The 121,896-nt window shown below is 37.8% G+C and overlaps 2 protein-coding genes, 1 non-coding gene and 1 pseudogene across 4 annotated transcripts; 1 reads left to right on the top strand and 3 right to left on the bottom strand.

The window, feature by feature from the left end:
• Nucleotides 1–515: 515 nt before the first annotated feature.
• On the bottom strand, nucleotides 516–23,072 carry LOC113605538 (zinc finger protein 570). 2 transcript variants are annotated; one of them, XM_027078983.1, is made up of 5 exons: nucleotides 21,898–23,072; nucleotides 20,956–21,030; nucleotides 16,924–17,050; nucleotides 16,499–16,594; nucleotides 516–4,221 (listed from the first exon to the last, which is right to left on the bottom strand). In XM_027078983.1, exons 2-5 carry the CDS (start codon nucleotides 20,986–20,988, stop codon nucleotides 2,867–2,869), a joined length of 1,611 nt encoding a protein of 536 aa, XP_026934784.1. In that variant the 5' UTR covers nucleotides 20,989–21,030; nucleotides 21,898–23,072; the 3' UTR covers nucleotides 516–2,866. The 2 variants fall into 2 exon arrangements, with proteins under 2 accessions (XP_026934784.1, XP_026934785.1); XM_027078984.1 differs by lacking the exons at nucleotides 20,956–21,030; nucleotides 21,898–23,072 and having other exon boundaries at nucleotides 16,437–16,594; nucleotides 16,924–17,052.
• Nucleotides 23,073–28,730: 5,658 nt separating this feature from the next.
• Nucleotides 28,731–29,381, bottom strand: LOC113605599 (small ubiquitin-related modifier 2 pseudogene; annotated as a pseudogene).
• Nucleotides 29,382–31,598: 2,217 nt separating this feature from the next.
• On the top strand, nucleotides 31,599–93,476 carry LOC113605502 (zinc finger protein 569-like). The gene is given in 7 exon segments (XM_027078875.1): nucleotides 31,599–32,866; nucleotides 34,108–34,270; nucleotides 61,499–61,556; nucleotides 82,312–82,438; nucleotides 82,750–82,842; nucleotides 90,117–91,939; nucleotides 91,941–93,476. Coding segments are annotated over 6 exon segments (2,160 nt in total). The 5' UTR covers nucleotides 31,599–32,866; nucleotides 34,108–34,265; the 3' UTR covers nucleotides 91,995–93,476.
• Nucleotides 39,926–40,032, bottom strand: LOC113606285 (U6 spliceosomal RNA). The gene has a single exon (XR_003427475.1). It is a non-coding gene; the product is annotated as a U6 spliceosomal RNA (small nuclear RNA).
• Nucleotides 93,477–121,896: the final 28,420 nt, after the last annotated feature.

Below are 121,896 nucleotides of genomic sequence, written 5' to 3'. Positions count from 1 at the left end.
CCATTTATGTCCAGGATAGTCAAATTCATAGAAGCAAAAAGTAGATTAGCAGTTGCCAGGGCCTGGAGTGGTTGGGGGGAAATAGCGAGTGATTGTTAATCATACTGATGGTAAGATGTAGTACACACAAATGGTAACTATGTGAGGTGATGGATGTGTTAATTAGCTTGATTGTGGTTATCATTTCAGTGTATAAATATACGAAAACATGTTGTACACCTTAAATATATATAATTTTAATTTGTCAATCCTACCTCAATAAAGCTGGGGGAAAAAAGGAATGATGGGGGAAGAAAATGCAGTAAGTAGGATATAAAACTCTCAGCGTAAAAATATAGTCATTCTCAAAACTCTTGATGCCTGGAAGGATAGTCACCAAATTGTTAACAGTGATTGCATCTGGAAGACAATTGTATACGAGCTTCTTTCTGAAGAAAATGGTGACTATGGATTGGATGAATGGTGAATATGGCATGCCTGAGGTATAGTGAAGGAATAACTGACAAAAGCAAACATTACTTAAATTTTTTTAATTATGAAATAGTTTAAACATATAGAAAGATACAGAGAATAAAACCCCACAACCATCAATTTAGAACTGGCCAGTTATTTTTTAAAGAAATTAATGATTAAAAGATACCTCCCTTTGCATCCTTTCCTCAATCTCATTTTTCTCCCTCCCCAGAGGTCATCACAATTTGATGATTATTTCCATAAATGTTATTACACTATTTCCATATGGTATTTAGCCATGAAAAATACACAGTGTTGATTTGCATGTTTTCAAACTTTATATAAATAAGTGGAACCATATCACACAAAATACCCTCTAGTTCGATTTCAATAGTTTCTGAGATGTATCCATATTGATAAAAGTATCTCTAGTTCATTAATTTCAATTCTTATTTAAACCCTAATGATTGTTTTGCTTACCCTAACTTTTCATTTTCACAAACAACACTGAAGTGGGTCTTCATGTACATCTCCCTGAACACATAAGGAGAGGCTCTGTAGAGGTTTAAGTGTGGAATTGCTGGGTCAAAGAGTATCCACATCTTCAACTTTACTAGATATTGATACATTATTGTTTTTAAAAAACTATTTTCAACTGCACTGTATGAATATTCCTATTGCTCCACATCTTCCCAGTAATAGGTACTGTGATGCTTTTTTTAATGTGATGATTTTGAAATAGTTCATTTTATTTTTTTCCCTTACTGCCATGATATACATTGTCAATTATTTTACTACTCCCAAATCCATCCTTTCTCTACTGGTATAAACCAACTTTATCATATGCAAAATTTCTACAAATAGATTAGATTCGATAATTTTCTTGTTCTTTAGAATTCACACTTCATAGATGAATTTCAAAACAAAGCTGTGAAATTAAAGGGCAAAAAGGCCCATTGAGGAATTTTGCTTGGAACTGCAGTGAAGTTGTAAATTAGGAGTAACTGATAACTTTGTTATTTTGAGTCTCTTCAGCCTAGGCTATATAATACCCTTCAATTTATTTTATTGTTCTTCAGTTTTCTGGGCCTAGAAAATCTATTGTTTTAACTCCATGAGGACATGGTCTTTGTATTGATCATGTTATCTCCTCATGTCTAAATCAGTGTGTGGCAAACAGTACTCAAAATTCACTGAATGAAAGTATATATATGCATGTGTGTATATATATAAATGTAGTCAAACTACATTTGACTGTAGTTTTCTTTCCTCAGTCCCCTTTTGGTTTCAATTTTATAATCACTTGATAAAAATTTATATACTTTTTCTATGGGATGAAACAGTTTAAATGCTTTTGAAATCACCTAGATTCACCCATTCAATTACCTGGGATTGATGTCTTTTTATGCTACAGTATAAATTTCTGTTTATTGGGTTTTTGGAGTTAATTGCAATACTCTGTTCTTTTCTTCATCTAAATATAAGTTCTCCATTTTTCTCAGTGAATCTTCATTTTATTTAATTAGTATATCCAATTGTTTCTTTAGAAATCTCCTAAAACTGGTTGTGTTATAGTTCTACTACTTTTGTCTATATCAATTACTCACCTAGCGTACAAACACTCCCACATATATTCTAAAGTTTTTAGGTTTCCCCAGTTCTGACCTGCTGCTTCCCCTGATGTTCTGCTTTATCCACTAAGGAATCTTGTTTTAGCTGTAAGGATTAAATGAGTTAATATATGTTGAGTATGTAGAACAGTGCCTGGTGCAAAGCAGGCACTCAATGCATGTTAGCTATTATTATTAAATTGAATATCTGCTATATTTGATGCACTATGTTAAGTACTCTGCATGCAAATTTTTTACTTAATATGCACCAATCTACAATAGACACTATTTCATTTAATACTCACATTTCTACAATACAGTATCCTTTATTATCCCTATTTTAAGAATTAAAGAAAACCCTGAGGTTTAGATAAGTCAAGCAAGTTACTCAAAATCACACAATGCTACAGTAGTGGTAGAGCTATGATTTTCCAGAATCTAAGCTCTTAGACCTGGGAAGTGCCTAGTGCCCAGAGAGACTGGAATAAAATAAGGCTGAAAGGTATCTAAGAACCAGATAATGAAGCTCCTCATAGACAGTTTTAAAGACTGTGGATGCTAGCTTAAGAACAACAGCAAGCCAAAAAAACTTTTAACTGGAGGCAGTGATGTGTGTATTCTTACACTTGAAAAAGATCAGTTTGGGTGCATGGTGGAAAATGAATTTAAGGGGACCAAATGTTGATACAGGAAGACCTGTTAGAAAGCTATAGAGTGATCCAGGTGAGATGAATCTTAGACAAGGATGACAACATTAGAGATGGAGAAAAGAGTATAAATTCCAGAAGTATTTTTGAGATAGTCTACAGGACTTGGTGATTGACTGGATTGGGTGGTGACAGTGACTCCCCAAAATGGATTCTCTGATGATGAGCAAGGTGTGCATGCTGTCTGAAGGTTTTCTTGCATTCCTTACATTCATAGGGTCTCTCTCCAGTATGGATTCTCTGATGTTGGGCAAGGGACCCACAGTAACTAAAAGCCTTTCCACAAACATTACATTCGTAAGGCTTCTCTCCAGTATGAACTCTCTGATGTTGAGTAAGGGATGAATCATTGCTAAAAGCCTTCCCACATTTAATACATTCATAGGGTTTCTCTCCAGTATGAACTCTCTGATGTTGAGCAAGGTAGGCAATCTGGCTGAATGCTTTCCTACATTGCTGACACTTATAAGGTTTTTCTCCAGTATGAATTCTCTGATGTTGAGCAAGGTGTGAATTCTGGCTGAAAGCCTTCCCACATTCCTTACATTCATAGGGTCTCTCTCCAGTATGTATTCTCTGATGTACAGTAAGGTATGCACGAAGGCTAAACGCTTTCCCACAGACATTACATTCATAAGGTTTCTCACCAGTATGAACTCTCTGGTGTTGGGCAATAGATGATCTATTGCTAAATGCTTTCCCACATTCAATACATTCATAGGGTTTCTCTCCAGTATGAACTCTCTGATGTTGAGCAAGGTAAGCAAACTGGCTGAAGGCTTTCCTACACACTTTGCATTCATAAGGTTTTTCTCCAGTATGAACTCTCAGATGTTGAACTAGGTGTGCATTCTGACTGAAGGCTTTCCTACATTCCTTACATTCATAGGGTTTCTCTCCAGTATGAATCCTCTGATGTTGAACAAGATTTGATCTCTGGCTGAAGGCTTTCCCACATTCTATACATTGATAGGGTTTCTCTCCAGTGTGAATTCTTTGATGAAGAGTAAGGGATGAGCTCTGACTGAAGACTTTTCCACAGTCATTACATTTCAAAAGTTTCTTCTCTGTATAGATACTCTTGGGCTTAATAGCCATTAATCTTTTTTTAAAGCTTTTATGTGTGTTATGTTTATGTACTTTCTCCTCTTTGGGGATTATCTGTTGTGTATGAAGTAGTGTGCTGGGATGGAAACTTCCCCAAGTTTTGTTATATTCTTGTCCTCTTTCATCAACAGGGGCTTCTTCGTGAGTGATTGTCTTTTCCTTGAAACATGCCTTCTGATTCACTGGTTGCCTCTCAAAGTGGCCCTCACATTTCCATTCTTCTTTCAATCTGGAGTACTCAAGGCCACAGCTTGTAAGTGTTTCTATTACTTTCTGAGATGATCGCACTTGATAAATGTCCTGCTTTGGGGTTAACTCTTCAGTCTCACACACAGATTCCCAGTCTGAAAAATAATAAGAAAAAAAATGTCTACTCTATTATGTACCAGAAAGTACATTTATGAAAGTAGTTCTGAAGTGTGTAAGAACAGAAACTGAAAATAGATCATAGAGAAACTTGAGGAGGAATGATTAGAATTATAAGAAAATCAATAAGGTAAATCTCAGGTCAAGAAGGATTTATGTAGGTGACTGGACTCAGTTATAATTTTATGCATGTATGAATAATACAGGAACTGAAATAATCTCCATTTTTATAGTTACTTCTTTCAAGAACATTTATTGAAACTTGTACCAGGTACAAGGTTCTATATGCTTTCATATTGGAGTAAATGAAGATCCTTACCTTCATGGATCTTATGTTCTTGGGGGAGACAGAAAATAAATGCTAAATAAGTAAATTTTATTGTATGTTAGAAGGTACTAAGTGCTATAGAAAAAGAAAAGCAGGATAAGAGAGATCAGGAGTGTTGGTGAAGTCAAAGTTGGAATCATGAATAAGTTAACCTTAAAGCAGGACTTCCCTGGTGGCACAGTGGTTAAGAATCTGCCTGCCAATGCAGGGGACATGGGTTCGACCCCTGGTCCAGGAAAATCCCACATGCCGCAGAGCAACTAAGCCCATGCGTCACAACTACTGAACCCACATGCCACAACTACTGAAGCCTGCACGCCTAGAGCCCGTGCTCCACAACAAGAGAAGCCACTGCAATGAGTAGCCCATGCACTGCAACAAAGAGTAGCCCCAACTTGCCACAACTAGAGAAAGCCCATATGCAGCAACAAAGACCCAACTCAGCCAAAAACAAACAAACAAACAAAAAATTAAAGCAAAGATTTGAAGGAAGTGAAAAAGTTAGTTACTTAGATATTTAAAGAAAGAACATCCTGGGAGAAGAAACAGCCTAAAAGTAGAAGCATGTTTGGATTGTTTGAGGAATAGCAAGAAGGCCACTGTGGCTGGAGAGGACTGAGTAGTAGGAGATGAAGTCAGGGGGTAAAGGATAATCAGATTATTAAAGCTTTATAGGGCACCTAAGAAATTTGGTTTTACTCTGAGTGAGATAGAGAGCCACTGAAGTGGTATGAGTACAGAAGTGATATCTAGTTATGATTTAATGAAAATACTGGAAGGTGGAAAGCAAGGGGAGAAGGAAGGGGACCTACTATTGTAGCAATCAGTGTGAGAAATGATAATGATTCAGACCAGAGAGATATCAGTGGAGGTATACAGAGGTGGTCAGATTCTACGTATATTTTATAGGAAAAGCCAGGAGGATATACCGACAGATTGGATATAGAATGTAATAGAAAGAGATGAGACAAGCATGTCTTCAAAATTTATGGTCTGAACAATGGAAGGATGGAATAGCCATCAACATTGATGGGAAAAGCTATGGGTACAGCAAGCTTAGGTAGTGAGGTATAGAAGATCCAGAGTTCAGATTTAAACATCATAAACTTAATATGTCTTTTAGACTTTGAAATGGAAATGCTGAGAAGGCAGATGGACACATGATACTAAGTTTAAGGTAGAGGTCTAGGATAAGGGGTTGTTATCCAAAATATATAAATAGCTCATACAACTCAATATCAAAATAACAAACAACTCAATTAAAAAACGTGCAGAAGAACTTCTTTTCCAAAGAAGACATACAGATGGCCAACAGGCACATGAAAAGAAGTTCAACATCACTAACCATTAGAGAAATGCAAATCAAAACCACAGTGAGATATCACCTCACACCTGTCAGAATGGCTATCATCAAAAAGACCACAAATAACAAATGTTGGTGAGGATGTGGAAAAAAGTGAACCCTCCTACACTGTTGGTGGGAATGTAAATTGGTGCAGCCACTGTGGAAAACAGTACAGAGGTTCCTCAGAAAACTAAAAACAGAGCTACCATACGATCCAGGAATACCACTCCTGGTTATGTATCCGAAGAAAATGAAAACACTAATAAAAAAGATATATGCACTCCAATGTTCAGAGCAGCATTATTTACAATAGCCAAGATATGGAAGCAACCCAAGTATCCATCAACAGATGAATAGATAAAGATGTGGTATATATAGATTGATACAATAGAATACTACTCAGTCATAAAAAATGAAATTTTGCCATTTGCAACAACATGGATGGACCTGGAGGGTATTAGGCTTAGTGATAAGTCAGACAGAGAAAGACAAATACTGTATGTTATCACTTATACGAGGAATCTAAAAAATAAGACAAACAAATGAATATAACAAAACAGACTCACAGATACAGAGAACAAACTAGTAGTTACCAGTGAGGAGAGGGAAGCAGGGAGAGGAAAGATAGGGGTAGAGGATTTAGAGGTACAAACTACTATGTATAAAATAAATAAGCTACAAGGATATATTGTACAGCACAGGGAATAGAGCCAATATTTTATAATTATATAAATGGAGTATAATCTATAAAATTTTTTAAAAAGTTTATGTATTTATTTGTTTATTTTTGGCTGTGTTGGGTCTTTGTTGCTGCATGCGGTCTTTCTCTAGTTGTGGTGAGTGGGGGCTACTCTTCATTGCAGCATGTGGGCTTCTCATTGCAGTGGCTTCTCTTGTTGCGGAACACAGGCTCTAGGCGCGTGGGCTTCAGTAGTTGTGGCACACGGCTCAGGAGTTGTGGCTCGCGGGCTCTAGAGTGCAGGCTCAGTAGTAGTGGTGCACAGGTTTAGTTGCTCTGTAGCATGTGGCATCTTCCCGGACCAGGGCTCAAACCCATGTTCCCTGCATTGGCAGGCGGATTCATAACCACTGCGCCATCAGGGAAGCTCCTCTATATAATTTTTTAATCACTATGCTGTACACCTGAAACTAATATAATATCGTAAATCAACTATAATTCAGAAAAAAAAAAGAGAAGTCTGGACTAGAGGTTTTTAAATTGGGAGTTGCCAGCACATAGATGGTATTTAAAGAGACTAAATTACTAAGAGAATGAGTGTAGATAGCACAGAAAGGAGCAAGGAGTGAACCCTGGAGCACTCCAACATTAAGATATTAAGGAAAAGAGAAGAAACCCAAAGAGATTAAGAAGGACAAATGTAAGCAAGAAAAAATCAGGGCTGAGAACATTAATACCACATGATATTAAAGGTTATAATAAAAATCAACTTGTTCAATGATTTATACTGAAGAAGTATAAAATACACTTTCACAGTAACATACACAGTTTGGAATATATTATTAAGAAATGTCACAAAGGGGATTCCCTGGCAGTCCAGTGGTTAAAGGCTCTACGCTGGTCAGGTTCAATCCCTGGTCAGGGAACTAAGATCCCCCAAGCCGCGTGGTGTGCCCCGCCCCCGCAAAAAAAGACAGCTAGTAATAGTAACCATTAATAAGAATTATCTTTCTTTATATACAAAGTATACATTGGGACTTGCAAAATACCACATATGAATAATTAGATAAATAAAAGAATAGAATATAGAATAGAATATAAAAGCTATGGGGGAAATTACTGTACTATTTATACTTCTTTTTTTCAAATAAGAATATTATTTTGCAATTTTAGAATCAATTTTAAAAAACAATAGAAGAAAGCATAAAGAAAATAATTAGTCTCAGAGGATATCTTTAACATTGACAACAACAACAACAATGAAGAGGGAAAAAACCCTAGAAATAAACTTTGTAAGAAAAGAACAAAAGCTTTACAATTCTGATGGACCACCCCAAAAAATCTGAATAAAGGGAGAAGATACACACTTTGCTTTTGTATATGAGGAACCAACAATGTAAAGCCACAAAGTCTGACTAAATTTACCTATTATGTCCGTTCAATTACAGTCAGAGCCTATTGTGATTTCTTAAAAGAACTGTGCAATAAAGAATTTGGCAGACCTTTGTCCCTATTTCCCAGGAGGTAACCTCTAAGCCATCTAAACTCCTGGAAGGAGTGTCTTTGTTATTCATGGTGAGCCCTTTGGACTACACCTGATGGTTAATACTAGTAAGGTGACTCATGATGAGCCCCTAGATAGTTTTTGCTAATGAGATAGATGACTCAGGCTGGAGGCTAACCATGCTGGAAAGACGAACCATATGATTAAAGGGTTGGAGCTTTGAGCCACCATGATATCAGTCTGACTTTTGGGAAAGGAAGGAAGGCTGGAGATTGAGTCATGTTGGGTAATGATTCACTCAATCATGCCTACATAATGAAACAAAACAAACAAACTCTGGACACTGAAGCTTGCGAGAGCTTCCCTGGTTGGTAATATTCTTTTGAATATTGAGATGCCTGGTGGGCCCTCAGGACAACAGAAACTTCACATTTGCAACTCTCCCAGCCCTCACCCTTGGTGTTTCTCCTTTCGGCTAGTTCTGATTTGTAGTCTTTGTTACAGTAAAGCTGTACAGTAATGATAACATATAGCTCTTGCTCTGAGTACTGTGAGTCATTCTAGTAAATTATTAAACCTGAGGGTGACTGTAGGCACTCCCAAACATGTAGCCAGAGGGTCACAAATGAGGGTGGCCCTGAGGATCCCCTAACTTGCAGCTGGTGTTTGAAATAAGCACAATCTTGTGGAATGCTGTCCTCTCAGATTTTGCAGTTTGGCAAACTCACTGCAAAAAAAAAAAATTTTTTTTTTTAAGGAATTCCCTGGCAGTCCAGTGGTTAGGACTCGGCACTTTCACTGCGTTGGGCCCGGGTTCAATCCCTGGTTGGGGAACTAAGGTCCCACAAGCTGTGTGACATGGCCAAAAAAAACAAAAGCACCATGAATAAAAAAATAATTGTTTTTTAAATCCTAACATTCATCAAGAAAATAAACATGAATCCAGGATAAACTATATGTTAGCCATAAAACAAGTCAATAAATTTCAAAAGATTGAAATCAAATTAACTATCTTTTTTAATCGTAATGGAATGAAACTAGAAATCAATAGCAAAAGAAAAACTGGAAAATCCACACGTGTGGAAATTAAACAACACACACTTAAACAACCAATGGGTCAAAGAAGAAATCACAGAAGAGTTTAAAAATATCTTAAGACAAATGAAAATAAAAATATGACATACCAAAATTTATGGGATGCATCAGAAGCAGTGCTAAGAGGGAAATTTATAGCTGTGAAGGTTTACATCACAAAAGAAGAAAGATCTCAAATCAACAATATTAACAAACTAGAAAAAGAGCAAACTAAGCCAAATCTAGAAGAAAGAAGAAGATAATAAAGATTTAAGCAGAGATAAACCAGATAGAGAATTTAAAAAGCAATAGAATCAACTAAACCAAGAGTTGTTTTTTCAATAAGATCGACAAAACTGATGAACCTTTAATAAGACTAAGAAAAAAGAGCAGTTCAACTAAAGTCAGAAATGACTCTAGCCAGAGCAATCAGGCAAGAAAAACAAATAAAAAACATCCAAATTAGAAAGGAAGAAATAAAATTGTTTCTGTTTGTAGACAACATGATCTTACATGTAGAAATCCTAAACACTCCACAAAAGAAAAACAAACACCTTTTATAACTAACAAATTCAGCACAGTAGAAGAATACAAAGTCAACACACACAAATCAGTTGCATTTCTATACACTAACAATGAACAATCTAAAAAGAAAATTAAGAAAACAACTCCATTTACAATAGCATCAATAAAGAATAAAATATTTAGGAATTAATCAAGAATGTGAAAGACTTCTACAATGAAAATTACAAAACATTACTGAAAGAAATTAAAGATATAAATAAATGAAGAGGGGCTTCCCTGGTGGCGCAGTGGTTGAGATTCCGCCTGCCGATGCAGGGGATGTGGGTTCGTGGCCCAGTCTGGGAGGATCCCACGTGCCGCGGAGCGGCTGGGCCCATGGGCCATGGCTGCTGGGCCTGCACATCCAGAGCCTGTGCTCCGCAACGGAAGAGGCCAGAGCAGTGAGAGGCCCATGTACCGAAAATAAAAAATAATTTAAAAAATAAAATAAATGAAGACATTCTGTGTTCATGGATTAGAAGTTAATTAGAATTTAATTAGAAGGGGTTAATATCCAGAAGTTAATTAGAAGTTAAGATGTCCAAACTACGCAAAACTATCTAGAGATTCAATGTAATACCTATCAAAATCCCAATGCTTTTTCCAGAAACAGAAAAATTGATCCAAAAATTCATATGTAATCTCAATGGACCCTGAATAGTCAAAAGAATCTTGAAAAGAAGAAAGTTGGAGGTCTCACACTTCCTGGTTTCAAAACTTATTACAAAGCTACAGTACTCAAAACAGTGTGGTGTGACATAAAGATAGATATATATACTGATGGAACAGAAAACAGAGAGCTCAGAAATAAACCCTCATATATATGGCCAAATGACTTTTCACAAGCATGCCAAGACCATTCCATGGAGAAAGGACAGGTTTTTCAATAAATGGTGCTGGAAAAATTAAATATCCACATGCAAAACAAAGAAGTTGTTACACCATATACAAAAATTAACCCCAAATGGATCAAAGACTTAAACCTAAAACTTAACACTAAAATAATCTTAGAAGGAAACATAGGGAAAAATCTTCATGACATTATAATCGGCAATGATTTCTTGGTTATGATACCAAAAGCACAGGCAAGAAAAAAGTAGACAAATTGGAGTTCATGAAAATTAAAGACTTCTGTGCATCAAAGGACATAATCAACAGAGTGAAAAGGCAACCCACGGATAGAATGAGAGAAAATATTTACAAATCATGTATCTGAAAAGGGGTTAATATCCAGAGTACATAAAGAACTCCTAAAACTCAACAAGAACACAATTAGATTATCAGACTGGACAAAAAAATGTTTAGCTATATACTGTTCACAAAAAGAACACATAGAAAGTAAGAGAGTAAAGGGGTGGGAAAAACTAAACTAAGGAAATATTAACAAAAGAAGGCTAATATAGTTATATTAATATTAAGCTAAATAGTTAAGGGAAGAATCATCACTAGATTTAAAGAGTAACAATAATATAAGAATTCACCAGAAAGATAATCCCCCAAACGTATCACCTTATAAAACACTTTCAAAATACTGCTCAAAGAGATTTTTTTTTTAAATCCATAAAGACACAGAAGAGTTGACCAGCACAATTAATGAGCTTAATCCAATGAACATATATAAAATGCTGTACTCCACAAGCAGCACACAGACATTCTCCAGAACACACAGTATATTTACCAAAATTAACCCCTAAGATGTAAAAGAGGTTTCAAAGTATTTCAAAGAATGCATGTTAACTAGACTGTATCCTCCAATCACAATGTAGTTAAACCAAACAAAAACCTTCAATTTGCAACTTAAAGCTTCCAAATAATTCATAGTCAAGAAAAAAAATCAATGGAAATTAGAAAATGTTAAGATATACAATGATAACAAAAATGTTACATACCAAAATATGTGAACTATATTCCTAATATAGTCTTAAATGCTTATAATAGAAAAGAGAAAGCCTCAAAAACACTGAATTATCTAAGTTTAAAAGCCAGCAAAAAAGAGAGAGAGAGAAAATAGCATAAAAAATATAGGAGGAATAAAATAGTAGAGAAATACATGAAAAAATTTTAAAGATAAATTAGAGAGGATCAGTGAAGTAAAAAATGTCTGAAAACAATAAGTTGAAAGATTTGTTTCTCCCTTTTTAGAAGGAAAAAGAGGTCATATTTACATATACTACCAACTTCAGATAAGAGAAAATAATGAATAATTTTATCTAATAAATTTTAAAACTTATATGAGAATTATAAATTTTTAGAAAAAACCATAACTCCATGACTATAAGAAGAATAAAAAACACAAAATCTAAAAAAAAAAAAAAAAAAAAAAACCACAAAATCTTATAACAGGAATTGAATTAATAGTTTAAATTCTTTTCACACACAAAAAATCCCAGGCCAAGATGAACAAAGTTCTACCAAACATTCAAAAGACAAATTTGTAAAATTTTACCCAAATTCTTCTAAGGAAGAAAAAGAGGAATACTCACCAACAGATTTTATGAAACTAGGACAATCCTGATTCCAAAATCTGACAAGAAGAGTACATGAAGGGAAAAACTGAAGGCCAACCTCACTGACAAACATAGATGCAAAATAATTAAACAAAATATTGGCAAATAGCAGCTAGCTATGAATGGAAAAGATGAAGATGGGTTTGTCTCAGGAATACAAGATTGGTTCAACATTAAATATGTAATTCACTACATAAACAGATGAAAAAGTAAAAATCATCTAATCATCTACAGTTACAAAAAAACATTAAAACTCAAAAGCTTTACACAAACAAAACTCTAGCAAACAGTAATGAAAGGGTATCTACCAGAAACATTTAAACATCAGAATTATTAATTACAAAATATTAAAGCACTTTCATTGAGACCAGAAGTTGATAAAAATGCCTGCTATCACTACTTTGGTTCATACCACATTGGTGATCTAAGACAGGGTAACAGAAAAAAGAAATTAAGGGTATAAGAAATTAAAATAAAGGAACTGCCATTATTCACAGACATGCCTGCCCACAGAAAAATCCAAGGAAATCTAAAAATTACTAGTATTAATGGGAGAGCTTGGCAACGTTGCTGGATATAAGGTCAAAGTACAAAAGTTAACTTTATTTCTATGTATGAGCAACAAATTGAAAACACAGACAACATTTAACACAGGAACAAAACTAAAATGCCTAGGAATTAATCTAATAGAAGATGTGCATGTCCTTTATGGAGAAAATTATGGAGAGATAAACTACGTTCACAAATAAAAACAAATTCCAAAATTGATATATAGAATAAAATTTGGACCAAAAGCCAATAGCTTTTTGTTGTTTTCTAGTGGAAATTGACCTAAATTTAGTTAGATGGCCAAAGGGCAAACAAGAAATTCTGAAGAACATAAACAAGGTATAGGGACTTACCCTAACAGATATTGAAGTATTACATTAAAATATTTAAGATAGTGTGGTACTGGCGTAAGAAAACAGAGATCAATGGAATGGAACAGAGCTCAAAATCAGACCCATAAATATACTATAACCTGATATATTAAGAGGTAACATTCAGAACAATAAGCAAAGAGAGCTCATTTCTTCAGTAAATGTCTGAGACATTTGATTTTAGAAATTAAATACTTCAATCTCAAAAATCAATTTCAATTGGATTATGGCCCTAAATGTAAAAGGAAAATCTTTAGAAGACAATTTGAGAACACCTATATGACTTCAGAATATAGAAAGGTTTCTTAAAACAAAATATCAAAATCAAAAACATAAGCTACACAAATCAAAACCACGAGATATCATCTCATACATTTCACAATGGCTATCATTAAAAAGACCACAAATAACAATGTGAAGAAAGGGGAACCCTCTTGCACTGTTGGTGGGAATGTAAATTGGTACAGCCACTATGGAAAACAGTACAAAGGTTCCTCAGAAAACTAAAAATAGAACTACCATATGATCCAGCAATTCCACTCCTGGGTACATATCTGAAGAAAACAAAAACACTAATTCAAAAAGATACATGCACCCCAATGTTCATAGCAGCATTATTTACAACAGCCAAGATATGGAAGCAATCTAAGTGTCCATTAACAGACGAATGGATAAAGATGTGACATATATACCTATATATATATGTATGTGAATATATATAATGGAATACTACTCAGTCATAAAAAAAGAATGAAATTTTGCCATTTGCGGGTATTAGGTTTAGTGATAAGTCATACAGAGAAAGACAAATACTGTATATTATCACTTATATGTGGAATCTAAAAAATAAAACAAACAAATGAACATAACAAAACAGAAACAGACTCACAGATACAGAGAATGAGCTAGTGGTTACCAGTACAAAGAAGGTATGGGGGAGGGGCAGGATAGTGGTAGGGGGTTAAGAGGTACAAACTACTATGTATAAAATAAATAAGTGGGAATTCCCTGGTGGCCCAGTGGCTAAGACTTGGCGCTTTCACTGCAGTGGGCCTGGGTTCGATCCCTGGTCAGGGAACTAAGATCCCACAAGCCACATGGCACAGCAAAAAATAAATAAATAAATAAGCAACAAGGATATATTGTATAGCACAGGGAATATAGCCAATATTTTATAACTTTAAATAGAGTATAGTCTATAAAAATATCAAATCACTATGTTGTACACCTGAAACTAATATGATATTGTGAATCAACTATACTTCATAAAAAATATATATATTCCCCAAACTGAACAAAAGACTTGAGCAGGCACTTCACAGAAGAGGAAATCAAAATGGCCATTTATATATATAAAAAGATGCCAAATTTTTTTAGTAGTCAAGGAAATTCAGATGACAAGTATAAGGAGATAATATTTCATACCCGTCAAAATTGCAAAAAATTTGTCAATTCTGAATGTGGAGCAATGAGTACTCTTACACACAGCTGTTAGCTGTTAGAAATGTAAATTAGTACAAGTAATCTGGAAAGTAAAATAGCATTATGCAGTAAATTCCTGGCTATATTCTCCACATGAACTCCAGCATATGTACACCATCAGTCATGTATAATAAGGTTCATAGCAGTAACATTTATAGTAACATAAAACTGAAACAACTCAAATGCCCTTCAATGCATAAATTGTGATTTTTCACAGTGGAATACATTATATTTCAACAGGAAAAAAAAATTCAATAAAAAATAGTCACTAAAATCAATATGGATGAATCTCAGGAATATAATTTTGAGTTGAAAAAAGTCAGAATTATCTGTATACTATATTTCTAATATATTTCCATATATAAAAAATTGAAAACATGCAAATATAAGTATTTTGTTTAGGGCTATATGGCACCAACAATAAAGAAAAGTCAAGAAATGATAAGCAAAATTGTAGGATAATGGTTACCCTAGTGAGTGGTAGAGATGGTCCAAGAGTAGGGAGTGATATATCGCTAGGCAGGGGCCCTTGAGGGCCTAAAATGGCACTGACAACCTTCCATATCCTAAGTTAAGAAGCAGGTACATTTTTTGTTATATTATTACCTAAAGTACATATTTAGTCTAATATATTTATATGTGTATGATTTATTTAATAATAATAATTAATAAATAAAATTTAGCCATGTATTCTTTGATACTACAGTTCCATATCAAAATTTTTCCTTAGAAAACTGAACATGAACATAAAAGACTGGGGAGAGGTAGTGGAAGGGGTGGGGATGGGTTGGGGAGTAGTGTTGACAGAGATGTTTACAATGACCCTAATTTTCTTCTGAACTTTAAGTCCTTCATTTCACCTTAATGCTTCCTATGCCTATCTGAAAATCCTTCCTACACCACAAAGCTAACCTCTTAATCTCTTCTCCCTCAAATGTTTTCTAGCTTTTGACCTTTTTTTTTTGGCCACACCACACCACATGCAGGATCTTAGTTCCCTGACCAGGGATCAAACCCATGCCCCCTGCAGTGGAAGTGAGGAGTCTTAACTACTGGACCATCAGGGAAGTCCCTGACCTGTGTTTTTGTTAAAGACCATCTTCCCAACTAAGCAGACTCCTCTCTCACCTCTCTCTGAGCTTCCTTCATGTCAGCTTTCTTTTCATGTGTGCCATTTTCAGCCATATTTTATCACTGCTACAAGCCTATCAACTATTTGATTATTTACATAAATGTATAATACCCTAGCATCTTGCAAGTACTCTGTTTAAAGTACAAATTCAATAAATGTTGATTAAAGGAATGAATGAACTGACCATTAAGAGAAAAATGAGGCATTTAGAGATAAACTACTACTATTATAATACTAGCAGCTAACAGCTTTTGAGCTCATAATATGAGATAGGAACTGTTGAAAGCACCTTAAAAATATTATCCCATTTTATAGATGACAAAGCAAAGGCACAGAGAGGCTAAGTAACTTGCCCAAAGTTCCACTGCATGTAAGTGTCAGGATTTGAACTTGTTACTTCAGTTACAGCTGTTTGTGGTTCATCAAAAGTTCAAAAGTTCATCAGATTAGGAAAAGATTTTTTAAAGACTGGAAGAGGTTTATGAGACTGGGAAGGAAGGGGACTCAGAATAGATAAGAGGGGGCAAAATGTGAAAGGAGAGACAGTTTAGAATATCAACTTTGGGAGAACACACTAAAAGGACTCAAGCTTCTACTAAGACCTAGGACATTTGAGAGGAACATGCCAACAACAAAGAAGAGTGAAGAGGTGTGATACCTTTGAGTCAAGCTGGGCTGTCACCTGCAAAGGTTTTTGCCTGCCTATTCCTCTTCACTCACCTGAGCACAAGTCTTTTGTCAGCTCTCTCTTTACCATCCAGGGCTCCTTCCCTTGTTCCAACAATAATATCACACTTGGTTTAGAAAAGCAAAGTCCTGCATATAAGAAACAGAATTTGGTCATGCTGTAGATATCCCAGAACTCACATCCAATTCTTTGATCATCAGGGAAGAGGGAGCTTGCAGTAAGCCAGAGAAAACTGTGATAAGGACATGTATTCAAAGGACAGGGAAGTTGAAGCTTCCAACACAGATTAATAATAGACCTGTTCACTGCCAACTCCACAAATATTAACCCGTTACTTTGGCACAGGCAGCAGACTTTCAGCCAAGCACTACAGATGCTATCCAAAAATTCACAACAATGGTGGTAGCAAAGTGCCCCTTATGAGTACAAGCTCAATTTTACAAGAAGATACTATTACCCAGTGATACCAAGATCCTGTAGTTCTCCAACATCACATTACTGTACAGATGCCTCTGAGAAGAATTCAGACAATCCCACTCCTCTTGGGAGAAGTCTACAGCCACATCTCTGAAGGTCACCAACTCCTGAAATGAAATAAATAAATGAAGTGAAACAACCTCATCTCTTCCCATACTCACCTCATTCATTCTGCCCCAGGCACACAGGGCTCTCCCATATATTACATTCTCAAATATGTCAAGAATGTTCCCCCTCAGGGCTTTTGTGCTTCTCAGATCATTCTGTATATAACAAAAGCAATGCTCTTACCCAAGTTGCCTATTCCCCTAACCCTCCTTATTTTTCTATATGGTACTTATTTTGTTATTTATTGTCTGCTCCCCACCTCCATTAAGATGTAAAGTCCATGAGGGCAGAGTATGTTTTTGTTTTGGTCACTGCTATATACCAGTTATAGAACAGTATCTGGCACACATGAGGCATTCAAATACTTGCTGAGTAAACTAAATTAATGAATGAATGCTTTGCAAAGTTCAAGCAGCTATAAGAGGATCAAAAATGAGACCATAAAGTGCTTGCTGTATCTCTGAAAACTGTTCTAGATCAAGCAAAACAAATGATCAATTCCATTAAAATTCAAATACTTTTATAGACAGTACTTAAAATTTTGTGTAAAGAAATGAGTGTTCCACTCATAATACTGTTTTTTTTTTTTTTGCGGCACGCGGGCCTCTCACTATTGTGGCCTCTCCCGTGGCGGAGCACAGGCTCCGGATGCGCAGGCTCAGCGGCCATGGCTCATGGGCCTAGCCGCTCCGCGGCATGTGGGATCTTCCCTGACCGGGGCACGAACCCGCGTCCCCTGCATCAGCAGGCGGACTCGCAACCACTGCGCCACCAGGGAAGCCCCATAATACTGTTTTTGCTTATAGGGGCTGAGTAAAGTTCTTAAAAACTTGGAGCTATGTTATGATTCAGCTGGATTCCAGGTTTCTATAATGTGACCACCTGATGAAAACTAACATACATTATGTGTTTGTGTGTGGGGATGGATACACACACACACACACATACACACTCGTAAATTGTTTTCTTTTCTTACAAAATTAGAAGAGGTGAATCTGTCAAAGCAAGATTTTTAATTGGGCATTTGATACAATTTTGTCATAGTTTAAAAAACTGTCTCTACAAAATAAAAATTCTTAAAGTGTTTTTTCAACACACAGTAACTTTTCTTCTTATTTAATTATATGAAGTCGTTTGTGAATTTCTCTCTCTGCCCTAGCAATAACATCCTTCATATACTGCAGAAACGCTCCTGTTAAGAGTTAGTTTATGTGGTATACATGCTTCCAAAAATGTTTTCCTTAGCTTACATAAATATGTATAATAAATGTATAAATTTTTTATATACAACATACACATTTTTTCACTGAGTCTTTAATTTATACAGTCAATGAAAATAATTACAATGTCAACATAAGGAGCTTAAACTCTAACCTTAAAATATTTGACCTCTAACAAAGAACCTCTTAAAATATTTGAACTCTAACCAAATACTTGGTTTCAAAATCCATTCATAATTATAATCAAACCAGTCTAAAGAAAGTCAACAGTTCCCTTAACGTTTTTGCCTTACAGAAACATGATTCCCAATGGAGAAGACAACTTTCCCTGAAGCCCTGTCATGTGGTGACTGTCTTATTTCTCACATCCCTTGTACACAGCACATGGAGGTGAGGTAGGTGACCTCTTTCTCCTTACACTTGTTTCCATACCATTGCCCCACCCTCTTTCCTAAAATATACCTAGTTTTCCACCTCATGAAATCAGGCTATGTCACTATCACTTCTTGTTTCCATTATCTACCAATTCCTCGTAGATGCAAATTCTCTGTCATTACTTGAACACTTCAGCATCTAACTCACTGTTACTCTCTCCAATGGTACTCCCATTAAACGTACGGGAGTACCCATATGTTTCAATATCCATATAAATAACCCTCCCAACAGCCTGGCCTCTCAGTTCTCTGACCCCATCTTCTCCAATAAGCCTGTCTTCCACACTTCTACAGTCGCTCATTTCATGATCATGCCCTAGACCTTGTCGTTACCAATAAGTACAAAACCCTCCATAATCTCAACTCTCCCACTCTCACTTCTACCTCCTATATTCCAGTTTTTTCCCTCTGGTACCCCAATTAGGATAATTCTTCCACCACACTAGAACCTACAAATCATTGATCTCACCACGTTTTCACTGTTCTTCACTCCCACATACCCTCACTTCCTAGAACAACCATTTGTTATAATCACCCCACGCATATACCCTCAACTGCCCGGCTCCCTCTCACTTAACTATACTCACCTGGTTAAACCACAGCCATCACTCAGCATACTCTGTTTCTGGAAGCTGCACAGCTGAACTTTGCTAGAGAAATCATGCTAATTGGTCTCACTTTAAATTCATGATCACTAACTTCCAGGGGGCCAAAATGATACATTTCTACCTACATACATGATATATTTCTCTAGTCCATTCATTTCCCCCACCCTCCTAAATGACCATTTGATACTTTCTTCTCTCTCCTCAATCTTCAATACCTCACCCCCCATCCTTTCTCTCAGCTAAGGATCTTGCTTTGTCTCACTGAAAAAACAAAAGTCATTTTAAGAGAATTTCCACAAATTCCCACAACATCTACACATCTACTTGCATCTGGCCCATAAACTCTAACTTGATCCTTTTACTATAAATGAACAGCCCACTTTCCTAGCAAAGGCCAAACCCCTCCACTTGTATCCTAGACCTCAGCTGCTCTCAGCTTCGCAAGCAGTGTTCCAGCAATTCCCTCCTCTCTCCTCTTCATCTTCAATTTCTCTTTCTATTGAATCTTTAACATCAGCCCACAGACATATACCCATCTTTAAAAAACCTTGTTGACTACAGTTTCTCCTTCAGTTACCACTCATTTCTCTTCTTCCCTTACAGCTAAACTGTTTTAAAGAGTTGTCTATACTTTCCATTGTTTCTCTCCCTGAAATGAAGAGGAATGACATAATATGACATACGTAACAGGATCACTTTGGCTGCTCTGTTGGGGATAGCAATAATCCAGGTGAGAGATATTGGTTTATACCAGAATAGAAACTGGTGGTAGTAATAAGTGGTCAGATTTTGGATATATTTTGAAGGCAGGACAAACAGAATTTCCTAATGGAAGACTTTTAGCTTGAACATCTTAGATGGGGAAGTATGTAAGAGTTTTCTAATTGATTTTCCTGTTTCTATCCTTGTCCCATTCAGTTTATTTTCAATAGCAGCCAGAGTGATCCTATTAAATGGGAATCAGATCATGCCACTCCTATGCTCCCAAACTTCCAATGGCTCATTTCACTCCGTTTGAGACATCTAAATTTGAGGTATCCATTCCACAACCAAATGAAGATGCTGAGTAGGCAGTTGGATATATGAGTCTGGATTTCTGGGCTGTATACAATTTGGTAGTTGTTGACATATAAATGGTATTTAAAGCCGTGAAACAGAGTGAGATCAACAAAGGAGTGTAGACAGAGCAGAAAAGAAGACTAGGATTAAGCCCTCTTAGTTAATGTGCTTAGCAAAAATCTGTTGAATGAATGAACATTTGGACAGAGACCAGAATGAAGAAGTTGGTCTGTATCTGGGGGAACAGCATTCTAGGCAAAGAGAACAGTAAGTGCAAGGCCATGAGTTAAGAATGCACTCAGATCACGACAAGGAAGCTAGTGTGGCTGGAGCCAAGTGAGTGATATACAGAGTGGGAAAAATTAGATGAGGTCAGAGGGTTAGCCAGGGACGAGTTTATGTAGGGCCTTGCAAGCCAAGGCAAGGACTTCAACATTTATCCAGAATCAGGTGGGAATCCATTGGAGGGTTTTAAGAAGTGACATGATTGGTCACCCAGAAAAGTTTCAGCAGAAGGAAAATTAATGTCTGCTTCTTTTGAAAAGCAGGAAAATATTTCAGGAAAGAGAAAACACCAGCTCACCTGGTACATGGCTTTAAGAAGTCCAACAGCCATTCTTTCCTCCCCTTGACTCTTCTCTTGGGAAATGGCAGTGTCCTTAGATGAGTGAGATGGGTAAGAGAACATGAGAAACTAGGCTTTCCTTGCAGCATCCAGAATCACTAGCTTAGAATTTTTCTGCTTCTCTTTCCTCTGTTGCACCCTTCCCTCCAATAGAGAGAAGGCAGAATGGAGACCTAGGAATCTTCTTGCATACAATTTAACCTGTGCCTAAATCACTTCTTAATTTATTATTTTAACAAGAGATTTTCTAGATTTTACAAATAAAAACTCCAAGTAATGTAATCATTTGCATAAAGACACACAGCTAATAAATAACAGCACCGAGATCAGATAAAGGTCTTCCTGATTCCACTTTCCTTCTCCTCTCCAGTAGGTCAGTGGTTCTGAAACTTGGTGGCACACTGGCATCACCTGGTTAGCTTTAATAGATACTGGTGGCACAGAGTCTCACTCAGCGCCCTCCCCCCCCCCGCAAAAAAAAACAACACAACATACACTCAGATTCTTAAAAACTACAGCGCCAACCACCATCTTACACAGATCACAGCGGCCACGGGTACGGGCAGTTTCACACCGTCACCCTCTCCCATGGCCCCCAGCCTCAAATACTAGGGTATCACAACCGGTGATCTCACACTCCAGTCACAAAGAAGCCGAGGATACAGGAACAACGGGAGACAGAGAGTACCCTCCCGCCCCCGCTCACAGTCTCGCCCTCTGTGGCACCAACCATCGACTCACTCGCACCCACAGTCACACAGATACGACGTGTACAGGCACATCGGGTGGCAGGCTCACGCACCGTAAGGTCTCAACCCCGTCTCACACGAAGAGTCACACAGAAGGCCCGGGGACCGACGTCAGGGTGACCCACAGGCCGCTCCTCAACCCACTTCCTACCTGCAGAACTGAAGTGCCGGAAGACCAGGTTCAAGTCCGGAAAACTCGGGTAACCTCCTCTCGGGCCCACCTCCTGCCCTGAATCTGAGGGAACCCAGCCTCCGCGGGCCCGGAAAGAAACGACCGGGCCTCCGGAGGACACAAAGGCGCAGCGGGCCCAGTGCTCGCGGGGGCCACTGGGAAATGTAGTCCTGACCAGAAAAAGGCTCGGCACCCGGGAGTTCAACTCCCACAGCTCAGCTCCTCTGGGGGTTCGTAACACCGCCCCCTGTGCCCCGGCTCTTGCCACGCTGACCTCTCACTGGCCTTGCAGAAGGAGCCTGGAAGTCCCGATGATTCCTCTCAGCTCCGAGCCTGGGTCTGCCACAGAGACTGGCCGAGCGTCACACTAGACGGTCTGGGATTGAAGTGCGCAGGCACAGGGTTTCGGTTCACCTCCCTAAGCAACGCAGCAGAGAATTACAAGCCTTGGGCTAGTCGCAGGGGCCCGGGTGGTGTGTGGGCGCGCGCTAGTGCGCTCGCGTCTACACAAAGTGCGTGAAGAGTGAGTCCCTCTCTTTGAGCTGGGGAACCTGAAAAAAGTGTGTGGTGTGTGGTGGGCAGTTGGGAGTGGAGTGCGCAGGTGCATTATGCTTCCACCCAGTCCCGCCTTCCCTAGGGCGTTCTTTCTCAGGGAATGGTTTACCTTGAAGGCAGGAGGGGAGGGGTCAGGGTAGAGTGTCATCCTGTGCATATGGTTCCTGTGTTTGTGATTTAGTGACGGTGGATGTGACTGTGTCCCCTCTTCCTAAAATGGCTCCTATGTCGGGTATCTTCAAAGTTCCCTACGTTCGGATACAAATGTCACATTTCCAAGAGGGCTTCCCTGATTACACTTCTCCCCCGACACTTCACGGCTCCTTAACCTGACTCTGTGCCCCCTTAGAACAACAGTGATTATATTTTAAGTTTTTATTTAAGTTTCTGTCACCTGACTGATTTTGTGAGTTAGTGCACCACCCTGTGATTCTGTCATTTTGTGTTTCTGTGAGAGTAACTATGCAAAACTCTGTGTGCTGGAGTGAGCATGGTGCATTTCTGTGACCATGTGTGTGATTGTGTGTGACATTTGTGATGTTAACTGTGAGAATGTGCTATGATAGAAAGTGACTGACTGGTGGAGAATGGAGTAGGACTGTGGTATGATAGTGTGTACGGCAGACCGTGAGGATTATACTAATGGATGTAGGTTTGTGTGAAGAATTCTGCCCTGTGGTATCTGATTAGAAAGCACCAGATGCTATGTGAGGTGCTGGGATAGACACAGAGAAAATAAGCTTTAAAAAATGATGAATAAAATATTAGTGAGTGGAAGGGGAGATTCAAGAGACCTATTATATGTGTATTTGGATAACAAATAGATATCTGGATCTACACAAAGGAGTGAAGAGCACCACAGATGGTAACTACAGGGTTAACACATAATACTATTTTCTTATTATTTAATTATTGCCAAAATACAAATTACTGTTTAAGCAAGAATAAAAACAATGTAGTTAAGGGTATCTATATTATTAATATATATGTTAACAAACATAGAAGCAAATTGTATGACAACAATAGCACAAATGCCAGGAGAAGAGAAATTCATGGAAATGAACTAATGTAAAGGTTCCAATATTCTATGGGAAGTAATATAGTATCACTTGAATGGACACTGTGTTAAGTGAAAGATGTACATGCTAAGCCCTAAAGCAACCACTTAACTAACAAAACGAAGAGTTATTGCTAATTATCCAACAAGGGAGATACAATGGAGTCATAAAAATTACTCAGTTAATCCAAAAGAAGTCAGAAAGAGGAGAAGGGAACAAATTACAGGTGGGAAACAAATAGAAAGATAGAAGGTTTATATCAATAATCAGATTAAATATAAATGATCTGAACATCCCAATTAAGAGGGACTGAGTATCAGATCGGATTAAAAAAAGCACAACTCAACCATATGGTGCCTATGAGAAATTCACTTTAAATATATACCAATAGGTTAAAAGTACAAGGATGGAAAAAGATATACCATGCTAATGCTGTGTAAAGAAAGCTGGAATGACCTTGGATTTGGCAGTGGGTTCTTAGATATGACACCTAGAGCACAAGAAGCTGAAGAAAAAATAGATAAATTGGACTTCATCAAAATTAAAAACTTTTGTGCATCAAATGACATCATCAAGAAGGTGAAAAGACATCCCACAGAACGGTGAAAATACTTGTAAATCATATATCTGATAAGAGTTTAATACCTAGAATATATAAAGAACTCCTAAAGCTCAACAACAAAAGGACAACCCAATTCAAAAAGTGAGCAAAAACGTGAATATATATTTCTGCAAAGAAGATATATAAATGGCCAATAAACACATAAAAAGACTAAACATCATTAGTAATTAGGGAAATGCAAATAAAGCTATGAGATACCACTTTATACCTACTAGGATGGGTATTTTCAAAATAACTGAAAATAATACATGTTAGTGAGGATGTGCATAATTTGTAACCCTTGTACAATGATGGTGAAAATATAAAATGGTATAGTTTGGCAATTCCTCAAAAAGTTTAGCATAGAATTACCATGTGACCCAGCAATTATGCTCCTAGGTATATATCCAAAGGAACTGAAAGCAGGGACTTGAACAGATACTTGTATTCCAATGTTTATTGAAGCGTTATTCAAAATAGACAAAAGGTGGAAAAAACATGAATGGATAAACAAAGTGTACTATACACATACAATGGAATATTTTTCAGCCACAAAAAGGAATAAAGTTCTGACACATACAACATGGATGAAGCTTGAAAAATTTATGCAAAGTGAAATAACTCATATGCAAAAGGACAAATATTGTATGATTCTGCTTATATGAAATATTTGGATTAGGCAAATTCATAGAGAAAGAAAATAGATTAGAGGTTACTGCAGGGAGGGAGGAATTAGGAATTATTGCTTAGTGGTTACAAAGTTTCTGTTTGGGTTGATGAAAAGTTTTGGAAATAGATAGTGGCAATGATTGCACAACATTTTGAATCTACTTAATGCCACTGAATTGTACGCTTAAAAATTGTTAAAATGGCAAATTTTATGTTATGTATTTTACAATAATATAAAAATGTAATAATGTAGTATACCAAAAATCATTGAATTACATACACTTTAAATGGGTGAATTATATGGTATGTAAATTACATCTCAATAAAGCTGTTAAAAAAAGAAAGCTGGATGGGGCTTCCCTGGTGGCGCAGTGGTTGAGAGTCCGCCTGCCGATGCAGGGGACACGGGTTTGTGCCCCGGTCCGGGAAGATCCCACATGCCGCGGAGCAGCTGGGCCCGTGAGCCATGGCCGCTGAGCCTGCACGTCTGGAGCCTGTGCTCCGCAACGGGAGAGGCCACAACAGTGAGAGGCCCGCGTACCGCAAAAAACAACAACAAAAAAAGAAAGCTGGAGTGGATATAAATATCTACAAAGCAGGTTTCAGAGCAAAAAATATTACAGAGATAAAGAAGATCATTTCATAATAATAAAGTTGTCAGTTCATCATAGAGAATAACAATTGTAAATGTTCATGCACCTAATAATAGCATCAAAATACATGAAACAAAAACTGATAAAACTGGAAGGAGAAAGAGATAAATCCACTATTACAAGTCAGAGTCCAGTAATACTCTCAGTAATTGCTAGAACAAGTAGACAGAAAATCAGTTAAAACATAGAAGATTTGAAAAACACTATCATTTGAACTAATTGATATTTGCAGAGCACTACAACCAACAACAGCAAAAAATACTAATATTTTTCAAGTGCACATGGAACATTTACAAAAATAAAACATATTCTGGGCCACAAAACAAGCCTCTTTCCACAATGGAATTAAATTAGAAATCAGTAACTAAAAGATATCTGGATAATTATTGAATATCGTATTTGGAAATGTACACATGTCTAAATAACACATGGATTAAAAAAGAAATCAAAAAGGAAGTTAGAAAGTATGTTGAACTGAAAGAAAATGAAAACCTATTACATAGCAATTATGAGATGCCACTGAAACTGTGTTCAAGGGGAAATTTCTAGAAACTAAATGTCTATATTAACAAAAAACAAAGGTCTCAAATCAATGACTTCATCTTCCACTTTAAGAAACCAGAAAAAGAAGAGCAAATTAAACACAATGTAAGCAAAACAAAGGAAATAATAAATATCAGAGCAGAAATCAATGAAATAGAAAACAGAAAAATAAAGAAAAATCAATGGAACCAAAAGTTAGTTATTTGAGATTAATAAAAATGATAAAACTGTAGCAAGACTGGTCAGGAAAGAAATGGAGATATATCAGGAATTAGAGAAGTGACATCACTACAGATTCTACAAATGTTAAAAGGACTACAAAGTACAGCATAGAAACTTTAATCCAATATATTAAACAACTTAGGTGAAATAGAAAGATTTCTTGACAGACACAAACTATCAAACCTTACTAAAGAATAAATAATTAACCTGAATAGCCCTATATCTATAATATAAATTGAATTTGGAATTAAAAACCTTCCTACAGGGACTTCCCTGGTGGTCCAGTGGTAAAGAAACTGCCTTACAATGCAGGGGATGCAGGTTCGATCCCTGGTCAGGGAACTAAGATCCCACATGCCGCAGGGCAACTAAGCCCGTGTGCCAAAACTACCGAACTCGCGCTTCTCAACTGGAGCCCACAGGCCGCAAACTACAGAGCCCATGTACCCTGGAACCTGCGCACCACAACTAAAGAGAAAACCCCTACGCCACAGCTAGAGAGAAGCCCGTGCACCACAACGAAGAGCCCGCATGCTGCAACTGAGACCCAGCCCAGCCATAAATAAATAAAATAAACAAATAAATAATAAATAAATCTTTAAAAAAAACCCTTCCTACAAAAAAAGCCAAGTCCAGATGGCTTCACTGGTAAATTCTATGAAACATTTCTATTTAATTTTAATTTTTATTAAACATTTAAAATTCTCTTAAGCATTTAAAGAATAAATAATAACAATTTTATACAAACACTTCCAGAATATTGAAAAGAAGGAAATTCTTCCCAATTCATTCTATGAGTTAACTAGACAAAATCACCCCACCTCCCCTGCCCCCATAAAACCTACAGATTAATATCCCTCATGAACCTATTTGCAAAAAGTTCTTAATAAAATTTTAGCAAATTGAATCCAACAATATAAAAAAATGATAATGCAACAATGGCCAAGTGGTGTTTATCCCAAGAATATAAGATTGGTTTAAGATTTGAAGTCCAGTGTAATTCAACATATTAACAAACTAAAAGAGAAAGAAAATACAGTATTGCCATCTCAGATGCAGAAAGAGCATTTGACAAAATTCAACATCCATTTTTGATAAATACACTTAGCAGAAAAAGAAAAAAAGCTTCAACTCAGTGAAGGCCATCTACGAAAAATCTCCAGCTACCATTTCACTTAATAGTACAAAACTGAATGCTTTCCTTTGAAGTAAGATCTTGGCAAAGATATTTACTGTCTCCACTTCTGTTCAATCTTTTATAGAAAGTTTTAGCCAGAGAAACCAGGAAAGAAAAAGAAATGAACAGCATACAGATTTGATAGTGTGATGAAGAGCCTAATTTCATTTTTTGATGTTTGCCTGCTTATAGCTTTAAAAAAGAAAACCAAACCAAGAAGTTTATTTAAACAACAAGTGCTTGTCTTGAAGGGACAACTATCTAGGATTTCTTTATTTTTTAAAAATTAATTTTTAATTGGAGTATAGTTGAATTATGATGTCGTATTAGTTTCTGCTGTACAGCAAAGTGAATCAGTTATACATATATCCACTCTTTTTTAGACTCTTTCCCCATATAGGTCATTACAGAGTATTGAGTAGAGTTCCTTGTGCTATACAGTAGCTCCTCATTAGTTATCTATTTTATATATAGTAGGTGTTCATGCCAATCCCAATCTCCCAATTTATCCTACCTCCCCCTTCCCCCTCGGTGGTCATAAGTTTGTTTTCTACATCTGTGACTCTATTTCTGTTTTGGAAATAAGTGTATTTATACTATTTTAGGATTTAGTTCTTTTAGAGTAATTTATCCCTACTTAAAGAGACTACCTTACTTGTGACATCTACATAGAAAAAAGTCATAAAATTGTCCTTGGTCTAACAATGATAAATGAAAAACATTAAAATTCTCCAGCTGAACAAGGTATGCAAGGAATTTTTTTTTTTTTTTTTTTTGCGGTACGCGGGCCTCTCACTGTTGTGGCCTCTCCCGTCGCGGAGCACAGGCTCCGGACGTGCAGGCTCAGTGGCCATGGCTCACGGGCCTAGCCGCTCCGTGGCATGTGGGATCTTCCTGGACCGGGGCATGAACCCGCGTCCCCTGCATCAGCAGGCGGACTCTCAACCACTGCGCCACCAGGCAAGCCCTGCAAGGATTTTTTATATTGCTTTTTTTTGTTAAATAGCGAGAGCAAAATAACTTACTGGCATATAAAGATAAGAGGTGACCAAGCATACCACTAATGGAAAGGCAACATTTTCACAGAACTAGTATTTTCCCCCAACCCATTTTCATTTGATGTCAATCAAAACATACCATTGGCCATAATTTATTTTTTAGGAAAGCAATATGCTTCTGTATACACCAGTTACTTTACGTACAATAAAGGAATGGGGAAGAGGAAAATGAAAGACTAGAGAAAACCGTACTGTAGTAGTTAGGATGTGGTGGAACCAAATTGCATTTTTCTAATCCAGAATGTCCTTTTGGTCTGTAGAACAGAGTTCTGGAGTAAAGTAGCAGGTTCCTTTTTTAGTAGACACCTCCTGTCTGTTGCTGGAACACATCATTTGTATCTTCATCTTCCATTTCCAGCTGTGTAGGTGAGTCTGTTTCATTGATTGGCTGCCAGTCAAATCGGAATCTGATCTGCCTCATTGACAAACCGTGTCATTCACAATAGACTTTCATTAGTTTACTAAGTGGTGTATGCCTCTTAATCTTAAAGTGCACCACAGAACCATCCTGCCCTGCCACCTTCAAATTAATATGATCATTGTACTCAGTCCTTCCTTGGTCTTTTTGTCAGCCATGGTGATCTCCGGATCAGCTGCTGTTTCACCAGATCCACACCAAACACGCACACAAGCAGCACCAGGAACAGCAGAAGAAGCTGCTTACAGCTTTGCGCTTCACTCCTTATTTCTCTTGTGCCCCCAATCTGGGCAAGCTCAGCTCCTCTCTTTTTTGACACTAGCGGGAGATTTAAACCACACAAGCCTCTGCCATAAATGCTCCACGCCAATTTCCTTTCCTTGCTTTTGCAAACAACTTGCAGACTTTCTTGGGACACCTGCCTTGCTTTTCCTAGAAAACTTCATTGTGTGAGTAATAAAACTTTTCATACCCTCTTGGTGTGTGTGTGGCGTCATCAGTCTCAACATCCCAACCATATTTTCGGTGGGTGGGCGGGTCCATACTATATCTGCCGATTGCAATAGGAATAGATATCACTGTCTTTTTTCACAGATGACATGATCATCTATGTAGAAAATCCAGTGGAACCTCCAAACTCTAGTAGAAATACTAAGTGACTTAAGCAAGGTATCAGGCTACAAGATACAGAAATCAATTGTATTTCTTATATACCAACAATGAACAATTGGAAATTGGATTTTTTAAAATACCATTTACAATGCATCAAAAACTCTGTAATACTTAGGGGTAAATCTGACAAAATGTTTCATTATCTGTACATTAAAAAATATAAAATATTGCTTAGAGGAATTAAAGAAGATATATATTGTGCTCATATTGTGTCTTATGGTTATGAGAGTCACCATTTTAAAGATGTCAGTTCTCCCCAATTGATCTATATACTCAATACAGTCTCAGTGAAAATTCCAGATAGATTAAAAAAATGGACAAATTCCTTCTAAATCTCTCCTTGGTGTTTGAAATGAAAATTTGTTTTCACACACACGAAAAAATTGTACATGAATGTATATAGCAGCTTTAGTTATAACAGACAAAAGTTGGAAACAACCCATATGTCCTTCAATGAATGAATGGCTAAACAAACTGTGGCATATCCACATGGACTTCTACTCAGCAATAAAAAGGAATGAATTACTTACACATGTAAAAACACTTATGAATCTCCAGGGAATTATGCTGAGCGAAAAAGTCAATAGTCCAATTACATACTTTATAATTCCATTTACATAACATTCTTGAAGGGATAAAATTATAGAAATGGAGAACAGATTAGGGTTGCCAGGTCTTAAGGAGGGGGTTAAGAGAAGGAGGGAAGTGGGTATGGCTGTAAAAGGACAACATGAAGTATTCTTGTGATGATGGAAATAACTTGAAAGTATCAATGTGAAGGTTGTGATACAGTGTATAGTATTGCAAGATGTTACCACTGGGGGAAAGTGGATACTGGGTATATGGGATTTCCCTGAATTATTTCTTACAACTGCATGAGAATCAAGAATTACTTCAAGATAAAAAGTTAAAATTTTTTAAAAAGCTAGGCTGAAAAGAAAACAAATTCTAAGGTAGTAGACCAAAACCCAACAACATTAAATGTAAATTCACTAAATATGTCAGAGTAAGATTGTCATTATTTTTAAAATAATATTGTTTAATGAGACATACTTTAAAACAGAACGGTTAAAAGCAAAAGGGTAGAAAAAGATAATGCACTAGCCAAAAGAAGGATGGTGAAGCTACAGTAAAAAATATCAAAACTAAGACAAAAAGTGATATTATAAAGGGTAGATTCCATAATTTCCTATTGGATCAATCCAACAGGAAGCTATTACAACTCTAAGTATGTATCATCCAACAAGAGAGCTTTAAAATATATAAAGCAAAGCTTAACGGAAATAAAAGGAGAAATAGACAAATCTACAAGGATAAAAAATGAAAATAGGAAGCTGAATGGACGTAGAACCGACTCTGTTCTCATCTTTTAACAAAATAATTAGCAAAAAATAATTCTTACAGTTGACAGAAAAATATACTGTTGGTAAAGACACATGAGACAAATAAGCAAAACTTATTTAGAGGACATGTTCTCTCTCTGCAGTGTTTGGGAGCCTCTTTTCCCTTCCCAGAAAGAAATTCACACTTTTCGGAAACAGTGCCCATTATCATCTGGTGAAAGGAAGGCTGTGAAAGGAAGACTACCTTATTCTGCTTCCTAGAGATAACATAGTTCCTTAGGCTTTGTGTAGCTTCATGACTACAAGTTCCTGATATTTAGCATGCTGTAGTCTACTGTATTCTGTTCTCTTTGCCAACATACTATTGCACAAAATCATACAATAGTGTTTTCTTGGATATTTTCTCCATTTTGGTCTCTACTGCAAAATTATTGCAGTGAGTCTTGTTTTTGCGGTACGCGGGCCTTTCACTGTTATGGCCTCTCCCGTTGCGGAGCACAGGCTCCGGAAGCGCAGGCTCAGCAGCCATGGCTCACGGGCCCAGCCACTCCAGGGCATGTGGGATCTTCCCGGACCGGGGCACGAACCCGTGTCCCCTGCATCGGCAGGCGGACTCTCAACCACCGCGCCACCAGGGAAGCCCTGTCAATTGTTTTTAAGTTCTTAAATCAGAGTGGAACTCATATGAAATGTTGAAAAAAGAAATCGGGTCTTTAGGGCAAGAGTGACATATAGTCCGGGTTGCTGGATTCTTAGGTTTTTGCACCTGGTTACTTGTCTACTTTTCAACTTACACTTTTCACTCCTGATGGCGAGGCTACTTTGAATTATTGACATGACCTTTCATTTGATGGCTCAGTGTCTTTGCCTTCTTCAACAACATCTTTCTAGATTACCTGTATCACTTCTGTCCATATAACACACATGGAATATGGAGTAACACAGTGTAAAAAAAAAAAAAAAAAAAAAAAGCGTGGGTGTTTCCAGTAATACACAATCACGAATCTCTATAATTTTTTTCCATTTAATATTTTGGTGATTCATGTATTGACTTAACCATGTAAATTTCAATATTGTAACAGGTGCCCGTCAGAAAAGCAGAAACACAAAGAACGGACAGAGCACATTGTCTCTGAAAAACTGCAGAGTCAGAATCAAGAGGTCACTAGAACAGACGACGCGACCATGGTCACACGAATGGTCGCAAACTAGAACGACCGTAAAGTCACTGGACCTCAGAGTCCCTCGACCCCGTAGACTCCCTACCACAAATTCCACCGCTGAAAGCTCCCACACCCGATCACGCAACGGTGCTCCTCCCTTTTCTTTTTTTTTACTCCTTCCTTTTCTGACTGCCTCCAGGAGCTTGAGGCTCAGGCTGGCCCATCTCGTCTCTTCAAGGTGCCCAGACCTTGCCCCACTTTCACCCCACTGAAGTCCAGTCCCAGGTGGAGCCGTGACCAGACGGAACGAAACCGACTCAGCGGTGCTTCCCTCACGGACCAGATACCATAACGCCTAGAACCCAAAGATCCAGACAACTGTAAGGAGGAGGCGACTTTTCGCAGAAAAGAGATTTGGGCCGAGACGGCCTCTGGGAAATGTAGTCCGGGGCAGGAAAACTGCGGATCTCTTCACATTCTTCTCAGCACCAAGTGGCACTCCCAGGCTCCGAGGGCCGGACTCACTGGAGGCAGCTGCCGCAAAACTCTCAGCTGAGGCCCCTCGGCAGATCTGAGAGCCCCTCAACGCAGCGGTTGCTTATTCCCGCTACTCGTCAACTGGAGGGCCAGTCCCGCCCCGGCGAGCCGCGAGGGGCTCTGGGAAGAGTTATCCTGCGTCTAACGGACCGAGGCTTGTGCTGCCTTCGGACACAGCCGGCACTGACCTTAATGGATTACCTAACTCGGGCTGCACCGGCTGTGCCACTTGGGCAGCGCTGAGGTGCGGAATTGGGGCCTGTGTCTGCGGGCTCGGTGGTGAGTCCTCGGGAAGTCGCGAGCTCAGAGTCCGGGACTCTTTGTGCTGGGTGGAATAGGGGCCTGCGGACCACCCGGTGCCTGTGTTGTTGGAGGAGGACGCCGGGCAGGGCTTTGCCTGTGCGGGTGGTTCCCTGAGGCCGTGGGAGCGACGTGTGAAGGACTGTGAGCGTGTGGCTTGATAGGACTTTATTTGCCAGCCATTTGTCTGTGACTGATATGGCCGTGGAGTCGTGTGTGCAGGCGGATTTTGTGGATGTGCTTTTCCTTTTCTGTTTCACTATGAACGTGGCTGCAAACCACAATAAAAGGCAGAGTTCGGTTGTGTGTGTAGATTTGTGAGACTGTTTGTACCAGTGCTTCATTTCTTTGGAGATGGTAATCGTAAATATGTTTTTCTATGAGATATCAATAGCCCCAACACGTTGTTTCAGTATTTATTTAAAATTTTATTTCTGTGTAATGGCCACGTTGTTTTGTGTGCTTAGTAACAATACTCCTTGCCCCTCACTCCCCGCCCCAAATCACAAAATAAAGAAGAGCTCCAAGAAAACAAAAATCATTTATACTTCTACCAACCACTATCAAAATTTATTTCCCATCTTTTCACCCCTCCCTCTGTGAATACATACATATGCATTCGTATATTATAAAATTGGAATCACGCTATACATACAGTTCTGTAATCTACCTATGCCATTTAACAATGTGCAGTTAATATTTTTCCATTTAAACAATTACACATCTATGTCATCATTTAAAAGTTTTTTGTATGGTATACATTTTAATGCATTTACACCTGTTGATGGGTAATTTGGTTTTTTAAACTTCTTGCCATTATATAGAATGTGTTTATCAGCAACTATTTGGCATGTTATCATGCACTTTCTTAATTTTTTTTGGTGGGAGGCAGGCTCTTAGAAGTGGAACTGATAGGTTGAGATATATATGCTTATTAAAGACTCCCTAATTCTATCCAGTTATTCTCTTGTAAGGTTCCAATAATCTACAGTATTATTGGCATGGTATAAGATTGCCTATATTCATACACCCTTGATAACAATGGTTATCGTTAGTATTAATAATCTTTGTTAACCTCATAGATGTAAAATAATTTCTTTAATTTGCAGTTATTTAATTACTACTGAAGTCAACCATTTAAAAATCTTTTTTTGTGTGAATTATGTGTTTTCTAAGGTGTTTTTCTAAAGCAGTGTTCTATTTTCAAATTTCTTTTCCAGGTTCTTCAGGTACTGAGGATTCATTCATTCATCCACTCACCATTTATTGAATGCTGCGTGTGACAGGAATAATTATAGATGCTTGGGATATAACATTGAACAAAGGAGACAAACTCTCTGCTATCATGGTACTTACATTGTTGTGGGCCAGATAATAAATGAGGTAAGTAAGTTAAATATAACATACATTAAATAGTGAAACATTCTAAGAGAAAAGTAAAGCAGGAGGATATATAGAATCAGGGATGAGACTTGGAGTTTTAGATGGGGTAGTTAAGAATGCATCCTGAAAATGTAATAATAAAGATATGAAGGAAATACAGGTGCTAGTTATGCACATAATTAAGGGAAGAGGGAACAACAGTTAGAAAAGCCCTGAGATGGGAATATGCCTGTTACGAAGAGGCTGGTGTGGCTGAAATAGAGCAAATGAGAGGGAGAGTAGTGAGAGATGAGAGAAGAAAGGTAATTGGAGGGAAGGAGGGCAGATCAGATTGGGCCTTATGGGCCCTGTTAAGGATCTTGGCTTTTTACTGTGAATGAGATGGGAAGCTATTGGAGAGTTTTGAACATACAAGTGATAGTATCTGCTTACGATTTAAGAGGATTGCCTTGGTTGCTCTGATGAGAGAATTATGAGAAGAAGAATAGGGGAAGAGGTCAGGGACAAGGGCAGAAGCAGAGAGACCAACTAGGAAGCTATTGCATTAATCTAGGGAAAAGATGTTGGTGACCTGGACCAGAGTAGTAAAAATGATGAGAAGTAGTCGTGTACTGGATATAATTTAAAGGTAAAGCTGACATAATTTGCTGATAGAACTGATGTGGAGTGTAAGTGTGACAAGATGACACAATATTTTTTAATCTGAGCAACTTGAAGAATGGAGTTGTCATTAACTGAGAAGGGAAAGAAGGTAGAAAGAACCTGGGGCATAGAGAGATAGTGATATTTCAGTTTGGAATATTGTATCTGAAGTATGAGATGCCCATTGGACATTCAGGTGGAAATATTAAGTTGGCAGTGGGATATACAAGTCTGAAGTTCAAAAGAAAGTTCTGAGACCTAGGTTGGAGACATACGTTTGGGGATTATCAGCATATAGGTGATATTTAAGGAGATCACTTAGAGGGTAGATGGAAAATGATAGACGTAAAGGACTTATCTCTGGGTCACTTCAACATGAGAAAGTCAAAGAAAATGAGGAGGAACCAGCAAAAAAGACTGAAAGGGGCTACCTAGAATGGTTGGGAGAAAACCCCAGTTATGGTGCTTAGTGCTACTGACATGGTCATTGTTTCTAGGCTTTTTGTTTTGGTGGGCAGAGCAAGGAAATATATTCTTTTAGTTTTTTTTAGTAGCTTGATTCACATACCATACATTTTACCCTTTAAAGTGTACAACGGAATGTTTTTCTAAAAAATCCACAGGGTTGTGCACCCATCACCATCGTGTAATTTTAGATCATTTTTGTCCCCCCTGAATTATCGTACCCATTAGCAGTCAATCTCATATTCTCCTCCTTCCTCCCAGTCTAATGAACCACTAATCTGATTGATGCCTTGATGAATTTGTCTATTCAGCCATTTCATATCAATGAAATCGTACAATATGTGGTCTTTTGTGACTGGCTTCTTTCACATGATATGTTTTCAATGTTTATTAACGTTGTAGCTGGAAATATACTCTTAACAGAGTAGACCCCATGAGTTCATACTGCTATTTGCAATAAAAAAAATTTAGAATTATAGAGTTTCTACTTTAGTTTCATTTTTGTGTCTTTTATTTATTAATCCATCCATCTGTAGATGTGTATATGTATATATAAATAAGATAGTTCAGAGCAATATTACTAGTACTTAAAATATTCCTACTGCAAATAATTTAATATTTCTTTATAGATCTATTTGCTTTGGGTTGTCTCTCTAGGGACATATAACCCAATTATTGTGCTTTAAAGTAACTAGAACTAATTTCTCTGTGTGTGGTTAAGCCACAAATGTAACATACGAGTAGGTTCATTTGTTTCATTCTGCTTTTGATTTTTAGGTATAGCTTATGGGTTTTTTTGGTTGTTGTTGTTTTAATTTAATTTATTTAATTAATTATTTTAGTTTTTGTTTTAACATTTGTTTTAATTTTGTTTTAGAATCATGTAAGACATTTACATGGTTGGAAAGTCAAATATGCAAAACAAACACACAAAACAAAGAGAAGTCTTGTACTGTTTGCAAACAGGGAGCATGATGCCTCCAGCTTTGTTATTCCTTCTCAAGATTGCTTTGGCAATTTGGGGTCTTTTGTGGGTCCATACAAATTTTAGGATTGTTTGTTCTATTTCTATGAAAAATTCCATTGGAATTTTGATAGAAATTGCATTGAATCTATACATTGCTTTGGGTAGTATGAACATTTTAGCAATATCAATTCTTCCAATCCATGAACACGGAATTTCTTTCCATTTATTTGTGTCTTTTTCAATTTCTTTCATCAGTGTCCTATAGTTTTCATTGTATAGTCTTTCACCTGCTTGGTTGAACTTATTCCTAGGTGTTTTATTCTTTTTGATGCAATTGTGAATGGAATTGTTTTCTTAACTTTTCTTTCTGATAGTTCATTATTAGTGCATAGAAATGCAGCAATTTCTGTATATTAATTTTGTATCCTGCAACATTACTGAATTCATTTATAAGTTCTAACAGTTATTTGGCAGTCTTTAGGGTTTTGTATGTATAATATCATGTCATCTGCAAATAATGAAAGTTTCACTTCTTCCTTTCCATTTGGATGCCTTTTATTTCTTTTTCTTGCCTAATTGCTCTGGCTAGGATTTCCAGTACTATGTTGAACAAAAATAGTGAGAATGGGCATCCTGTCTTGTTCCTGGTCTTAGAGGAAAAGCTCTTAGCTTCACACCATTAACTATGGTGTTAGTTCTGAGCTTGTCATATATATCATTAATTATGTGAGATACGTTTCCTCTATACCCACTTTGTTGAGAGTTTTTTTTTTTTTTTGGCTGTATGCGGGCCTCTCACTGTTGTGGCCTCTGCTGTTGTGGAGCACAGGCTCCGGACACACAGGCCCAGCGGCCATGGCTCACGGGCCCAGCTGCTCCGCAGCATGTGGGATCCTTCCGGACCGGGGCACGAACCCGTGTCCCCTGCATCAGCAGGCAGAATCCCGACCACTGCGCCACCTGGGAAGCCCTGTTGAGAGTTTTTATCAAAAATGGATGTTGAATCTTGTCAAATACTTTTCCTTCATCTATTGAGATGATCATATGGATTTTTATCATTCATTTTGGTAATGTGGTGTATCACATTTGTTGATTTGTGGTTATTGAACCATCCTTGCATCCCTAGAATATATCCCACTTTATTGAGGTGTTTGATTCTTTTTTTAAAATTTTTTAAAATAAATTTATTTGTTTGTTTTATTTTTGGCTGCATTGGGTCTTCATTGTTGCACATGGGCTTTCTCTAGTTGTGGCGAGTGGAGGCTACTCTTCATTGTGGTGCACAGGCTTCTCATTGCAGTGGCTTCTCCTGTTGCAGAGTGTGGGCTCTAGGCATGCGGGCTTCAGTAGTTGTGGCTTGTGGGCTCTAGAGTGCAGGTTCAGTAGTTCTGGTGCATGGGCTTAGTTGCTCCGCAGCATGTGGGATCTTCCCAGACCAGGGATTGAACCTGTGTCCCCTGCACTGGCAGGCAGATTCTTAACCACTGTGCCACCAGGGAAGCCCTGAGGTGTTTGATTCTTAATGTATGTTGAGTTCATGTTTGCTAATATTTTGTTGAGGATTTTTCATCTGTGTTCATCCAGAATATTGGCCTGTGATTGTCTTTTCTTGTAGTATACTTGTCTGGTTTTGGTATCAGGGTAATGCTGGCCTTGTGAAGTGAGTTTGGAAGCGTTTTCTCCTCTTCTATTTTTGGGAGATTTTTAGAAGAATTCGTATTAATTTTTCTTTGAATGTTTGGTAGAATTCACCAGTACAGCCATCTGGTTCTGGATTTTTGTTTGCTGGGAGGTTTTAAATTACTGATTCAACCTCCTTACTAGTAATCGGTCTGTTCAGATTCTTTGTTTCTTCATAATTCAGTCTTGGATGGTTGTATATTTCTAGGAATGTATCCATTCCTTCTAGGTTGTCCAATTTTTTGGCATATAATTGTTTGTAATAGTCTCTTATCTTTTGTATTGTATTTCTGTGGTATCAGTTGAAACATATCCTCTTTTGTTTCTGATTTTGTTCGAGTCCTCTCTCTTTTTACTTGGTGAGTCTAGCTAAAGGTTTGTCCATTTTGTTTATCTTGTCACAGCATCAGTTCTTGGTTTCATTGATCTTTTCTCTTGTCTTTTTAGTCTCTATTTCATTTTTTTCTGCCCTGATTCTTGTTACTTCCTTCCTTCTACTAAGTTTGGGCTTCTTTTATTCTTCTTTTCTAGTTCCTCAAGGTTTAAAGTTAGGTTGTTTATTTGACATTTTTCTTGGTTTTTGAAATAGGCATTTGTTGTTATGAACTTCCTTCTTAGAGCAGTTTTTGTTGCATCCCTTAAGTTCTGGTGTATTGTACTTCCATTTTCATTTGTCTCAAGATATTTTTGATTTTGTTTTTGATTTCTTTGTTCCCATTGGTTATTCAGTAGCATGTTGTTTAGTTGCTACATATTTCTGAATTTTCCAGTTTTCTTCTGGTAATTGATTTCGTTTCATACCATGTGGTTGGGAAAGATGCTGGATATTATTTAAGTCTTCTTAAATTTGTCAAGACTTGTTTTGCGGCCTATCATATCCTAGAGACTGTTCCATGTACACCTGAGAAGAAGGTGTATTCAGGTGCTTTTGGATGGAATTTCTGTATATATCTATTTAGTCTATCTGGTCTAATGTGTTGTTTAAGGCCAATGTTTCCTTATTGATTTTCTGTCAGAACGATTTATCCATTGTCTTATTGTATTGCTGCCTATTTCTCCCTTTAGACCTGTTAATATTTGCTTCATATATTTAGGTGCTCTTATGTTGTGTGCATATATATTTACAAATGTTTATCCTCTTGTTGGATTGACCCCTTTATCATTATGTAATGCCCTTCATTGTCTCTTATGGCAGTCTTTGTTTTAAAGTCTGTTTTGTCTGATATAAGTATAGCTATCCCAACTTTCTTTTGGTTTCCATTTGCATGGAATATCATCATGCAAAAAGATGGACCCTTCAGTCTGTGTGTGTTCTTACAACTGAAGTAAATCTCTCATAGGTAGCATATTGATGGGTTTTGTTTTTTTTATCCATTCATCCATTCTGTGTCTTTTTGAAAGCTTTTCTTTTTTTGTGTGTGTGGTATGCAGGCCTCTCACTGTTGTGGCCTCTCCCATTGCAGAGCACAGGCTCCGGACGCGCAGGCTCAGCGGCCATGGCTCATGGGCCCAGCCGCTCCGCGGCACGTGGGATCCTCCTGGACCAGGGCACGAACCCATTCTGTGTCTTTTGATCAGAGAATTTAATCCATTTACATTTAAAGTAATTATTGATAGGTATGTATTTATTGCTATTTTGTTAATTGGTTTTTGGCTGTTTCGTAGTTCCTCTGTTCCTTTCTTTGCTATTTCTTTGTGGTTTGATGGCTTTCTTTATTGGTATGCTTAGATTCATTTCTCACTATCTTTTGTTATCTACTGCAAATTTTTGGTTAATGGTTACAATGAGACTGACATAAACCCACTTATATTTATAATGGTCTAATTTAAGTTGATAATAATCAAAGTTTGAATGCATTCTAAAGCTTTACATTTCTATCCCTGCCCCCCCCATCATTTTAAAAAATATCAAACGCTTCACAAATTTGCATGTCATCCTTGTGCAGAGGCCATGCTATTCATCTCTATATCATTCCAATTTTAGTATATATGCTGCTGGAGTGAGCACTGGGAGGTTTCTGTTGACCTGTCTTCAAGTTCATTGATTTTTTCTTCAGTCATGTTGAGTCTACTGATGAGTCCATTGAAGGCATTCTTTTTTTTTTTTAGAGTTCCATCAGCACTAAGCAATTTTAATTTTAAAAAAATGATGTCAGAGTAATTTCAAACTCACAGAAAATTTGCAAGTACACTACAAAAAAACTCCCTTATTGCCTTCACCCAGATTCACCAACTTTTAATATCTCTCTCTTTCTTTCTCTCTCTCTCTCTCTCTCTCTCACACACACACACACACACACACACACACACACACACACTGAGTCTTTTTCTGAACCATTTGACTTCAGACCTGATCCTTCATCCCCTAAATACTCCAGTGTGTATTTCCCTAAACAGAGACCTCCCAATAAGTCAGGAAGTCAACAATTGATACAACATTGCCATTTAGAGAACCTGTTCAAATTTCAGTTTTGCCAATTGTCCCCAAAATGTCTTTTTCTTCATACTTTAAAAAACATATATATTTATTTATTTTTATTTGGTTGTGCCGGGTCTTGTGGCTGGTGGGCTTTTTAGTTGCAGCTGGCAGGCTCCATAGTTGTGGCTTGCCATCTCCTTAGTTGCAGCATGCGGGCTCCTTAGTTGTGGCATGCGAACTCTTAGTTGCGGCATGCCTGTGGGATCTAGTTCCCTGACCAGGGATTGAACCTGGGCCCCCTGCATTGGGAGCATGGGGTCTTAACCACTGCGCCACCAGGGAAGTCCCCCCAAAATGTCTTTTTTAGTTTTCAGGTACAGGATTCCTTCATACCTTGCATTTGGTTGTCATGTCTCTTTGGCCTCCTGTAACCTGGAACAGTTCCTCAGTCATTCTGTCTATCATGTCCTTGAGAGTTTAAAAGAATACAGGCCTTATATTCTGTAGGCTGGCACTCAACTTGATTCCATTGGATGTTTCTTCATGCCTAGACTCAGGCATGTATTCCTGACAAACTTTGATTTTCTCATTATGTCATTCTGTCCCATCACTGGTGATGTTAACCTTGATCATCTAGTCATGTTGATGTCTTCACTGTAAAGTTCTATTTTTCCTTGTAACTGTTGGAAAATGTTCCAGTATGGTGCTAAAATCCTGTTCCTCATCGAAACTTTACCCATTCTTAGCCTCCATTGACAACTTCAGTCTGAACCACTCTCCAGTTGATAAGTGGTTTTATGTTTATATTATTCCTTTTACATTTATTGGTTGGCATTATAGTGGAAAGGAAGAACTTTCCTTTCTCCCTATTGATTTATATCATGTTGAGCTCATGGATTCTATTTTATTCAGTAGGTTATAATTTATTACTGTAAATATTTATTTTCATGCTCAAATTGCCCCTAATTTGGCCAATGGGAGCTTCTTTGAGCCAGTTTCACATCTTTTTAACATGGTCCTATCAGTTTTTGAGCACTTCCTTAATTTCTGGCACAAGATGTTCTAGGCTCATCTTGTAGTTTTCCTGCTCCAGCCCTAAAATCAGATATTTCTTCAGACAGTCTTGGTTCCTCTTCTTTTTTCCCATATAAATATTTTTTGGAAAATTTTGGACTTTTATTTATTTATTGTTGTTGAAGTATAGTTGATTTACCATATTATGTTAGTTTCAAGTGTACAGCAGAGTGATTTGGTTATATATATATTCTTTTTTTGATACTTTACATTATAGTTTATTACAAGATATTGAATATAGTCCCCTGTGCTATGCAGTAAATCCTTGTTGTTTATTTTATATGCATCTGTTAATCCCATACTCTCAATTTATTCCTCCCTTGCTTCCTCTCCCCTTTAGTAACCCTAAGTTTGTTTTCTATGTCTGTGAGTCTGTTTTCTGTTTTGTATATAGATTCATTTGTACTATTTTTTAGATTCCACATGTGATATATAATATTTGTCTTTGTCTGACTTCACTTAGTATGATAGTCTCTAGGTCCATCCATGTTTTTGCAAATGACATTATTTCATTCTTTTTTTATGACTAAATAATATTCCATTGTGTATATATATATATTATATATATGTACACCACATCTTCTTTATCCATTCGTCTGCCAATGGACATTTAGGTTGCTTCCATGTCTTGGATATTGTAAATAGTGTGCCACTATGAACAATGGGATGCCTGTACCTTTTTGAATTAGAGTTTTTGTCTTTTCTGGATATATGCCCATAAATGGGATTGCTGGGTAATATGGCAACTCTACTTTTAGTTTTTTTTTTTTAACATGGTTCTTTTTTTTAACATCTCTATTGGAGTATAATTGCTTTACAATGGTGTGTTAGTTTCTGCTTTATAACAAAGTGAATCAGCTATACATATACATATATCCCCATATCCCCTCCCTCTTGCATCTCCCTCCCACCCTCCCTATCCCACCCCTCTAGGTGGTCACAAAGCACTGAGCTGATCTCCCTGTGCTATGTGGCTGCTTCCCACTAGCTAGCTATTTTACATTTGGTAGTGTATGTATGTCCATGCCACTCTCTCACTTCATCCCAGCTTACCCTTCCCCCTCCCCACATCCTCAAGTCCATTCTCTACATTTGCATCTTTATTCCTGTCCTGCCCCTAGCTTCTTCAGAAGCTTTTTTTTTTTTTAGATTCCATATATATGTGTTAGCATACAGTATTTGTTTTTCTCTTTCTGACTTACTTCACTCTGTATGATAGACTCTAGGCCCATCCACCTCACTACAAAAAACTCAATTTCCTTTCTTTTTATGGCTGAATAATATTCCATTGTATATATGTGCCACATCTTCTTTATCCACTCATCTGTCGATGGGCACTTAAGTTGCTTCCATGTCCTGGCGATTGTAAATAGTGCTGCAGTGAACATTGTGATACATGTCTGTTTTTGAATTATGGTTTTCTCAGGGTATATGCCCAGTAGTGGGATTGCTGGGTCATATGGTAGTTCTATTTTTAGTTTTTTAAGGAACCTCCATACTGTTTTCCATAGTGGCTGTATCAATTTACATTCCCACCAACAGTGCAAGAGGGTTCCCTTTTCTCCACACCCTCTCCAGCATTTATTGTTTGTAGATTTTTTGATGATGGCCATTCTGACCAGTGTGAGGTGATACCTCATTGTAGTTTTGATTTGCATATCTCTAATAATTAGTGATGTTGAGCATCTTTTCATGTGCTTTTTGGCCATCTGTATGTCTTCTTTGGAGAAATGTCTATTTAGATCTTCTGCCCATTTTTTGATTAGGTTGTTTGTGTTTTTGACAAAGAGTTGCATGAGATGTTTGTATATTTTGGAGATTAACCCCTTGTCAGTTGCTTCATTTGCAAATATTTTCTCCCAGTCTGTGGGCTTTTTATTTTGTTGATAGTTTCCTTTGCTGTGCAAAAGCTTATAAGTTTGATTAGGTCCCACTTGTTTATTTTTGCTTTTATTTCTATTGCCTTGGGAGACTGACCTAAGAAAACATTGCTGTGATTTATGTCAGAGAATGTTTTGCCTATGTTCTCTTCTAGGAGTTTTATGGTGTCATGTCATATTTAAGTCTTTAAGCCATTTTGAGTTTATTTTTGTACATGGTGTAAGGGAGTGTTCTAGCTTCATTGATTACATGTGGCTGTCCACCTTCCCAGCACCACTTGCTGAAGAGACCGTCTTGTCTTCATTGTATATTCTTGTCTCCTTTGTCAAAGATTAATTGACTGTAGGTGTGTGTGTTTATTTCTGGGCTCTTTATTCTGTTCCATTGATTTATATGTCTGTTTTTGTGCCAGTACCATGCTGTTTTGATTACTGTAGCTTTGTAATATTGTCTGAAGTCTGGGAGGGTTATGCCTCCTGCTTTGTTCTTTTTCCTCAGGATTGCTTTGGCAATTCTGGTTTTTTTGTGGTTCCATGTAAATTTTATGATTATTTGTTCTAATTCTGTGAAAAATGTCATGGGTAATTTGATAGGGAACACATTAAATCTGTAGATTGCTTTGGGTACTATGGCCATTTAAACTATGTTAATTCTTCCAATCCAAGAACATGGGCTATCTTTCCATTTCCTTGAATCCTCTTCAGTTTCCTTTATCAATGTTTTATAGTTCTCAGCATTATAAATCTTTTACCTCCTTGGTTAGGTTCATTACTAGGTGGTTTGTTTTTTGGATGTGATTTTAAATGGGATTTTTTTTTTTTACCTTCCCCTTCTGATATTTCTTTGTTAGTGTAAAGAAATGCAACACATTTCTGTATATTACTCTTGTATCCTGCTACCTTGCTGAATTCATTTATGAGTTCTAATAGTTTTTTGTGTGGAGTCTTTAGGGTTTTCTATATAGAGTATCATGTCATTTACATACAATGACAATTTTACCTCTTCCTGAATGCCTTCATTTCTGTTAGTGTATTTTTTAAATTAATTTAAATTAATTTTTATTGGAGTATAGTTGCTTTACAATGTTGTGTTAGTTTCTACTGTACAGCAGAGTGAATCAGCTATATGTATACATATAATCCCTCTTTTTTTGGATTTCCTTCCCATTTAGGTCACCTCTGTTGATATATTTTTGATTGCTAGCATTCCTTTTGTTTATTTCTCCCCTTACATTATCTATTTTCCTAATTTGTTCATTAGAGCCCTGAACATATTAGTCATAGTTATTTTAAATGCACTGCACAAACTTTTACTGTGCCCTTTGAAATGTAAATTATTGTGCTAGGCCATGAAGAAGCCATATAAGTAGTCCCTGCCATAAGTGATTCACAGTCCTAGGGAGAGAGACAAATCAGCAAATGCTGTGGCAGAACGATAAATGCCAATGTTGGGCAAGCTCATGGGATGTAGGAGTAAGATATATCCAATAGAGGGATACCCTGATCAAGGGATAAAGTAGTTTTTTGTTTGTTTGTTTGTTTTTTGCCATGTTGCATGGCTTGCAGGATCTTAATTCCCGAACCAGGGATCGAACCTGGGCCCACAGCAGTGAGGGTGTCAAGTCCTAACCACTGGACTGCCAGGGAATTCCCTGGATAAAGTAGTTCTTAATTTGACTTAAGGATGAGAAGACATTGGTCAAGTGAAAGATGCAGTTGATCAGCAATCAGGGAATGGTTTCTATGTAGGGGGAAATGATATGCAGTAGCTTTTAAGGGAGTGAGTGCACTGTGTTTCTTTTAAAAGGCACATAACCATAACTTGTGCCCCCCCCCATGTGATTTAAACATATGTTGCCAAGTGGACGTTAGGACATGGAATCCAGGGACACATGGGAAGACTAGGGAAAGAGAAGACTAGGGAAATTTTGGGGTGGTGGTGGAAAGAAAATACTCATCCACGATGGAGCTATTTCCCCAGTATGTAAGTTAGCTCAAACTATCTAGAGAATTGCTTTGGGAAATGCAGCCAGGGGTGGGGCTCTCAATGATTCTAGAGTTTTTGGCAAAATTTGGATTCAAGCAGGCAGAGATGATGATAATGACGATGATGATGATACGGATGCCCAAGTTGTTAATGTTTTTTAACTGTATCCGAGCTCATTTCAGGAGGGAAGTATGCATAGTAGTTCAGAAACTGAACAAATGGATATACCTCAAGTAAGTTCTTCACAAAGGGACAAGAAAAATAACATTTGGTATGAATAGAACATCTGAGAATTTGTTTTGAAAGTATTTCTCCAGTCAGTCCACTTTGAATTCCTCCAAATTTATTCTTTTTTCCCTGACACCTTGCCAATTGCTACTGCTTTGCCTGTAACAGTTTGCCGCAGCAACTCCAACATAGCGAATTTACTTAACATTAAGATACCATCTTAATCCTAACTTCATGTGGGAGGTATTTTGGGGCCCCATGCCAGAATAAGCTGAGGGACTTTTGCTGTGTACCTTCCAAGTGGGGCAATTCTTAAAAGTTTATTGTAGTGGAGGGACTTTGGGTTTCTGCTCAGGGACATAGATGGAAAGAGCTCTGCCTCCACCCTTAAAACAAGGAAAAAACTGGACGAACTGCAGATTAACAACTTTTTTTGAACTCATCAAAGAACTGAGGTCACAGGGCAACCAAGTAACCTGAAATCTGAGGAAAAACAGATGCCTTCTGGGAGAAACAGGACTTGAGCCTTCACTCACATGGGGTGGATACTGCCAGACACCATATAAGCCAGTAAGAAGATACAGTTAAATTTTTTAAACAAATTATCAAAGGTTGAATGTGGGCCAGCAAGAGTATAAAGCCACTGAGGGAGTTGCAAATTTGGGAGTTTTCAATCTCTGTTAGGCTTTTCCTCCAGAAATCCCACCAGACACTCACTGTGAAAATGGAGGAGAGTCCTGTGATATCTTTCCTTGTGGTGCTGCTTTGGGAAAGGGAACAACAGCACAGACCCATCTTTGCTGCAGAATAAAAACTTTAGTTTGTATAATAAAAAGCAACAAAAACTGTTACCTTAGGGCACAGGTGGAAACTTATAGCAGTTTAAGAAAGTGAACTGAAAAAAAAGCACTACCTCTGGGAGTGGGGAAGGAATATGTGCTAGACCTAGCACACAGCTGGAGGAGAGGCAAGAGCATTCATGAAAGCCACATACATAACCAAGACCCAGGGACATGGGGCCTGCCTAAGATTTAGGCTTAGTGAGAATATAAGAGACTGCTTTTCTCTACCAACCCCTACTGCCCAACCCCCCATGAGGGTAACAAGCATCAAATAAAAATAATACTGGAACATAGCTGGGAGACCTGCAAGAGAGATTCTCTGTGGGGAACAGCACAGATGGAATACTCATTGCCAAGGGAGAAACATATATTGAGAAAACATGCCTGGCAAACCAACCCATACCTTAAACACAGGTATCTTTAGAGGAATTTGAAGCCTGTGGTACAATGAAGGTAACCACAGCAATGAAAAACCTAAACCCCACCCATCTGCTGACTCAAACCCCCGTGTTAAAAACATAGCAGAGGGCTTCCCTGGTGGTGCAGTGGTTGAGAGTCCGCCTGCTGATGCAGGGGACACGGGTTCGTGCCCCGGTCCGGGAAGATCCCACATGCCGCGGAGCAGCTAGGCCCATGAGCCATGGCCGCTGAGCCTGTGCGTCCGGAGCCTGTGCTCCACAACAGGAGAGGCCACAACAGTGAGAGGCCTGCATACTGGAAAAAAAAAAAAGCAAAAAACAAAAAAACCTAGCAGAAGGAAAGGCATGCTAATCTGTAAGCATAAGAAATACTTAACTTTATATTTGCTGTACTACCCAAGGTGTCCAGCTTTCCAAAAAATTATAAGGTATGTGAAAAGGCAAGAAATAACACTTCAAAGAGCCAAAGCAATCATCAGAACCAGACTCAGATATGACGTAGATATTGGAACAACCCAATAGGAATTTAGAATAATTATGACTAATATGTAATGAATCACATGGGTAATTACAGCAGGGAGATGGAAACTATAAGAAAAAGTTGAATAGAAATGCTAGAAATCAGAATCACAGCAGAGGTGAATAATGTTTATGATAGACTCATTAGTAGATTGGACACAGCTGAAGAAAGAATCTGTGAACTTCAATTTAGAGTAATAGAAATTACCTATACTGAAACACAGTGAGAAAAAGAGTGGGTGAAAAAAGCCAGAATAGAGCATCCAAGAGGTATAGGACAGTATAAAATGTCTCATATATGCTTAATTGGAATCCCAGTTAAGAGAGAGAATGAAGAAAAAATATTTGAAGAAATAATGGCTGAGACTTTTTCAAAGTTAATGACACCAAACCAGTAAACTCAGAGACCACCAAGCAGGATAAACACAAATAAAAATGAAAAACACTTTTGGACATATCATATTTTTAAAAAATATACTTATTTATTTATTTATTTGGCTGCTCTGGGTCTTAGTTGTGGTATGAGGGATCTTCATTGCCACATGCGGGATCTTCATCGCAGCATGCAGGATCTTTAGTTGCAGCATGCAGGATCTTTTAGTTGCAGCATGCAGGCTGTTAGTTGTGGCAGGTGGGATCTAGTTCCCTGACCAGGGATCGAACCTGGGCCCCCTACATTGGGAGCACAAAGTCTTAACCACTGGACCACCAAGAATGCCCCTGGGTATTATCATATTTAAACTTCTGAAAAAGAAAGATAAGGAAGAAAATCTTGAAGGCAACTTCAAGAAAATAGAAACTTTATGTACTGAGGGACAAGGATAAGAATCACATACAGCAGACTTCTCATCAGATATCATGCAAGCAAGAAGACAATGGAGACAAATTTTTAAAGTACTGAAAGAAAAAAGCTATCAATACAGGATTCTATACCATGTAAAAATATGCTTCAAAAATGAAAAATAAATACTTTTTCAGGGACTTCCCTGGTGGCGCAGTGGTTAAGGATCCACCTGCCAATGCAGGGGACATGGGTTCAATCCCTGGTCTGGGAAGATCCCACATGCCATGGAGCAACTAAGCCCATGCAGGGTAACTAAGCCCATGCACCAAAACTACTGAGCCTGCGCTCTAGAGCCTGCGAGCCACAACTACTGAAGCCCACTAGCCACAACTACTGAGCCCCATGAGCCACAACTACTGAAGCCAGTGCACCTAGAGGCTGTGCTCCTCAATAAGAGAAGCCACCACAATGAGAAGCCTGCACACCACAACGAGAGAAAGCCCACACGCAGCAATGAAGACCCAATGCAGCCAAAAATAAATAAATAAAATACTTTAGACAATCAAAAACTCATTGCAGGCTTCCCTGGTGATGCAGTGGTTAAGAATCCCCCTGTCAATGCAGGGGACACGGGTTCGAGCCTTGGTCCGGGAAGATCCCACATGCTGCGGAGCAACTAAACCTGTGCACCACAACTACTGAACCTGCACTCTAGAGCCCACAAGCCACAACTACTGAGCTCACGTGCCACAACTACTGAAGCCTGCATGCCTAGAACCTGTGCTCCACAACAAGGGAAGCCACTGCAATGAGAAGTCCGAGCACCGCAATGAAGAGTAGCCCCTGCTCGCTGCAAGTAGAGAAAGCCCGTGTGCAGCAATGAGACCCAACACAGCCATAAATAAATAAATTTTTATTTATTTAAAAAAACTGCCAATAGACCTTCTCTACAGGAGATGCAGAAGGAATATGATATCAATCAAACTTGGATTTGCACAAAGAAATGAAGAGCATTGGAACTGGAATCAGTGAAATTCAAATAAAATTCATTTCCTTTCTTATATGTAATTGCTCTAAAAGATACGTGATCATCTAAAGTAAATATTGTATGTTTATGGCATAGGTAAAAGTGAAATATATGACGAATGTAGCACAAAGGATGGGAGGAATTTGGAATATGTTGTTGTGGTCTTTATACTACAAGTGAAGCAGTGTCATATTATTTGAAGGTAGATGCAGATTTTTTTTTTGGGGGGGTTGTTCCAAAGAGCAAATTTAATCAGAGAAGTGAGAAAATTCAGAAACAAAGGAAAGCAGTCAAGCAATTTGAAACAATAATAGCTTAGCCATTAAACAAAGTTAAAGATCTTTAGTTCCTCCATAAGGTCTGTAGTTAGTATTCTGAGCCATCCTTGAGTTGTTTGGCAGATGGTGAAACCCCCATCAGGTGGAAAAAGTTAACTGCTGCTTGACCATGAGCGAGTTGACCCCAGGTGGGTTGGAATCAGATTGATGATATTGACTCCTGATTACCTCACCACCAACGAATCAGAAGAAGGTGCACAAGCTGATCACACAACTCCACCCCCTTACCCTGTCTTTATTTATTTATTTATTTTTGTGGTACGCGGGCCTCTCACTGTGGTGGCCTCTCCCATTGCGGAGCACAGGCTCCGGACGCGCAGGCTCAGCAGCCATGGCTCATGGGCCTAGCCGCTCCGCGGCATGTGGGATCCTCCCGGACCGGGGCACGAACCTGTATCCCCAGCATCGGCAGGCGGACTCTCAACCACTGCGCCACCAGGGAGGCCCATATGTACATTTTCAATATTCTTTTCCACTATGGTTTATCATAGGCTATTGAATATAGTTCCCTGTATTATATATATAGTAGGACGTTGTTGTTTATCCTTTCTGTATATAATAGATTACATCTGCTAACCCCAACCTCCCACTCCATCTCTCCCCCTGCCCCTCCTGCTTGGCTACCACAAGTCTGTTATCTATGTCTGTGAGACTGTTTCTGTTTCATAGATAGGTTCACTTGTATCATATTTTAGATTCCACATATAAGTGATATCATATGGTATTTGTCTTTCTTTTTCTGACTTCACTTAGTATGATAATCTCTAGTTGCATCCGTGTTGCTGCTGAAGTAAAATTTTAAATGCCATTTTATTAGCACCCCCAAAATACAATACTTAATAAATCTCACAAAGTATGTACAGGCACTGTATGCTGAAAATGAAAAAAAAAACATGATGAAAGAAAATAAATTAAAAATAAATGGAAATGCAGCTACATGGGTGGACTTAGAGATTAGCATGTGAAGTGAACTAAGTCAGAAACAGAAAGACAAATACCATAATGAAGGGGTGTTCTGCGGGTTGTCCTCCACTTCATGTTAGTGTTAATAGGTCTGCTAGTAGTACTCAAAATAGGCACTGGCTGAGAGGTGGAGATGTTATGCTTCGTTGTTTGGATGTGTGAAGAATTGGGATAAATGCTAGAATTAAGATTGAAAAGATTAGGGCTAATACTCCTTCTAGTTTATTAGGAATTTATTGTAGAATTACATGTGCAAATAGAAAATATCACCCTGGCTTGATATGAGGTGGTGTGTTGAGAGGGTTTGCTGGAGTGTAGTTGTCTGGGTCTCCTAGTAGGTTGGGTGAAAATAGCTCTAATATTATTAGTATTAAAATTAGTAACAAGGCACCTAGGATGTCTTTGATTGTACAGTAGGGGTGAAATGTAATTTTGTCTGTATCGGATGAGATTCCTGTAGGATTACTGGAGCCTGTCTTGTAGAGGAATAGTAAGTAGACAGCTGCTAGTGCTGCAATTATAAATGGGAGAATAAAATGGAAGGCGAAGAATCGTGTAAGAGTTGCTTTATCTACTGAAAAGCCACCTCAGATTCATTTGACGAGGCTTGTGCGGATACATGGGATTGCTGAGAGGAGAACAGTATTAACTGTTGCTCCTCAGAATATTTGTCCTCAGGGTAAGCCATAGCCCATGAATGCTGTAGCTATGACTGTAAATAATAAGATGATTCCAGTGTTCCATGTTTCTGAAAAGGTATAGGATCTGGGACTCCCCTGGTGGTCCAGTGGTAAAGAATCCACCTTCCAATGCAGGGTACATGGGTTCGATCCCTGGTCGGGGAATTAAGATCCCACATGCCATGGGGTAACTAAGCTCATTTGCCACAACTACTGAGCTCACGTGCCTCAATGAGAGAGTCCACGTGCCACAAACTACAGAGCCCACGTGCTCACCCAAGGGCCACAACTACAGAGCCTGTGTGCCCTGGAGCCCACACGCCCCAACTAGAGAGAGAAAACCCACACACCATAACTAGAGAGAAGCCTAAGCACTACAACGAAGAGCCCACGCGCCGTAACAAAAGATCCTGCATGCCTCAATGAAGATCCCGTGTGCCGCAACTAAGACCCGATGCAGCCAAAAAAATTTAAAAGGAAGAAAATAAATAAAATAAGTAAATATTTTAAAAAGGTGTAGGATCCATAGTATAATCCTTGTCCTATGTGAATAAATAGGCAAATAAAAAAGATGGAAGCTCCATTTGCATGTAGATATCGGATAATTCATCCATAGTTTACGTCTCGTATATGTGTTACTGATTAAAAAGTGGTTATTGTATCTGATGTATAATGTATTGCTAGAATAAGCCTGTCAAGATTTGTAGAACTAGGGAGTTCCCTGGTGGTCCAGTGGTTAGGACTCTGTGCGCTCACTGCTGAGGGCCCAGGTCCAATCCCTGGTTAGGGAACTAAGATCCCTGCAAGCCAGGGCGGGGATCTTTTTGTGGCAGGGCCAAAAAAACCCCAGAAAAAAAACAAAAATAAATGCCCAGTAGGGAACCAAAATTTCATCATGATGAAATGTTTGATGGAGCTGGGAGATCAATAAATGCATTGTTAATTTTTGTTGATGGATGATTTTCAGATGTTGGTTATTAAGTATTCTTATGGTTGAAATACAGTGATTTTTCATGTCATTGGCTATGGTTAGATTCCATGTAAGAATAATGATAACATACATTGTATTTATTTTAAGTACTATTTTTGTAATTAGTCTTGTGGGTTTTTCTTCAAAACCTTCACCTAGGGCTTCCCTGGTGGCTCAGTGGTTAAGAATCCGCCTGCCAATTCAGGGGACATGGGTTCAATCCCTGGTCTGGGAAGATCCCACATGCCGTGGATCAACTAAGCCTGTGCACCACAACTACTGAGCCTGCACTCTAGAGCCTGTGAGCCACAACTACTGAAGCCTGCGTGCCTAGAGCCCATGCTCCGCAACAAGAGAAGCCACCGCAATGGGAAGCCTGCACACTGCAACGAAGAGTAGCCCCCGCTCGCCACAACTAGAGAAAGCCCGTGCACAGCAACAAAGACCCAAAACAGCCAAAAATAAATAAAATAAATAATTTTTTTAAAAAACCTATTTATGGTGAACTTGGGTTGATTGTAGGTGGTGGTTTTGGTTGTGGGATTGTGTTGAATTTTGGTGGTTCGTTTTGGGGTCTAATAGCATTTTTGATTTATTTAGGGGGAATGTTGATAGTATTTGGTTATATGACAGCTATGGCTACTGAGCAGTATCCTAAAGTTTGAGTTTCTAGTAAGACCGTTCTAGGTATATTTCTTTCAGGGTTGATAGAATTTTCAATAGTATTCTATGTTTTAAAGCAGCGGTCCCCAACCTTTTTGGCACCAGGTACCAGTTTCAAAGAAGACATTTTTTCTTCTATGAAAAAATGGTCGGGGGGTACGGGGGTGGGGGATGGTTCAGGTTGTAATGCGAGCGATGGGGAGGAGCAGATGAAGTTTCCCTCGCTTGCTTACTACTCACCTCCTGCCGTGCTGCCCTGTCCCTAACAGGCCGTGGACCAGTACCAGTCCGTGGCCCGGGGGTTGCGGAACCCTGTTTTAAAGGATGAAGAAGTGGAGATTGTATTTAAGTTTAATGGACTAGGGGATTGGGTAATTTATGGTACGGGTGATTCTGGGTTTTTTTTTTAGTGAAGAGGCTATAGGAATTGCGACATTGTATAGCTCTGGTACTTGATTAGTAATTGTTAACCGTTGATCATTGCTTATTGGTGTTGTGGTTATTATAGAGGTTACTCGTGGTAATTGAACGGAATTATGCTTAGGGTAAGGGTAATGAGGAATGAAAGAAAATATAGTTTGATTAGGCCTTTTTGGTCTGATACTAGCATAGAAATTTTTATTTGAATAAGGGAAGTAGTTTTGGGTAGCTACTTTCTAGTCAGATTAAATCTAGGAAGGCTGATGTGATTTTTGGCTTGCTGATAAATTTAAGTATGGTGGGAAGTTGTGTATAATAATGGAGAAATACCCTAGGGGGTTGGAAAATTTGAAGGGTACTTAAATTTTAAGTTTTGTGTGGTGAGGTTGATTTCAGTGCCAGATGGTTACAGCAAGGGCAGTTAGTTTCAAATAATAAGGTATAGTTATTTATGGAATTGTTGTTGGGGGAATATTGTTGGAGATAAGAAATCCAGCAAAAATACTTCCAGTTAGTAAACATTTAATAGAATTGATTAGGAGTGGGTTGTTTTCATTAATTAGAATTAAAGTGGAAAATTTGTCCTAATAGTGCAAGAGAATAATGTGAGTGATATAGACAATTGTAAGGGATGTGGTGACGAGAGTTATTAGTAGGGCTCAGGTATTGGTATATGACATGTTAGCGATTTTGATGATTAGGTCTTTAGAGTAGAATCCTGTGAGGAAGTGTATTCCTGTCAGTGCGAGACTTCAATAATGAGGGCTGTTGTGGTAAAAGGTATTGCTTTAAATAAACCTGTCTACTGAATGTCTTGCTCATCATTTAGGCTATGAATAATGGATCTAGAGCATGTAAATAGTATGGCCTTGAAAAAGGCATGTGTGCAAATATGGAGAAATGCTAAGTAAGGCTGGTTAATACTGATTGTTACTATTATAAGGCCTAATTGGCATGAAGTAGAGATGGCAACAATTTTTAAATGTCATTCTGGGTAAGAGTGCATACTGCTGTAAATAATGTGGTAATTGCTCCAATACAGAATATTATTGTTTGGGTAAATTTATTATTCTCTGTTAAAGGGTAAAAGCGGATAAGTAGAAAAGTGCCTGGTGGCGCAGTGGTTGAGAATCTGCCTGCTAATGCAGGGGACACGGGTTCGAGCCCTGGTCTGGGAAGATCCCACATGCCGCGGAGCAACTAGGCCCATGAGCCATAACTACTGAGCCTGCGCGTCTGGAGCCTGTGCTCCGCAACAAGAGAGGCCGTGATAGTGAGAGGCCCGTGCACCTCGATGAAGAGTGGCCACCGCCTGCCACAACTAGAGAAAGCCCTCGCACTGAAAAGAAGACCCAACACAGCCAAAAAAAAAAAAAAGAAAACAACTATAAAAAAAATACCTGCTACAACTATTCTTGAGTGGAGTAGGGCTGAGATGGGGGTAGGGCCTTCTATTGCTGGGGGAAGTTATTTGTGATGCCAAATTGGGGGGATTTTTCAGTTGTGGCCAATAACAAGTCCTGTTAGAGGCAGGTTTGGGTGATTTAGGTTAAGTATAAATATTTATTGTAGGTCTCATGCATTTAAGTTAAATGGGAATCATGCTACTGATAATAATAAATCCAATATCTCCAATGCGATTATATAAAACTGGTTGGAGAGCGGCTGTATTTGCCTCTGCTCATCCATGTTGTCACCCGATGAGTAGAAAAGATATAATTCCAACTCCTTCTGATCCAATGAAACGCTGGAAAAGATTGTTAGCAGTGATAAGAATTAGTATTGTGATAAGAAAAAGGAGTATTTAAAGAATCGATTGATGTTAGGATCTGAGTGCATATATCAGATTGAAAATTCTATAATAGATCACGTGACAGATAATGCTACTGGCACAGGTATTATTGAGAAGGAGTCTGTTTGAAGCTAAGTGATAATTTAAGGGTTTGGATAGTAATTCAATGTCAGCTTGAGATAATTCTTTCTTGTCCTGTGTGAATGAATATTATTGTTGGAATTAAGCTGGTGATAAAAGCATATGAAATAGTGGTTTTTACATAGGATCGATATATGTTACTTTTGTAGATGTTGGTATTTGTTATTATGATTGGTATTGTTAGTATAACTAGTGTAACTAGTGTGAAAGAGGTAAATAAGTTTATTACTTCTGTTTTGAGTTGCACCAACTTTTTGGTTCCTAAGACCAATGGATCAATACTATCCTTTAAAAGCTTGAAAAAGCCATACTATTAGATATGGAGGCATGAATTAGCAGTTCTTGCATACTTTTTTGGTAAACAAGAAGGTTTAGTCTTCCGTTACTAGATTCACAATCTAGTGTTTTTTAAAACTATATTTACAGTACAAGGGCCATAAAATGGTTTTGGGACTTAACGATAGGAGTAAGAGAGGTAAAATGTGAAGAGTTATAAGAGCATTTTCTCATATGGATGATGGCTTAATATTATTGATAGAGTTTGTATATTTGCCTTTTGCTATGATTAACATATATAGAGAGTATAAGGCAGTAATTACTATAGTAATTCCTATTAGGATAATGGTGACATTTGATCATGAGAAGGATGATACTACTACAAATAGTTCTCCAATTAGCTTAATAGTTGGAGGTAGAGCTAGGTTTGTTAGGCTTGCTAGTAGTCATCACCGTTGCTATTAATGGGAGGAATGTTTGTAGACCTCTGGCTAGAATTATCATTCGGCTGTAAATTTGTTAGTAATTTGAATTTGTGAGGCAGAATGATATGAATGATGTGAGGCCATGGGCAATTATTAGAGCAGTGGCTCCTATATAACTTCAAGGTGTTTGGATAAGAATGGCTACGAAAACAAGTGCTATGTGACGGACAGAATAATATGTGATAAGTGACTTCAAGTCTGTTTGGTGTAAACAAATTGAACTCGTTATGATTATTCCTCATAAGGAGAATATGAGAAAAGGGTGTGCTATGAAATCTGTTAATGGGTTTAGTATTGTTGTAATTCATAGTATACCATAGCCTCCGAGTTTTAGTAGTATGGCTGCAAGGACTATGGATCCTGCAATGGGGGCTTCTACATATGCTTTAGGTAATCAAAGGTGAAGGCTGTAAGGGGTATTTTACTATAAAGCCTATTATACAGGCTAGTCATATGAAAATGTTGGATAAGGAGATGGATATTGCTTGTGTTCAATATTGAAGTATTAGAAAATTTAGTGAGCCTGTGATATTTTGAATATGTACTAGTGCTACTAAGAGTGGAAGCGATCCTACTAGTGTATAAAATAAGAAATAAACTCCTGCATTAAGTCGTTCAGTTTGATTACCCCACCGGGTAATGGTAAGTGTCGGGACTAGTGTTGCTTCAAATAAAATATAAAATAAGATTAATTCTATGGCAGTGAGTGTTATAATTAGGAATATTTGTAATATAATTAGCATGGTAATATATAACTTTTTGAGTTAATGATTGTTTGAATGGGTGAACTTGGCTGGCTATTAGTATTAATGGGAAGAATCATGTTAAAATTAATAATGGTGCTGATAAGGAGTTGGAAAAAAATTAGTGAAAAGTTGAGGCTATTGTCATTAAATTGATTAAGAAGAAAAGACTCATGAGACTAATTAATAAGCTGTGGACTGGTATTAATTCAGATTATGCTGTTCTTTGATAGTCATGTTAGTGGTGTTAGTATAATTGTAGGAATAATAATTTTTAACATTGGAGGAGATTAAGATTTTGTACATAATCAGTGCCGTATATGTTTGATACTCTTACTAGTAAGGACAGTCCAAGTGCGGCTTTGAAAGCTGTGAATACTAGCAGAACAATTGGCATTATGCTGGCTAGGGTAGAATGTGTATTTAGAATGATCAGGGTTGCTATAATGAATAGTGATAGTATTATGCCTTATAGGCATAATAGTGAAAATATTAGGTGAGATCGATATATTAATAATCCTACAAGAGATACTGTGAATGCTATAATAATATTTATATAAACTAAAGGCACTTGATTAATGAACTTAATCATAATCTAACAAGTAAAAATAATTTAGTTTAAACTGACTACCATATTCAGTTCATTCTAGTCCTTTTTGGTTAGGCTAGGCTGTTGCTTGTAATAAAATTAGGAATAAAGCTATAATGAGTGTTGTTTTCAGATTATTTGTCTGAGATGCTTAGGGTAAGGGTAAAAGGAGAGCAATTTCTAAGTTGAAAAGAAGGAATGTAATGGCTACTAAGAAAAATTTTATGGAAAATGGTACATGTGTTGGTCCTATAGGGTCAAACCCACATTCATAAGAACTTGTTTTTTTCTGTGTAAATATTTAATTGGGGAAGTCAGAATGCAATTAATACAATTAGTTAGGCTAGTGCTATGTTTGTAATTAATGTCAGTATTAGATTTATTATTCTTTTTGGGATTATACTGAAACTAATTGATTGGAAGTCAACTGTACTGTTTAATACTAAAAGAATAAGATCCTCATCAATAAATGAATATGTAAAGGAATAGTCATACTACATCTACAAAATGTCAATATCAGGCAGCAGCTTCGAAGCCAAAATGATGGTTAGATGAGAAGTGATATTTTAATTGATGTAAGAAGAAAATGATAAGGAAAGTAGAGCCATAATTACATGTAGTCTGTGGAATACTGTAGCTATGAAGAAAGTTGATCCATTTGAAATTGTAAAGGATGTTTCATAGTATTCTAAGGCCTGTAGACTTGTAAAATGAAAGCCTAGGGCAATTGTAATAAGAGCGTAGAGTATGTGTTTGCAGTTTCCTTCTATGAGGCTGTGGTGGGCTCAGGTAATGGATACCCTTAATACAGAGGTATTAAGAAGTGTTACTTCTAATGGATTTAGGGAATGGATGCCTGTTGGTGGTAAGCATCCACCTAGTTCAGGTGTAGGGGTAAGGCTTGAGTGACAGAAGGCTCAAAAAAAGCCAGTAAAAAAGACGACTTCTGAAATAATAAGATTATTCCATATCGAAGTCCTTTTTGAACAACTGATGTATAATGGCCTTGGGAAATTATTTCCCGGATGATGTCTCATCATCATTAATACGTTGTTAAGGCCTAGTGATAATAATGTTGAATTGAAGTGAAATCATGTAATTAGGCCTGATATTATTAGAAGGGCTGAGAGAGCTCCTATAAGGGGTCAGGGACTGGGATTTACTATGTGATATGCATAGGTTTGGTGGGTCGTTGTGTATTGTCATGTAGATAAAGACTTACTAGTAAGGTAAATGCATAAGTTTGAATTATGGCAATGGTGATTTCGAGGATAGTAAGTAATACAAGGATAATAAATGTAATGAGGGCTGTGGTGGTGCTAATATTCAGCAATGCTAGAGTCACTCCTCCAATTAAATGAATAATAGATGTGCTGCTGTGATGTTAGCTGTTGATTGTACCGCTAAAGCTATTGGTTGAGAATGAATAAGTTAATAGTTTCGATGATTACTAGTATAGGAATAAGAGGAACTGGTGCTCCTTGTGGTAGAAAATGAGCTAAGGATGCTTTTGTTTTATGACAAAAGCCTGTAATTACAGTTCCTGCCCTTAGGGGAATTGCTATTCCTAGATTTATTGAGTTGTGTAGTAGGTGTAAATGAATGTGGTAATAGTCCTAATAGATTTGTTTTTTGTTTGTTTGTTTGTTTGTTTTCTTTTGCGGTACGGGCCTCTCACTGTTGTGGCCTCTCCAGTTGCGGAGCACAGGCTCCGGACACGCAGGCTCAGCGGCCATGTCTCACGGGCCCAGCCGCTCCGCGGCATGTGGGACCTTCCCTGACCGGGGCACGAACCCTTGTCTCCTGCATCGGCAGGCGGACTCTCAACCACTGCGCCACCAGGGAAGCCCCCTAATAGATTTGTTGATCCAATAAATAAGATGAGTGATATTAGTATTAGTGCTCAGGTTTGTCCTTTGTGGTTGTGAATAACTATTATTTGTTTCAGTGTTAGCTGAACTAGTCATTGTTGAATAGAAATTATACGATTATTGATTAGGTGTTGGGAGTAAAATGCTCGGGAATATGATAATTAAGATAATGATAGGAAGTCCTATTATTGTTGGGATAATGAAAGAGGCAAATAGATTTTGTTCATTTTGTTTCTCAAGGGGTAGGTTGTTTTTGTATTTTGGTAGACCTCAACTCTGGGTTTGAATAATATATTTTGAAATTTTTAGTTGGAATATAATAAATAGGAGTAGAATTATTGATAGAATAATAATAAATCATGTTGCTATATCCAGTTGTAGCATATCATTAAGGGGAGTTTTAACTCCCAGTCTTTTTTTTTTTCTTAAGGTATTTTTATTTATTTATTTATTGGCTGCATTGGGTCTTTGTTGTTGCTCGAGGCTTTCTCTGGTTGAGGCAAGTGGGGGCTACTTTTTGTTGTGGTGCACAGCCTTCTCATTGTGGTGGCTTCTCTTGTTGAGGAGCACGGGCTCTAGGTGTGCGGGCTTCCGTACTTGTGGTGCAGGGGCTTAGTTGCTCCACAGCATGTGGGATCTTCCCAGACCAGGGATCGAACCCATGTCCCCTTCATTGGCAGGCGGATAATTAACCACTGTGCCACCAGGGAAGTCCCCCTAACTCCCAGTCTTTAACTTAAAAGGTTAATGCTGTTTAGCTTCTTAATGAATTTATAATACTGATGCGGATCATTTTTCAAAGTATTTTAGTGGTACTAAAATGGGTATAAAACTATGATTTGATCCACAAATTTCTGAGCATTGCCCATAATATAGACCTCATTGTGTTGATATGAGAGTTGTTTGATTTCGGTGTCCTGGAATTGCATATATATCATATCATAAATCAGGGATCCCCAACCCCCGGGCTACGGACCGGTACTGGTCTGTGGCCTGTTAGGAACCAGGCCGCACAGCAGGAGGTGAGCGGTGGGCAAGCAAGCAAAGCTTCATCTACCACTCCCCACTGCTCGCATTACCGCCTGAACCATCCCCCCCGCCACCATCCGTGGAAAAATTTTCTTCCACAGAACCGGTCCTTGGTGCCAGAAAGGTTGGGAACCGCTGCCACACATAATACATTATATGTATAACCGTGCATTAATTGATTACCCCATGCTTATAAGAGTGTATGTTAACCCAGAGGTCCCCAACCTTTTTGGCACCAGGGACCAGTTTCCTGGAAGACAGGTTTTCCATTGTGGCGGGGGGGGGGGGCATGATTCAGGCCGTAATGCCAGCGAGCGATGGTTCAGGCGATGCTGCTAGCGATGGGGAGTGCCTTGCTCTGGCGCTACTCACCTCCTGCTGTGTGGCCCGGTTCCTAACAGGCCGCAGACCGCCGGGGATGTGGGGACCCCTGCATTAACCTGTTGATAGTACATACTATATTATACTTATAATCATGCATTATTTACCCCATGCTTATAAGCATGTACATTATATTATGAATATTACATAATACATAATATTATTAATCGTACATAGTACATTGTTTTATGATTCAGTTTGTATTTGGGCAAAATAATATGTTAATTGTTTTTTAAAAAATCAAATAGTGCTACTAGACTTGTAATAAGAATAAGAAAAACTATACCCTGATCCTTTTTTCTCCCCATCTCTAATTCCTGTCCCCAGAAAGAATCACTTTCAACCCTTAACTGTGCCTTCTTTCGTTTACTCCGTTTTTCCAAATCATATGTTTATCCTGCTATTATTTGACACTTTTCAGATTTAGATTTTTTTATACTATGGAAAATAAGAATTAAACGTTCCTACCACCACCAGTACCTCTGATACACATCACTCACACACACAAACTTCTCCTGACTCTTTTCTCAAAATATAAAATCGTCACCATTTTAGTTAAATTCCCATTTAGTTTGTAGTTAAAATATTTCTTTTAAAAGCCTCAATACATTAAAATACCTTAGGTGTGTTGTCAGTTTCATAATTTTCTTGGTGATGTGCTTTCGTGAAGCTGTATATCTTTCTGCTCCACGTGAACTGTTTATTCTCTGATACAGAGCTATTGGTAAATTCATGGGGCATCTCCTACACGTGTACTCCTATTCCTGTTCACCATATGCATAAGCTCCACATGATGTAGTAGTCATCTTTATACCTGGGGAATGTATATTCTTGGCCTTTCTGATGGCTCTAAGTATCATTTTGCTATAGAGTGACCTTTAATCTACCTTGTGGGTGCAGATTTCTGAAACTGCAAAACAAACCTTGTTTAATGGCTTTTATTCTCTTCTCCAGCTCTGCCTTCTCAGGCGCAGTCCACTCCCAGAAAGAAAAGGAAATGACTGAGTTGCAGGTAAATTTTAAGTAGTATATTTGTTCCCTGCCTTATTTTACAGTGCAGTTTAAGGAAATTGCAGTAATCCATACACTAAATTGGAAAATCCTATACAGATAAAATATATTTTCAGAGGAAACAGAGTTGGAAGATTAAGCCCAGGAAATATGATTATGCAGAAATGCTTTCATTCAGAGAGATTAAAGTTGGGCTTCAATTTTGAATTTCATTATAATAGGTAAACAAGGGCAGAAATTCATTACATAATTTGCATTGTCCATAAGGATAAAAATGAACATTTATTAGCAGAAGTAAGTTTTTCATTGGCACCTAGGTCAATGAATACATTGTAGTGAGACTTCCCATAGTTGGTAAACCCAGATTTTCTAGTGGTTTTATTTTTTTGTTTTTTTTTAATAATTTTAAAGTCTTGGCCATGCCACATGGCTTGCAGAATCTCAGTTCCCCAACCAGGGGTTAAATCCGGGCCATGGCAGTGAAAGTGCCGAATCCTAACCACTAGACTACCAGGGAACTCCCCACTGATGGTCTGTTTTGATCGAGGATAAGGCAAAGAATATATGTCAAAATAGCCCAGCATTGGAAAGAACGCAAATCAACATCAACAGAAAATGGAATAAGTTATAGTATTTCATGCAATTGGACACTATACACATAAACACACACACACACACACACACACACACACTCCCCAAAGCAGATTACTGCTACTTATAACAACATAGATAATCTCACAAACATGTGTCATAAGAGAAGTCAGAAATGAGAATACATTCTATGTGATTCCATATATATGAAGTTAGAAAACTAATCTCAGTGATAGAAAATAGTGGTTACCCCTGAAGGGGTATTTACTGGGAAGGGACATGAGGGAACCTTCTAGTATGCTGAAAATGCTCTGTATTTTGACCTGAGGTAGGTACACAAATACATAAATGTATAAAAATGTCTCAGTTTGTACACTTAAGATTAATGCATTTTACATTATTCTATGCTTTCATACCTTATTTTTAAAAAAAACTAGAATATCTGAAGAAATAGATGGGATGTGTCTTTCAAATGACCCTGTATAATTATCTTTTTCCATGTGTGTTTGCTGAGATTCAGCCACAGTCTGAAGTAATCATTTATGGTAAATTCTTATAATTTTAGTCCACTAGAATGTGAACAAAGAGTATGCTTTATTTGGTTTACTGCTGTATCTCCAGCCCCTAGAACAATGCCTGGTATATGTGGTTTTTGTAAATGTTTGTGGTTTTAATGAATTGAATCCATGGTTCCTTATTTCTTCTTCATTTTACTCTTAGAATAAGTAATGCCTGTCTCCTCTTCAAGGACATTTCCTTTTCCTCAGAACTTGATCCTTTTTCTTCAGACTTCTTTTGGCATCTTTCTCTTTCAGATTTATCCTGCACTCTTAGCTACTGAACAAATCTCACTTTACTGCCTTTTCAGCCTTAGCTCAAAGCTTTGCCATACTGAGATGTGCCTTTCTTTGACCAGGTACCCCTATCTAGCAGCTTCTCTGATCTCTAGTTTTTTCCTCAGTTAATTTTCAAAGTGAATACGTGTTTAACCAGCATAAGCACTGGATCAAGAAATGGAATATTACACTAACACCCATTAGACTCCTGCACCTTTCCCAGTTATTACCTTCACCCCAGGGGTAACCACTGTTCAGATTATATCACTATAGATTATTTATGCCTATTTTTAAACTTTATGTAACCTATATACTTTGTGTCTGACTTCTTTTGCTCAATATTTTGTTTGTCAGATTCATGTTGAATCATTGCATGTAAGTAGTTTACTTAACCTTACTACTGTATATTATTTAATTAATGTGAATAAACCATAATTTTATGTATCCATTCTATTACTGATAGGCATTTAGGTAGTTTTTATTTGGGAACAATTAAAATATTGTTCCTATGAATTTTCTTGTAGGTTTTTGTTGCACATATGTACATATTTCTTTCTACCAAAGTAGAATTTCTGAGTCATAAGTTATGTTTAAGATTACCTTTTATTGATACTGCCAAACAGTTTTCCAAAGTGATTGTCCAAAATTGTACTCTTAACAGTGTATGAGAGTTCTGATTACTGCAAGACAACCATCTTGAGTGCATTTTCTGCAGTCACTAGCTGGTTTTTTGGCATAATATCAAACTCATAGGCAGTAAAAAAAAGAAGCTCAACTAAATTTGAATACATAAAAATTATATTCTCCTATTGATACAATCACCATAAAGTAAATTGGCAAAACTTGACAATAATCTTAGTAATACATATGGCAGACCCAATCTGGTGTTTAAATACCTATTTACAAACCAAATTAAAATCCAATAGAAAACTGCATATAGGGTATGAAAAAGAAATCCACAGTTGAAAAAGTAAGAACAAATGCCTGATAAAAATTGTAAATAATAATAAAAACTAATCTCTATTGTTAAAGTTTTACATCGATTACCTCATATAGACTTCATAAAGAATCTTCATTTTTTTTCAGGAGTTAAGAAACAAGCATAGAAAGATTAAGAAATTTGCTCAAGGTCATAGGTAAAGGATGTAGTAGAATCAGGATTTAGTCCCAGGTGGTGTAACTGTGAAGCCTGTAAACTTAACCACAGTCCTGTATGACCTCAGCCTCACTCATGATTAATGAAATGCAAATAAAATGATTTTCTAAAATAATCATCAGATTAGTCCCGTTTTTCATCATATCTCAAATCTGATCACTTGTCAACATTTCCATGGCTCTTGTAACCCAGGCCGTATCATCTCTTACCTGGAAGTACTTCAGTAACTGCCTGTTAATCTCCCTGCATACATTCTTAACCATCTGTAGTCCATTCTCCAGAGAACAACAGAAGTGATAATTTAAAAACCTGAGGTGTTAACTTCTCTGATTAAAATCATCTAATGGCTTCCCATTACACTTGGAATAAAATCCAGGTTTCTTATTGTCCTTTACAAAACCCTTCATGATATGCCTTCTTCCTATGTCTTTACCATTATCTTTTGCTACACCCTCCCTCATTCACTGTCTTTCAGTGATACTAGCTTTTTCCACACTTGGAACAGACAAAGTTTATCCCTGGGGAACTTTGAACATGCTAGTAAAGCTACCAGAAAAGACTAAAGTCCCAACTCAAACAGCTCCCTCTTACTAAGTTCTATTCAGGTCTTCGATTGATTGGATAAGGCCTACCCATATTAGGGAGGATGATCTGCTTTACTCACTTTACTGACCCAAATGTTAATCTCAAGTAGAAATACCCTCACAGACACACCCAGAGTAATGTTCAGCCAAATGTCTGGGCAACCTGCGACCCAGTCAGGTTGACACATAAGATCAACCAATTACACTATCTTATTCTATCTTACCTATTTACATGTTTATGTTTTCATTTGTTTCCCTCAACTAGTATGTAAGTTCCAGGAGGACCAGAACTTATGTCTGTCTTACAGCTATATCCTTAGGCTCTAAACCAGTGCTGGGCACGTCTAGTAAGTTGGTAACTTATTGAATAAAAAACCATAACTCCAGGGCTCAAATAAGAATTATTTTCTCATTCTCTTCAGTGGCAGTTAATATTCATAATGAAAACCTCAACTACTATGAGACCCTCAAATAGTCTCTGAGCTATCAGAAAAAAAAGTTTCAATTGTTTCATTCTCCTGTTCCACTACTTTAACATATAGGGGAAATAGAAGAGTTGAGATTTAGGAGGTATTGGTGAGACTGAGGTAAATGAACTTGTTGACACATTGTACCTAGGTGTTGAAGAAGAGGTAGGAATCAAAACTTAATGCTACAGGGCTTCCCTGGTGGTGCAGTGGTTGAGAGTCCGCCTGCCGATGCAGGGGACACGGGTTTGTGCCCTGGTCCGGGAAGATCCCACATGCCGCGGAGCGGCTGGGCCCGTGAGCCATGTTTGCTGAGCCTGCGCGTCCGGAGCCTGTGCTCCGCAACGGGAGGGGCCACAACAGTGAGAGGCCCACGTACCGCAAAAAAAACAAAACAAACTTATGCTACAGTTCCATTTTTCAGAAAAGGTGTTAGTGTTGCCATTAATCAAGATAAGAAAGTTAATAGCAAAAATTGCTGAATATTATATCTCCTCAAAAACCTGATATGGAATAGGTAATGTTACCTGAAATAGTGAACTACCAATGGCAAACTACTAACTGGATTCTAGGTAGTAAATAAACATATGATAATTAGAAAAGCAAAATTTCCTATTAGAAAAGACTATATTTTTACAGTCTGTCAAAAAATCCAGGATTCATGAAAGAATCTCATCATTTTCCTAGTTGTGCCCTTTTCTATAGAGAATGATTAACTCTTAAAAGAGAATTTAAGAGAATATTTATTCCAACATTTTCATTTTATAGATGGGAAGCTTTTGACCCAGAGAAATTTTAAACATTGTTTAAGTAAAGCCATATCAATGCAGTTTAAAAGAAAGAAAAAAGGCAATTTGTTAATATCAGGTACTATAAAATTCAAGACAGTGAGCTTTATTTTTTTATTGAAGTATAGTTGATTTACAGTGTTGTGATAATCTCTGCTATATAGCAAAGTGATTCTGTTATACACATATATACATTCTTTTTTTTTTGCTGTTTTTTTTTATTTTTTTTAACTATACATTCTTTTTTTAATAATCTTTTCCATTATGGTTTATCCCAGGAGATTGGATATAGTTCCCTGTGCTATGTAGTAGGCCTTGTTGTTTATCTATTCTAAGCGTAATAGTTTGCATCTGCTAACCCCAAACTCCCAGCCCACCCCTCTCCCCCGCTCCTCCCACTTGGCAACCACAAGCCTCTTCTCTGTGTCTGTGAGTCTGTTTCTATTTGGTAAATAAGTTCATTTGTGCCATAGTTTAGATTCCACATATAAGTGATATCATATGGTATTTGTCTTTCTCTTTCTGACTTCACTTAGTATGATAATCTCTAGTTGCATCCATGTTGCTGCAAATGGCATTATTTCATTCTTTTTTACGGCTGAGTAGTAGTCCATTGTATATATGTACCACATCTTTATCTATTCATCCAAGACTGTAAGCTTTAAAAAAACAAAAAGAATGATGCTTTAAAATGCTGATAAGTGCATTAGGTAATAAAGATAAATGGTTAGGACTACTTCTGTACCAAATAAACTGCAGAAAATTTACTATAAGGAATACTGTGAAAAATAAGAAGGAACATATCAATAAGAAACTTTTATTGGTCTGTCTTAGCTCATGATAGACACATAAAGCAGACAACAAAATGAACATAACTACCAATAATAATTTGATAGAGCTAATTGATTATCATAGCTTATAGCCTGGAAACAATTAATATCCTTTTTTTAGATATGGAAAAACTAAAAAACTGACCATATATTAGGCCTGAATAAAACTCAATAAATTTCAAAAGTACAAACTGTACATGTTCCAGAATGCAGTTACATAGGAAGTTAATAATAAAAATTCAAAAAGAAAACATTTCCACATGGAAATATTAAAACTAGCATAAGCAACTTAGATCAAGAAAGACATAAAAATTTATGTTACAGAACATCTAAAAAATAATGTACAGAAGAAAACCTGCAGGCTGAATAATAATGATATGTTAATAAATATAAACAAAATGAACAAAATATAGTTCTAGAAATTAGAAACAATGTGAGAAAATAGAAGAAGGAATTGATGAGAATAAACTTGAAATCAGTGAGAACACAGAAAATTGAACTAATACAGAGCTGCTTTTGCTTCCATCTCTCTCATCTTTTTAAAAAATTATTATTTTAAAATCTAGGAAGAGAGAGGGAGAAATAGAATAAACAGCCATATACCCAATACCTGGAATTAGCATATTTAATATTTTGTCATTTTTGCTTTGAGATTTTTTTCAATAAAATAACTAGAATATTACAGATACTCTGTCCCCAGAGTCAGTCACTTTCATGAATGTTATGTATATCAAGCGTCCATGGTTTTATGTTTTTACCACACTGATTTGTATATATGAATATTATATAATGTTGCTCTCTGTTTTAGATTTTTAAATAATAGGGAACATAATGGACTGACAGTTCTGCAACTCATTTTTTCACTCCATATTGTTTTCAAGACATATTCATGTTAATATATGTATTTCTGACTTTACATCCTCTTCCACTGTTTTATTTTTCTTATGTCAATAGCATTCTATCTTAATTACCATGTCTTTATTATTATAAATATTGGTATCTGATAATGAAAACAACTCTCCATCTTTGTTTTTCTTTAACACTGCTGTAGCTATTTGTAGTGATTTATATATTTCCTTAGAAATTTTAGAATTAGTCCATTTCCACAATTAAAACTGCTTAGGTTTTTATTTCAAATTGAACTGAATTATGTTTACAAATATATCATCTGCAAATAGACACTTTTCATCATTTTGAATTCTCATGCCCCCCCCTTTTTTCTTGCTTTACTTCAATTGCTAAATGTTCAGTATAATGCTGAATAGATGTGGTGGCAGTCATCTTTGTTTCATTCTCAGTCTTAAGGGTATACTTTCAATGATCCATCAGTAAGTACGATATACCATGAAAGTTTTTTCATAAATACTCTTACAGATGAAGGAAATTTCCTTTTATTCCTAGCCTGCTAAGGGGGTCTATCATGAATTGGTATTGACTTTTGTCATACAATTTTCTTGTATATGTGATTTTTTAAAAAATAAATTTATCTATTTATTTTGGCTGGTTTTGCTCTTTGTTGTGGTGCGTGGGCTTCTCATTGCAGTGGCTTCTCTTGTTACAGAGCACGGGCTGTAGGTGCGCGGGCTTCAGTAGTTGTGGCTCGCGGGCTCCAGAGCGCAGGCTCAGCAGCTGTGACCCACGGGGTTGGTTGCCCCGCAGCATGTGGGATATTCCTGGACCAGGGCTTGAACCTGTGTCCCCTGCATTGGCAGGCAGATTCCTAACCACTGCGCCACCAGGGAAGCCCGTATATGTGATCTTGATCAAATAATGTTTCTCCTTTTTTCTGTTAATTTGGTCAATTAAAGTAATCAATTTTTAAAATCGAAGTATAGTTGATTTACAGTATTGTGTTAGTTTCAGGTGTACAGCCAGAGAGATTCAGTTATAAATATATATGTTCAGATTATTTTCAATTATAGATGTTGAAATATAAATACAAGATATTGAGTATAATATCCTGTGCCATAGAGTAAATCCTTGTTGCCTGTCTGTTTTTTGTATAGTACTTTGTATCAGTTAATCTCATACTCCGAATTTGTCCCTCCCCCTCCCCTTTGGTAACCATAAGTTTGTTTTCTATGTCTGTGAATCTGTTTCTGTTTTGTATATAGATTCATTTATATTATTCTTTACAGTCCATATATAAGTGATATCATAATATTTGTCTTTGACTTACTTCACTAAGTATAATATTCTCTAGGTCCATCCATGTTGCTGCAAATGGCAATACTTCATTCATTTTATGGCTACTAACATTCCATTGTGTATATATACCACATCTTCTTAAGGCACTCGTCTCTTGATGGGCACTTGGGTTATTTCCATGTCTTGGCTATTATAAATAGTGCTGCCATGAATATTGGGGTGCATGTATCTTTTCAAATTAGAGTTTTCATTTTTCCTGGATATATACCCAGGAGTGGGATTGCTGGATCATATGGTAGCTCTTTCTTTTTTATCCAATCTGCCACCCTGTGTCTTTTGATTGGAGCATTTAGTCTATTGATATTAAAAGTAATTACTGATAGGTATATACTTATTGCCATTTTAAACCTTGTTTTCCAGTTGTTTTTCCAGTTCTTCGTTCATTTCTTCTTTTTGTTTTTTTTTCCTTTGTGGTTTGATGGTTTTCTTTTGTTTTATGCTTGAGTTCCTATCTTTGTTTTTTGTGAATCTGTTATATGTTTTTGATTTGTGGTGACTGTGGAGTTCAAGTTTGTTGGCCCATGACTATCTCTACTTGTGTTAAACTTATAGTCATACAAGTTCACACCTCCCCCACATTTTGTGATTTTGATGTCCTATTTTACATATTTATGTTTTACCCTTTTGCTATTAATTGTAGTTATGTTGCTTTAAATTTTTTTTGATTGTTTTTAATCTATGTACTGGCTTAAGTGGTCTTCAATCTTGTTATATATTTACCTTTCTTATTGTGATTTTCCCTTTCCTATAGATTCTTGTTTCTTGTCTATTTGGAGAAGAGCCTTCAATATTTCTTTTAGGGTAGGTTTAGTATTGCTGAATTCTATAATTTTTGCTTGTCTGAGAAATTCTTTTTTTAAAATTTATTTTATTTTTGGCTGTGTTGGGTCTTCATTGCTGTGCGTGGGCATTCTCTAGTTGCAGCGAGCAGGGACTACTCTTCGTGTGGTGTGCAGGCTTCTCATTGTGGTGGCTTCTCTTTTTGCGGAGCACAGGCTCTAGGCGCACGGGCTTCAGTAGTTGCAGCACATGGGCTCGGTAGTTGTGGCTCACATGCTCTAGAGCACAGGCTCAGTAGTTGTGGCGCATAGCCTTAGTTGCTCTGTGGCATGTGGGATCTTCCCGGACTAGGACTTGAACCCGTGTTCCCTGCATTGGCAGATGGATTCTTAACTACTGTGCCACTAGGGAAGCCCTGCTTGTCTGAGAAATTCTTTATCTCTCCTCCTATTCTAAATGATAATCTTGCTGTAGAGTATCCTAGGTTTCTGGTTTTTTCCTTTCAGGACTTTGAATATGTCATGTCACTCCCTTCTGATCTGAAATGTTTCTATAGAGAAATCAGCTGATAGCCTATGGGGGTTCCCTCTAACTGACTGTTTTTCTCTTGCTGCGTTTAGAATCCTCTCTTTAACTTTTCTCATTTTAGTTATGATATATTTTGGCATGAGTTTGATTGGGTTCATCTTGTTTGGGACTCTCTGTGCTTCCTGTACCTGGATATCTGTTTCCATCTTTAGGTTTGAGAATTTTTCAGCCATGATTACTTCAAATACATTTTCGATCCCCTTTTCTCTCTCCTGTCCTTCTGGAACCCCTATTATGCATAGCTTGGCACATTTTATATTATCCCATAGATCTTGCATATTTCTTTCTTTTTTTAAAAAATTTGTCTTTCTGTCTGCTTTTCTGATTGGGTGATTTCCATTATTCTATCTTCCAGATCACTTATTCACTTTTCTGTGTCATTTAGTCTGCTATTCATTGCCTCTAGATTGGTTTTTATCCTGGCAATTGAATCGTCTAATTTTGATTAGTTCACCTTCATAGTTTCTAGCTCCTTGTTACAGTGGTCTTCATTTTTATTGATAATCTTTCTTAATTCCTGTAGCATTTTTATTACCCGTTTTTTGGGGATTTGGCGTCCAGTAGACTGGTGAGGTCTGCTTCATTATTTGTTCTTTCAGGGGATTTCTCTTGTTCTTTTTTTAGGAGTAATTCCTCTGCTCTTTCATTTTACTTAACTTTCTCTGCTTCTGTGAATTTAGGAGAAACAGTTATCTACTGTGTTCTTGAAGGGGTGTTTTTACGTGGGAGTGTCCCTATGTAGACTGTGTGTGTCCAACATTTTTGGTGCGAGGGCTGGTTTTGGTGTGGATGTTAGCCACGTTTTTCTTCAGAGTGTGTTGGCTGTTATTCCCTTGATAGTTGGTCTTTTGGTATCCAGAGCCTGTGCTAGATGGGAGGTGGGGTCTCTTCTTTGTTCCATGGCTGTCACCACCCTGTCGGGGGCAGGGTCTGCTTCCCAAATGTTGGAGTAGAAGTCCTAAGGTCAGGTTTCTCAGGCTCTGTTGCCCTTCAGTGCGTGCCCTACCCCAAAGAAGGTGGATGCTGAAGCAAGTGAGGCCCATGCACTCATAGCAAACCTATGTGCCACGTGTGTAGGTGTCCAGGGTTCTGCTCAGAAGCAGCACAAGGCGCATTCTTTTCTCTGTTTTGTTCCTCCCAGATCTAGTGCAGGGCTGTGGTGTGGAGTAGACTGGAGCTGGGTGTCAGGGTGTTGTCGCTGCAGGAATTGAGGTGGGCAGGAATTGAGATCTGGGCTGCCTCTGTGGCAGACTTCTCCCAGGATCTGTCTGCCCCAGGTCTGGTGCTAAGTCGCTGTGTTGAATGGGTGGGGCTGGAGCACTCTCGCTGGGAAACAAACTGCTGTGCACTCCTGCCCAGGGCCTGTCTGCCCAGTATTCAGCACTTAGCCATTATGCATTCTTGTGGCACTGCCCAGTGCACACACTGACATTGTCTGTGGTAGCTGGTTCTGCTGCCCCTGTGCACACATTGACAAAAGTCTCCACTGCTAGAGCTGCCACCACCACTGTGCGCAAGCTGACAGTGAAGCTCTGTGGCTCCCTCCAGATCACACCCCAGGCCATCTGGGCTGTTTCTGCATAGCTAGATCAAGCCCTCTCCCAGGACCTACCTGCCCGAGATTCAGCGCTTAGCCACTATGTATTCTTGTGGCACTACACGATGTGCTGACAATGTCTGCCCAGCTAGACCTGCTGCCTGATGTGCGTGCTGACAGTGTCTCCCCTGGCTAGACCCACCCTCCCGTGTGCACACTGACAGTGGCTCCATGGCTCCATCCAGATTACACCCCTGGCGCCCCCTGTCTGCCTCTGTGGAGCTAAACAAATCTTTCCCCTGATCTCGCACCAGGCTATGGTGTGGAGGGAGCAGGGCTGGGGCATTTACTGTTTAGGATTAGGAAGTGCGGTGAGGTGGCTGCTGCCGGTGCAACCTTTTCTCCATGCTGATTGTTAGCAAGCCAGCATATGCACACACCTCATGAGTAGGGTCTAGGCTTCTCTAGCATACCTCATTAGTAGGATGTAGGTTTCTCTAGCCCTTCTTTCTGTTTCAGCAGATCCCATTAGGCAAGGGGGCTTGTCTCCATGTAAGACCCCAGAACTGGGATGCCCAGATTGTGAGTCAACCTGATCATTCCCCAGGGCGAGGGTCTGCCTGTGTGGACCTTGTCTTCCTTACAGATCCCTCCCAGGAGTGCAGGTCCCAACCTGATGCCTTTTTTCCCCCATCCTACCCAGTTTTGTGGAGATCTTTCTTGCAGCTTTGGTTAGGTATAGGAGTCCTTCTGTCAGCTTCCTGTTGGTTTTCTGTGAGAATTGTTCCGTGTGTAGATATATTTTTGATGTGTTTATGGCGGGAGGTGAGCTCCATGTCCTCCTACTCCACCATCTTGATCCTCCTCCTTTAAAGTCATCAATTTTTTTTTTTTTTTTTTTTTTTTTTTTTTTGCTGTACACGGGCTTCTCACTGTTGTGGCCTCTCCCGTTTCAGAGCGCAAGCTCCGGACGCGTAGGCTCAGCGGCCATGGCTCACGGGCCCAGCCGCTCCGCGGCATGTGGGATCTTCCCGGACCGGGGCACGAACCCGCGTCCCCTGCATCGGCAGGCGGACTCTCAACCACTGCGCCACCAGGGAAGCCCCCTAAAGTCATCAATTTTTGAATGTTAAACTAATCCTGTTAACTGGTTGGGGGAAACACTTGAATATTTTTTTTCCTGGATATTTAATACATTAATTTAATTTATACTAAGGTATACACAACAGATACCATAACTTTATTGAAAGCAGATTTTCTTGAGTCTGGTGTTAGAAGGTAAGGTGAAGCCAAGGTATAAGTTCCTTGAAAGCCTGTTTTATTTAGCAGGAGTTCTGTACCTATCACACATCCTCAGTGAATGCTGTTTTGGACAAGATGTCTTAAACTATGAAGATGAATTTTGCCCAAGGCCAATACTGTTCTATTAAAGTAAATTGTGTGATTGTAAATTCTTTAGAGATTTGAACCTTGTCTGAAAGCCATTTACCTCCTCACATCATACATATAGTCCATATTCCTTTGTCCCTTAACTTTATTCAATGACTTCATATGTATGAGTCACAGAATTACTCATACTACACTGATATGTATGTTAAAAATATAGTTTCTTTATTTTAAAAATTTGTTCGCATATCTCTTATGAGTTCTGATCAGTAGCATGAAAAGAAAAGCTAGTTTTGATGCAGTCTGATTCAAAACTTAGTCCTATCAGTAAACTGTTTCTTTGAATAATTATTCAGTTATTCAGATTCCCCTCTAAACCCCTGTCCTCTCTTAAGGTGGTATCTGAGATATAGAAGAAAATCTTCATAGCTTTGGGAGGAAGAGGGTCCTCTGTGATTCTCCATGAATGTGTGCTGACTGGTATCCACTGAATCTAGTTTAGCTGGCTTCTTTTTCTGGGCATTCTGTAGCTGATGAATTTGTGGTACGTTTTTCAGCTCAGTCATGATCCAAGGGCCCCCTCCTTTCATCTTTCCTCCCTTGGATCTTGTCTCCATAGACTCTGAGTCTCTGTCATAACCTCCAAAGAATCCCTGGCTTCCATGTGCAATAGCCTGTGGGGTCATCTTGCCTTCTGCAAGGGTCCTATCACTCCCTACTCAGGATATATGCTACATGGGACACAAAGGCTACTTAAAGTTCCCCCAATTTGACCATGTCACTTTGCCCTCTTAATTCACTACCTTTCTTACTTCACCTTAATGCCCTGGAGTGTGGGAAGTTCTGAGCAGACATTTAACTGCCTATGTCCCTACCTCCATGGCCTTTCTTCTCTATCCCAGGCCTCCAAGGGGGAGGAAAGGGTTTCCCCCAGTCATCTTCCCCTCTGTCTTTCTTTTTTCAGTAAAACTAAAATGGAGAAAGGTTATGAAGAATAAGGAAACATACATTAAAAAGCGTTTCAAAACTAGTATACTGGTTACATGTTTGGAATCTATGAGTGCCAGTGAGAGGCCCAAGGCAGTATAAATAAGGCCATGGAAGGTCTGAAGATATTACTGATGACAAAGCACATCCATCCAGAAGCAAAAAAATTAACCCATAGCACAAGAATATCACATCATTTTGTTCATTGTTGCCATATTAAGTTTCATCTGCAAATGTTCACATCTCCAGAAACATAGAACAGAGTGCCTAGGACAATAAAATTAAATTGACAAGCCTGCTGTGTGTTCTGTATTCTGCTTAGTGCTTTACTTGAACTCTTCATTTTTTCATGAGGATTTAATGATTGGTGTCACTTCCCTTCAGCCTCAGGAACTTCCTTTATTATTTCTTTTTTTTCCCTTTATTATTTCTTGTTAGGCCAGTCTGCTAGCAATGAATTCTCTGGGAATATATTTCATCTTTTTTTTTAGGTGAAATTTACATAAAATTAATAATTTTGAAGCAAACAATTCAGTGACATTTAGTACCTTCACAATGTTGTACAGCCACCCCTCTATCTAGTTACAAAACATTTTCATGACCCCTAAATAAAACCTCATACCCATTAAGCATATACTCCCCCCTTCCCCTCTCCCTCAGCTCCTGGCAACCACCAGTCTGCCTTCAGTCTCTGTATTTATCTATTCCAGATATTTTATATGAATAGAATGCTAAAATATGTGACTTTTGTGTCTGGCTTCTTTCACTGAGTATAATCATTTTTGAAGGTAACTTTGCTAGTTATAGGATTATTCGTTGATAGTGTTTTTTCTTTCAGCACTTGAAATATTGCTGTCCCATTGCCTTGACCTTCATTGTTTCTAATGAGAGGTCAGGTGTCAATTTTATTGTGGCTGCCTTGTAGATAAAGGATTGTTTTCCTCTTGCAGCTTTTAAGGTTTTCTCTGTATTGTTACTTTCAGCATTTTGAGTATCATGTGTTTGTATCTCTTTGTGTTTATTCTGCTAAGGGTTCATTGAGTGTCTTGGATATGTATACTAGTGTTTTTAAAAAACCAAATTTAAGAAGCTTTCAGCCAGTATTTCTTTGAGTAGTCTTCTGTCTTTCCTCTCCTTCTGGTACTCATATTATGTGTATGTGGATGTACTTATTTCTGTCTCACATTTCTCCTAGTCTGTGTTCATTTTTCTTCACTCTCTTTTTTTCCCCTCATCTTCAGATTGTATAGTTTCTATTGATCTCTTGATCGTTAAGCTTGCTGATTCTTTATTCTGCCATCTCAGACCTTCATGCAGCTGTGAGAAATTCTCATCCAGGCCAGTGGGGAGTTGCTGACCAAAATTTTCCCATTAGAGGAGTCCCATGTCAGGTAGAATGGTCCAGTCCCTAATACCCTCACTGCGCTTAGCCTTTGGCTGGAAAAATAGCCAGTGGTGGCTTGAGAATAGCATGGTCTCATCATGAACACAGTAGTAGAACTAAAGATAGAGCGGCTGGAGTTTGTTCACCAATTATGTGTCTCACAGCTTGTTCTCTTGAAGGGGATCTGGGAGCATATTTCTATGGCTGCCACAAAGATAACATTTTGAAATGTTCTCTTCCTACCATAAGCATTTATCTGTCTTAATAGATTTACCTAGTATTATTGACTGTGACAGAAATCTTCCAGAACAGTTGCTTAAACAGGACAGAATTTTATTAGTCTCTGTAGGAATTCAGGTACCAACAAATCAGGGCTGGTCCTGTATCTCTAAGGCAGAGAGAACCAGGATTCCTCTATTTCATTTGTCTACCTCATTATCCTCTAATACTTGGCTCTACCTCATTATCCCAAATGACTATATTTGCCCTAGCCATCATAGTTACTTAACAGTCTATAGGAAGGAGGAAGCTGGGAAGAAAATGTATACCTCCTCCCTTTAAGCTCACTTACCAGTAGTTACACATAATACTCCTTTCATCTTATTGTCCAGAACCTTATATAAAAATACCTAGCTTCAAAGGAGATGAAGAATGATCATAAGAATGATAATGGCACAGGAGGCCATATGCTCAGCCAAAAATTTGGAAATGGGGAGAAATATTGGGGTAGAAGAGTAAAAGTCTTTGCTACAGTATCAACTGTTCTGGATTTCTTTTCTTTTCTTTTTCTTTTTTTTTCATTTTGAGATCAGTCTTGGTTTCATATTTCTTTTTAAATTATTAATTTCATTGAAGTTCAGTTTGTTTCAGTATTCCTAATTTTGTATGTTTGTTTTTTAAATTTATTTTTCTTCATTAAACTTATTTGTCTAACTCAGTATTTATACTTAAAATATCAGTTTTTAATTATGGGGATTTATGTATATAAGTTTTAGATTTCTCATATTAAGATTATGCTTCATATTTACTAAATTTTTTAAAAAGTATTTTCATCAAGTTTATTTTAATGATTTCTTTTTGGATTCTGTCACTCTTGAGCGATTACAATTTTCTTGCAAAATCTGTGGTGTTGGTTTTGTAATTTATTAATTATTTTATTGATTCAACTTAGGAAAATACAACTCCCTGAGGAGAAATCTGAGGCTGAGGCACTGTCAGCAAGAATTCATCTTATGTGCTCTTCTCCTTTCATGTGATTAATGAAACCATTATAGTAGGACTAGCTTTCTGCATTATGTTTTCTCCTCAGCCGTAATTCCTCACCAGGTACTTTTTCTGAGCTTATTTTGGTCTTTATCCCACTTAAGGGGAAGTCCCAACTATCCCGTGCATTTCGGTGTTTTTTTTTTTAAAATAAATTTATTTATATATTTATTTTTGGCTGCATTGGGTCTTCGTTGCTGTGCTTTCTCTAGTTGTGGCGAGCGGGGGCTACCCTTCATTGCGGTGTGCAGGCTTCTCATTGCTGTGGCCTCTCTTGTTGCAGAGCACGGGCTCTAGGTGTGCGGGCTTCAGTAGTTGTGGCTCGTGGGCTCTAGATTGCAGGCTCAGTAGTTGTGGCACACGGGCTTAGTTGCTCCGTGGCATGTGGAATCTTCCCAGACAAGGGCTCAAACCCATGTCCCCTGCATTGGCAAGCAGATTCTTAACGACTGTCCCACCGGGGAAGTCCTTTCAGTGTTTTTTTACCCTGACACTTTGCCTTTGGTTTCTTTTTTTTTCTTTTTACATTTCTTTAAAAATTTTCTTTTCTAGCTTTATTGAAATATAATTGACATGTAACATTGTGTTTAAGGTGTACAACGTGTTGAATTGATACACTTACATACTGCAAAATTATTATCACAGTAGTTGCTTAAAACCTCCATCACCTTACATAATTATTTCTTTTTTAGGGCGAGAACATTTAAGATCTACTCTCTAGCAAGTTTCCAGCATATAATACTGTATTGTTAACCATAGTCACCATGCTGTACATTAGATCCCCAGAAATTATTCATCTTATAAATGGAAGTTTATACCTGTTGACCAGCATCTTTCCATCACCCCCACCTCCTAGACCTGGGCAAGCACCATTCTGTTCTCTATTTCTATAATTTTGACTTTTCAGGATTCTACATATAAGGGATATCATAGAGTAATTGTCTTTCTTCGTCTTACTTCACTTAGCATAATGCCCTAAAGATCTATCCATGGAGTTGCAAATTTCAGGATTCCATCTTTCTCATGGCAGAATAATATTCCATTGTATACATATATATCACATCTTCTGTATACATTCATCTGCAGACAGACACTTGATTGTTTCCATATTTTGGTTACTGTTAATAATGTTGCAGTGAACATGGGAGTGCATATATGTCTTCAAACTCCTGTTCTCATTTCCTTTGGACATATACCTGGAAATGGGATTGTTGGATTATATGGTAATTCTATTTTTAAGTTTTTTAAGGAACTTCTGTACTGTACTGTTTTCCATAGTGGCTGTATCAATTTACATTCCCATCAACAGTGAACAAGGGTTCACTTTTCTCCACATCCTTTCCAACACATTTTATCTCTTGTCTTTTTGATGATAGCCATTATAACAGGTGTAAGGTGACACCTCATTGTGGTGTTGATTTGAATTTCCGTGGTGATTAGTGATGTCAAGCATTTTTTCATGTACCTGTTGGCCAATTGTATGTCTTCTTTGGAAAAATGTCTATTCAGTTTCTCTGCCCAATTTTACTCAAGTTGGGTTTTTTTGCTATTGAGTTGTATGAGTTCTTTATTTTGGATGTTAACCCCTTATCAAATATATGATTTGCAAATATTTTCTCTTGTTCCATAAATCACCTTTTTATTTTGTTGACTGTTCCTTTTGCTGTGCAGAAGCTTTTTAGTTTGATGTAGCATCACTTATTGATTTTTGCTTATATTGCTCATGCTTTTCATGTCATATTTAAAAAATTATTGCCAAGACCAATGTCAAGAGCTTTATCCTTATGATTTCTTCTAGGAGTTTTACTGTTTCAGGTCTAATTTTAAATCTTTAACCATTTTGAGTTAATTTTAGTGGTGTAAGATGTGTCCAGTTTTATTATTCTGCATGTGATTATCCAGTTTTCCCAATACCATTTATTGAAGAGACTATCCTTTCCCCATATTGAATATTCTTGACTCCCTTGTCAAGTATTAGTTGACTGATACAAGGGGGTTATTTCTAGACTCTCATTTCTTATACATGGGTCCATGTGTCTATTTTTATGCAGATACCACACTGTTTTGATTACTATGGCTTTGTCATATAGTTTGAAATCAGGAAATGTGATGCTTCCAGCTTTGTTCTTTCACAAGATTGCTTTGGGCATTTGGGGTCTTTTGTGGCTCCATACAAATTGTATTGGGTTGGCCAAAAAGTTCATTCGGGTTTTTCCATAAAAAGATCACTTTTTCCTGTTTCTGTGAAAAAAGTCTTTGGGAATTTTGATAGTGATTGCATTGAGTCTGTTGATGGCTTTGGGTAGTATGGACATTTTAACAATATTAATTCTTGCGATCCATGAACATGGGATATCTTTCCATTTATTTGTGTCCTCTTCAGTTTCCTTCATCAAAATCTTATATTTTTCAGTGTCTAGAGCTTTCTCCTCCTTGGTTAAATTTATTGCTAAGTATTTTTGTTGTTTTTGATGCTATTGTGAATGGGATTGTTTTATTTCTTTTTCAGATATTTTGTTGTTAGTGTATACAAATACAGCTGATTTCTGTCTGTTGATTTTGTGTCCTGCAACTTTACTGAATTCATTGATTAGTTCTTACAGTTTTTTTGGTAGTGATTTTAGGATTTTCTATATATAAGATCATATCATCTGCAAAGAAAAAGAAGACAGTTTTCTTCTTTCTTTCCAATTTGGATGTATTTTTTTCCTTGCCTGATTGCTCTGGTTAGGATTACCCATACTATATTGAATAGGTCTGGTGAGAGTGGGTACCTTTGTCTTGTTCTGATCTTAAAGAAAAAGTTTCAACCTTTTACCATTGGATATGATATTGTTGTTGGCTTATCATATATGTCCTTGTTTATGCTGAGGTATGTTCCTTCTATACTCAGTTTGTTGAGAGTTTTTATCACAAAATGATGTTGTATTTTGTCAAGTGCTTTTTTTGCATCTATTGAAATGATCATATAATTTTTGTCTTTCATTCTATTGAAGTGATGTATCACATGTATTGATTTGCATATGTTGAACTATCCTTGCATCCCAGGAATGAATCCTTCTTGATTGTGGTGTATGATCCTTTTAACATGCTGTTGAATTTAGTATGCCTATATTTTGTTGAAAAATTCTGCATCTATATTCATTAGAGATATTTGCCTATAGTTTTTCTTGTAGTGTCCTTATCTGCTTTTGGTATCAGGGTAATGTTGGCCTTGTAAAATGAGTTTGGGAGTGTTCCCTCCAGTTCTGTTTTTTGGAAAGTATGAGAAAGACTGGCATCTGTTCATCTTTAAATGATTTGTAGAATTCACCAGGGAAGCCATCTAGTCCTCAGCTTTTCTTTTTTTGGTGGGAGGGGAGGGTTTTCTCTATTGAAAGATTTTGATTACTGATTCAACTCCTTATTCATTATTGGTCTGTTCTGATTTTTTATTTCTTCATGATTCAGTCTTGGTAGGTTGTATGTTTCTATGTTTCTTCTAGGTTATCCACTTTGTTACCATATAATTGTTCATAGCAGTCTCTCATGGTCATTGTATCTGTGATATCAGTCATAATGTCTCCTCTTTCATTTTTTATTTTATTTGACTCCTCTTTTTTACTTCTTGATGGTGTCCTTAGCACAGTTAGTAAGATCCGCGTCTCTGTAACGTCCTCTGAGAATGTTATCTGCTGCTCGCTCAGACTTTTCAGTGACACAGCTCACAATTCAGTACTTTGGATGTGATGAGAGAAAAATGACACTCTTTGGCACCATCCCACATAGCTGGGAAATAGGGTACTCACACATCCTTATTTTCCTTCATGAACGAAATCATGGGCCAAGATTTCTCTTGGCCCTAGGCTGTGTTGCCTTGGTGGAGGGGTGAAGTAGGTAAAGTCAAACTGTGCCTCTTACCCTCTCTGATGAGTCCAAACTTGTATTTTTTGCTCCACTGATGTACTGGAACTTCTTGGCTGGAGACGTGTACTTTCACAAAAGCTCTGTCTTCTGTTGGGTGCTTGTCTAAGACAGTCATTTTCTGGGGGCTCCTGGACCATGGCCAAGAGAGGCTAGAGTCAGTTCACATGCCTCTCAGGGTCTATAGCCAGGACTGAGGTCTGTACGCTTATAACTTAACATGTGGGTAGGCAAGACTCCTTCTCAGTCCCTTAGCATACGGTGCTGGACCCCACAGTTCCCACAAAGGCACTTTTGTCCGTAGATGGATGCCAAATTACTGTTTTTGCAGTGGGGCCACTGCAGAGGGATGTCTTATTTTGCCATGATTGCTTTTGTTTTCTTAATCCTGATTGTTTATAAGTCCTTGATCTTCAGCAGAAAAGGGCTCCAAAAGAGGAGTTTCCATTATTCCCACAGCATACTCTCAACTTTAGTGGATGTTCATGGTCATAGGGTCCTTTTAGGACCTAGAAATAAATTATCAGAAACATTTTTTATGAGCTAGCTCCTGGTGATTTCCTTTTATCTTACCCCATCTCTCATAGAAATTCCTCAAAGTTTAGGAAATATGGAAAGCTACCTTTGTTCCAGTGCTGTTGAAGATTTTTTTCTTATGTTTATATTTTTGGGGCATTTTGGTTTTTAACTAGAAAAAGTGCATTTGATTTCTATGTTCAAATCACACTTCTTTGAAGAAATTTGTTACCAGTCCCTCATTTCTGACACTTTAATCTTTCTTGGTACTGTTTTCTCACAGTTCTGGTTGTAATTCAAGTTCAGACCATTTTATAAAAACTTCATTATCTTTTTTCTATATCTGTTGGTATTTGTAGCATTCTATTTGTGGCACTCTTTTTTCAGTATATGTGAACTCTGAACAAAAATGTATCCAGTTTTTGTGGCTGCAGACACCTGTTATAGGCTTATGAACAATAAATCCTCATTTTCAATTTAGATTTCTTCTGATCTAATGAACAATATGTGCAACTGCTAAATCAATGAATATCTCTGTTTGGATGTTCCTACTATACTTCAAAGTCATTCTCTCCCCATTTCTGCTTCCATCCAAATCCTATTTTCATTTTTTCATGTACCAATGAATCACAGGGATCTAGTGAGTTCCCAGACCAATTAACTTGAGTAAAGTTTTGTATTCCGCCAGTTTTTGCACTCAGTATAAATTAGTACCCAAGATCTCTTTAACTCACAGTAGTTATTAAAGGTGTGTGCTTGCTAAATCAATGAATGAACATAAACTGACAGGAAGTTGCTAAAATGATATTTTTCTTTCAGACAATAACAAAAACAGGTAAAATTTATTTTATAGTCTCTTACCTTTGTGTACTATCAGAAAAAGTTTCAATATGTTTTGTCCACTACATCTAAGATGGATGACTCCAGACTGAGTGGGAATATGTTGTTACAGGAAACAGTGACATTCAAAGATGTGGCTATTGACTTCACTGAGGAAGAGTGGCAGCAGTTGGATCCTGCTCAAAGGAACCTGTACTGGAATGTGATGCTAGAAAACTATAACAACTTAATCACTGTGGGTAAGGGTAGTTTCCTATATAACTCAAACTCTGGGAGTAAATTACCTTTTATCCCCCCAGTGTTTCTGAAATGTGTGGAACCTTTAAATGTTAGCCTGAGTTTGGCCTTTAGGTGCCTTTGCTCACATTCCTGTGCATGCTGCAGCTTTCAAAGCAAAATGTCATCCTTGGTTATGTTTCAAGGGGCAGTATTCCTAGAAAACATAGTTTTCTTGTCCTTCAGAAAGCCTGGTTTCCCTGGGCCAGCCTCAGTTCTTGAATGATTGTTCCTAGTATTTATGCCCAAATCTTATGTCACTTCCCTTTGACAGGATGTCCATTCACCAAACCTGATGTGATTTTCAAGTTGGAGCAAGAAGAACCATGGGTGGTGGAGGAAGAAGTGTCAAAGAGACATTGTCCAGGTTAGTGGGAAGGAACCATACAGGTGAGGAGGGGCCAGGGCCCTTTAATTGTTAATCTGTAAGTTTTTGATCCCTCTGAAATGTTCTTCAAAGTTATTTTTTTTAAGGCCATAGAACTTTGTAATGACAATTGGTGTGAATTTTTTATATACGTAAGATGTCATTTCTAGATAATATTCTTAACTTCTTTCCTCAGAACCTAAAAGACTAGTTAGCTTTCTTACCTGTGTGCTAGATATCAACATTTCCTAATTTATTCCCAGCTTTGCTTTGGTAATCATTCTAGTCTTTCTGCCAACCTTTTTACATAGGCTCCTTTCGTTTTACGTTCAGATATTTACAGAATTGAAGTTGTTTAAATAAACTTGTTGACATTTAGAGTCCTTTACTATTTTCTCTTTTTCCTTCCATTGTAAATGCTTTAGCATCATATTTTGTACCCATAGTCACACTTCCCACTGTAATTTAGCTTTTGCTCTCATACTTCAGTAATGACTACAGTCCTTTTATTTCAATAAAGATTTAAAGTCAGTGCTACTTTTCTGTTATCTTCCATTTTCTGCTACATTTGTCACGTATATATGCATGTGCTTGTGTGTTTGTGATACATGTGTATACATATGTATAATGCGTACACATATATACATGCATACATATACATACATATATTTTTAATTTGAAAGATATTGTGATGTCTTTTTTTGCTCTTCAAGGAGATAAAATTTATACTTCTACTGACAATTTCTGCAACTTAGTCTATTAGCATTCCTTAAATCATTGCCAGTTTGATAAATGAAAAATAACTTACAGTAGTTTGAATTTGCATTTCGTTTATTATAAATGAAGGCAAGCATCTTTTCATATGTTTAAAATCTATCTATATTTCTTTTTTATGAACAGTTTGTGTTTTATGCCCCTTTTTTTCTGTTGAGTTCTTAATTTATATGAATTCTTAACATATTAAGGTGATTAGCCGTTTCTCTTGTTTTTCTAGTATTTTTTTCCGGTAACTCATTGCTCTTTAAAGTACTTTTTACCACCGTTAAAGTTCATGTAGTTAAAATAACAACCGTTTCTTACAGGAGATTTATCATATGATTCTTTTTCCTTTTGTGTATATGGGTGAATATTATTTACATATTTCTTAATAATGAATCATACTTACATTTTTGCTATGAATTTAAATATCTTAACTCTGTCAGGCTTTGAAGTCAATGTTACACTGGTTTTGTAAATAAAATTTAGAAGCTTTTCTTCACGTTCTAGAACATTTATATAGCATTGGCATAAAACTCCCGTAAAATTTTTATTTATCTTACCTGTTGAACTATTTGGACCTTGCAGATTTTTGAGGGAAGTTTCTTTGACAGCTTTTCTCCATTGTTCCTTTTTTTTTTTTTTTTTTTTTTTTTTTTGCGGTACGCGGGCCTCTCACTGTTGTGGCTTCTCCCGTTGCGGAGCACAGGCTCCGGATGCGCAGGCTCAGTGGCCATGGCTCACGGGCCCAGCCGCTCCGCAGCATGTGGGATCTTCCCAGGCCAGGGCACGAACCTGTGTCCCCTGCATCGGCAGGTGGACTCTCAACCACTGCACCACCAGGGAAGCCCTTCTCCATTGTTCCTTTTATAACTGTTCTATGTAGATGCTTTTGTCTCTCTTGGCAATAGTTTTTGATAATAGACTGTAATTTTCCAGAAAGATACCATTTTAATCCTGGTTTTCGAATTAATTTTCACAGAGTTGAACAAAGAAATTGCCATAAATATTTAAATTTCCTCTGTATTTTAAGAAGATTACCATATATTGATGTTCCAGGGCCATCTGTTATATTTAACAATTTGTTTCATCTGTGTTTTCAAATCTGTTTGTATAAAATTATTCATAGTGTTGTCTTCTTATTTATGTCTTCCATAAATACTGCAACATTCTCAGCTAACATCATCAAATGTTGGCTCTCATTCATTGCCTTCACACTCTACCACTGAGAGTCATATTAGATAGATGCTAGACCTTTTTTTCTCCATATTTTTAAATATCTTTTGCTATTTTCTTCCTCTGTATCTCTGTGTTGCCTTCTCAGTAATTACTTCAGATATATCTTCCAGTTTGCTAATTCTCTCTTCAACCATGTTTATTCATCTTTTTAACTCATCCACCTTTGAAAAAATTTTTAGTAGTATTTTGTATTTTTGTAAGTTCCTCTTCTTTTTGTTTTTGCTATGCTTTTTTCTTCTCACATCTTTCTGATTCTTCCTAGTAATTTCTGTGGCTTCTTCAGCTTTGTGTTTTTATCTTTTGCTTCTTTAAAAATACTGTACATAGCTCTTTTGTATTCAGTATCTGACAGTTCCAGTATTTTAAGTTCTCAGGTTTAAATATCTTGTTTTTGAGGACTCAGTGTATTTTGGTTCTTCACATAGTTGATGATTGCTGACCCTAAACTTAAATTTTTAAAATCTTAATTTGTGCTAATTCTGTTGTCCTAAATTGGGGTTACTTTCCTCTGAAGATGATTTGCATGTGCTTCTGGTGGGTGCCAAGAGGCGTTACCAAGTGAGGATCAGTTGAACATTCTTTGAAGGTCTTGGCTTTTTGTAGGAATCTTAGTTGAGCTTCTCTTCTTTATTGATGGCCCAAGAGCCTTATACTTTAGTTAACAAGGCTTTGCATAGGTACTCAAGACAGATCTGTCTTGCAGGTTGCTTTCAGGTCTGCTGTCTCTCAGACCTGGTTTTGGCTAATACTTCTTTTTATTTTGTTCATTTTTTCTGTGTATGGAGCTCAGGCATGGTTGTTGGAGAGGATTGCAGTGTTCTTGGAGATATGCTACTTCCTGTCAGCCCAATGATGCTTCAGAATTTATGCTTTATCCACTATCTTGTTTTGCAATACGAGGTTACCTTACTGTAATTTCAATACTTAAAGTCTTTAAATTTTTTTTAAGGTTTTTTTTTTGATGACCATTTTTAAACTCTTTATTGAATTTGTTACAGTATTGCTTCTGTTTTATGTTTTTTGGTTTTTTGGCCCCAAGGCATGAGGGAATCTTAGCTCCCTGACCAGGGATCAAACCCACACCCCCTGTACTGGAAGGCGAAGTCTTAACCACTAGACCACCAGGGGAGTCCCTAAAAGTCTTTATGTAGCCTTTCTTTTTTCCCCCCACTTGCATGGTGTTCATTATTTTGGATGGTTTTATTTTTCTCTTTTCTTTCTTTCTTGGTTCTGCTAGTTAATTTTTTTTAGCCCTTTTTGTTTTCTCATTGTTTCTTCCTCGTGCATTTATATTTCTATTTTGAGCTCATTTATAGTTGATATTTTCATTAAGTTTTTTCATTCATGGCAATACATTTAATCAAGATTTTCATTTACTATGTGTCAATTGTCTTAGCTTGAAGTTTTTGTCTGCTTTCTTTATCTCATGCTTCTTTTCTTTTTTCTCTTATACTTTTTTAGAGATCTGATTCCAGTACCTTCTCATTTATGAGTGAGGATAGTTCCTCCTTGACCTGACTTTTAAAGAAGGATATTGTTAGGGAAGGAAAGAAAGTTCTCCGATCTAGAGCAGGAATATGCAAACTATGACCTGTAGGCCAGCCACTTGTTTCTAGAGTAAATGAAGTTTTACTGAAATATAGCCACAAGGAATCATTTACATCTTAACTATTAATACTTTCACATTGCAGAGGCAAAGTTGAATAGTTGTGTCAAAGACTATATGACCCACGAAGCCTAAAATATTTACTATCTGACCTTTAAGAAAATGTTTGCCGACTCTTGATGTATAGGAATGCATCTGTTCTTCATACTAAAGCCTTTTATTCTACATGGTTGTGTGAATATGTTTAGGTTTTACTTCTCATCCAAAAAGGAACTGCAGCTGCAAGTCTTCTCATAACTCTGAATCTTACACTCTCACCCCAACAGACTTCTTCCTAAAAAGACAGTATTTCACAGTGTTTCCTCATTCAGTCCTGGCTTCCTTGACATACCTTGGGATGTCAAGTCTCCTGTAATCAGTCTCTACTCCCAAATTTCCATGTTGTAATCATGGGTTAATTAATTCTGCCCTTCAAGGTGTGATATCCATTTTGACAACGTCAGCTGCTTGCTGTGCCCAAGATCAGCATGAACAGCTGTCTTCTCTTAGAATCCTCTTTTCCCTATTCCACCCTTCACTGTATTTGTCAACACTAACTCATTTATTATAATTGGGGTTACGGCCACCACCTAGGATCATTGAAGAATCAATGACTTTTCATTCCTGTTTGTATAGAGGAAAAGAGATCAGATACTTTTTCATTTCACCATCTTAAAACATGGAGTCTTTTCTGTCACATTTGATATTTTGATCTTGCCCTTGGAACTCTTGTACACTTCTACTTGGATAGTACCTTAAAGACCTGATCTTACCTTTTCTCTCAACACCTTTTGCTTAATTGAGCTTTTCTGTTTCCCTGAACTGAGGGGACTCAATAGCTTAAGCTTAGTATTCTGCCTTCTTTTCTATATTTATAATCTGCAACCACGTCTCTAACTTTACCTGCATTATAGCTTCACAAGAATTTTTCCTTTACTTTATTCTCAGTCTGGCAGAGAGGGAGAAAAATCTCCATTTTCCTCTCCTAGAGCTAAGCAGCCACTGGGGACTGAATGTCTCACCTTTGGGTATGTAGACGTTCATTTATTCTACGTTTGAGCCAGTTCCTTATCTCTGAATTTCTCTGCCTGGTGTCCTTGTCTCTAGAGCCTTTCTGCTTATATTTCTCAAGAGAGTAATCTCCCATCTTCTCTAGGGTGGAAGAGTGGTCTTTGTCTTTGTTAGTTTATATCTTTTTCTTTCCTTATCTAATTTTAGTGTGGTTTTGTGTAGGATCAGAGATAAATTCATGTATTTATGAGGCCATATTTAAGCATAATTTCCCACTCTTTGTTTTCCCTTTCAATCATGCTACGCAGGCTCTTCCAGTTTTATATTCCAATTCTTCTTTTTTTTTTTAATATTTATTTATTTACTTTGGCTGTGCTGGGTCTTAGTTGCGGCATGCAGGATCTTTGTTGCAGCACGTGGACTCTTTGTTGCAGCATACGGACTTCTTAGTTGTGACATGCAGACTCTTAGTTGCAACATGCATGCAGGATCTAGTTCCCCAACCAGGGATCGAACTCAGGCCCCCAGCATTGGGAGTGCGGAGTCTTACCCATTGGACCACCAGGGAAGTCCCTATTCTGATTCTTTTATCCAATTTTTACCTTCCTATTGTTTGTTCTCATTTTATTAATTACTGTATTGTTCAGAACAATTTTATTTATTCACTTTTTAAAATATATAATACATACTTGTAGTACAAATTTTTTAAAGTACAATAGGATATATATTGAAAAGTAATTTTTCTTCTCTGCTGGCAACCCCTAGTATCATTTTCCCTTGAGCTATTATTTACTTGCATTTTCAAACATTTTTATTGAAGCCACTTTAAGTTGATAGGTTAACTTGCAAATAATTACCATTTTTGCTATCGAATATTCTTTTCAGGAATGTGATACACCTTTTGTCTTAGTTTCCTAGAGCTGCCATAATGAAGTAGAGGCTAGGAATACACAATCAAGGTGTAAGTAGAGCAATGTTCCTTCTGAAACCTACAGGAGAAGATTCCGTGTATCTTTCAGCTTCTGGTATCCCCAGACATTCTTTGGTTTGTGGTAACATAACTCCAATTTGTGTCTTTATCTTCACGTAGTGTTCTCCCTGTGTTCTGTCTCTTCATGTGGCATTCTTTTTATAAGAACACCAGTCATATTAGATTAGGGGCTTACCTTATTCCAGTACGACCTCCTCATCTTAACTAACTAATCTGCAATGACCTTATTTTCAAATAACTTCATGTTCTGAGGTACTGGGGGTTAGGGCTTAAACATATATTTTAAAGGGGGAACACACAATTCAACCTATAACACTTTCATTTGTTCAAATCTGTGTGTGCATTTTAAAGTTTTCTTATAATTTTTAGACATTTCTTATTAAATTTATTCCCAGATTTTTCATATTTTTGTTGTCATTGTAAGTGTAGTCTTTTGCTATATTTTCTAAATAGTTGTTTGTATATATGAAGGTTACTGAAAGTGAATATTAATTTACTATATATAGTGAATTTAATTTTTTACTTTTTATAATATTTCAGGTGGATCAATTTTGCAAGTTAACAGTTCTAGTATTGACAAATAATGTTAACTTTACCTTTCCTTTCCAAGTTTTTATACCTCATTTCTTTCTCTTATTTAATACACTACCCTGTACTGTAATAATAGTTGTGATAGTACTTATCTTTTTCTTATTCCTGACTTTAATGTGAATGCTTTGGGATTTTTCCCATTAAGAACAGTGCCAGGGTTTAAGTTATACTGTGCTTTTTCTCAAGTTAAATAAGTGTCTGTTCCCATTTTATAAAGTGATTTTTATGGAAAATAGGTGCTGAATTTTATCTTTTTAATATCTTTGGAATGATTACTTGATTTTTTACTTTTGACCTATTAATGTATTTACTTATAGTAATAGATTTCCTAATATTGAAACATACTTATATTCCTGGAAAAAACAACATATATATGTCTTATATTTAATGTGCTTTTGGGTCACTTTTTTTTTCTTCTGGGTCATTTTGATATTTCTTTCATAATATTTTGTACAGCATGACAGCTGTCCCTTAGGTGTTTGTTTAAATTCCCATGATAATATCTCTGGGCCTTTTCTATTTGTTTTGTTTTGGGGTATTTCTTTTCATATTTTTCTGTTTATTTTGTGGAAATTGGTATTTGTTTTCTCCATCTTATAGAGTCAGTTTTGGTAATTTGTATTTTCCAGAAAATTATGTCAAAAAGTTTATAAAAGTTTATTTAAATGGAGTCCTGTGAAGTACTTTTATGATTTTTTAGCTTCCTGTTTTAGTCTTTTTCTTTATCGCTATTTCTTCTTACTTTATTTGTACATTCTGAATTCTCCCTCTTATTTATCCAACAATTTACCTTTTTTCTTTCAGATCCCATTTAAAAGCAGTCAAAGCTATTTATATTCATAAATATCTGTCTCTACTCATATTTCCTTTCCTGGAATTTCCTAAAGCTTAGGAAATAGGAGATATATGTACCTGGAATTTGCTTAATAAGACACTAGGCCATAAGCTAAGAACCAATCCCATACTAGTATATTAAAAAAATTTTTTTTGATATAATATTGGAAAAATTTACAAGTGATATTTATTTGCAATTTGTTTTAGGAGAAATATGGGGGATGGATGAGCATCAGAAAATCCAGCACAGACTTTTGACACAACTTGAAGATAAATTCACAAAAACACTGACTGAAGAAAAAGTGAATGAATGTCATAAGAAATTTGCAAATGCATTTTCTCCAAACTCAGACTTTTTTCCTTCCAGTCACAATCTCTACAAATATGACTTATTTGGAAAGTGTTTAGAACATAATAATTTCAACTATTATAATAATGAGAGAATCCTTATAAGAAAAGAACATTGTGAATATAATGAACCTATGAAATCATTTGGCAATAGCTTATCCCATCTTGTAGTAACCCCCTTTAAGTGTAATCATTGTGGAAAAGGTTTTGATCAAACTTTGGACCTCATAAGACACCTGAGAATTCATACTGGAGAGAAACCCTATGAATGTAAAAAATGTAGAAAAGCCTTCAGCCAAAAGGAAAAACTCATTAAACATCATAAAATCCACAGTAGGGAGCAGTCTTATGAATGTAATGAATGTGGAAAAGCTTTCATTAAAATGTCAAATCTCATTAGACATCAAAGAATCCATACTGGAGAGAAACCCTATGCATGTAAGGAGTGTGGGAAATCCTTCAGCCAGAAATCAAATCTCATTGATCATGAAAAAATTCATACTGGAGAGAAACCTTATGAATGTAATGAGTGTGGAAAAGCATTCAGCCAGAAGCAAAGCCTCATTGCACATCAGAAAGTTCATACTGGGGAGAAACCTTATGCATGTAATGAATGTGGTAAAGCCTTCCCTCGAATAGCATCTCTTGCTCTTCATATGAGAAGTCATACAGGAGAGAAACCTTATAAATGCGATAAATGTGGAAAAGCCTTCTCTCAGTTTTCCATGCTTATTATACATGTGAGAATTCATACAGGTGAGAAACCTTATGAATGTAATGAATGTGGAAAATCTTTCTCTCAAAGCTCAGCCCTTACTGTACATATGAGAAGTCATACTGGTGAGAAACCTTATGAATGTAAGGAATGTAGAAAAGCCTTCAGCCACAAAAAGAACTTCATTACACACCAGAAGATTCATACTAGAGAGAAACCTTATGAATGTAATGAATGTGGGAAAGCTTTCATTCAGATGTCAAATCTTGTTAGACACCAGAGAATTCATACTGGAGAAAAACCCTATATATGTAAGGAATGTGGCAAAGCCTTTAGCCAGAAATCAAATCTCATTGCTCATGAAAAAATTCATTCTGGAGAGAAACCCTATGAATGTAATGAATGTGGTAAAGCCTTCAGCCAAAAGCAAAACTTTATTACACATCAGAAAGTTCACACTGGAGAGAAACCTTATGATTGTAATGAATGTGGTAAAGCCTTCTCTCAAATTGCTTCCCTTACTCTTCATCTGAGAAGTCACACAGGGGAAAAGCCTTATGAATGTGATAAATGTGGGAAAGCTTTCTCTCAGTGCTCATTGCTTAATTTACATATGAGAAGTCATACAGGTGAGAAACCCTATGTATGTAATGAATGTGGAAAAGCTTTCTCTCAAAGAACTTCCCTTATTGTACATATGAGAGGTCATACAGGTGAGAAACCTTATGAATGTAATAAATGTGGAAAAGCTTTCTCCCAAAGTTCCTCCCTTACTATACATATACGAGGTCATACAGGTGAGAAACCCTTTGACTGTAGTAAATGTGGAAAAGCCTTTTCTCAAATCTCATCTCTTACACTTCATATGAGAAAACATACAGGTGAGAAGCCTTATCATTGTAATGAGTGTGGTAAGGCTTTCAGCCAAAAGTCACACCTTGTTAGACACCAGAGAATTCATACTCATTAGGAATAGAAACTATGAATCTTGTGAATATGGAAAAGCCTTTGGAAGGAATTAGCACCTCCTTGCACAGTACATTATCGGATCTAGAGCAGAAAACTGTGAATGTGGGAAAGCCGTTTGAAGAAGTCACATTTGTGACACAGTTCTTACCAAGGTGACAAATTGTATAATGAGAAAGCTGATTGTCAAAAATCTTCAGCAGATATCTTATCTAATGATGATATTTATCCAGCATTATCTTTAAAACCTGAAATAAGATATTTTCATCAGCATGCCAGCATGATACTTGAGCTCCTAGCCAATCTCTTAACCAAGAAAAAGAAGATTGGAGAAAAAAAGAAAAAACCTCTTAAAATAACCTCTCATACTAGAATAGTTAATTAGAAAATAGCTTGATATAAAATACCTGAGAATAAACAATAATGAATTACAAGACATATATAAAGTTATAAAACATTTTGAAGGTCACAAAAGCTCACATTTGAAATTCTGAGAAAAATAACATTTTCTGAAAAGACTTGACATGGTAAAAAAAATATAAATTGTCTCACAAATCACTAAGTTTAAAGTACTTCCACTCAAAGTTTTTACCAGTTAGTTATATTTTAAGAATTTCATGAACTGATTCAATATTTTATATGGGAATGTAAAGGGCCACAAATAGCTGAAACAAACATGAAAAACAAAAGAGAAGATAGACTACTAGATATCATTGCATATTTATTCAAAGCTCATAGCATTTAAACAGTGTGTTCTTTATGAGGAAATAAATCAGTGGAAACAAATTGAAGACTGGAGGAAAGACATGGGAATTTTGTGTATTATAGTGCTGTTGAAATCATTGGAAAAAGGATGGCCTATTCAATAAATGGAAGATTCATATGAACAAAAAATGTTAGTTCTTTATACCATATACAAAAATAAAACCCAGATTGAAGACTAGAATATAAAAAGCAAAATTCTATATAATGAAAAAATAGACTATATTTACTACTTTAGAGTAACAGGATTTCTTTAAAAACACATAAATATGGAACATTCAATTCTATTTTGGTGTATTGGCTTCAGAGGCACCCACATATATGCACAGAGATGCATGTGTTCATGCATCTCTTTATGTTCACTGCATCATGGTTTGTATTACTCTAAATTGAAAAGAACATACATTTCCATTAGTAGAGGAATAGATTGATACAATGTGATTATTTGTATGATAGAACACAATATTTAAAGATACAAATTTGATATATCATTACATGGATAGATTACATAATATTGACAGAAAAAAGCAAAATGTACAATGAAACATAACATTTCTATAAATTTAATAAAACAATGCAAAGAACAGTACTGTGTATTGATCATGGATACATATATGACATTGATTGCCTTTTAGGAAGTGAAGGCACTTGTTATATTTATCTGTAATATTTCTTTAATAAAAGAATGAAAGCAAATATGACAGTAGTAACAAATCTGGTTGTCAAAATTATGTTGTAGGTTTTGTTTTTTTATTCTCTCTTGCCTGTCTTTATTTTCTTGTTTCTCTAAAATAAGAATCAAATGGATAGGGACTTCCCTGGTGGTGCAGTGGCTAAGAATCTGCCTGCCAATGCAGGGGACACGGGGTCAATCCCTGATCTGGGATGATCCCACATGCCATGGAGCAACTAAGCCTGTGCGCCACAACTACTGAAGCCCATGTACCTAGAGCCTGTGCTCCGCAACAAGAGAAGCCACCTCAAAGAGAAGTCCACGCACCACAACAAAAAGTAGCCCCTGCTCGCCACAACTAGAGAAAGCCTGCATGCAGCAACGAAGACCCAACACAGCCAAAAAAATAAATACATTTATTTTTTTAAAAATCAAATGGATAGAGAAAACCTGGACCTATAGAAACAATTTTAAAATGGATTCTTATCTTTGATCAGATACTAACGTTTATAGAAAATATCTTTAATAATACATAAACCAAACTGAATTAAGATAATATTTTGCTTACCCTCTCCTCATAATGTTAATTAGGATACACACATCAGAAGTAAAAAATAGCCTTTGTTTGAGACCAATTTTTAAATTCTTCATTTTTAAACACAAGTTCTTCCCTATTTGAAAGCAGTGAAGAAACAAAAGAAATATTCAGTTGTTGGGGTAACTGACTCTCCATTTGGAACAAAAAGTCATCTGCATTTGGGTTGGTTCAAATTGAGGGATAAAGACCATTCATGAATACTGTAAAATGTTAATGTAAAATATCAAGCCAAGGATAGTTACCTGTATCAGAGCAGAAGCAGTTTCAATGTATTTCAACGACTTTTTCTTTGGTTTCTAGATCCTTACATGGGAATTCAAATGCTGGTGATTTTTTTGTGTCAGGTAAGAGCTCAGTGGATGTGAAAGTTCACTTCTTCCTATACCACAGCTGTTTTATATTCAGGCCTTTCAAATATTTATAGAACTCAAATTTCCTTTTCTGTGAATAGCCCATTCATGTATTTTGTCTATTTTTTCTACTGGGACTTTCAAAAAATGTTTTTATTTAGAAATAATTGTAGATTTATAGAAGTTGAAGAAATAATAACCTCGACTACTCTGTGTACTCTATATCCACTTTCCCCTAATGGTAATGTTTTATATAATTATAGTTATATATCACATTTGACACTAGTGTGATTCACAGGCCTTATCAGATTTCACTGATTTTACATGCACTCTGTATGTGTATCTCTAGTTCTATACCATTTTATCTAGTGTAAATTTTTGTAACTACCACCACAATCAAGATATAGAACTTGAAACACCACAAAGATCCCTTGTTCTATCCCTTTGTAGTCACAACCATCCTTCTTTCCTCCCCCTGTTCCCCACTCCTAATCCCTGCCAACCACTAATCTATTCTCCATAATTTCTTCATATAGGAGTGCTCTATAAATGTAATCACTATATAACCTTCTAAGATTGGCTTTTTTCACTCAACATAATTCTCCTGAGATCAATTCCACTTGTTGCAGGTACAATAATTTGTTCTTTTTTGGGCAATTTCTGAGTAGTTTTTTATGGTATCGATATACCATGGTTTCTCTAAACATTCAGCCATTGAAAGACATTTGAATTGTTTCCAATTTGGGGTTATTACAAATCTGCTGTGAACATTCTCTGCCACTTTGTTCTGTTTTTTTGTTCCTCAGTTGCACTTTTCATGTCTTACTGTGGGTTATTTGAGCATTTTTTTTAGAATTCTACTTTGACATATCTATAGAGTTCTTAAGTACATTTCTTTGTATAATTTTTTAGTAGCTGCCCTAGGTATTACATTATACATATGTAACTCATCACAGTCTACTTTTGTTAACATTGAGCCAGTTCAAAACCGTATCTCAACTGAGCTCCTTTAATTTACCCCAACTTTATTGCATAGTTATCTTAAATATTTCCTCTATATACCTTAAGAACTACATGAGATAATGTAGCCATTTTTGATTCAATCATCTAACATAATTTTGGAAACTCAACGGGAGAAAGATAATCTATTAAATGTACCCATATTTTTACTTTATGTTCTTTCCTCACTCCTGATGTTCCACATTTCCTTCATATCTCTTCTGCTTGAAGAACTTCCTTAGAATAGATCTCCTGACAGATTCTTAGTTTTCCTTCATCTGAGCATGTCTTCATTTCACCTTCATTCATGAAGAATATTTTTTGCTGGTATAGAGTTCTGGATTGACAGTTCTTTCAGCACTTGAAAAATGTGCTACTTCCTTCTGGCCGTCATGTTTTCTGATCAGAAATCTGTCATTTAAATCATTGTTCCTCTGCAAGTAATGTATCATTACTCATGCTACTTTCTTTTTTTTCTCGTTTTTAGTTTTCTGAATTTTTATTATGATGTGTCTTGGCATTTGGGTTTATCCTGTTTGGAGTTTGCTTAGTTTCTTGAATCTGTAGGCTTATGTTTATTGCCAAAATTGAGGAATTTTCTGCCATTTCTTTGAATGCCTTTTCAGCCTGACTTTCCCCTTTCCTTCTAGGTTTCAGCATATTTCCCCTCTCTGTTGTTCATATTGGGTAATTTCTCTTGTTCTATAAGTTCATTGATAATTTCCTCTCTCCCCTCCATTCTGTTCTTGAGCACATCCATTGAGTCTTTTACTTTGGCTACTGTATTTTTCAGTTAAAAATATTCTATTTTGGGGACTTCCCTGGTGGTGCAGTGGTTAAGAATCCACCTGCCAATGCAGGGGACACAGGTTCAATCCCTGGTCCAGGAAGATCCCACATGCCACAGAACAACTAAGCCTGTGCGCCACAACTACTGAGCCTGCACTCTAGAGCCCATGAGCCACAACTACTGAGCCCATGTGCACCACAACTACTGAAGCCCGTGTGCCCTACAGCCCATGCACCACAAAAAGCCACCACAATGAGAAGCTTACGCACCACAATGAAGAGTAGCCCCCGCTCGCCGCAACTAGAGAAAGCCTGAGCACAGCAACAAAGACCCAACAGAGCCCCCCCACCAAAAAATCCATTTTGTTTTTTATATTCTCCCTTTCTTTGCTAAGATTTTCTATTTTTTTATTTGTTTCAAATGTGTACATAATTTGTTCATTGAAGCATTTCTATGATTGCTGTTTTAAATTTCTAGTCAGATTAAGTTATCTTGGTGTTGATGTCTCTTGATTGTCTTTTCATTCAGTTTGAGATTTTCCTGTTTTTTGATACAATTAATGATCTTCAGTTCTATTCTGGACATTTTGGGTGTTGTGTTGTTAGACTCTAGATCCTTCCTTTATGCAGGCAGTTACTCTATTTAGGTGTAGCTTAGAAGTCCAGGTTGGGGTAGGTGTTCAGCACCCTACTAGGCCCCACAGTCTCCACCCCAGCAAAAGTGGAACACGGCCATCTGCCTCATTTTCAGTGGATGGGGGTGGAAGTTAAGCTCTCCATTCAGCCCAGCTAGAACAGATGGGGAAGATGAAAGTGGGGAAAGGGTGTTGGCTAGCACCACCTTTGTTGCTAGAGTTTGTTAAGTGGGGATGAAAGTTCAGCTCCCTATTGGGCCCTGATAACACTGAGGAGGGTGAGAAGCTGATTATTGAGCAGCACTGCTTGGAACCACCTAGTTCAACCTCAGTGCTTTTGGGCCACCATGGAAGTTCATCCTGCTTGATACTACCCTGTTGGTGAAGCAGAGGCAAACTTACCTCACTGGGCTTCCCTAGTGGCACAGTGGTTGAGAGTCTGCCTGCCGATGCAGGGGACGCGGGTTTGTGCCCCGGTCCGGGAAGATCCCACATGCCGCGGAGCGGCTAGGCCCATGAGCCATGGCCACTGAGCCTGCGCGTCCGGAGCCTGTGCTCCACAGCGGGAGAGGCCACAACAGTGAGAGGCCCACGTACCGCCAAAAAAACAAACAAACAAACAAACAAAAACTTACCTCACTGCCACTGGGTGTGGCCCTAATGGGTAATTTTTTATTTTTAGTGTTATATTCTGTATACAAACCATTTGTCAAATATTTGCATTATTAAAATATTGGTTTTTTGGATGCACAAAAATTTTAAAGTTTTAATGTGGATATTACCTAGTCTATGATATATTTTAAGTTAATTTGTATAAGGTATAGGATTTAGGTCAAGGTTCATTTTTTTTGCTTATGATGTCTAATTGTTCCAACACTATTTGTTGAAAAAAATTATCCTTTGTCTATTCAATTGTTTTGCACTTTTGTAAAAGATCAAGTGGCCTACTCATGTGAGTCTATTTCTGAACTCTTTTCTGTTCCATTGATTTATGTATCTGTCACCCTACCAACACCACACTGTCTTGATTACTGTAGCAAAATAGTGATTCTTCTCCCTTTATCCTTCTTTTTCAAAACTGCTTTATCCTAATTCATTTGCTTTTCCTTATAACTTTAGATTCACTGGTTTTTTTTCCCCAAAAATGCTGCTTAGATTTTGATAAGAATTGTAGTACACCTTTATATTACATGGGAGAAAATTGAAATTTTTACTGTGTTGAGACTTACAATCCATAAGCACAATATGTCTCTTCACTTATTTAGATCTTTGATTTTTTTTCATCAGTGTCTTCTGGTTTTCAACTCCTGTATATATATTGTTAGAGATAAACTTAACTGTTTCATTGGCAGGAGAGGGATATTTTTATTTTGTCCATTCCTTTCCATTCTTTATATAGAAAACAACGTCATCTGCAAATAGAGACAATTTTGTTGTTGTTGCTGCTGTTCTTTCCAATCTGTATGCCTTCTATTTACTTTTCTGGTCTTATTTCACTGGCTGGGCCTTCCAGATACACTGGTGAGAGAAGACATCCTTGCCTTTTTCCTAATCTTTGGATGTTTTCCATTTTTCTTTGGGATAAATGGCCAGTTAACTTCTGGAATGGGATTTTAAAACTGAATACTGGAAAAAGTTAAGTGATCAACAAAGCCCAAAATACAAAAGGCAACAAAAAAAGATGCAGAGCTAATATTTAAGAGATGAGACTAGCCTATTACTAGAGTAATTGTCACTTTTTTTTTTTTAATTGTCACCTTTACAGAGAAAATTCCACTATTCTTTTCCTTGAAGTGACTTGAGTTTCAAATAACCTAATTGAGAAGGTAATTTAGATGGAGCTTTGCTCCTACCAGCAGGAAGAATCTTGATAAATACTGTGGGATCTAACTAGAGCTTCCTTCCTGGAACCACAGTTGAAAAACGATTGAGCAGGATGAGACCAAGTAATGAAGATCCCTATCAGTTCTAGGTATTTTCTCATTAACCATGTGCACCATCGAAGGTGTCCCTTGCTCATGAAGGTCTCACCATTATTAGGGATACTAAGACACATATCCAAACTGACCACTGAAGTCAGCCTTGTGATTTTTGCTGGTCTAACCCATCGAGTATGCAGAGAAACAGGAATTGAGGCAGTCGGGGATAAGGTAGGAATCAGTTTTAGACCTAATCTACAGTATGAAAAGAACATATGGAATTCCAAGAAAAATCTGACAGTATAATAGAGTGGTAGTGTCTGTGCATGCACACACACATTTAATTGAAATAGACCACAAGCAAGCAGAGTTGTGTTAGGATTTCTGTCTCTTCAAGAGAAGATACAAATGGCCAACAGGTACATGATTTACAAACATTTTCTTCTATATGTTATCTTTTCACTTTCTTGATAAGGTCTTTTTGTAGAAAAAGTTTATAGTTTTGTGAATTTCAATTTATCTTTTCTTTTGATTTCTGTGTTTTTTATGTCAAATCTAAAAATTAATTGTCAAATTCAAGATCAGGAAGATCTACCCCTATGTTTCTTCTAAGAATCTGATAATTGAACTCTTAAATTTAGGTCATTGTTCAATTTCAAATTAATTTTTGTAAGTGGAGTGAGGCAGGAGTTCACCTTGATTCTTGTGCATGTAGTTAACCAGTAGTCCCAGCAGATTTCTTAAAGAAACTATTTGTACCCCATTGAATTTTCTTGGCACCCTTGCCAAAAATCAATTGGCTATGGATATTTGGGTTTATTTCTAGACTCAACTCTATCCCATTGATCTATATGTCTGCCCTTATGTAAGTACCACATTGTTTTGATTCCTCTAGCTTTGAAGTAGTTTTTGAAATTGGAAAGTGTGAGTCTTCCAATTTTGTTTTTCTTTTTCAGTGTTGTTTTGACTATTTGGGGACCCTTGAAATTTCATATAAATTGGAGGATCAGCTTTCCCAATCTGAAAAAAGATATTAGAATTTTGATAGGGATTGCACTGAATCTGTAAATTGCTTCGAGGATTACTGCCATCTTACTAGTTGTTATGGACTGAATTGTGTCCCCAAATTCCTGTGTTGAAGCCCTAACCCACAATGGGACTATATTTGGAGATAGGGCCTTTAAGGAGCCAATTAAGGTTAAATGATGCCATAAGAGTGGGACCCTAATCCAATACGAATTTTGTTCTTTAAGAAGAGGAAGAAATACCAGGAATGTGCATGTACAGAGAAAAGGCCATCTGCAGGTCAAGGAGAGAGGCCTCAGGAGACGTCAAATCTGCAAACAGCTTGATCTTGAATATCCAGCCTCCAGAACTGTGAGAAATAAATTTCTGTTGTTTAAGCCATCCAGTCTGTGGTACTAGGCAGACCTAGTAGAGTAATACAACACTATTACATTTTCCAATTGATGAAAATGGAATGTCCTTCCATTTAATAATGTCTTTAATTTTGCTCAGCAATGTTTTGTAGTTTTCAGTGTACAGGTCTTTCACTCCCATGGTTAAATTTATTCCCACATATTTTATTCTTTTTGATGCTATTACAAATAGAATTTTCTTACTTCCTTTTGTATTGCTGATTGCTAGTGTATAGAAAAACAATTTTTTTTGTGCTGATCCTGTACCCTATAATTTTACTAAATTTATTAGCTCCAGTTTTTTCCTGTGGACATTTTGGGATTTTCTATGTATAGAATCATGTCATCTGCAAATAGAGATAGTTTAGTTCTTCCTTTAGAATTTGGATGCCTTTTATTTTTCTTGACTAATTTCTCTGGCTAGGACTTCCAGTACAATGTTGAATACCAATGGTGAAATCAGATATTCTTGTCTTGTTCCTGGTGTTAAGGAAAAAGATTTCAGATGTTCACCATTGGGGATGATGTTAGCTGTGGGTTTTTCATAAATGCCCTTTATCATATTAAGGAAATTCCCTTCTATTCCTAGTTTGCTGAGCATTTTTAACCTGAAAGTCTGTTTAATTTTTTCAAGTGCCTTTTCTGCATCAATTGAGATGATCATGTTGGGTTTTTTTGGCCTTTGCTTTATTAATGAAGTGTATTAACTTCATTTATTTTCTTATGTTGAAGCACCTTTGTATTCCTGGAATAAATCCCACTTAGTCAAGCTGTGCAATCCTTTTAATGTACTGTTAGATTTGGTTTGATAATATTTTGTTGAAGATTTTTGTACCTATATCCATGAGAGGTATTTATATGTGGTTTTCATTTCTAGTGGTATTTTTGTCTGGCTTTATATTAGGATAATGCTGGCTTCATAGAATGTGTTAGGGATAATTCTCTCCTATTTTTCAGAAGAGTTTGAATAGGATTGGTGTTAATCCTTCTTTAAAAGTTTAAATTCACTGGTGAAGCCACCTGGACCTGGACTTTTCTTTCTTGAAGGTCTTGAACTACTGATTCAACCTCCTTACCTGTTACAGGTCTGTTGCAATTCTCAATTTCTTATTGAGTCAATTTCAGTAATTTGTGTCTAGAGATTTTGCATTTTATCTACATTATTTAATTTGTTGCTGTACAATTATTTGTAGTATTCTTTTATAATTCTTTAAATTTCTGTAAGGTTTGTAATGTCCCCACTTTTAGACAAATCTAAAGGTTTGTCAATTTTTGTCTATTCAAATAACCAACTTCTGGTTTCACTGATTCTGTTTTTAAATTTCATTTATTCTTTGTATCTGCTTTTGTCCGTATTTTCTTCCTCCTGCTGGTTTTGGGTTTAGTGTGCTCCTCTTTTCTAGTTCCTTAAGAAATAAAGTTAGGTTAAGATTTTCTTCCTTTTTAATATAGGTATTTATAGCTGTACACTTCTCTCTGGGAACTGCTTTCATTGAATCTCATAAGTTTTGGTATGTTGTGTTTTTATTTTCCTTCAACTCATAGTATTTGCTAATTTCACCAGTGATTTCTTCTTTGACCAATCGGTCATTTAAAGAGTATGTTGTTTAATTCCCACATATTTGCAAATTTTTCAATTTTCCTTCTAACATCGACTTCTAACCTTGTTTCATATTAGTTAGATACTTGGTATGCTTTCAGTTGTTTAAAGTGAGAATTACTTTATGATCCTGGAGAATGTTCCATGTGCACTTCAGAAAAATGTGTATCTGCAGTTGTTGGGTGGAATTTTCCAAATATGTCTGTTAGGGCTAGTTGGTTTTTGTGTTGTCCAAGTCCACTTACTTATTGATCTTCTATCTAGATATACTTTTCATTATTGAAAATAAGGTACTTAAGTCCCCAAGTATTGTAGAACTATTTCTCCCAACAATTCTGTCCATGTTTACTACATATATTTTGAGGCTCTGATGTTGAGTGCAAGTACGTTTATCTTCTAAATGCATTGACACCTTTATCAATAGATAATTTCCTCTTTGTCTTGTAACAATTTAGACCTAAAACCCATTTTGTGTTTTAATCTATCTACACAAGATCACTTTTTTAGTTCCTCTAGTGGATACTTTTATATCTTTAAAGATTACAACTAACTTTTAAACCTTTAAAAATTGAAATATAGTTGATTTACAATATTATGTTCATTTCAGGCGTACAGAAAAGTGAGTTACATATATATGTATTTTTTCATATTATTTTCAATTATATGTTATTATAAGATATTGAATACCATCTCCTGTGCTATACAGTAAATCCTTATTGCTTATCTATTTTATGTATAGTAGTTTGTTACTCCCATATGCCTAATTTATCCCTTCCCCCCTCCCCTTTTCATTTGGTAACCATAAGTTTGTTTTCTGTACCTGTGAATCCATTTCTCTTTTGTATATTCATTTGTGTTATTTTTTAGATTTCACATATAAGTGATATATATTTGTCTGTCTGACTTGCTTCACTAAGTATAGTATTCCTTAGGTCCATCCATGTTGCTGCAAATGGCAATATTTCATTCTTTTTTATGACTAATATTCCATTACACACACACACACACACACACACACACACACACGTATCATGTCTTCTTAAGCCAGTCGGGCATTTGGGTTGTTTCCGTCTTGGCTATTGTAAATAGTGCTGCTACATGAACACTGAGGCACATGTATCTTTTGGAATTAGAGTTTTCATCTTTTCCAAATATTTACCAAGAAGTGGAGTTGCCAGATTACATGGTAGCTCTATTTTTTGTTTTTTAAGGAACCTCCATACTGTTTTGCATAGTGGCTGCACCAATTTACATTCCCACCAACAGTGTAGGAGGGTTCCCTTTTCTCCACACACTCTGGCATTTATTATTTATAGTTTTGGTGATGGCCATTCTGAATAATGTGAGGTGATACCTCATTGTGGTTTTGATTTGCATTTCTCTAATAATTAGCAATGTTAAGCATATTTTCATGTGCCTGTTGACCATTTGTATGTCTTCTTTAGAGTAATGTCTATTTAGGTCTTCTGCTCATTTTTAAATTATGTTGTTTTTTAATATTGAGTTGTATCAGCTGTTTGTATATTTTGAATATTAACCCCTTGTTGCTTTGCATTGTTTGCAAATACTTTCTCCCATTCAGTAGGTTGTCTTTATGTTTTGTTGATACTTTCCTCTGCTGTGCAAGAGTTTTAAAGTTTGATTAGGTCCCGTTTGTTTATTTTTGCTTTTATTTGTTTTGCCTTGGGAAACTGATCTAAGAAAATATTGCTGTGATTTATGCCCAAGAATGCTCTTTGACTGTGTTCTCTTCTGGGAGTTTTATGGTGTCATGTCTTAAATTTAGGTCTTTAAACAATTTTTATTTAACTTTTGTATATGGTATGTTTTAATTTCATTGATTTGCATGTAGCTGTCCAACTATCCCAACACCACTTATTGAAGAAATTGTCTTTTCATTGTGTATTCTTGCCTCCTTTCTTGTAGATTCATTGACTGTAGGTGTCTGGGTTTACTCCGGGTTCTCTATTCTTTTACATTGATCTATATGTCTGTTTTTATGTCAATAACATGTTGTTGTGATTACTGTAGCTTTGTAGTTCTGTTTGAGGTCTGGACGGGTTATGCCACCACCTTTGATCTTTTTCCTCAGGATGGCTTTGGCAATGCTGGGTCTTTTGTGACTCCATATAAATTTTAGGATTATGTTTTCTAGTCTGTGAAAAACATCATGGGTGTTTTGATAGGAATCACACTAAATCTGTAGATTGCTTTGAGTAGTATGGCTATTTCTTTTTATATATATATAAATTCCTTCCTCCCTCCCTCCCTTCATTTCTTTATTTTTTGTCAGTCGCTGTAAGACTGAGGAACAAGTCCTGAGAGCAGGTGAGGGGATTAAGAAGAGACAGGGTCAGGAGGGTGGTGTATAAACACACACACTTTATTTCTCATCAAACCTCTTTATATATTGCCGTAGACAATACATGTTTTTTGTTAAAATCACCAAACTGAATCATCAGACAGCATTTCCTTAGTGTTGAAGTTATAGTACAAAACATTCTGCGAACCAGGATATAAACATGCATGAGAACAGACTGTGACTACCAAAGCATGCCAAGGACAAACTATAGTTAGAAAAACTGCAAGCAACTTCACGGGCCAAGACTCATATCTTCTCTAATAACTCTTTCGGGTCCTGTCAATGATTAAGCAGGACTTTGCCATGCCTTTAAGCTGCAAGAACTGTGTCAGCTTGCAGCTGGTTCCCGACATGTCCCCCTTCTTTATTTTTTAATGTGAGGTAGTAGAGTCTGACTTGGAGTTCTGCAATTGCTCATAAGCCAATTCACAGGAGGACTGGAAAACAACAAATACACAATAATATTAAAATACCAATAACAATTATAGGATAAAGGAGGTTAATAAGAGAACTTGAGGCAAAAGTACGTGTAATCTGGGTAAATATGTCTCAAGCAATTTCCACTGGATTTACATCTAGGCGAGCTGCATGCTGGATATTTGTGATATCCCCATGTAAGCGAGCAATATCAAGGGATAGATTGGAATGAGACCAAATTCCCAATAAATGATTCTTAATCTGAGGCCAAGGCCACTGTGAATTGTTATATGGCTTAACAGATTGCAGAAAATTCTGCATGACAACGCATAGAACAGGCAGTTTTTAAAGCAGCTAATTGGTCTCCAAGAATAAGAACAATTTCTTCCAATGCATTAACATGACTTTCTAATTTTCTATCAATAATTTCTTGAGTTCCCAAAGCATTAGAGACATTAGCAGCTAAATTATTCACAAATGTGGCAGTATGAATACTTTGAGTCAGCGCAGTATCAGAAGCAGCTACAGAAGCAATGACTGCAATGAGCACTGTAATTCCAGCTATAAGTAACCCCCAAAATCGCTTGGGCCGTTGAAAAAGAGGGGAAAGTTCATGCATGACCTGCAAACCTGAATTAGAATACCAAGGACCTGTAACATTTACAGGGAGCATAACAAAGGGAGGCTGATGAACAAGAAGAAATCCCCGGTTTGGTTCCCCCATGGTTATACAATTTGTCAAATTACAATTATCACAATGTATGTCATAAAACCCTTCTTTTTGAAAAACGTAGACAGAACCAGTAAGAATAGCATAGGGTGATGGTACACAAGCCATAACAAAAGCGGTTAAGTTCCTAACAGGATGTTGTTGATGTGAAAGGACAACAGGCCCCACAGCAGCCATCAACTTCCAGATATTATTTTGTACATTTCCTAAATTGGTGGAGAGGACACCCTCCACCCATCCCCCTGGAGATTCAATCTTATTAATATGAAGTTCAGCAAAAGGTTGAGGAAAAGACCAGTCCAAAACAGCTTCAGTAGTATGAGGAATTCAATGCCACACTGGTGTAGAATATTGGCATCGATGCCACGGAGGATATGACCATAAAGGTTCTGAGGAGTTAGAAAAGGGGGACAATATTTGTTGAATGCAGGGAGGCAAGTCCTTAGGAGGATCCTCTATAGCCTTAAAATAAGGAGTGGAGAGCCTCATAATATTCAAAATCCACTCCCTGTGAGACCATGTTTCATTCCAATACTGGAACTGATATGTATAAGAAGGCCTGGGTCCTACCGAAAGACATCCATGCCGGTATTGTTTGTGTTGGTGATACCAAAATGCAGGAATGGAAAAACAGATAGGGGCACGCAAAGAAAAGGCAGTATATGAAAAACAAGTTACAGTGAGAGGGGTAATAAAATCACTGCTTGGATAGCCAAGAAGGGAAGTATCGTTAACATAAACAGGAATTGAGGGATCATTTCATTCTACAGGGCGAAGTAATGGAGGATCAGGGACATATGCCCAATAATTATCAGTATTACCCAAAACTACCTGACAAGAGATAATAGCCAACATAGCCACAAACAACGTTTGTGGGGACTTAGTCACTTGCTGCTGCATCAACATCTCCTCTGCCTTCTGGGTCAGTCGTTTCAATTGACCCCATGTTGGAAGGTTGGCCATCCACGTGGCACAGGATAGACAACATTGATGAGCTTGGAGAGCTGGTTTCTCAGGAGGATTGGAAGTGTCGTCGAGCCGCATTCTCTTCATATGGTGGGGGAGAGAGTTCACCATCCGGTCCAGATCCATATTGCAGGGAAGGGAATTCACCATTCATCTGGTCCGGATCCACAGAATCTCATGAAGCGCTCAGGTAACCAACGAGGATCCTTAGTGTCCCTAGGAAACATACAAACATGCCCTCATCCCCATATTAGTATAGGATCCTGGACCATTCCATTGATTAGTAAGAGGATCCTGCCAACGGACTTCAGCAAAAGGCAAGGCATGAGGATGCCAAAATCCTTCTGCAGCTGTCTGTCCTTGCTTATCTACGTTCAAAAAATTTAAAGTATATAAAGAATGTCGCAATAAATTGTGCGGGGTTGTGGTATATTCCCCCTTCTTTATTTTAAACCCCAAAGAAGATATATCTTCCCCCTGCTTAGAAGCTTGAAATAAAGCAGTTTGGAGTGGAGAAGAAAGACTCACAGGCAGAGAGGAAGTAGAAGAAACAGAAATAGACCCCTGATTTACTGAAGGGGACTCATCAGGAGCTTTTGCTGGCAAGGAAGAGCCAGAAGAATGTGCAATAGGGGCTAGGGAAGCATCTTGAGTAACATCGTGTAAATGTTTTACCCAAGTTAAAGCTTGGGCTAAAGCAGTAAATGAAGTTTTATCTAATATAGGAAAGTTTTCAGATTCCACAGGCACATTCTTAAGAGCTGCAAAAATGCCATCATCAAAATTAGGATTGTGATATCGTGCAGCCTCTTCCTGCAATTCAGTCTCATCCTCTGGGGATAGTTCATCCTCCTCCTCCAGGGACTCTGAAGATGGCATGGTCGCCAACAAGGGAGGTGCAGTAGGAGAAACAGGTTCCTCAGGCAAATTTTGTAACTGAGGAGCAGAAGGGAAGCAGCATAAAGACGCTGCTTTGAATAATTTCTGAAGCTCATGAGTTGGGTCAAGAGTCATGAGTTGGGTCAATCTCTTATCAAATTCCGAAGTGAAAAAGTATCTACAGGAACCTTAGAAGGTCCATAAAGGGAATTGAAAGTTTTCAATTGTTGACCTATTTTTTCCCATGTTTGAATATTAACAGTTCCTCCCTCCGGGAACCATGGACAAAGCTCCTGCACAAAATGAAGAAAACGATCAAGCTGTTTATGCGTAACCTTAACGCCCTGAGCAGATAACATAGAGTACAGTAGCTGAACGAAAAGTTGTCGTTCCTTAGATTCAGTCTGCCCCATTTTTACTCCTGATGAGAACAAAACAGAAAGAAAGGCTACATCTAAAATATCCCCCGGTACAATCCAACTTACCCTGTATATGTCTGCGTGTGAAATATTTCCAGGGTCCCTCTCAACAGCCCACGTACTCAGGTCCCTATTCGGGCGTCACTTGTCAGTCACTGTAAGACTGAGGAACAAGTCCTGAGAGCAGGTGAGGGGATTAAGAAGAGACAGGGTCAGGAGGGTGGTGTATAAACACACACACTTTATTTCTCATCAAACCTCTTTATATATTGCAGTAGACAATACATGTTTTTTGTGAAAATCACCAAACTGAATCATCAGACAGTATTTCCTTAGTGTTGAAGTTATAGTACAAAACATTCTGCGAACCAGGATATAAACATGCATGAGAACAGACTGTGACTACCAAAGCATGCCAAGGAAAAACTATAGTTAGAGAAACCGCAAGCAACCTCATGGGCCAAGACTCACATCTTCTCTAATAACTCTTTCGGGTCCTGTCAGTGATTAAGCAGGACTTTGCCATGCTTTAAGCTGCAAGAACTGTGTCAGCTTGCAGCTGGTTCCCGACAATTTTTGGCTGAGTTGGGTCTTTGTTTCTGGGCACGGGCTTTCTCTAGTTGTGGTGAGTGAGGGCTACTCTTTGTTGTGGTGCACAGGCTTCTCAACGTGGTGGCTTCTCTTGTTGCAGAGCACACGATCTAGGTGTGCAGGCTTCAGTAGTTGTGGTTCATGGGCTCTAGAGCGCAGGCTCAGTAGTTGTGGCACACAGGCTTAGTTGCTCCGTGGCATGTGGGATCTTCCTGAACCAGGGCTCGAACCCATGTCCCCTGCATTGGCAGGTGGATTCTTAATGACTGTGCCACCAGAGAAGCCCCAGTATGACCATTTTAACAATATTAATTCTTCCAATCCAAGAGCATGGGGTATCTTTCCATTTCTTTGAATCATTTTCAGTTTTCCTTCAGTTTTATAGTTTTCAGCATATAGGTCTCTAACCTCCTTGGTTGTTTATTCCTAGGTATTTCTTTTTGATGTGATTTTAAAAGGGATTTTTTTTTACATACTCTGATATTTCACTGTTATTTGAAAGAAATGCAACAAATTTCTGTATATTAATCTTGTATCCTGCTACCTTGCTAAATTGATTTATTAGTTATAATAGTTTTGGTGTGGAGTCTTTAGGGTTCTGTATACAGAGTATCATATCATCTGCAAATAGTGACCATTTTACCTCTTCTCTTCCAATCTGGATATCTTTTACTTCTTTTTCTTGTCTGATTGCTGTGGCTATGAGTTTGAATACTATGTTGAATAGAAGTGGGGAGAGTGGGCATCTTTGTCTTTTTCCTGAATTTAGCAGGAAGGCTTTCACTTTTTACTGTTGAGTATTTTGTTGCTTGTGGGTTTGTCATAAATGGTTTTCATCATGTTGAAGTATTTTCACTCTATACCCACGTTGATGAGAGATAATTTTTTTTATCATGAATGGATGTTGAATTTTGTCAAATGCACTTTCTGCATCTATTAAGATGATCATGTGGTTTATGTCTTTCCTTTTGTTAATGTGGTGTATAACACTGATTGATTTGCATATGTTGTACCATCCTAGAATGATCCAACTTGATCATGGTGTATGATCCTTCTTATGTATTGTTAGATTTGGTTTGCTAATGTTTTGTTGAGTATTTCTGCATCTATATCAAAGATATTGGCCTGAAATTTTCTTTTTTGTAGTGTCTTTGTCTGGTTTTAGTATCAGGGTGATGGTGGCTTCATAAAATGAATTTGGGAGTGTTCCCTCCTCTTCAGTCTTTTGGACAAGTTTGAGAAGGATAGGTATAAGTTCTTCTTTGTATGTTTGGTAGAATTCCTCAGTGAAGCCATCTGGCCCTGGACCTTTGTTTAGAGGGAGGTTGGTTCTTTTATTTTAATTCTAGATATGATTTCACTTCTAGTCATCAGTCTTGTTCAAATTATCTGTTTCTTCTTGACTCTGTTTTGGCAGGCTCTGTGTTTCTAGAAACTTGTCCATTTCTTCTATCGTGCCCAATTTGTTGGCATATGACTGTTCATAGTATTCTCTTATGATTTTTTGTATTCCTATGACATCATTTATTTCTCCTCTTTCATTTCCTATTTTGTTTATTGATGTCCTCTCTATTTTGTTTTTGGTGAGCCTGCCTAGAAGTTTGTTCATTTTATCTTTAAAAAAAAAACAGCTCCCGGTTTTATTGATCTTTTCTATTTTTGCTGATCTCCATTTTATTTATTTCCTCTCTAATTTTTATTATTTCCTTCCTTCTACTGACTTTGGGTTTCGTTGACTTTTCTAATTCTTTTCGTGGTAGGGAGGTTGTTTGAGACTTTTTTGTTTCTTGAGGAAGGCCTGTATCTCTTTGAACTTTCTTCTTATAACTACTTTTGCTATATCCCATACATTTTGTAAAGTTGTGTTTTCATTTTCATTTCTCTGAAGGTATTTTGATTTCATTGTTGACCCATTAGTTTTTTTAGTAGCATGTTGTTTAGTCTCCATCAGTTCATTATTTTCCTGTTTTTCTTTCTGTGGTTGATTTCTAGTTTCATACTGTTGTGGTCAGAAAAGGTGCTTGAAATAATTTCTATCCTCTTTACATTTGTTGAGGCTTATTTTGTGACCTAGTATGTGGTCTATCCTAGAGAATGTTCCAAGTGCACTTGAAAAGAACATGTATTCTGCTGTTTTTGGATGGAATGTCCTACAGATATCTGTTAAGTCCAACTGGTCTATTATGTCATTTAGGACCTCTGTTGCCTCTGATTTTTTTTTAAGGGAGGGAGGAAGAGAGGGAGGATGGATGGATACATGGATGGATAGAGGGATGGTGAGTGAGTGAATAGAGGGATGGATGGATGGATGATAGATAATAATAGTGAACTTTTAAAATTAATTAATATATGGCTGCATTGGGTCTTCATTGCTGCACACGGCTTTCTCTAGTTGTGGCGAGCAGGGGCTACTCTTCATTGTGGTACACAGGCTGCTCATTGCAGTGGATTCTCTTGTTGTGGAGCACAGGCTCTACGCACGTGGGCTCAGTAGTTGTGGTTCGTGGGCTCTAGAGCGCAGGCTCAGTAGTTGTGGCGCATGGGCTTAGTTGCTCCACGGCATGTGGGATACTCCTGGATCAGGGATTGACCTGTGTCCCCTTCATTGGCAGGCAGATTCTTAACCACTGTGCTGCCAAGGAAGTCCCTACTATATGTTTTTGATTTGTGGTAACTGTGGAGCTCAAGTATGTTGGCCCATAACTATATCTACTTGTGTTAAATTGATAGTCATACAAGTTCATGTTCTAAAATATCTACATTTTAAACTCCCCTCCCCCATATTTTGTGATTTTAATGTCCTATTTTACATATTTATGTTTATCCTTTTGCTGTTACTTGTAGTTATCGCTTTTACAAAATTTTCTGACTTTTAAAATCTATCTACTGGCTCATTTAAGTGGTCTTCAATCCTTTTATATATTTGCCTTTCTTATTGTGGTTTTCCCTTTCCTATATATTCTTGCTTCTTGTCTATTTAGAGAAGACCCTTCAATATGTCTTACAGGGTAGGTTTAGTATTGTTGAATTCTTTTAGTTTTTGTTTGTCTAAGAAATTCTTTCTCTCTCCTTCTATTCTAAATGATAATCTTGCTGGGTAGAGTATCCTAGATTGCAGGTTTTTTTCTCTCAGAACTTTGAATATATCATGCCCTTCCTTTCTGACCTGCAAAATTTCTACAGAGAAATCAGCTAATTGCCTATGGGGGTTCCCTTGTAACTGTTTTTCTCTTGCTGCCTTTAGAATCCTCTCTTTAACTTTTGGAATTTTAATTATGATATGTCTTGGTATTGGTCTGTTTCGGTTGTTTGGGACCCTCTGTGCTTCCTGTACCTGGATATCTGTTTCCTTCTTTAGGTTTGGGAAGTTTTCAGCCATAATTTCTTCAAATACATTTTCAACTCCCTTTTCTCTCCCTTCTCTTTCTGGAAACCCTATTATGCATAGGTTGGCAGGTTTTATATTATCCCATAAGTCCTGTATGTTACTTTATTTTTTTTAAATGTATCTTTCTGTCTGCTGTTCTGGATTGGGTGACTTCCATTATTTTATCTTCTAGATCACTTATTCGTTCTTCTGTGTCATTTAGTCTGCTATTCATTGCTTCTAGACTGTTTTTTATCTCAGCAATTAAATGGTCTATTTTTGATTGATTCATCTTTATAGTTTTTAGTTCCTTATTACAGTGATTTGACTTTATATTGGTAATCTTTCTTAATTCCTTTAGCATTTTTATTACCTCCATTTTGAACTCAGGGTCTAGTAGACTGGTGAGGTCTGTTTCATTATTTGTTTTTTCAGGGGATTTCTCTTATTCTTTTAACTAAGATTAATCCCTATGCTCTTTCACTTTACTTAACTTTCTCTGTTCTATGAATTTAGAAGAAAAAGTTATCCACTGTGCTCTTGAAGGGCTGTTTTTATGTGGGAGCATCCCTGTGTAGGCTGTGTGTCCAATATTTTTGGTGTGAGGGCTGTTTTTGGCATGGATGCCAGCCATGTGTTTCCTCAGAGTGTGGTGGCCATTATCCCCTTGATAGGGGGTGTGATTTGCATTGTGGTGCCTTGAGCCTGTTCTGGATGTGAGGTGGGACTTCCTCTTTACCCTGTGGCTGTCATCACCCTCTCCAGGGCTGGGTCTGCTCTCCAGTTGTTAGGGTAGAAGCCCTGAGGTCAAGTTTAATCAGGTTCCATTGCCCTTGAGTTCATGTCCTGCCCCAAAGGAAGTGATTGCTAAATCAGGTGAGGCCTGTGTGGTCACAGAGAACCTATGCATGCACTGCCTGAGTAGGCATCTGCTCACAAGCAGCCCATGGTCGTGTCTTTCTGTTTTGTTCATCCCAGATGTAGTGCAAGGCTGTGGTGTGCAGTAGACTGGGGCTGGGTGTCAGGGTGTTGTGGCTGCAGGAATTGAGGTGGCTGTATTGCTACCTGGCATCTGGTCTGACTCTGTGGCAGACTTCTCCCAGGATCTGTCTGCCCCAGACCTGGCACTAGGTGCAGTGTGCAGTCAGCGGAGCTGGGGCACCCTCACTGGGAAATGAATTGCTGGGTGCTCTTGCCCAGGGCCAGTTTGCCTCAGTTTCAGCACTTAGCTGCTGTGCGTTCTTGTGGCAATGCCCAGTGAGTGTGCTGACAGTGTCTGATGCAGTTGGACCTGCTGCCGCCATTTGCATGCTTACAATAGGCTCTGCCACTAGAGCTGCCACTTCCTTCTACACACCGATAATGGGTTCCGTAGCTCCCCCTGGATCACACCCCAGGCCCTTCTGGCTGCTTCATTATAGCTAGATTGAGTCCTCACCCAGGGCCTCTCTTCCCAGGATTCAATGCTTAGCCACTCCTGTGGCCACCTGGTCTGCACATTGCAATGTCTGCCCAGCTAGCCCTGCTGCTCCCCTGTGCATGCAGTAACAATGGTCTCCATGGTTCTGCCTGGATCATGTCTTAGGCACCCTGATCTGTCTCTGCACAGTTAGACTGAATCTTTGCCCTGACCTCATGCCAGGCTGTAGTAAGGAGTGAGCAGGTCCAAGGTATTCGCCCCTTCAGATTGGGAAGTGTGGCAAGGCAGCACACACTACTGCAAGTCTCTCTCTGCATGGATTGTTAGTGAGCCAGAACACACACACCACTCCTTGAGAGTAGAGTCTAGGCTTCTTCAATCCTTCTGTCTGTCTCAGTGGATTTCCCAGTAGGCAAGGTGACTTGTCTCCTCTGTTCAGGACCCTAGGACTGGGATGCCCAGATTGTGAGTCAATGTAATATGCTCCCTTTCCAGGGCAAGGGTCTACCTGTGTGGACCTTCTCTTCCTTACAAATCCCTCCCAGGGTGCCAGTCCTGACCTGATGCCTTTTTTCCCCCATCCTACCCAGTTACATGTTGATCTTTCTTGCCACTTTGGTTGTATAGGAGATCTTTTGCCTGTTTCCAGTTAGTTTTCTGTGACAGCTGTTCCACATGTAGATGTATTCTTGATGTGTTTGTGGGAGGAGGTGAGCTCCACATCCTACTACTCTGCCATCTTGACCCTCCTTCCAGATCTCTTTTGGTTGCTCTTCATTTGCTTAGAATATCTTTTCCCATCATTTATCTTTGAGCCTATTTGTGACTTGGGTATAAAATGAATCACTTGTGAGCAGCATACAGTTGCATCAAGTTATCAAAAAATCTATACTGCTTCCTTTGTTTTTTAATTTGTAAGTTTATCTATATTTAAAGTGATTACTGATAACATAGTTCTTCTGTTTTGCTATGTTTTCTATATGTCTTATATGATTTTTATTCAGTTCTTCTAATAATGCCTTTTCCAATGTAATTCTTATTCCCCCTTTTTCAGTATGTTTTTAAGGTAATTTATTGGTTGCAATTTGGGAATTAATAGTTAATGCCCTAAATTTATACCAATCTGTGGATTGATACCAAGTGTGAATTGATACCAACTTAGTTTAACGACACATTAACTCTGCTGTTATCCAACTCCATCCCAAACTTTTATGTTGTAATTTCACGAATTACATCTTTATACATCATGTGCCCACTGACACAGATTTATAATTATTGTTGTATGCATTTGTCTTTTTAGTCATATAGAAAACAAAGAGTTACAAACCTGAAAAACAATGGTGATAGCTTTAACGTATACATCTATGTATTACCTTTGTCAATGATCATTATTTCTTTGTATTGCTTTGAGTTACTGTCTCATGTCCTTTTGTTTCAGCCTTAACAACTCCCTTTAGCATTTCTTGCAGTGCAGGTGTAGTAGACATGAGCTCTCTTAGCATTTGTTTATCTGGAAATATATTAATTTTTCCTTCTTTTTTTTTTTTTTTTTTTGCGGTACACGGGCCTCTCACTGTTGTGGCCTCTCCCATTGTGGAGCACAGGCTCTGGACGTGCAGGCTCAGCGGCCATGGCTCACGGGCCTAGCCGCTCCGCAGCATGTGGGATCTTCCAGGACCGGAACCCATGTCCCCTGCATCAGCAGGCGGACTCTCAACCACTGCACCATGAGGGAAGCCCTTTCCTTCATTTTTGAAGGAGTGGTTTGCCAATATAGAATTCCTGGTTGACAGTTTTGGTTGTTGTTTTTTGTTCCACACCCCCGCCCCAGCATTTTAAATATTTCCTCCCACTGCCTTCTGACCCCCATGGTTTCTGATGAGAAATCAGCGGTTAATCTTACTAAGGATCCCTTGTTTGTGACAAGTCTCTATCTTGGCTGCTTTCAAGATTTTTCTATTTTTCGAGAATTTTAGTATACTGCATCTCAGTGGGGATCTGAGTTTACCTTGCTTGGAGTTCATTAAGCTTCTTGGAGCTGTAGTTTCATGTCTTTCATCTAATTTGGGACATCCACTTTGGCTCACTGGTTGTTGACTAGGAGCTCACCTGAGGCAGTTGCCAGGAACATCTATATACAGCCTCTGTGTGGCTTCAATTTCTCACAGTATGGTGGCTGGGTTCCAATATGAAGCATCCCAAGAGTGAGTATTCCAAGATAACTAGGCAGAAGCACCGGCTTCTTATGACCTAGCCTTAGAAGCCACAGAACATTACTTCTGCCATATTCAATTGGTCAAGCTAACCACTAAGATCATCCTAGATTCAAGAAGTGAGGAATCAGATATCTCCCCACAATGGGAAAACATTGAACGATTTATGGCCCATTTTTAATCCACCATAAATATCCTGTTGATTACAAAAGAAAGAGTCAAGTTTCCAGAGCAAGCAAATGACAGAGAAGAGCTGTCAAGGATAGGTCTCCCATTTCCTGCATGGGAAGGGCAGGGATTTGGGAGTGTCCCACTTGTATCAGTAGAAGGAAAAGCCCTACATTAAAGACAGAGATACAAGGAACTCAGAAGTGAAAAGGAATAAAGGCCCTGCCTCCTCAGGATAAGAGAAAAAGGTGCTCCCTCAATGATGTTCCTTGGAATGTGAATGGTACAGAAACGTAATTTGATTGAATTCAAGGACTAGTCATTGGGGCGAAAGAAACCTCCAATAAAGTAGGACTAAATGGGACCTTTCTTAATTATATGTAACATACACAGCAAAACCCCATGGCAAAATGTAGTTCATAATGAAGAAACTAGTCAATCCTTTTAAACATAGGTTACAGGAAAAGAATGACTGGTACCACTTACATTGTTTAACATATTACTGGAATTCCTAAACAATGATTAACATATTACTGGAATTCCTAAACAATGATCTAAGATGACAAAAATAAGATGTGTGGGGACTGAAAAGGAAGGACTAAAACTCAATATTTGAGGACATTAAGATTCATTTACTGAGAAAATCCACCCAAGTGAACATGTAAACTATTGGACAACTATGAGAGTTTGGCTAGTCTGCTAGATTCAAGATCATTTTATTAGAAACAATAAAATTTCTCCACACTAGCAAGGACTATTTAAGAATTAACACAGAACACACAAGACCACTATGGAAAAACCTTTAAACTCTTAAAGGGGAAGTTTTGAATAAATGTAAAGATATTCCATGTTCTTCAATCAGATGACTTAGCAAAATAAAAATATCAAATTTCTCCAAATTTATATATAAATTCAATGAGATTCCAAATAAAATCCCAGTGGGATTTTTTGAGCTACCTCATAATCTTATTCTAAAATCTACTTAAGGACTTCCCTGGTGGCGCAGTGGTTAAGAATCTGCCTGCCAATGCAGGGGACAGGTTTTTGATCCCTGGTGTGGGAAGATCACACATGCCACAGAGCAACTAAGCCCGTGCACCACAACTACTGAGCCTGCGCTCTAGAGCCCGTGAGTCACAACTACTGAGCCCATGCACCTAGAGCCCATGCTCCGCAACGAGAAGCCACCACAATGAGAAGCATGTGCACTGCAATGAAGAGTAGCCCTCACTCGCTGCAACTAGAGAAAGCCTGTATGCAGCAACAAAGACCCAATGCAGCCAAAAATAAAGAAATAAAAAATAAAATGAATTTTAAAAAAACAACAACTGAAGGTAGTTTTGGGAGCCCCTCAGACTTGGAATTGGTGTCAGAAGTGAGAGCAATTTTGTGTGGACTCTTCCCTCTAGTTGTTAACTTTCCCATAGACCAATGGAAGTAAGTAGAGAAATACACACACACACACATACACACACACACACACATATATACACACTCTTTAGTAGTGAGGAAATGATAAACTATTAGAAAATTATATGAGGAAAGTAGCTCATTACATGAGAAAAATGTAAGTGGGTTCTGACCATAAGTCCTATACAAATAAGGATTCTAGGTGGAATAAAAACCTAATTGTGAAAGATAAATGGGAGAAAAATCCTGTAGAATATATTTGTGACTTCAGTTGGGGAGACCTTAAAACAAAATCCAAGAAAGCACAAATTATAGGTAAAAAAGAATTTCAAAGATGCCTTACACTATACCAAAATTAATGCTTATTAAGCAAAGGACCCCAAAGTTACCAGAAAAAAATGATAGGCTGAAAGAAGATATTTGCAACACCTAGCACTAACATGCAACTATCATCTAGACTATCAACTAGAATATGCTACTAAACTATACAAATCAAAAAGAAAAAAGTATATACCTCCAAGAAAAAGATATGAAGTCATTTTACCGACTGGGAAAACCAAATATTTAACAAGTCAAAGAAACAATGTTCAAACTTTTCAATAGTCAGATAAACGAAATTTAGACAAGATACCAATTTATACATAGCTGACTGTGAAAATCAGAAAGCTGGATAATGCCAAGTGTTGGTAGTGGTGTGGTGAAAGAGGAACTCTTACACACTACTAGCAGGAATATACAGTTGTAGTGGAGAGTGACCTGGCAGTTCTTAGTCAAATTAAGTATGAGTGAACCCTATGATACACCAATCTCATTCTCTGGGGTATATATCTCAGAGAAAATTTCACATTTCTGTAAGATATGTATAAGAATTTTAATCATAGTCTTTTTTGTTATGCTGTTGGAGGGGTGGATTTTGTTGGAGGAATTAGAGGCAATCTAGTATCGCTCACTCAGGGAATGGCCAAATAAAATCAGGTGGAATATTATGGAGCAAACAAACAAACAAAAGAACTAGCCATGGTTTTGCTGAGTGAAAAAAGTTTTAAAAAGTCTATTGCGCCACATTGCTTATGTAAATTAAAAATAAAAGCAACAAAAAATGGGGCTTCCCTGGTGGCACAGCAGTTAAGAATCTGCCTGCCAATGCAGGGGACACATGCTTGATCCCTGGTCTGGGAAGATCCCACATGCCGCGGAGCAACTAAGCCCCTGCACAACTACTGAGCCTGCGCTCTAGAGCCCGTGAGCCACAACTACAGAAGCCCATGTACCCTACAGCCCATGCTGTGCAACAAGAGAAGCCACCACAATGAGAGGCCCGTGCACCACAACGAAGAGTAGCCCCCACTCGCTGCAATTAGACCCAACACAGCCAAAAATAAATAAAAATTAAAAAGCAACAAAACCCAATAACATTTGTCTTTTATTTTTTCACAAGGAGACAAACTTAAGGACGTGGTGAGTTTGAACGGATTAGAGATAGGGATAAAAGGGAGTTATGTAAAAATTACATTAAAATAATTGTAGTAAAAGTTACACCTGTGTATTTTTTTAATATGTTACAAATAGCATGTATAATTTCAAAGAAGTTATTTTAAATGGAAAAAGTCACTCTGATAAATGTTTTAAAGACAACAGAAGGCTTTGGGAGAGCAGAACAAAGTACGTGACATAGCCCTGGGGTGGGCATGAAGCCTTCCCTGAATAAATATAGAGAGATTAAATAAACCCCATAAAAACTGGGAATACAGTAACAGATATTTTGATTTTAGGTAAAGGGAACCTCATGTGTAGTATCATAGAAGTGGCAGAATGAGTGGGGATTATGCAGACTGCAAGAAAATCATATGGAGTCCAGAGAGATTAGTTTAGGTAATCAGAGGCCAGATGATGAAGCATTTCATGCAGAAAAGATCAGGCATTTTCCACTGGATAAAGGGAAACAATAATAGGTTTAAGCTGGAAAGTGACTGTTGTGGATAGATTTTGGCACCATGAGGTAGGAATGCTGCTGTAACAAATGCCAAAAAAAAAAAAAAAAAAGTGGTTATGGCTTTGGAACTGGGTGATGGGTAGAGGCTGGAGGAGTTTTGAGGTGTATGTATGAAAAAGCCTACGGACTTCCCTGATGGCGCAGAGGTTAAGAATCCGCCTGCCAATGCAGGGGACATGGGTTTGAGCCCTGGTCTCTGAAAATCCCACATGCTGAGGAGCAACTAAGCCCGTGCACCACAACTACTGAGCCTGCGCTCTAGAGCCCACAAGCCACAACTGAGCCCGTGTGCCACAGCCACTGAAGCCCGCGGGCCTAGGGCCCATGCTCCGCAACAAAGAGAAGCCACAGCAATGAGAAGCCCGCGCACGGCAACGAAGAGTAGCCCCTGCTCGCCACAACTAGAGAAAGCCCATGCGCAGCAATGAAGACCCAATGCAGCCAAAAATAAATAAATAAATAAATTTAGAAAAGAAAAAAGCCTAGATTGCGTTAATGGGACTGTTCGTAGAAATACAGATGTTAAAGGTGATTCTGGTGAGCTCACAGATGGAAATTATGAACATGCTCTTGGAAACTGGAAGAAAAGTGATCCTTGTTAGAAAGTGACAAAGAACTTGGCAGAACTGTGTTCTAGTGTTTTGTGGAAATTAGTGACAACTTTGGATTAAGCTAGGGAGATTTCTAAGCAAAGTGTTGAAGGTGTAGCCTGGTTTCTTAATGTTTATTATAAAATGAGGGAGGAGAGGAAGATAAATTGAAGGAACTTTTTTTTTTTTTTTTTTTTTTTTTTTGCGGTACGCGGGCCTCTCACAGCTGTGGCCGCTCCCGTTGCGGAGCACAGGCTCAGGACGCGCAGGCTCAGCGGCCATGGCTCACGGGCCCAGCCGCTCTGCAGCATGTGGGATCTTCCCGGACCAGGGCACGAACCCGCGTCCCCTGCATCGGCAGGCGGACTCTCAACCACTGCGCCACCAGGGAAGCCCCTTGAAGGAACTTTTAAGCAAAAACGAACCAGATCTTGAAGATTTGGAAAATTCTCAGCCTATTCACGTTGCAAAAAATGAGAAAATGTGCTCTGGAGAGAACACCAAGAGTGTGGCTGGACAGTCACTCCATAAAGAGATTACCAATGAGTTTAATCAGCCATCTCAGCTGGAGCCAGGAAGAGAGATGAGATTATAGCAGCAGAAAAAGTGCCAGCTGGGACTAAAGGGGGACAGAAAATAGGATAGAATGAAGTCTGTTTTACTTCTAAGATTTCACAGGACAGACGGGTCAACAGAGCTATCTGAATTTGGACATGCATTATCCCTCAAGAAAAGAGCAGAGTGAGGATCCAGTTTGAGATGGCAACATAGAAGAATCCTGAACTCATCACCTTCTCCCGCAGACACAATGAATCTACAGCTACATACAGAACAATTCCCTCTGAAAGAAATCCAAAAATTAGTTGAGGAACTCCCACGTATTGGGTAAACAAGGAAAAAATCCCCATCAAAACAGGTAGGAGATAGAGGGGTGGGATAGGGAGGGTGGGTGGGAGGGAGACACAAGAGGGAAGAGATATGGGGATATATGTATATGTATAGCTGATTCACTTTGTTATAAAGCAGAAACTAACACACCATTGTAAAGCAATTATACTCCAATAAAGATGTTAAATAAATAAATAAAATTTTAAAAACCAAACCGGTAGGGAGAGGCTGAGAGGCAGTCTCACCATAAACGCCACCCTTGGCACGGCAACCTACAATTGGGAGGAAACTCACAACTCTGAGCTTCTCCCTGAGGAGCAAAGGATTTGAACCCCACATCTGGAACCGCAACTTTTAAGACCTGTACCTGAGATGAGCCACCAAAACCCCTGGCTTTGAAAGCCAATAGTATTTGCATCCACAAGACCCACAGGATAGGACAAACTGAGAAACAGTTCTTAAAGGGCTCCAGCAGACTCACCTGGCTATCCTCCCAGGGCCCAGCACAGAGGCAGCCTAATTGAGACAGGAGGGAAAGGGGTAGGACACAAATGCTAGATAATGAAGAAGGGGCACTGCTGTTGGGATGCGATAAAGACTATCTGGAACCAGCTGAAACCAAGATGGCTTTGAGAATAGTCCGGTCATTGACCTTTAGCTCATTATACCTTCATTGTAAAACTAAAAATCACTCCCTCTTACGCCAGCTCTGAGGAGGACCGTAAAAGACCAAAACGTGAACAGTGGCCCAATTCCTGGAATATCCCCACCCTACACCAAAATAGCAAAAATATTCCTCCCACTCATTAGCCTACGAAATTACTTAACCCATAAAAACCTACGACCCCACGCCCAAGGGCCACTCTCACTTTCTGAGACAGTCTACATTCTGCCTGTGGAATGTGTATCTCTCTAAATAAACCTGCTTTCCCTTTACTCTGACTTACTCTTGAATTCTTTCCTGTGTGAAGCCAAGGACTCTCTGGTCTGTCCTAAGGACTCCTGAAGGTCCCAGGTCATGACATTTCCCTCTCCTGCAACAAAATGAGCACCCAACTATCTATGAAAGAAGTGAATTTGCAAAGTTTTAGCCTGAGGAGCAGGTACCTAATTTAACACACATCTAGGTGCCTACTGAAATACTCTCCAAAAACCACAGAGGCCAGCAGGTGCCATCTTTGCATTCTTCCTCCATCTTGCTCCAGGTCACCAGTATCTCCTGGAAAGCAGTTTATGCTCATGCCTGGGAGCCCAGTTTTTGTGGGTGCCACCCAGGGCACATCCCTTGGTTGCCTGGCTCTGGTGACCAGCAGGGCTTATGTTCCCAGGTCCCAAAGGACTGTAATAAATGGAGAAAGAGGGTTTTTTTGTTTTGTTTTGTTTTTTACTAGCTACCCATCCCAGGGCTCAGCAGAGAGGTAGCAGACTGAAATGCCCAGTCTTCGTGTGAAAGAGGCCTATTAGCTTATCTTCACAGCTGTGGGCTGAGGGTCCAGCTTCTAATTAAACACATATCTAAGGGCTGAGTGTAATCCTCTCCAGAGATCTGGGAAGGCAGGCACAATCTTCATGCTCTCCCTCAGTCTCCCTCCAGGTTGCCTGTATCTCCCAGAATGGAGCTTGTGCACACGCCTGGTGCTCTGATTTTTGATGGCTGCAGCACAGGGTACACCCCTTGATTGCCTGGCTCTCGTGGCCAGCACGGCTTAAGTTTGCCAATCGGACTGGACTGTAACAAACAGAGAAATGTAACCGGGCAGGACCCTGTGAGGCCTTCCCAGAATAGACCCCCGCCCATGTCA

Source organism: Aethalodelphis obliquidens, unplaced genomic scaffold, assembly GCF_003676395.1.
Source record: "Aethalodelphis obliquidens isolate GAN/ISIS:26980383/991018 unplaced genomic scaffold, ASM367639v1 scaffold43, whole genome shotgun sequence".
In the NCBI taxonomy this organism is placed as follows: domain Eukaryota; kingdom Metazoa; phylum Chordata; class Mammalia; order Artiodactyla; family Delphinidae; genus Aethalodelphis; species Aethalodelphis obliquidens.
Note: the sequence above shows the minus strand (reverse complement) of the source record. Positions and strands in the feature narration are given on the sequence as shown.

What these genes read in the sequence shown, in the direction of transcription:
- LOC113605538 (XM_027078983.1), bottom strand. Translation starts at nt 20,988, where the DNA reads ATGGCTGTTGGACTTCTTAAAGCCATGTACCAG. An exon ending in CAGGATCTTGGTATCACTGG is followed by an intron (nt 16,595 to 16,923) that starts GTAATAGTATCT and finishes TCTTATATGCAG; the next exon opens with GACTTTGCTTTTCTAAACCA. An exon ending in GACAAAAGACTTGTGCTCAG is followed by an intron (nt 4,222 to 16,498) that starts GTGAGTGAAGAG and finishes ATTATTTTTCAG; the next exon opens with ACTGGGAATCTGTGTGTGAG.